Source organism: Phyllobates terribilis, unplaced genomic scaffold, assembly GCF_046119375.1.
Source record: "Phyllobates terribilis strain yellow unplaced genomic scaffold, ASM4611937v1 Scaffold_2323__1_contigs__length_141014, whole genome shotgun sequence".
Lineage (NCBI taxonomy): Eukaryota > Metazoa > Chordata > Amphibia > Anura > Dendrobatidae > Phyllobates > Phyllobates terribilis.
Window position 1 is genome coordinate 15,133 of NW_027365081.1, and position 125,883 is coordinate 141,015.

General features: G+C 46.8%; 3 protein-coding genes across 4 annotated transcripts; all 3 read left to right on the forward strand.

The window, feature by feature from the left end:
* The first annotated feature begins 20,668 nt into the window (after positions 1-20,668).
* On the forward strand, positions 20,669-28,330 carry LOC141246048 (microtubule-associated serine/threonine-protein kinase 1-like). Its single transcript, XM_073669109.1, has 13 exons — positions 20,669-20,749; positions 21,859-22,067; positions 24,755-24,893; positions 24,984-25,116; positions 25,307-25,472; positions 25,587-25,685; positions 25,904-26,062; positions 26,213-26,301; positions 26,402-26,493; positions 26,880-26,953; positions 27,242-27,334; positions 27,605-27,697; positions 27,924-28,330. Exons 1-13 carry the CDS (start codon positions 20,670-20,672, stop codon positions 28,019-28,021), a joined length of 1,524 nt encoding a protein of 507 aa, XP_073525210.1. The 5' UTR covers position 20,669; the 3' UTR covers positions 28,022-28,330.
* Positions 28,331-56,891: 28,561 nt separating this feature from the next.
* On the forward strand, positions 56,892-109,375 carry LOC141246047 (microtubule-associated serine/threonine-protein kinase 1-like). Of its 2 annotated transcripts, XM_073669107.1 has the most exons (14): positions 56,892-57,016; positions 57,449-57,657; positions 60,349-60,487; positions 60,578-60,710; positions 60,901-61,066; positions 61,181-61,279; positions 61,498-61,656; positions 61,807-61,895; positions 61,997-62,088; positions 62,475-62,548; positions 62,837-62,929; positions 63,203-63,295; positions 108,650-108,742; positions 108,969-109,375. In XM_073669107.1, exons 1-14 carry the CDS (start codon positions 57,009-57,011, stop codon positions 109,064-109,066), a joined length of 1,545 nt encoding a protein of 514 aa, XP_073525208.1. In that variant the 5' UTR covers positions 56,892-57,008; the 3' UTR covers positions 109,067-109,375. The 2 variants fall into 2 exon arrangements, with proteins under 2 accessions (XP_073525208.1, XP_073525209.1); XM_073669108.1 differs by lacking the exons at positions 108,650-108,742; positions 108,969-109,375 and adding an exon at positions 63,522-63,810.
* On the forward strand, positions 100,625-107,611 carry LOC141246046 (microtubule-associated serine/threonine-protein kinase 1-like). Its single transcript, XM_073669106.1, has 11 exons — positions 100,625-100,711; positions 101,021-101,122; positions 101,709-101,794; positions 102,904-103,112; positions 105,800-105,938; positions 106,029-106,161; positions 106,352-106,517; positions 106,632-106,730; positions 106,949-107,107; positions 107,258-107,346; positions 107,447-107,611. Exons 1-11 carry the CDS (start codon positions 100,625-100,627, stop codon positions 107,609-107,611), a joined length of 1,434 nt encoding a protein of 477 aa, XP_073525207.1.
* Positions 109,376-125,883: the final 16,508 nt, after the last annotated feature.

A 125,883-nucleotide genomic window follows, 5' to 3' on the forward strand; every position in this document is an offset into this window, starting at 1 on the left:
ATCACAGCACGTCCTCGGGCTGTAAGATATAAAACATCCAAAACATACATTTTTTTTTTTCATAAACATAAACATATAAAACATATAAAACACCATATATATCAGCATAAACTTTTCATATAAACTTTTCATAAAAACATTCTTGTCTCTGGTACCTCCGGTCACGGTGCAACTTGTGACCGGGTAAAGTGCTACAGTCTCTTGAAGAAACACGGTTTCCTATAAAACCGGTAGGGGGCGCTTTAGGAAGCGCAACTATATACAAAGGGATATGGCCGCTCTCAGTCCTCGGCCAGGTATTAGGGAGGATTGACCGTTCTCAGTCCTCGGTCAGTGGGAATAGGGACACACGGGTTAACAGTTCAGTTCTCTGGTCCCAACGGGGACTATATTAGCAGCAATGGTTCACTGTGCCCCGACGGGCAACTTTATACAGTCTCTTCACTACCGTACTCAACGACGGCGTCCTCCTGCTCTTTCTTTGTGGACAGTTTCAGTTTCAGACCCGTCCGGGTCCTCTTGCTCTTCCTCACACCGCAGCTCCTCCTCCGTCAGGCGATGCACATGGAGGGCGTAGGGTCCTTTGGCACACTTGTGCCGGGTGAAGGTGACCTCGTCCCCTAAATACAGGTCACGACCTCTGTGTCCCTACGGTAGGTGGGACTCAACGTCTCTCCTGGTCACAAAGACGTCGCCTGGGGTGCGGTGATCCCTGATGAAACCCCACCCATGCTGCAGATTGAACTTTATCACAGTCCCGATGGTACGGGGACCATGCGCTGCACGGGGGTTTCTCCTGGTCCGGCTCTTCTGCTCCGCGCTCCTTATTTGGGCTTGTTGTTCCCGGACCCGCCTCTCTCTCCGCTCCCTCTCAAAGACCTCGAGCTGCTGGCGGCAGCACTCTGCACGCTCCGCTGCGGCTGCCCGAGTCTCCTGAGTGAACCCCATGAGGTCTTCTCCGGTGGGGTCCCACTCAAACTGGATCTCTTCTAGCGGGGGCGAGATCCTCTTTATGGGCTTTGGAGCCGGGATCAGGGGTTCGTCTAGGGGTCTCTCTTTCCGGAGTCGGGGATGGTGAAACTCCGGTGGCCATATGAAGGGCTGCCCATCCGGGCACGTATGTTGGGCGAACAGGTCTTCACCCAGGTGCGGCACTCTTGATGTTACGGGCGCTGTGGTGGTAGCGGCGCCCGGGTTGACCAGGCCTTGCGACCAGGCCTGGGGCACCTTGAAAGTAAAGGGCACCGTAAGAACGGCGGCGCCCTGTGTTACTTGGCCCTGCGACCAGGCCGGGGGCTCCGCGGAGGTAGGGGGCGCTGTTGGTATTGCGTCGCCCGGGGGTACTAGGCCTTGCGACCAGGCCGATGGTACTTCCTGCTTGGTCACGCTCGGGGTCGAGGCGTGTGACGTCACAGGGGTCGCGGCTTCCGTTTGAGGCCTAGTCTGCGGCGGTGACGTTGCAGCGACGGGCACGGCAGGGGGTACTTCGGGCTCTGCGACGGGGAGCTGGGGCAGGCACGCGGTTTCCCGGTTCGGGGTAGTGACGTCCCCTTTACCTGCCTCCATTCGTTCGGCTCCCTTCTCGGCGCCGTCTCCGGCCTTCAGTCCTCCTGCGCCATCCTCAGAGGCGGTCTGTCTCCTCGTCTCGGGTGGCGTGCTCCGCTGATGAGTTCTTGTCTGCTGGGCCATCTCACGGCTCCATTCTGCTAACGTCTCTCGCTGCACCCGGGCCATCCTCCGTGCGAGGCCCTCCAGCGCAGTCTGTGCACACTCCCGATCTCGGGGGAGCTGTGCCAAGACCTCCACTAAGCCTAGTGGGGTCGTTGCTTCTAGCAGGCTCCTGACCAACGGGTCGGTGCTGCTCTGCTCTCCTCCCGCTGTCTCCAGCCGGCCTTCTGGAATGGCGACCGGCAACAGGCTCCTGACCACTGGGTCGGTGCTGCCTGGAGTGGCGGCCCACATCAGGCTCCTGACCACTGGGTCGGTGCTGCCTGGCTCTCCCTCCATCTCCGGGTGGGCTCTCTCTGGACTCTCTTCCAGACGTCTCGTCTCCGGGTGCGCTCTCTCCCGACTGCTCCAGGCTGCACCCATCTTTGTTCTCTTCTTCTGTCTCCGCCCACATTGAGGGTGGTCCCGGGGCAACTTAGTGATTGTCAGTTCCAGGGGCAGTTCTCTTACGCTGATGGACACTTCCAGCATCACAGTCTCTGTTGGTGGGCGCGGTTTCCGCTTTTGGCGCCATTCTTCGACCTGGCCCACGATGGGAGGTGACCTCTTGCCACCCTCTGGCACGCCCATAATGGCGTCCGCTCTTCCAAGGCGGGAAATCTTTGGAAATGGCGGGAATCGTCTCCCAGTGGCGGGAAACTCCATGGATGGCGGGAAAAAAGCTGCAAATGGCGGACAACCGGCGGGAAACGACCTGTGATGGGGCCCGATGGCGAGGACCCTCCGGAACCGGCAGGAGACTTCTTTTTAAGGTAACGATGTACTTTTCTTCAGGCACGCAGTACCCGGTTGTTGCGGGCACGTAATCCTGCCGACTACGCCAAAGTTGACGCGCCCCCTGGGCCAGTGTTGTTGGGGATACCCGGAGCCGGATCAGATGGGGGTTGTAGTCTCCGAGTGGCTGTGACCCGGTCCGTGCCCAGGGTGTCAAACTCAGTGTGTGGCAGTCCTTACTGATGTTACTAAAGTTCTTTATGTCGACTACGCCACCCGTTGAATTGCGGTCACTACGGCCGCCGCTGCAGCAGGGTCCGCTGAGGCTGATGGTGTTTGTGCAGCTTAGGTAGTATAACCCCCAACGGGAGGGGTATAGCCTCAGGGGGTCAGGTGCAGAGGATGGTGGTTGTGGAAGTGCAGGGAAGATGGTAATGAGAGTCAGAGTCGGGTTGTGCAGTTCAGGGTTCTTTACTTACTGCTGTTCTTGTACCGGTCACTCCGGCCTTGAGTGACCACCCGAGCCGTGCTGCGTCCACCAGGTCCTGGACTCGGCCAACCCCCAAGTAGTTCTGGAGCGTGGTTCTGAGCTCCCTCTCTGTCCTGTCCTCGTCTCTGGCCTTCCCCACCAGGGATCCACCTATGTCCGGCTCCCTCGGGCCTCTTGTTGGTGAACCCTTGCCTCTGGGTTCCCTGACCCTATGCGTGGTCTGCCTTCCGGGTGGATATAGTGGGTGGCCGTGGCAGATGCTGCCCACGGCCTCCGGTCTCTGGCTGAGGTATGCTGTAGCCCCCACCAGTTTGGGATCCGGTACCCTGTTGCCAACTCTTCACCCTGTGGTTGTATTTGGGCTCTCAGAGTTCCTTCTTTCTTCCCCTCTGGGTCTTTCGTTCTCTCCTCTCTCACTCTGGGCCTGGGGCTGCTCTGCTCCTCTGCTTTCTTCCACTGCTCTGCAAAGACTTACTTCTCACAGACTGACTGACTGACTGTGGCTGACTGACCCTGATCTTAGATGGTTCCCACCTTTTATACTCCCTCTATGTGTGAGCTCAGGTGACCAGCACCCAATGAGCTCCTAGCACTACCCAGACTGCTCCCCCTATCTGCCCCTACACTACTGGGATGGTCCACCCCCCTCCCACTCCAGCCAAGGACAGACTCGGTCGTACCTGCACATTTCTAAGTGGGAGTACCGTTGGTCTGCCCTCCGGAAATGGGATGTGTGTAGTGCATGCAGCCTTCTGAGCTCAGCTCCACACTCCATCCTTACCCGGGAGTGGAATATCACACCTCTGGGTTGAGGTGCAATACCCCTGTAGCAGCCGAATCCTCAGGGTGCTACAAATGCATTAGTCATGGTTGAAAGCAATGCAACAGTGAAAAAACGCATCAAAAATGCTACATGTGAACATAGCCCAAGGTGTGGAGGAGCATTTTTGTTTCTGGTATTTTGCTTTATTTACAAGTCATTACCCTGGAAAGGATGTTCCTTAACATTTTTCCCAGGAAAATCCATTTTGGTTTCGTTTTGGTATGTTTTATTGTGAGTCCGTAAAAGTGGCGTAATACTCTGACAACGTTGTTGACAGAAGTGACCTGCTTCCAGGGGTCTTCCCCATGCTGTCCCCATGTCATTTGAGCACTGTTTCCATCGATTTGGGCAATTTTTAGGCCTTCTGCAGACCGCCGGGGGGAGCCGCCTGAAAAATGCTGGAGTTTCCCATAAACTTACATTGGGTTCGTTGCTCGGGTCGAGCACCCGAGTATTCCAATGTGCTCGACCCGAGCATCGAGCACCCGAGCATTTTAGTGCTCGCTCATCACTAATAGATTGTCATATACTCCTAACAATTAAATATCTGATAGCAATTAAATGGAAAGATCCTAAACCTCCCAATATAACAGAAATAATACATAGAATTTTGATACACAACACGTTTGAATATAATTTTGCAATAAGGGATAAACAAACTAAGAGATATTTGTTAAGAAGGAACTTATGGATTAATAAGTTTACTCCAAAACTAAGAATAAACAAGTCCATTGATTAAACTGATTTAATGTTAATTGTATAATCAGATTGTTTCAAAAATGTTTCTTATGCTGATTGATCCAACTTATGTATACTGCTTCCTGTATTGTTTCCCCATATACTCCTTCCCCCCTATCTTCGCATTTTTTTCCTCCTATATTCCTTATTATAATATAAATCAATAAAAATATTTGAAAACATTAACAGAAATAAACACTTGAAATAGATCACTCTGTTTGTAATGACTCTATATAATATATGAGTTTCACTTTTTGTATGGAAAAACTGAAATAAATTAACTTTTTGATGATATTCTAATTTTGTGAGATGCACCTGTACAAGGAAAAAATGGCACCACACCATGACCAGACCACATATCACCACCACATAGTAACCGAATACTATAATACTAATATTACCATGAGTGCCATTATACACAGGCGCTCTACATATAGTATATAGGTAATACAGTGATCACCAGTGACATTATACACAGGAGCTCTGTGTTAGGAGGGCGGTTGCAGACAACTTTAATATAATGGAACGCAACCGACCCCGGGGTCCGCGATGCAGCCTGGTGGACTGCTGCCGAACACTTTCCGGGTGGAAAGGGAAGCAACCAACTTAAATGTAAAACCCTTCCGTGTTTCTGCACACTGGAACAGGTATAGCAATTTGCACTATCTCCGTTAGCTGCACGAGAGATAGTCAGAGAAAAACTATCTGTAGTCCTGTTACAGCACAGGGACTACAGTGGCGGCGCTAGGATGCGTGTGTGACTACGCCAACGGGTACACGTGCCCCCAGCCGGCGTGCTACCGGACTGAAGGGTTCAACTCCACGTGGCTGACAGGCGTTAGCCGTGCACAGGACGTCTGCAGGCTGCTCGGGGTGATAGGTGACCCCTTTGGCTGAGCCAGGCTGCTAGACGAAGCTACCTGCCTCTATGGAGCTAACCTGCCTCTGTGGAGCTAACCTGCCTAAGCGACCTGTGCTAATTAGCCGAGCGAACTCTGGCATCGGCAGGTCACGGAGAGAACAGCTATGGAGCACGTGGAGCAGAGTTGTCCACACAACAGCATCACTTGCTCAAATGATCAGAGCGCGCCGCCATGTTTGTGGGCGGACCTTTTAAAGACTAAGCCCTGCCCACCGACGCCATTGGTGACGTTACCCGTGGACCAATCAGGCGGTGCAGGTCACCGGGTCAGGTGGGTGCCAAACCACCAATCATGATCCGCCAGGTTACGGACATGCTCAGTACGGCAAATCCTGGACTTAAACTCCAAGCACCCTGTCTCCCTCTGCAACCTATGCTTAACCTTGCTAGATGCCAATACATGGGAGACAATCTGTATGTCTCGTGGACCAACTAGGTGTTGAGGCTGATGATGATGCTGAGCAGCATCAGCCCTGGCTGGACTGAAATGGGAGACCACAGAAGGTCTTGGACCCATTTTGAATCCAGAACTAGATCAATGCCTAACATTATCCCCCTCCACTTGACGCTCATTTTCCTCCATGAGCCGGGGGGCAAGTGTGTGTTCCATCGGGTCACAGAGAGGATTCACAAAACTGTGACCCCTCCGGTGTACAGGATATCCTTTTTTAGGGCAAGAAGCAGGATGGCAAGAAGTGACAACTGGTTCTCTATGTGTGGAATCCTTCACGGGTGACAGAGGGAAAGGACCTGCCGGTCTCTGGCAGAAAGATTTATCTCTTGCACAGACGGGACACGCGAGAACAAAGTCCTTGACATCCTGGCGCCACCGGGGCCACCAATAGGACCGTTGAAGGGACTTAGTGGTACGTTTGACCCCCAGGTGAGCTCCGGTTTTAGGGGCATGAGCCCAGGAGAGCACCATACGCCGTAGATTAGGGGAAACAAACGTCCTCCCCTACGGAACCGGGTTGGAGGACACTGCAGCCACCCTCTCTTCCTGAGAGTTCTTTGCGACATAGTCTGACAAGACTCGGGTCCTGGAAACAGACAAGGAATCTGTACTGGATGTCGCAATGATAGGAGGATCAGAGACTACCCTCCGGGTGACTTTGACCAAACACTGAGATGCAAAATTCTCACTCCAGGAAGAAATTCTCCCCGTATTCCAGTCAATGTGTGGAGTATGACAACGTAACCAGGGGAGACCCAATAACACCTCGTCTAATCCACCGGGAATAATAAGAAAAGAGATAACCTCCCGGTGGCCCTGAGGAAATGACATGGTGAGAGGGATCGACTGATGGGTGATTTGCATATCTAGGAGTGAACCATTGGCAACACTAATGTTCATTGGACTAGAGAGTAGCTCAATAGGGATGGCATGCCTCTGGGCAAACGTAGATGATAAAAAATTGCCCTCAGCACCAGAGTCCACCCACGCCTTGGCAGTAACTGCAGATTTACCAAAGGACAATGTCACATTATATGATAACTTGGAGGAAGAAGTCCCGGAATTTAGTATACCTCCACCAACGGTGGTGAAATCTTCTCGTTTTACCGACTGCTTGGAACCCTTATTTACGGGGGGCTCCAAGAGATGTGCAGGTCGGGAACGAGAGGGACTAGACTCAGTCCGGGATATATCCATAGCCTCAGGCTCCGGGTCGGGAGTCTTGGGTTTGGATTTAAAGACGCCTGGTGCCAACAGATACTGAGGTCTGCCAACCTCTAGCTCTAACTTGTGTTCTGCATGATGCAAGTCTATACGGTCAGCGAGAGATATTAACTCCTCCAGAGAGGTTGGAATCTCTCTGGTAGATAAAGCATCTTTAATATGCCCAGCCAGACCCTTCCAGAACACCGGGATAAGCGACCGCTCAGACCAATCCAGTTCAGCCACTAAGGTTCTGAACTGGACGGCATAGTGACTGGTGGTGGCCGAACCCTGGACCAACGCAAGGAGCTTAAGAGCCGTATCATGCGTGACCTGAGGACCCAGGAAAACACTTTTTAGGGTCTTAAGGAAAAGACCCGCATTTACTACAACCGTGTCGTTCCGCTCCCTTAGAGGAGTAGCCCACTCCAGAGCCCTGTGAGAAAGCAATGAGATGATATGTCCCACTTTGGCTCTTTCGGAGGGGAACCATGCCTCCATCATCTCCAAATGAATGGAGCATACATTAATAAAACCCCTGCAGAGTTTACTATAGATAGAAAATTTCTCCGGGAGAGCAAACCGGGGTAATGGGGCACTTGCAGTGGTTGCAGTATTCACCGCAGCCGAGTTAATAATATTGGCTGCTAGAGTAGCCTCCTGGGAAGCTACTGCAGTGATATCAGCGACCGGAGCAGTTTGTTCCAGAGTTCTAAGTCTGGTCTCCAGATGCTGTATATAACGCTGCAGTTGTTGATTGTCGGCCATGTTCGGCAAGACCCTGGCACTCTGATACTGTTAGGAGGGCGGTTGCAGACAACTTTAATATAATGGAACGCAACCGACCCCGGGGTCCGCGATGCAGCCTGGTGGACTGCTGCCGAACACTTTCCGGGTGGAAAGGGAAGCAACCAACTTAAATGTAAAACCCTTCCGTGTTTCTGCACACTGGTACAGGTATAGCAATTTGCACAATCACCGTTAGCTGCATGAGAGATAGGCAGAGAAAAACTATCTGTAGTCCTGTTACAGCACAGGGACTACAGTGGCAGCGCTAGGATGCGTATGTGACTACACCAATGGGTAAACGTGCCCCTAGCCGGCGTGCTACCGGACTGAAGGGTTCAACTCCACGTGGCTGACAGGCGTTAGCCGTGCACAGGACGTCTGCAGGCTGCTCGGGGTGATAGGTGACCCCTTTGGCTGAGCCAGGCTGCTAGACGAAGCTACCTGCCTCTATGGAGCTAACCTGCCTCTATGGAGCTAACCTGCCTAAGCGACCTGTGCTAATTAGCCGAGCGAACTCTGGCATCGGCAGGTCACGGAGAGAACAGCTATGGAGCACGTGGAGCAGAGTTGTCCACACAACAGCATCACTTGCTCAAATGATCAGAGCGCGCCGCCATGTTTGTGGGCGGGCCTTTTAAAGACTAAGCCCTGCCCACCGACGCGCCATTGGTGACGTTACCCGTGGACCAATCAGGCGGTGCAGGTCACCGGGCCAGGTGGGTGCCAAACCACCAATCACGATCTGCCAGGTTACGGACATGCTCAGACGGCGAATCCTGGACTTAAACTCCAAGCACCCTGTCTCCCTCTGCAACCTATGCTTAACCTTGCTAGGTGCCAATACATAGAAGACAATCTGTATGTCTCGTGGACCAGCTAGGTGTTGAGGCTGACAATGATGCTGAGCAGCATCAGCCCTGGCTGGACTGAAATGGGAGACCACAGAAGGTCTTGGACCCATTTCAAATCCAGAACCAGATCAAAATATATCTCCAAACTGCCTCCTTACAAATCTCCCCAATTCCCCATACTGTGTCTGCACCCATCCCCCTCCATTCACCATACTGTGTATGCATCCATGCCCCCATCAAATTTCTCACACTTCTCCCTCCCCATATTGTGTTCCATTCCTTCCTCTTTCCCAAAACTGTGCCCTTAAATTCTATTACATCTGCCCCCACCCCAAACTGTGTCCTTAAAGGGGATATCCAGGTCTTTAGGGAAAAACACAAAATGTACCTAAGCACTAACAGGCAGGTAATTGCAACTTACCTGCCTGCTGTACACAGCGCCATTCTTCACCAGGCAGGCAATTACCTGCTTGTTAGTGCTTAGGTACATATTTTGTTTTTCCCTGTTCTGGATATCCTCTTTAAATTCTACTTTATCTACTCCACACCCAAACTGTGTCCTTAAATCTTACATCTTCCCCCCCAACTGTGCCCTTAAATGGGTGTGGGGGAAGATGTAATAGGATTTAAGGATACAGTATAGGGCCAAAACTGTGTCCTTAAATCCTATTTCAGTGCCCCCACCCCGTGTCCTAAAATCCTATGTATTCTTTCGTCCCCCTCCCTCAAACAAATCTTCTGTTTCTTCAGCTCCCGTCTGGAGCACTTACCACAGTTTGCGCCTCTGCAGCGCTGATGAGTGACGTCAGCAGCGTGATCACATAACTTCATCACGCTGCTGATGTCGCTCTGACCCAGCGGTAAGAGCTTCAATTGTACTCACTTGTAAAAGGCCCAAGTACAGTTGATCACTGGGAGCCGGCACGATTTCTCTGAGTCGGCTTTCAGCTTGATAGCCGGCTCAGAGAACTACCCACTCCCAGTACGGAGGGGTGGCAGAATGCAACCGCTGGGAAGACACCTCTGACTCCTGCATAAGGTGGCTTGAGTGAGCCCCCCTGCTGGCTGCACCCGGGGCACATGCCCCACGTGCCCCCCCCATTAGATACGCCTCTGATGGTGAGAGTGAATGGAACTGTGCAATTTAGGATTGTGAAAAGAGCATGAGTGCTGTACATAGCAGAGGACAGAGGGTCTGATATGGATGGGGTACAAAGAGTGTGATTGTGTAATGACTTTGAGGGGCCTATATGACAGAAAATACCCAAAAGTGACACTCTTCTAAAAACTGCACCCCTCAAAGACTCAAAACCACATTCAAGAAGTTTATTAACCATTCAAGTGCTTGTCAAGAATTAATCCAACGTGGAAGGAAAAAATTAATATTTTATTTTTTTCACAAAAATGTAGCTTTAACCCCTTAACAACATCTGACGTACTAATACGCGTCTGTGCCCTGGGACTTAAGAGCCAGACCCGTATTAGTACGTCATCGCGATTGCGCACGCACACAGGCTCTGCGGGCGCGATCGCCGCCGGGTGTCAGCTGATTGTCACAGCTGACACCCGGTACTATGTGCAGGGAGCGGTCCTGCACCGCTCCCAGCACATTAACCCCTGCGATGCTGCGATCGAAGTCGATCGCAGCCGATCACAGCATTGCGGGGGCAAGGGGAGGTGATCGCAGATACTCACCTCCTCTTCCGGCTTCCAGCGCTGTCTGCAAAGGCTTCCCGGGTGTTGCCATGACGACCCGATGTCGTCATGACAACATCCGTGTCACCAGAGAGCAGGAAGATTGTTTGGACATGCGCAGTGCATCTCCAAACAATCTTCTCACTTTGCAGCGCTGATAGCCTGTATGACACAGGGATGGTGCTGCATTCCTGTGCCATGCAGGCGATCAGAGAAAAAAAAGTGAAAGTCCCAGAGTGGGACAAAGTAATAAAGTATAAAAACTGTCAGTAAGTGAAAAAAAAAATAAAATAAAAAAATGCAAAAATATAAAAAATAAATAAATAAAATAATCCACCAAAAATAAAAATATAATGTACCCATCAATAAATATTATTATAAAAAAAACAAAAAAAAAAAACAATAAAAGTACACATATTTGGTATCGCCGCGTCCGGAACAACCTGACCTATAAAACTGTCCCACTAGTTAACCCCTTCAGTGAACACGGTAAAAAAATAAAATAAAAAACAAAGCAAAAAACAATGCTTTATCACCATACCTGTAAACAAAAAATGGAATAACACGCGATCAAAAAGACAAAAATAAATAAAGATGGTACCACTGAAAACGTCATCTCGTCCTGCAAAAACAAGCCACCATACAGCTCCATCAGCCGAAAAATAAAAAAGTTATAGCTCTCAGAATAAAGCTATGCTAAAAAATATTTTTTTCTATAAAATTGCTTTTATTATATAAAAGTGCAAAACATAGAAGAACTATATAAATGTGGTACCGCTGTAAACGTACTGACCCGAAGAATAAAGCTGCCTTATCACTTTTACCACACGAGGAACAGAATAAAAAAAAAAAAAAACAATTCCTGAATTGTTGGTTTTTGTTTATTCTGCCTCCCAAAAATCGGAATAGAAAGCGATCAAAAAATGTCACGTGCCTGAAAATGGCACCAATAACAACGTCAACTCATCCCGCAAAAAACGAGCCATCACATGACTGTCTGCCAAAATCTGGAAAAATTATAGCTCTCAAAATATGGCGATGCAAAAACTAGATTTTACAAAAAATGCGTCTTTTTGTGTGTGACAGCTGTCAGTCATAAAAACCCCATATGATTCTGGTATTGCTGTAATCACACCGACCCGAAGAATAAAGTCGTCTAATCACTTATACCGCACGAGGAACGGCGTCAAAAATAAACTCTTGGGTTAGGATTGGGTTTGGGGTTAGGGTTGTGCTAGGGTTAGGGTTGTGCTAGGGTTAGGGTTGTGCTACGGTTAGGGTTGTGCTACGGTTAGGGTTGTGCTACGCTTAGGGCTGGGGTTGGGGTTAGGGTTGGGGTTAGGGTTGTGATGGGGTTGTGATTTTTTTCAACAGTAAGAAAAAAGATGACAATATGGCGACTAGTGTTGAGTGCAAGTGCTCGCTACTTGAGTTTGCATCGGGTGCTCTGGTATGCATTAGGTATCGTGGGTATTTGAGTGACATGCTCGAGTCTCTGCCCCATATGCTTCGCGGCCAAAAAAACTTTACGGGGATTGCCTGCCATGCACGAGCGATCCCCGCATGGTTTTTTTTGGGTGTCTAATAACCGTGAAACATGCAGAGCAGGGACTCGAGCATGTCACTCGAGCACACGCTGTACATGGTGCATACCTGAGTACCCGATGCAAACTCAAGTAGCGAGCACTTGCGCTCAAGACTAATGACAACTTATTCAATATGATGACCTAATGTAAACAAATTCTGTGCCGTACCTCTGGGTTCAAAATGTTCACTATACACCTTAATAAAATCCTTGAGGGGTATAGTTTCCAAAATGGGGTCAATTGTGGGGGAGCTCCACTGTTTAGGCACATCACGGGCTCTCCAAACGCGACATGGTGTCCGCTAACAAATTGAATGGAAAATCGGCTCAAATTGTTAGCTGACGCCATGTTGCGTTTTGGAGAGCTACTGCGTGCACAAACATTGGAGCTCCCCCACAAGTGACCCCATTTTGGAAACTAGACCCCCCAAGGCACCTATCTAGATGCATAGTGAGCACTTGGAACCCCCAGGTGCTTCACAAATTGATTCGTAAAAATGAAAAAGTGAAAAAAAAACACTTTTTCATATTTATGAATCAATTTGTGAAACACCTGGGGGTTCCAAGTGCTCACTATGCATCTAGATAGGTGCCTTGGGGTGTCTAGTTTCCAAAATGGGGTCACTTGTGGGGGAGCTCCAATGTTTGGGCACACAGGGGCTCTCCAAACGCAACATGATGTCCGCTAACAATTTGAGCCGACAATTTGTTAGCAGATACCATGTTGCATTTGGAGAGTCCCTGTGTGCCCAAACATTGGAGCTCCCCCACAAGTGACCCCATTTTAGAAACTAGACCCCCCAAGGCACCTATCTAGATGCATAGTGAGCACTTGGAACCCCCAGGTGTTTCACAAATTGATTCATAAATATGAAAAAGTGTTTTTTTTTCACTTTTTCATTTTTACGAATCAATTTGTGAAACACCTGGGGGTTTCAAGTGCTCACTATGCATCTAGATAGGTGCCTTGGGGTGTCTAGTTTCCAAAATGGGGTCACTTGTGGGGGAGCTCCAATGTTTGGGCACACAGGGGCTCTCCAAACGCAACATGATGTCCGCTAACAATTTGAGCCGACAATTTGTTAGCGGATACCATGTTGCATTTGGAGAGTCCCTGTGTGCCCAAACATTGGAGCTCCCCCACAAGTGACCCCATTTTGGAAACTAGACCCCCCAAGGCACCTATCTAGATGCATAGTGAGCACTTGGAACCCCCAGGTGTTTCACAAATTGATTCATAAATATGAAAAAGTGTTTTTTTTTCACTTTTTCATTTTTACGAATCAATTTGTGAAGCACCTGGGGGTTCCAAGTGCTCACTATGCATCTAGATAGGTGCCTTGGGGTGTCTAGTTTCCAAAATGGGGTCACTTGTGGGGGAGCTCCAATGTTTGGGCACACAGGGGTTCTCCAAACGCAACTTGGTGTTCGCTAACAATTTGAGCCGATTTTCCATTCAATTTGTTAGCGGATACCATGTTGCATTTGGAGAGTCCCTGTGTGCCCAAACATTGGAGCTCTCCCACAAGTGACCCCATTTTGGAAACTAGACCCCCCAAGGCACCTATCTAGATGCATAGTGAGCACTTGGAACCCCCAGGTGCTTCACAAATTTATTCATAAAAATGAAAAAGTGGTTTTTTTTTCACTTTTTCATTTTTACGAATCAATTTGTGAAGCATCTGGGGGTTCCAAGTGCTTACTATGCATCTAGATAGGTGCCTTGGGGGGTCTAGTTTCCAAAATGGGGTCACTTGTGGGGGAGCTCCAATGTTTGGGCACACAGGGGCTCTACAAACACAACATGGCGTCCGCTAATTATTCAAGCAAATTTTACAATCAAAAAGTCAAATGGCGCTCCTTCCCTTCCGAGCCCTGCCGTGCGCCCAAACAGTGTTTTTTCCCCACATATTGGGTATCTGCGTGCCCAGGGAAAATTGCACAACAAATTTTGGGGTCCATTTTTTCTTGTTACCTCTGTGAAAATAAAAAAAATTGGGTCTAAAGTAACATTTTTGTGAAAAAAGTTAAATGTTCATTTTTTTCTTCCACATTCAAAAAATTCCTGTGAAGCACCTGAAGGGCTAATAAAGTTCTTGAATGTGGTTTTGAGCACCTTGAGGGGTGCAGTTTTTAGAATGCTGTCACTTTTGGGTATTTTCTGTCATAAAGACCTCTCAAAGTGACTTCAAATGTGATGTGGTCCCTAAAAAAATGGTTTTGTAAATTTTGTTGGAAAAATGAGAAATCGCTGGTCAACTTTTAACCCTTATAGCTTCCTAACAAAAAAATATTTTGGGTCCAAAATTGTGCTGATGTAAAGTAGACATGTGGGAAATGTTATTTATTAACTCTTTTGTGTGACATATCTCTCTGATTTAAGGGCATAAAAATTCAAATTTTGAAAATTGCAAAATTTTCAAAATTTTCGCCAAATTTCCGTTTTTTTCACAAATAAACGCAAGTGATATCGAAGAAATTTTACCACAATCATGAAGTACAATATGTCACGAAAAAACAATCTCAGAATCAGTGGGATCCGTTGAAGCGTTCCAGAGTAATTACCTCATAAAGTGACAGTGGTCAGAATTGTAAAAATTGGCCTGGTCATTAACGTGCAAACCACCCTCGGGGCTTAAGGGGTTAAACCTCAATTTTGCATTTTTACAAAGGTAAAATGAGAAATTGAACAATACAATTTGTTGTGCAATTTATCCTGAGTATGCTGATACCATATGTGTGGAGGAAAACTACTGTTTTGGCGCACAGCAGGGCTTGGAAGGGAAGGAGCGCCATTATATTTTTGGAGCACAAAATTGGCTGGAATAGATAGCGGACGCCATGTCGCATTTGCAGAGCCCATGATGTGCCTAAACAGTGGAAACCACCCACAAGTGGCCACATTTTGGAAACTACACCCCTCATATAAGTGATTAGATGACTTTATTCTATGGGTCGGTGCGAATACAGTGATGGTAGATTTATATACATTTTTTTAGATATTTGGCGGTTATCACACACCAAAAAAGTTTTTGCATCGCTATATTTTGAGAGCTATAATTTTTCTATATTTCTGCTGACAGAATCACGTTAGGCTACGTTCAGTATTTGGTCAATATTTTCCATCAGGGCTTCAAACTGTAAAAATTTTCAGGCCCCCTGGAGACTGCTCAGGCTCCACCCCAGCTCCGCCTCCACCCCTCAAACTCCAAAATTCCTGCAGATCATTGTAAAAGACTCAATACCAGTTATCGCTAAACGGGATCCTGTCACATCCTAGCTACCCTCTACACTGCCCCCATAGCATTGTTAGTGATGCATGTGATACGGATCTACCATTTGCACCAACTTGACGGTCAGGAAGTGAGAAAAGGTGGTTCACTCAGTCACTGACGTAGCCCCACACTCACTCACACCCCTGACAGGCTGAGAGGCTCTTTCATTACACTGCGAGATTCTGCGGGGTCCCTCTGTGGCCATTTCTTTACATTGGTGGCAAGTGGTGTGGGATCAAGATAATAGTGTGTGTGAGTGTGGAACGCATACTCACAGACACAAAGGACTGCCAGTAGTAGCTTTTTCTGCTGGGGTCTTAAGATCAGCTCAGCACTAGACAGTCAGAATTAAAATACTGTAAGGCGTGTGGGTGCATCAGGTTGCAGTTCGGTGTCAGTGACTGTAGCGTGCAAGGGTGGCCAATGGCACCAGGAGCAAAACCAATGAGATGTCCAATGCTCCAGATGGTAGGAAGGAGGTGGAAGACGATGTGGCTCCAGAAGGAGGGGAGTCCCGCCCAGGCACCCCAAGGAGAGAGTCGTTAGTGGTTGGTCCCTCAGAGGGCCACCCACCACCCGGATGGGCGCACAGAGTAACACCGAGTGGTGCTGCCCCCTAGTGCCCTCTAAAGGGGGAGGTGTGAAGATATTCAAGGTAATCCCATGTCAATTACTGTGCACTGCTGGCAAGTGGGTTTTACAGAGCTCTACATATGCAATTCTGACACCACTGCAGCCAAAGCAGAGGGGAGGGGCTGAGAAGCAGGGAGTGAGATCCCTCACAGCAGCTGTGAGTGGCACAGGACGGCCCAGCCCCCGACCATGTGCTTCCTTAGTGTGAGAAACATAATTCAACAGCGAATTATGGTAAAACGATATATCCCAGTGACAAACCAACCAGATTTTCAGAAACCTAAAAGAATGGAGAATCTCACAATTCCTTTCTTCACAGCCCAACAAGCAAGGATAAGGAGATATGCAGAACAGCCTTTCAGAAGCCTCTAGGGCCACTGTGTTTGGTCTCCACGCATAGCAGGGGCTGGGTCCGTTGACACCAGAACCGGTTCCCTGGGACCATCCAGTAAGGAGGTATAGCTCATTTTAGTTTTTGGAGTCTCTTAGCTAAAAGGGAACAGGGGTGGAGACTTGGTCTCAACCAGGGGGCAGTAGGGGGAATGACCCAGAGAGTTTGAAGGTCTATGTAGCTAGAGTCTATTGTCTTTGGGTCCATCAACAAAGTGAGGGCGCACAGCTTCCCCATGTGGCAGCCCATCCCCCCTGAAAGCCAGGCCTTTCCATATAAATTGGTAATTGACTCTTTAAGTTCTGCTTATACTTACTGTACAATGCTTTTTATCTGTAACTCTGACCACTGTGTATGTATAACCCTTATGTATATAGTATATTGTTTAGTGTGCCCTTACGGTGATTAAACATATAATTCAACCTTGGGCTGTTCTTTTATCTCGATCCATGAACCTTACACCTGTTGTTCAGTCCAAAGGACACGCTACCGGGCTGGTAAGTCTGTTATTTCAAATAGGAACTGGTGGCAGCTCTACCAGGCCGACAAGGCTCTGCTTCACTGGAAATCACGTTGGTGCAATGGGTAGATCACGTGCTCCGTCTGGTGTAGTGTGACGTCAGGCGGGTGACGGGGTGTGGATCCATCACAAGAAGCGGCAACAGCGAGATTCTGCAGGGTCCCTATGCTGCCGTTTCTTCACAAGGGGCAATCACTTTTTCACATAGGGCCCTGTAGTTTTGGATTTATTTTACCCTTAATAATAAAGACCTTCATTTAAAAACTCCATTTTGTGGTTACTTGTGTTATCTTTGTCATATATTTAAATTGTGTTTTGCAAAAGATTAAGAAATCAGGAAGGGGGCATACACTTTTTCACACCACTGTATATATTATACTCGGTCTAGAAATTGAAAGTTGTTACTCTAATTATAATTAATATGTTAATAATGTTAATATTAATAATGAGCAGAGTTAATTTCAGCCCATTGTTTCGCCCTCTACAACAGTCACAGTTTCTCATGTGGCCACAAAGTTAATTGCCCACCCCCGACACATGAGGAAAATACATATATGCTTATACAATGTTTCCAATAGTATGACAGAGTATATCTTTAAGGTATGTTCACAGTTGGTGGGGTTTTTTTTCAGCCTCTTTTTTTCTTGCAATTTACAGTACCAGCTTAGAGAATGAGATTTCTAAACTTTCAGTCACACATTGCATTTTTCCTGCGCTTTTTAAATCTACAGCTTGTAAATTCTTTCAGGGGTTTTGCAGCATTTTTCACCCATTCAAATGAATGAAAACAAAACAATTAAAAACACTGCAAAAACGCGAGTATTGTACGCAGTGTTTTTCCTGCTACCACTTTTAGAGTAGAAAAAAATGCTGCAAAAATGCAAAAGTGTGAAGATACCCTTATCCTGGTTGTGTTCTAGCTGGAAATAAAAATAGAATGGCCATAATAACATGGAGATGTAATTCATACTATGGTGTTTCCACTTTCACTATTGCTAGGCAGCATCTATTTGTGCAGAGCCGACCGTTAACATTCTATCACAAGATTCCATGATGACATCACTGATGATGGTCGGCCATTATGACATCACTGCTCACAGCCACTACTTATAGAATGTACACAGGGTCACAGGTGCCTTTGTTGGCTTCATAGTGATTGAGCACACTTGCAGTTTCTCGCTATTCTATAGTGACTGATCGCACTTGCAGTTTTTCGCTATGGCTGAATTACTTCTGGATAATCTTCAGGTAGAAGCACTAATGGGGATTCTTATCAACAATCGCCCTGACACTGCGCTTCTACCTCCTGATGGCGTCCTCAGCTTCACTCACCGGCTGGTGATGGAGCTAGTAAATGACTGCCTGACCAAATACTACCAAGGTCATCTAACGTCAGAGTATCTGACGGATTTACCTCAAAACATCAGAACATTACTACAGCAGGTAAGTGGCGGATGCTCCGCACAAATCTTCTCCATAATAATAGATAATAACAGCGGGATAGAAGTTTTTCTTTCCTCCAATATAAAACACTAGCTATTGAACCTGTTCTATGCCCGGGTAGCAAGCATTTTTATTGGTACATTTCCGGCGCCATTTATTTTAAGACACTGTGTTTGCGAATTCACATATACAGTGTCTTCAATACAGTGTCTTCAATAAAATGGCGTTGGATAGCACGGTATGCGGTGTACACTGACTCCAGCGCCATTTTATTGAAGTAATGTGCTACAACGTCAACATAATAGTGTACATGCGCCCGCCATAGGGGACATGGCGATGTGTGGTACATGCGCACTGCTATGTTGACGTTGTAGTACATTACTTTAATAAAATGGAGCCGGAGTCAGCGCATGTGCATAACACGCTATCTGGTGCCTTTTTATTGAAGACACTATATATGCAAATTCACAGAAACAGGGTCTTCAAAAAATGGCTCCAGTAGCGTGGTATATGCATACCCCCTCCATTGCCTCCCTGTGTCAAGCAGGAGACCCCCATAGCCTCCACACATCCAGCAGGAGATCGCCATAGCCTCCACACATCGAGCAGGAGATTGCCATAGCCTCCGCACGCCCAGTATAAGACCCCCATAGCCTCCACACATCGAGCAGGAGATTGCCATAGCCTCCGCACGTCCAGTATAAGACCCCAATAGCCTCCCCGTGTCCCGCAGGAAATCCACATAGCCTCTCTGGGAACTCCTTCACGATGTTGGAAGACCATTTCCGGTGACTACCTCTTGAAGCTCATCAAGAGAATGCCAAGAGTGTGCAAAGCAGTCATCAAAGCAAAAGGTGGCTACTTTGAAGAACCTAGAATATAAGACATATTTTCAGTTGTTTCACACTTTTTTGTTAAGTATATAATTCCACATGTGGTAATTCATAGTTTTGATGCCTTCAGTGTGAATGTACAATTTTCATAGCCAGGAAAATACAGAAAAATCTTTAAATGAGAAGGTGTGTCCAAACTTTTGGTCTGTACTGTATATATTTAGCCAAAAGTGTGGATATAGAAACACTTTGACGTCCGGAGAGGCCGGAGGAAGAGTTTGGTGCAGGAATCAGTATTTTACTTCCTGCACTTAAAATGGTGGTGAAGTGTGGGGGGCGTATATTAACTATTTAAGTAAAAGTCACTGATCTCAGGAGAGGACGGAGGAAGATTGCAGCATAATGTGATATCTGGCGCCATTTTATTGAAGACAAATGTGCAATGTATTCAATACAGTCTGCAGATTTGTCTTTAATAAAGTGGCGCTGAATATGGCGCTCTGCGCAGGCATTGATTCTGGCGCCACGCTGCTCCCCGGCCTCTCCAGAGATGACAGCATGTGGTGCTGGCGCCAGACGGTATGTGCTTATGGCGCAGGACATGGCGGTCTGTGCTCAGCGCCTACGCATACCGCCATCTCCAGCAGCACAGTCCTCCTCCCTGTCTGGGATGTGGAGGGGTCTTTCTGTCTCCGGCCGCACTGCGCAGGGGTCTATAGAGGCTTCGGACAGAAGGACACATCCCGGGTTATATTATAGAAGATGAGTCCTCAGATATGGAGTCATTGTATCTGCAGACAGAGGAGCAGATGGCACATACAATGGCCGCCTCTATTCTGACCGCTCTCATCTCAGGATTTTCATTTTTGTTTCTTTTCTTCTTTATAGGCTGAAAAAAGATTTCAACATGGCGATTTGTCTTTTATTAAAGGACTCGCTGAAAAAGTCCTGTGTGTCCTGGAAGGTCGTGCCCGCTCCCCGGAACGCCTGGTAAGGAGCCGCCATCTTCTCTATCACACGTCCTTGTTTCCTGACCTTCTCCAGATCAGCAGTCAGAGATCAGATCTGGTGGGAGATGTTCCCGGCCTCCTGGCAGATGGATGGCCGCCAGTCCCTGCTGCTCCCTCGCCTGTGAGGACAGTCTGTATTCTGCTGATGGAGTCACAGCTCAGTGCTGGGAAGTCTGGATTACCGCTTCTGTCTATCACTATTATCACAGTCTTCCTGCTTGTAAATGCTGCCGCTGAGATAATAGGCCATATTACAGAAATGTCATGCACACAAGTCTCTTCTACAGCAATCTGCTCTTGTGGAGAGGAACTGCAGTGTAAAGCAAGTCCACCCAATACTGTAGTGCATGGAGTGCAAGCTGTACTCATGATATAAAGAATGCAGGTAGCACAGCTCTGGGGTATCACAGTGCAGAAAAGTCAGAGTTTACACTGAACGTTTGATTTTTCAATCTTAATTTATCTTAATCCAACTAAGTGAGAGAAGTTTCTGAGAAAAGTTATCACAAGTTACACTTTATTCCTGCAGCTTTTATATCTGAATATCATTTCTTATCTTTTTATAGAGTGTGATGGAATCATTGATCCCGGCGAGAAAGCCGCGTATGAGCGACTTCGAAACATCCAAACTGATCGGCAGCGGAGCTTCTGGGTGAGATTTCTGTTGGCATAATCCACATTTCTCAGGGTTCCCTATGACAAAGCTTCAGCCTCTGTGCTCTGCCCTGCAGTGTTATCATAGGGACATGACCTGAGCGCACATCACTGTTCACATCTATTTCTCACTATTCAGGTCCGTTATACACAGTTGAGCAAACTGATCTGTAACAGATCAGATTGTAAGGGCCTGTGCACACATTGCAGATTTGTCGCATTTTTATTGTGTTTTTTTCTGCTCAGATTTTTTCACAAAACCTGCGGCATTTCCTGATGCCAGCAAAGTGAGTGACATTCCTGAAGTCTCATGTGCACGAGGCCTATTTATCCTTGTAGATTAGCAGCAGATTTATAGCAATTCTGTCAGCATTTTCTCTGCAGATTTCACACATAATAATGAGGGGGAGAAAATCTGCTCAAAAACGCAGGTAAAAAAGTGTCAAAACGCAGCGATTTAAAGCAGCATTTTTCCTGTCAAGAGATGCAAATATGGTGCAGAAATTCCTGCTGTAAATACTTAATATGGGCGCAAACCCTTAAGGAAAGGGATAAAATAATCTAATCTCTTCCATTCCCCTGTCCTAGCCCCTCATCTGTTCTTGTGCTGCCTCCTCCTCCACAGCTTCCCTGTCCTCCTCCTCGCTGCACTTAGTTTTTTTCGGGGCTCCATTATGGAGCTGATAAGAGTAATTGGCTGCACACGGTCACGTGAGGATTGACACGATACTGACGTCAATGACTTCTGCACCCACATCCTCTACCATGACCATGTGAGTCCAATCACTGGCCTCAGCACCAGAAGGGGGCGCCAGAACAACAAAGACTGGCACAGAGGACGGAGGACTGCAGTGATGGACAGGTGAGAGCCTAGGACAAGGGGGTAGAATGTGTTCCATTATTATTTAACTACTTTCTTCCCCTCCATTTATGATGCCTTGGGGTACGGGAGAAGCATAATCAACTTATTCCTACGACAATTGGAGGAATTTCAATTTAGACTAATTTTACTTGGATAGAATTGTATCTGTTGGTGAAATATAGCGAATCTGCCCAAGAAGAATCTGAATAGATTCATTATAACCCATGGATTCTCCTTCCCTCCAGGTCCATCTACTTAGCGAACCATAAAGACTCACACCAGGTCTTTGCGATGAAGAAAATGGACAAGTGGAAACTGAATACTCCTAAAAAGGTGGAATGGGCCTTTCAGGAGAGGGACATCTTAACATTCGCTGATTGTCCCTTTGTGGTCTCCATGCTCTGCTCCTTCCCTACTAGATCTCACCTGTGTATGGTCATGGAGTATGTAGGAGGTAGGACACGTACATTGTATTATACTCAACCCATGTCTGCTGACATCTTATCACCGCTCATAGTATTAAGATTTATCCAAGTGGTTGGTTACATTCCCACAGAGCATTTACTATAGCTTATATTTTACCAAGATGCCTGATAATTTATTAATCTGTCTGCAGGGCTGCTATGGGACCCATGAGTCTAAGGGGGCCCAGCGCCACTTGGTACTGGGCCCCATCCCTCCGCCTGTCATCACAATTTCAGCGGTATCCGTATCCTCAGAGTGTGGATACGGTTGAATAGAATGGTGGATGAGGCAGCCGAAAGCTCCTGATCCACCCTTCAGCCTGTGCTGGTGATTCTGTGCACTGCAGCCACAAAGTCATCACAGCCTCAAACCAGTAGTGTGGAGTCTCAGTACTCCCACTGCACAGACCAGAGCAGCATGCTGGGGGAACAGGGCCAGTTGAGTAGTGTTTTTTTTAATGTCAGTATTTTTAGGGGCCATAATACTGTATGGGAGGCTGGAGGGAGCCAATCATACTGATTTGGGGAGCTGGTGTGGGCCATGATACTGATTTAGGGGCTGGTGTGGGCCATGATACTGATGGAAGGCTGGTGAGGGCATAATACTGAGTGGTGGGGCTGGTGGGGGCCATAATAGTGGTGGGTGGAGCTGGTGGGGTCCATGACACTGATTGGAGAGCTGGTGAGGGCCATAATACTGAGTGGTGGGGTTCATGGGCGTACCCAGGATCAAAACTAGGGGGGGGCAAGCCATGGTCACAGATACCGAAGAGAAATATATATATATAGTACAATGCTGAAGATTTCACTTCTTACATTACATGAGCGATATCTATTGTAAATTCCACAATAGCTCAGAAACCGGTAAATCGCTCCACATAGTATACTGGCCCCCATAAAATGCTCCATACAGGATACTGGCCCCCATAAAATGCTCCATACGGAATACTGACCCCCATATAACGCTCCATACAGGATACTGGCCCCCATATAACGCTCCATACAGAATACTGGCGCCCATATAACGCTCTATACAGAATACTGGCTCCCATATAATGCTCCATACAGGATGCTGGCCCCCATATAACGCTCCATACAGAATACTGGCCCCCATATAACGCTCCAGGCAGGATACTGGCCCCATATAACCCTCCATGCAGGATACTGGCCCCCATATAAGGCTCCATACGGAATACTGGCCCCCATATAACACTCCATACAGGATACTGTCCCCCATATAATGCTCCATGCAGGACACTTGCCCCCATATAACGCTCCATGCAGGATACAGGCCCCCATATAACGCTCCATGCAGGATACTGGCCCCCATATAACGCTCCATACAGAATACTGGCCCCCATATAACGCTCCATACAGAATACTGGACCCCATATAACGCTCCATACAGAATACTGGCCCCCATATAACGCTCCATGCAGGCTGTTCCCCACACATAATGCCTCATGCAGGCTGTTCCCCCCCAAATAATGCCCCACGCAGGCTGTTCCCCCACATAATGCCCCATGCAGGCTGTTCCCCCCACATAATGCCCCATGCAGGCTGTTCCCCCCCATATAATGCCCCATGTAGGATGTCACCCCACCTTATAATGCCCCATGCAGGATGACACCCCCCTTCCTTATAATGCCCCATGCAGTATGTCACACCCCCCTCCCTTATAATGACCCACGCAGGATGTCACACCCCCCCTCCCTTATAATACCCCATGCAGGATGTCACACACCCCCATATAATGCCCCATGCAGGATGTCACACCCGCCTTACAATGCCCCATGCAGGATGTCACCCCCCCTTATAATGCCCCATGCAGGATGTCACACACACTCCCTCCCCTTATAATGCCCCATGCAGGATGTCACAGGCCCCCACCTCACCCCCCTCCCTTATATTGCCACAGGCCTCCATATAATAAAAAAAAAAATCAAATACTCACCTCACATCTCACCTGCTGCCGCTGCTCTGGACTCCAGCGTCGCCGGCCTCATCCCACTCTGCGCTGTGACTGCTCAGGAGAAAGCGCGGTGTAAAGACGTCACCGCGCCCTCTGACCTGAGACGTCACAGTGCAGCAGCCGGGGAGGATTCAAGAGCTGCTGCGGAGGCACGGGGAGGGGTAAGCATTGTGCTGGGTGCCGGGGCCCTGAGCAAGCGGGGGAGAGCGGGCGCTGACGATGAGGGGCCCCCCGCCTGCTCAGGGCCACGGCATTTGCCTGCGTGCGCCGGGTGCTGACGCCGGCCCTGGTGTGCGGCTTGTGTGCCTGCTTTAAAGGGGGGGCAGCTGCCCCCCCCTGGCCCACGGTGGGTACGCCCATGGTGGGGTTGGTAAGGGCCATAATAATTCTGTGTAGTGTGCTGTGGAGGTCCTTATTTTGTGTAGCGGTCCCCATTCTGTGTTAGGGTCCAAATTCTGTGTGAGGGGCTATGAGGGCCATCATACTGAGTGGGGACATTATATTGAGTGGAGGGACTGTGGGCGCCATCATATCGAGTAGGGGGCTGTGGCCTGGCTCCCCTCACTTTAGACTAATATTACGTGCACTAGACATTATATGTGTATACATTCTCTCCTGAACAATATCTCTGCTCACTTCTTATTATACATCATGGTGAATTGCTTTATAAACCCCTCACCTGTCATATTTCCTTTTTTTCTATAGGTGGAGACTGTCGGACCCTTCTAAACACCAGGGGTCCTTTACCTGTCCCCTTGGCCCGCTTGTACTTTGCAGAAGCGGTTCTTGCTGTGGAATACCTGCACAGCTATGGTGTGGTGCACAGAGACCTGAAGCCAAGCAAGTAAGTGCCCTTTTTAGTATAATAAGGGAAGGAAAATTATCCTTTATTATCACATGGCCTGTGAGACTAAAACCATCTTTTCGTTCACAGCCTCCTGATAACATCTTCTGGACACATTAAAGTTACCGATTTTGGGATTTCAAAAGTTGGTGTCATGATACCAAAAACCAACATCTACAAGCAATTAGCAGGGGACATCGCCAGAGAGTTCCTGGACGATGAGGTCAGCATCACTTACAGGAACTTAGCTTGTTCTTTACAAATCTCATCACACTATTGCTTCTTCTCTACATTCTTCATTTCTATAGAACTTTTCCACTGATATTTCATCTTCTGTCATTACGTTTTCATGGCGAGAACATGTTAAAATAATGCTATCATCAATCTCATCTCTTTCTTTTGTTGATTTACAGTCCTGTGGCACCCCAAGTTACCTAGCCCCAGAGGTCATCCTGAAAAATGGCTATGGAAGACCTATTGACTGGTGGTCAATGGGGATCATACTATATGAATTTCTTGTGGGATTTGTACCATTTTATGGGGATTCCCGAACTGAGCTTTATAAAAATGTTGTCTCTGGTAAGTAGAATAATCCAATCATTGCTTTGATTGGTTACATTGGTTTAGTTATTTCCTTTGCTTTATCTTACAGTCCAATAAAGAGTTTTTTTTCTGTAATTTTCTATATAACAGGAGACGTAGTTTGGGATCGTTATCCCGTTCCTCCCTTTCTTGCTCAGAATCTCATCACCAAACTGCTCAGAAAAAATCCTGCACATAGACTTGGGACAGGTAACAATTTACTTAATACAACTAGGACATATCGCTCATGTCCATGAGTATCAGCACTCCTCTATCAGCTCATCCATTTCTAGTTCTCCATTTCTCTATTTCAGTCTATTTCTCTCATGGGTGGCTCAGTTATGTCATTAGTTCAGATTAAGTTAAACTGTTCAGATATGGAGCAGTCTGTGACAATATCTGCAACACTTTTATTTTGTATTTTCCAGCAGGAGCATTTGAGATCAAGGGTCATCCATTCCTAAGTGACTTAGACTTTGACAACCTTGGAAGTCAGAAGACAGAGTACGTTTCTCAGCTTGTGTCAGACATGGACACAAGCTCCTCTAACAGTACAAGCTCCTCTATCAGTTCAAGCTCCTCTTTCAGTAAGTAGAAAAAGACGTCATCTAGACTAAACGTCTGTTTGTCTTGTCTTCCATAATATGAGACAATTGTTTCCCAATAATATTAGTGATAAATGGTGACTGTGTTATATTGACAACCTCTAATAATACTTCATTATCTATGTCTTGTAGATTTCTCTGATATAATCAAACATCTGGTCTCAGAGCATGAGTGTCTTGCTTTCCAAAATTTTATATCATCTTCTGAATGGTTTTCTAAAGTAAGTATGAGATCAATAAATGCAAAATATGTAAAAAAAAAAAAAAGACCTCTAAAAGTATAAAAAAAGTATTTCATATCTTTTTTTTGTCCACATTTAGCTCTCTACCACCGCTACCAGTACGATCAACGATGAGGATCCCAAGTCCCCTCCAGAGTGTACCCCAGCATCCAGTGAAAACATCTCAGAAATGTTAGTAGTTTATAGGGTCATTAGTGGGAGCTCCAGGCTGATACATGTGGACGACCTCAAATATGTTACATAAGTACCATAATATCAAATGCAGCATCCATCAACCCATGGTTAGTGGTCATTGTGCTTTTGGCTACTGAAACCGCAGGTGATAATAGCCCATATGTACAGCCAGTGTTGCTTTTTTACTGCTGCCCACACTGTAGGAGAGATGTAGTACTACTACATGCCATTCTTAGCAATTCATTTTTGCTTCGCTCTATAGTAGGTAGATTTGAGCAGGAAACCTTGCCTACTATGACTCTCATATCCTAATAGGTCTTTTATAATCGGTGTTATTCTAGTGAGGCAACCCCTTCTTTACACGTTTATCTTCTTCAAAACAGGCAGAAGGGATCTTTTCCCGTATGTAATAAAGACGATGCTATTAGCAGCTTGCCATCCTCGTCCCCATTATCAGGTATGTACATGTCTACAGCACGAACAATTAGAATGTTTACTTCAAGGCTCAAATATTTCCACATGGTTTTTCTTCTATTGGTCTCCTATGTTCTGCATGTGTCATGGATCCCAATGATGTTGCCCATAGGCCCATACTGCATCTCTATTTCCCTAATTTTGTACAGTGTTTCCAGATTACCAGATCTATAGGCGACAGGACTAGAATAATTATCCTATACACAGGAAAGATACAAAGTAGATCCTATAAGAATATATTGTTACTGACTTTTTTACATTTTCTGATCAGGATTTCCATCTCACGAGAAAAGAAAATCTTCGCTATATTTACTTATAGAGCAACAAACCTCAAAAAATAAAGAAAAGGTGGAAAAGAGACGAGGTAAGTGTGAGAATCAGCTCCATATTGTGTGATGTCAGTGAGAATAATTCATGTGGAGCAGAGGTCATCTGTCAGTGGTTGGATTGTCACATGTATGATGGCTGACGATGATCCCGCACCTCAGTGTGATGAGATTCCTCTGCCGTCCGGCCACTGTGACCGCACAGTAGTATCATGTAATATGGAGCCACATCACTTACATTATAGATACAAAGCAGTTCCAAAAGGATATATTGTTACTGTGGGTTTTTTTTTTTACTCTCTGATCAGAAATTCCAGCTAATGAGGAAATAAAATCTGCAATAAATCTGAGTATAGAGCAACAAACCTCAGAAATTGAAGAAAAGAGGGGAAGGAGACGAGGTAAGTGTGAGAATCAGCTCCATGTTGTGTGATGTCAGTGAGAATAATTCATGAGGAGCAGATGTCATCTGTCAGTGGTGGGATTGTCACATGTATGATGGCTGACAATGATCCCGCACCTCACTGTGGATAAGATTCCTCTACCGTCCTGTCACAGTGACAACACAGTAGTGTCCTCTAATATGAAGTCCCCTTACTTACAATGATGTTACATCTCTTCTCATAGGTTCCATCTTCCGCCGCTTGATATCATCCTGCCGGCGTGGATTATCCAGGGCTGCTCGCTTACTTCCATGTTGTCACCGTTCCCCCAGAATCATCTAAAAGACGGGAAACCTCGGCATCCAGCGCCCTGAAGTCCAGCAGATCTACCATCACTGCTGGACCTGTATAGAAGGACCTTCACCAGCTTCCTGTGGCCTTCTGACTTGAACATCTTTACCCGGACATGTTTTGCCTCTGTCACCAGGCTCCGCGGTATTCATGCTGCTCGCCTGACTTGGCTTTTACTGATCACCCGGTATCTGACTTCGGCTGTCTTCATGACTATGATTTTGTCCATTGATAATGTTCCTGGTTTTGTTCATCCCTTAACCTTGTATCCTATTATCAATTAAAACATAATAACTAAAAGCTGTTGCTATTGCTCTGATTCCTTTTCATCTTAAACTCACAACTAATTGTAACTGACTAATTGTAACTGATTAATTGTAACTAGTGTTGAGCCACCCCCGTAGTGTTCGAGTTCGGTTCGGTTCGTCGAACACCCGTATGTTCGCCGAACTGTTCGTCGAACACCGTTAAAACTAATGGCAGGCAAACTAAAACACATAGAAACACATAGAAAACACCTTCAAAGGTGTCCAAAAGCTGACAAACTGCTCAGAAGACACAACTAACACATGGAAAAGTGACAAGCACATATAGTCATGCGAAAAGAAAAGAGGTTGAGGAGTAAAAGGAGGGGGAGACACAGATATAGGCATGTCATGCCCTTGTAAAACCAAAAAAGTGCGAAGCCGACACGGCCAGTCCGTTCCTGCCCGTGCGACCTCCGTGTCGCCGGGTTTGTGCAAGAGCCGCGGTGGACCCTGAAGGCCAGCCCCCCTCTCCCAATACTGGTGCCTGTCCGCTGGTGGGTCGAGCGAGCCCCCCTGCGGTGGAAGCAGGTCTAAGCTTTTTAATTTAAATTGTCTCTCTAATTTGAATGAATACACTTTAAATCCTTTTACAAGGATCTATTGGAGGGCAAGTCTCATGCCAGCAGCCGCGGTAATTCCAGCTCCAGTACCGTCCACTAAAGCTGCTGCAGTTAAAAAGCTTTTATAAGGATCGAGCTTGGAGGTCCACCGCAAGGCGTCCTACCGCCTGTCCCAGCCCCTGTGCCTTGGGGTGCCTCCCCGATGCTCTTCACTGAGTGTCCCGGGGGCATGAACCATTTCCTTTGAAAAAATTAAGTGTCCAAACTACAGGTGGTGTAGCTTGCTTTACAGCTGGGATAATCCGCTGACTAGCAGACACTGCTACTAGGCACAAAGTATTTCCTGGGCTAGATGCAGTTAAAAATTTGTAATTAGATACACTTGTTGGATGCTGAGAAAGCATTCCATAGAGTCTCCTGGCACGCCATATATTATTCTCTTAAAAAGCTTGGGGTAGGGGTCTAGGGGACCCTTTTATAGCCCAAATCACGGCCCTGTATCGCAATACGTCACCTAGGCTGAAGATAAATGGAACATTTTCATCACCTTTCATAATCACCAATGGGACAAGGCAGGGATGTCCTCTGTCCCCTCTCTTATACATCCTAGTGACGGAGCACCTGCTCTCATCAATTTGCCATAACCCCAATATTAGGTGGATTGAGGTGGGAGGCACCGAGTACAAGTGCTCTGCATTTGTTGATGATGTCCTAGTATATATCACTCAATCACATATATCCATCCCTGCTGTTATGGCTTAAATAGATCACTTTGTTACATGGTCAAATTTTAAAATCAATGCAGCGAAGTCTGAGGCCCTCGATGTCTCCCTCCCCAAATCCATACAGGATTCCATCCAGTCCAACTTTCCCTTTGCCTGGCCCTCACAGGGTATCAAATACTTAGGAATTCCTATTCATAGAGACCTCTCACGTCTATGTTATCATAATTTTGGGCCCTTTATTGAACAACTCCATACAGACTACGGTTGGCAACTTAGAACTGTAAGATTCACTACGTGAACCACTGGTGTTTTGTGGAAAAGCACATGTACACTGTGTTCCAAATTATTATGCAAAAAGTGTTTAGGAGTGATAAGGTAAGAATTTTTTTATTTGTCAGTTAAACTCATTGATGGTGATGTGAGTCAGGGCTCTTTATATCACTGTAAGCAATTGCAGACACCTGTGCTAATTTGTTTGGTAGGTGTGTCCAATTAAAGGCAAGACTACTTAAGAAGGCTCTCCCACATTATTAAGCAGCCTACATTTTCTGCCAAAATGGGAAAGAAAAAGGATATGTCGGCTGCTGAGAAGCAACAAATTGTGGAGCGTTTAGGTCAAGGCATGACTACAATCAACATTGCCAAGACACTTCATCCTGATCATCGCACAATCAAGAAGGTGGACCCAGGGAACTATAGGCCGGTGAGTCTGACTTCTATACCAGGAAAGATCTTTGAACAAATTATTAAACAACATGTATGTAAGTACCTGGATAAGAATGAAGTGATTAACCCGAGTCAGCATGGGTTTGTAACTAACAAGTCATGTCAGACTAACTTAATTTTCTTCTATGACAGAATCACTGACTGGGTGGATCAGGGAAATGCTGTTGATATAGTATATCTTGACTTCAGCAAAGCATTTGACAAAGTATCTCACACCATCCTTATTGAAAAAATGACCAAGTATGCAATGGACCAGGCAACTGTTAGGTGGATTCATAACTGGCTTAGTGATCGGACTCAAAGGGTGGTTGTAAATGGCTTCACATCCAGCTGGATGAATGTCTCAAGTGGGGTACCACAGGGCTCCGTCCTGGGACCTGTATTGTTCAACATCTTTATCAATGATTTAGATGAAGGAATTGAGGGTAAACTGATTAAATTTGCTGATGACACAAAGCTAGGAGGGATAGCTAATACTAGAGAAGAGAGAGAGAGGATTCAAAAAGACCTAAATAAACTGGAGCAGTGGGCAGCAACCAACAGAATGGTTTTTAACAGGGAAAAATGCAAAGTACTACATCTGGGCAATAAAAATGAAAAAAGCATATACAGAATGGGAGGAATAGAGCTAAGCAACAGTACATGTGAAAAAGACTTAGGTATGCTAATAGATCATAGACTGAACATGAGTCAACAGTGTGATGCAGCAGCAAAAAAGGCAAATACAATTCTGGGATGTATTAACAGAAGCATACAGTCTAGATCACGTGAAGTCATTATCGGTCTTTACTCCTCTTTGGTCAGACCTCATTTGGAATACTGTGTACAGTTTTGGGCACCACATTTTAAAAAAGACATAGACAAACTGGAGCAAGTTCAGAGAAGAGCGACCAGAATGGTGACTGGTCTGCAAACCATGTCCTATGAGGAACGGTTGCAGGATTTGGGAATGTTTAGCTTGCAAAAAAGAAGACTGAGAGGAGACTTAATAGCTGTATACAAATATGTCAAGGGCTGTCACATTGTAGAAGGATCATCTTTATTCTCATTTGCACAAGGAAAGTCTAGAAGCAATGGGATGAAACTAAATGGGAGGAGACACAGATTAGATATTAGAAAAAACTTTTTGACAGTTAGGGTGATTAATGAGTGGAACAGGCTGCCACGAGAGGTGGTGAGTTCCCCTTCAATGGACGTCTTCAAACAGAGGCTGGACAGACATCTGTCTGAGATGATTTAGTGAATCCTGCTTTGAGCAGAGGGTTGGACCAGATGACCCAGGAGGTCCCTTCCATCTCTACCATTCTATGATTCTATGAAGAAGTATGTAGCTGATTCACAGTACACACGTGTGCGTGCTGATAAGGGAACTTACAGGCAATTACGTCAGGTTAAAAGAGCAGCGGCAAAAAAGCCTTGTCATAGCAGCAGACAAGTTTTTGAAGCTTCTGGTGCCTCCAACGTTCCCTGAACAACAAGATGCAGGGTCCTTCAGACCCATTTTAGAAAGTCACCTACAGCTTCCACCGCCCTTGCCGTGTTTCAGCAGTGTTTGCTGCTTCCGGCTCACAGACTGGTGTGTGATGTCCCCACACGTTGGAACTCTACACTGCACATGTTGGGAAGGATTTGTGAGCAGAAGAGGGGAGTTGTTGGGTACCAGCATCAACAAGGCCGTCGGTATTCAATTCAGACTCCACACATAAGACCTCAGGAGTGGACATGTATGTCAGACATATGTACCATCCTCCAAAACTTTGAGGACTCCACCAAGATGGTGAGCGGCAATGACGCCATAATTAGCATCACCATCCCGCTTCTCTGTCTTCTGAAACGCTCTCTGCTTACAATCAAAGAGGATGCATTGCAGGCGGAACACGATGAGATGGAGCAAGGAACCATACAGGGTGATTACACACAGCCCAGCCTCATCTCATTCCAACGTGGATTGGGTAATAATGAGGAAGAGGAGGAGGAGGAGAAAGGACAGGAGCTAGTTTCATGCACTATAGATGGTACTACCTGCACAGTTGTCATACCGTCTGTTCAGCATGGATGGACAGAGGACACAGAGGAGGAGGAGAGCATGGTCAGTCATCCTCTTGGTGAGGACACGGAAGTCTTGTCTGTTAGTAGTCTGGCACACATGGCTGAGTTTATGTTACGCTGCCTTTCCAATGACCCTCGCGTTCTCAAAATTTTGGGTGACAGTCATTACTGGTTGGTGACACTTCTAGACCCACGCTACAAGGAGAACTTTATATCTCTTATTCCTGAGGCAGACAGGTCTACAAAAATGGGGCACTACCAGAAGGCCCTTGTTGCGGGACTATTAAGAAAATTCCCATCTGAAAATGGTGGCGGCAGAGGGCACACTTCGTTGGACAACCAAGGAGTACAGGCGAGAGAGACACAACTTCAATTCAGCAGAGGCAGGGGAACACTGTCAAAGTTCTGGGAGAGTTTTCTCAGCCCCTCCCATCGTACAGGCCCTGAGGCACGGGGTACTCTCATAAGGAGTGCAAAGTTTGGGAAGATAATGAGGAAGTACCTTGCCGAACGTACCAACGTCCTCCGTCATTCCTCTGTGCCTTATAATTATTTGGTATCCAAGCTGGATACTTGGAATGAAATGACTCTCTATGCCTTGGAGGTCCTGGCCTGCCTTGCCGCCAGCGTTTTATCAGAGCGAGTTTTTAGTGCCGCTGGTGGAATTATAACTGATAAGCGCATCCGCCTGTCAACTAAAAATGCTGACAGGCTGACTCTAGGCCTGGAACAAGGGCTTGATTGGGCAAGATTTCTCAACACCACCGAATGATAGCAGCGTAACAAACTCAAATCCAGTGTCTTTTCTTGGGAGGAGTATTCCCTTGCACCGTTTCACACCCAGACATGGGTATACGCTTCCTGATTGTTATGAACTGCTACAAACACTAAGGAAAGAAAGGAAAACTGTCCCTACAATAGGACTAAGCTGATTCCCTACGATGCAGCGGGGGACCTGTTCCTTGTGAACAGACCCGCCTAAGTCCTCGGCTAGTCTGAACGCAGACCTATAGATATAAGGGAGGGGTCCCTACAAGAACTAAGGACTGGGATATAGTTGGACACCTCCTAGCAGAAATTGTAGCAGAGCAAAGACAAACAAACAAACAGAAGTACTAGTGGTCAAAAGACCAAGCAAACTACAGAGTAAGGTACAAGGCACCTGGCTAGCTTAAGAGTAAAAGTAACACTGAAGTCCAGCAAGGCCAGGAGGGCGGAGCTGGATTATATAGGCAAAAAGTCATGTGACCAGCAAAATAGAAAAAACTAACAGGAGGGTTCTAACAGTACCCCCTCCTCTATGAGGATCCTCCGGATCCTCCAGGCCCAGGTCTATCAGGAAACCTCCTGTGAAATGCTCCGACAAGTCTAGGAGCAGAGACACCATCCGCCCTTACCCAGGAGTTATCCTCGGGACCGAAACCTTTCCAAGCGACGAGATACTGCAATCTCCCTCTATGCCATCTAGAATTAAGAATGCGAGAAATTTCATATTCACCGTCTTCCTCCATCGGAGGAACTGTGACAGTGGCGTCCCTATCAGCTTTTTTCAATAAGGAAACATGGAACACCGGATTAATCTTCCAGGAGGTAGGAACCTCCAACCTAACAGCAGATTGGTTAACTACCTGAAGCACCTTAAATGGACCTACAAACTTCGGGCCCAATTTCTTAGAAGGAATCCTCAACCACAGATTCCTAGAGGACAACCAAACCATGTCACCAACAGTAAACAAAACCTCTTGACTTTTCCTGTCAAAGTACCTCTTGGATTTTTTGTTAGCCTCTTGAAGGTTACGACGTACATCAGTCCAAACTCTCTCCAAATCACTGGAAAAATTCTCCTCCTCCGGCACAGCCGATACCAATTTGGAGAATGACCCAAATGACGGATGTCTCCCAGTACAACAAAAAAAAGGAGAACACCCAGCAGAAGAGGATGTATGGTTGTTAAGAGCAAATTCAGCCAGTGGCAGAAACTCAGACCACCCCTCTTGATTGTCAGCCACAAAACAACGCAAAAACTGTTCAACATCCTGTTTCTTTCTTTCTGTCTGTCCATTAGACTCAGGATGATAACCAGATGAAAATGACAAATGGACTCCCAACCTGTCACAAAAGGCACGCCAAAAACGAGCCACGAACTGAGGTCCCCTATCGGAAACAATGTCGGTAGGAACGCCATGGAGCCTGACAATTTTTTTAACAAAAGCCTTAGCGAGTGTCCTGGCGCAGGGCAGTTTGATGAAGGGCACCAAGTGACACATCTTGCTAAAATGGTCCACGACCACCCAGATAACAGTGAAACCCTCAGAGGCAGGATGGTCAGTAATAAAATCCATAGCAAGATGCGTCTAAGGAGCACTAGGAACCTCCAGAGGGCAAAGCAACCCCGCAGCAGGAGCATGTGAAGACTTAGATCTAGCACACACAGTACATTGACGCACCCACTTAATGACTTCCTTCTGCCACCCAGGCCACCAAAAACTGCGACCTACAAGTCTCTTGGTCTCCGAAATTCCTGGATGACCTGCCAACCGAGACTCATGACACTCCACAAACAAATCTCTCCTAAAGTTCCTAGGCACAAACAACCTCCCATGGGGAGTGTTACATGGGGCATCCTCCTGGGCTTTCAGAATCCCATCTTCCAAAACGGAGTCCAATGCAGCAATCACAACACCTTCCTGTAAAATGCTCTCCTCCTCCTCGGTACCAACCATGGGAGAAAAACTGCGAGATAAAGCATCAGCTTTTACATTCTTGGTACCCGGGATGTAAGTAACAGAAAAATTAAACCGCGAAAAAAAAAGTGCCCACCTAGCTTGACGGGCATTCAAGCGCTTGGCAGCATCAAGATAGATCAGATTCTAATGATCAGTAAAAACCTGAATGGGAAATTTAGCAGCTTCCAAGAGATTACGCCAATGTTCAAATGTGAGTTTAATTGCCAGCAATTCCCGATTACCGACATCATAATTAAGTTCAGTCTCAGAAATTTTTTTTGAAAAAAAAAGCACAGGTATGTACTCCATCCTTGTTTTCCTGAGACAAAACAGCGCCGACCCCCACCGAAGAAGCATCAACCTCGACCAAAAAAGGCTTGGTCTCATCAGGCTGCTTAAGCATGGGGGCAGAACTGAACCTCTCCTTGAGATACACAAAAGCTTCAATGGCCTCAGTAGTCCACTGAACCGTATTCGCACCTTTCCTGGTGAGATCGGTCAGCGGCTTGACAATTCTAGAAAAATTCTTAATGAATTTTCTGTAATAATTGGCGAAACCCAAAAATCTCTGTATAGGTTTCAAACCAATAGGCCTAGGCCATTCCTGCACAGCCTGAACCTTCACCGGGTCCATCTCAAAGCCCTCGCTGGAGATAATGTAGCCCGAAAAACTTATTCTCTGCACAGCGAACTCACATTTCTCCAGCTTAGCAAAAAGTGAATTGTAGCTTAACAACTGCAATACCTCACGTACGCTCTGCCAATGAGACTCCAGATCCGGCGCAAAAATCAAAATGTCATCCAAATACACCACCACATTCTTACCGATCAACGGTCTTAGGATGTCACTAATAAGGTTCTGAAAAAACGCTGGTGCGTTGGTAAGACCAAAGGGCATAACCAGATTCTCAAAATGACCCACTGGAGTGTTAAAAGCAGTTTTCCACTCATCACCTTCCTTCATACGTAACAAATTGTATGCCCCCCGGAGATCAATCTTAGAGAACCACTTGGCCCCCACTAACTGGTTGAACAAGTCAGGAATTAATGGCAGTGGGTAGGAATTGCGTACTGTAAGTTTATTAATTTCGCTTAAGTCCAGACATGGATGTAAACCGCCGTCCTTTTTTTTTGCAAAAAAAAATCCAACAGCCACAGGTGACATAGAAGGTCTAATGTGACCGGCGGCCAAGCTTGTCTGTATGTATTCCTCCAAGGCCTTTCTCTCAGGGATAGTAAGATTAAATAAGCGACTCTTGGGAAGAGTAGCTCCAGGAACAAACTCAATGGTGCAATCATAGTCCCTATGAGGAGGCAAAACTTGCGACTCCTCCTCAGACAGAAAAAACCTTCCAAAAATCCTGACTAGGTACAGGTAATTCCCCTCTTTCCACAGCCGCAATGCGACCGTTGCAACATCTATCATAACACTTAGGACTCCAAGACTTAATTTCATTGGTAGACCAGTCCAGTACAGGATTGTGCAATTTTAACCAAGGTAACCCCAAAACCACTGGAGAAGGCAAATTATTTAATACCGCCAAATCCAAATTCTCTTGGTGAATACCATTAATGGTGAGGGGAAATTCAAAAACCTTGTGAGTAATACCTTTCAAGGGAGAGCCATCAACAGCAACCACAGAAATAGGAGATGACAAAAGTTTGGATTCTTATTTAAATTTTTCCAAAAAACCCTCATCAATCACATTGAGTGTAGAACCACAATCCACAAATACCCGAAATTCAATCAACTCCTCCTGGAATGAGGTGCTTCCAGAAAGAAATACTCCTTTTGAGTTTAAACACGCTATGCGGGCGTAACTGACCTCTTTTTTTTTTCTTTGTTCAAACGAAGCACACAGTTCTTAATAAAGTGGTCAGATTTACCGCAATAAAAACACAATCCTTTAGCAAACCTGCGGTCTTTTTCCTGAGAGTGGGGTGACATCGCCCCAATCTCCATCGGTTCTCCACCCTCCGAACAGACCCTCTGAAAACTAGGAGCTGCCATAGCAGTAAATTTCTCTTCATTACTCCTAGCACGCAGTCTCCTGTCCACACGTATGGCTAATTGCATTGCCTCCTGCAAGGTTCCAGGTTTTGGGAAGGCAATCAGCAGATCCTTAACCCTTTCACCTAGACCATCAAGAAACAAACATTTTAATGCTGAGTCATTCCATTCCACTTCAGCCGACCATCTTCTGAAGTATGTACAATAATTTTCCACATCACCTGATCCCTGCTTCAAATGTCTTAATTCAGTTTCAGCAGATGAGACTCGATCAGGATCATCATACAACAACCCCATAGCAGAAGAAAAATCTTCCACAGATCTAAAACACGGATCATTAGGTTGTAGAGAAAAGGCCCATCCCTGTGGTTCTTTGCGCAAAAGTGACATTATAAACCCAATGCGCTGTGATTCATTCACCGAGGATCTGGGTCTTAAACGAAAATATAATAAACAAGCGTTTTTAAAGGAAAAAAAATCTTGCCGTTTACCATAAAAAAAATCTAGAAGCCCTACCTTCGGTTCGACAAAATGCGCTCCAGGACAGCTACTCACGTGTTGCTGGAGCTCGGCCACCTCCAAAGACAGTCCCTGCAGGCGTTGAGCCAACTCCTGAACCGACACCATGCTGAAATCAGGATTTTTTTTCCTTAGAGTGTTTTATTTTTGGGCTGGACTTACTGTTATGAACTTCTACAAACACTAAGGAAAGATAGGAAAACTGTCCCTACAATAGGACTAAGCTGATTCCCTACGATGCAGCGGGGGACCTGTTCCTTGTGAACAGACCCGCCTAAGTCCTCGGCTAGTCTGAACGCAGACCTATAGATATAAGGGAGGGGTCCCTACAAGAACTAAGGACTGGGATATAGTTGGACACCTCCTAGCAGAAATTGTAGCAGAGCAAAGACAAACAAACAAACAGAAGTACTAGTGGTCAAAAGACCAAGCAAAATACAGAGTAAGGTACAAGGCACCTGGCTAGCTTAAGAGTAAAAGTAACACTGAAGTCCAGCAAGGCCAGGAGGGCGGAGCTGGATTATAAAGGCAAAAAGTCATGTGACCAGCAAAATAGAAAAAACTAACAGGAGGGTTCTAACACTGATTTTGGCTATTTGCTCTTGTCCTCCTCCTTCTCCTCATCCTCCACCACCATATGACCAGGGTGACCGTGGTCCATGATGCAACACCCACATAATTTTTTTAAAGGGTGTTTATGATGCCCGTAAAAATTTTTTTTTATACAGTTTGTTCATGTATACCCCCTAGGGGTAAATGTTTGTCAGCCCATACACTTAGTGCATGGGCATTACAAGTATAGGAGGCCCGCTCCTTTCTAATGGGAGCATTTTTTTATGAGGCCCTCCTCAACGTCTCTTCCAAGGGGCATTGGAGTGCGTCCAAATTTTTGGAAACCCTTGCATTCACTGCATAGGCCAACACTATGGGAGACCCACTTCCTAATACTGGGAACATTGTTTTCAGGAGGCCCTCTGACCTCCAAGTCTCTTCAATGGGGCATTGAAGTGCCTCCAAATTTTTGGCAACCCTTGCATTCACTACATAGCCCAACACTATGTGAGACCCACTTCTTAATAATGGGAACAATGTCTTGAGGAGGCCCTCTGACGTCTATGTCTCTTCCAAGGGGCATTGAAGTGCCTCCAAATTTTTGGCAACCCTTGCATTCACTTAATAGGCAAACACAATGGGAGACCTACTTCCTAATAATGGGAACATTGTTTTCAGGCTCCAAGTCTCTTCAAAGGGATATTGAGGTGCATCCAAATTTTCAAATTTTGGGCAGCCCTGGCACTCACTGCAGACGCAATAACAGTATAGGAGACCCACTCTTTAGTAATGGGAACAATAAAACATAGCCAGCTGATGGCTCGCTAAGAATAGTGAGGGCCGACTGCTGGTCCTTTAAGAATAGTAAAGGCCGCCTGATGGCCCTATAAAAATAGGCTTTGTGACTTTCAGAGTCCCTCCTTCATAAATGAAACACGATGTGTCTGATGATATCTCACACAACACATGGCCAGATTAGGTTGTAAAATGTTAAAATGACATTTCCTAGTGAATGCATTAGTCATGGTTGAAAGCAATGCAACAGTGAAAAAACGCATCAAAAATGCTACATGTGAACATAGCCCAAGGTGTGGAGGAGCATTTTTGTTTCTGGTATTTTGCTTTATTTACAAGTCATTACCCTGGAAAGGATGTTCCTTAACATTTTTCCCAGGAAAATCCATTTTGGTTTCGTTTTGGTATGTTTTATTGTGAGTCCGTAAAAGTGGCGTAATACTCTGACAACGTTGTTGACAGAAGTGACCTGCTTCCAGGGGTCTTCCCCATGCTGTCCCCATGTCATTTGAGCACTGTTTCCATCGATTTGGGCAATTTTTAGGCCTTCTGCAGACCGCCGGGGGGAGCCGCCTGAAAAATGCTGGAGTTTCCCATAGACTTACATTGGGTTCGTTGCTCGGGTCGAGCACCCGAGTATTCCAATGTGCTCGACCCGAGCATCAAGCACCAGAGCATTTTAGTGCTCGCTCATCACTAATAGTTTGTCATATACTCCTAACAATTAAATATCTGATAGCAATTAAATGGAAAGATCCTAAACCTCCCAATATAACAGAAATGATACATAGAATTTTGATACACAACACGTTTGAATATAATTTGCAATAAGGGATAAACAAACTAAGAGATATTTGTTAAGAAGGAACTTATGGATTAATAAGTTTACTCCAAAACTAAGAATAAACAAGTCCATTGATTAAACTGATTTAATGTTAATTGTATAATCAGATTGTTTCAAAAATGTTTCTTATGCTGATTGATCCAACTTATGTATACTGCTTCCTGTATTGTTTCCCCATATACTCCTTCCCCCCTATCTTCGCATTTTTTTCCTCCTATATTCCTTATTATAATATAAATCAATAAAAATATTTGAAAACATTAACAGAAATAAACACTTGAAATAGATCACTCTGTTTGTAATGACTCTATATAATATATGAGTTTCACTTTTTGTATGGAAAAACTGAAATAAATTAACTTTTTGATGATATTCTAATTTTGTGAGATGCACCTGTACAAGGAAAAAATGGCAGCACACCATGACCAGACCACATATCACCACCACATAGTAACCGAATACTATAATACTAATATTACCATGAGTGCCATTATACACAGGCGCTCTACATATAGTGTATAGGTAATACAGTGATCACCAGTGACATTATACACAGGAGCTCTGTGTTAGGAGGGCTGTTGCAGACAACTTTAATATAATGGAACGCAACCGACCCCGGGGTCCGCGATGCAGCCTGGTGGACTGCTGCCGAACACTTTCCGGGTGGAAAGGGAAGCAACCAACTTAAATGTAAAACCCTTCCGTGTTTCTGCACACTGGAACAGGTATAGCAATTTGCACTATCTCCGTTAGCTGCACGAGAGATAGTCAGAGAAAAACTATCTGTAGTCCTGTTACAGCACAGGGACTACAGTGGCGGCGCTAGGATGCGTGTGTGACTACGCCAACGGGTACACGTGCCCCCAGCCGGCGTGCTACCGGACTGAAGGGTTCAACTCCACGTGGCTGACAGGCGTTAGCCGTGCACAGGACGTCTGCAGGCTGCTCGGGGTGATAGGTGACCCCTTTGGCTGAGCCAGGCTGCTAGACGAAGCTACCTGCCTCTATGGAGCTAACCTGCCTCTGTGGAGCTAACCTGCCTAAGTGACCTGTGCTAATTAGCCGAGCGAACTCTGGCATCGGCAGGTCACGGAGAGAACAGCTATGGAGCACGTGGAGCAGAGTTGTCCACACAACAGCATCACTTGCTCAAATGATCAGAGCGAGCCGCCATGTTTGTGGGCGGACCTTTTAAAGACTAAGCCCTGCCCACCGACGCCATTGGTGACGTTACCCGTGGACCAATCAGGCGGTGCAGGTCACCGGGTCAGGTGGGTGCCAAACCACCAATCATGATCCGCCAGGTTACGGACATGCTCAGTACGGCAAATCCTGGACTTAAACTCCAAGCACCCTGTCTCCCTCTGCAACCTATGCTTAACCTTGCTAGATGCCAATACATGGGAGACAATCTGTATGTCTCGTGGACCAGCTAGGTGTTGAGGCTGATGATGATGCTGAGCAGCATCAGCCCTGGCTGGACTGAAATGGGAGACCACAGAAGGTCTTGGACCCATTTTGAATCCAGAACTAGATCAATGCCTAACATTATCCCCCTCCACTTGACGCTCATTTTCCTCCATGAGCCGGGGGGCAAGGGTGTGTTCCATCGGGTCACAGAGAGGATTCACAAAACTGTGACCCCTCCGGTGTACAGGATATCCTTTTTTAGGGCAAGAAGCAGGATGGCAAGAAGTGACAACTGGTTCTCTATGTGTGGAATCCTTCACGGGTGACAGAGGGAAAGGACCTGCCGGTCTCTGGCAGAAAGATTTATCTCTTGCACAGACGGGACACGCGAGAACAAAGTCCTTGACATCCTGGCGCCACCGGGGCCACCAATAGGACCGTTGAAGGGACTTAGTGGTACATTTGACCCCCAGGTGAGCTCCGGTTTTAGGGGCATGAGCCCAGGAGAGCACCATACGCCGTAGATTAGGGGAAACAAACGTCCTCCCCTACGGAACCGGGTTGGAGGACACTGCAGCCACCCTCTCTTCCTGAGAGTTCTTTGCGACATAGTCTGACAAGACTCGGGTCCTGGAAACAGACAAGGAATCTGTACTGGATGTCGCAATGATAGGAGGATCAGAGACTACCCTCCGGGTGACTTTGACCAAACACTGAGATGCAAAATTCTCACTCCAGGAAGAAATTCTCCCCGTATTCCAGTCAATGTGTGGAGTATGACAACGTAACCAGGGGAGACCCAATAACACCTCGTCTAATCCACCGGGAATAATAAGAAAAGAGATAACCTCCCGGTGGCCCTGAGGAAATGACATGGTGAGAGGGATCGACTGATGGGTGATTTGCATATCTAGGAGTGAACCATTGGCAACACTAATGTTCATTGGACTAGAGAGTAGCTCAATAGGGATGGCATGCCTCTGGGCAAACGTAGATGATAAAAAATTGCCCTCAGCACCAGAGTCCACCCACGCCTTGGCAGTAACTGCAGATTTACCAAAGGACAATGTCACATTATATGATAACTTGGAGGAAGAAGTCCCGGAATTTAGTATACCTCCACCAACGGTGGTGAAATCTTCTCGTTTTACCGACTGCTTGGAACCCTTATTTACGGGGGGCTCCAAGAGATGTGCAGGTCGGGAACGAGAGGGACTAGACTCAGTCCGGGATATATCCATAGCCTCAGGCTCCGGGTCGAGAGTCTTGGGTTTGGATTTAAAGACGCCTGGTGCCAACAGATACTGAGGTCTGCCAACCTCTAGCTCTAACTTGTGTTCTGCATGATGCAAGTCTATACGGTCAGCGAGAGATATTAACTCCTCCAGAGAGGTTGGAATCTCTCTGGTAGATAAAGCATCTTTAATATGCCCAGCCAGACCCTTCCAGAACACCGGGATAAGCGACCGCTCAGACCAATCCAGTTCAGCCACTAAGGTTCTGAACTGGACGGCATAGTGACTGGTGGTGGCCGAACCCTGGACCAACGCAAGGAGCTTAAGAGCCGTATCATGCGTGACCTGAGGACCCAGGAAAACACTTTTTAGGGTCTTAAGGAAAAGACCCGCATTTACTACAACCGTGTCGTTCCGCTCCCTTAGAGGAGTAGCCCACTCCAGAGCCCTGTGAGAAAGCAATGAGATGATATGTCCCACTTTGGCTCTTTCGGAGGGGAACCATGCCTCCATCATCTCCAAATGAATGGAGCATACATTAATAAAACCCCTGCAGAGTTTACTATAGATAGAAAATTTCTCCGGGAGAGCAAACCGGGGTAATGGGGCACTTGCAGTGGTTGCAGTATTCACCGCAGCCGAGTTATTAATATTGGCTGCTAGAGTAGCCTCCTGGGAAGCTACTGCAGTGATATCAGCGACCGGAGCAGTTTGTTCCAGAGTTCTAAGTCTGGTCTCCAGATGCTGTATATAACGCTGCAGTTGTTGATTGTCGGCCATGTTCGGCAAGACCCTGGCACTCTGATACTGTTAGGAGGGCGGTTGCAGACAACTTTAATATAATGGAACGCAACCGACCCCGGGGTCCGCGATGCAGCCTGGTGGACTGCTGCCGAACACTTTCTGGGTGGAAAGGGAAGCAACCAACTTAAATGTAAAACCCTTCCGTGTTTCTGCACACTGGTACAGGTATAGCAATTTGCACAATCTCCGTTAGCTGCATGAGAGATAGGCAGAGAAAAACTATCTGTAGTCCTGTTACAGCACAGGGACTACAGTGGCGGCGCTAGGATGCGTATGTGACTACACCAATGGGTAAACGTGCCCCTAGCCGGCGTGCTACCGGACTGAAGGGTTCAACTCCAAGTGGCTGACAGGCGTTAGCCGTGCACAGGACGTCTGCAGGCTGCTCGGGGTGATAGGTGACCCCTTTGGCTGAGCCAGGCTGCTAGACGAAGCTACCTGCCTCTATGGAGCTAACCTGCCTCTATGGAGCTAACATGCCTAAGCGACCTGTGCTAATTAGCCGAGCGAACTCTGGCATCGGCAGGTCACGGAGAGAACAGCTATGGAGCACGTGGAGCAGAGTTGTCCACACAACAGCATCACTTGCTCAAATGATCAGAGCGCGCCGCCATGTTTGTGGGCGGGCCTTTTAAAGACTAAGCCCTGCCCACCGACGCGCCATTGGTGACATTACCCGTGGACCAATCAGGCGGTGCAGGTCACCGGGCCAGGTGGGTGCCAAACCACCAATCACGATCTGCCAGGTTACGGACATGCTCAGACGGCGAATCCTGGACTTAAACTCCAAGCACCCTGTCTCCCTCTGCAACCTATGCTTAACCTTGCTAGGTGCCAATACATAGGAGACAATCTGTATGTCTTGTGGACCAGCTAGGTGTTGAGGCTGACAATGATGCTGAGCAGCATCAGCCCTGGCTGGACTAAAATGGGAGACCACAGAAGGTCTTGGACCCATTTCAAATCCAGAACCAGATCAAAATATATCTCCAAACTGCCTCCTTACAAATCTCCCCAATTCCCCATACTGTGTATGCATCCATGCCCCCATCAAATTTCTCACACTTCTCCTTCCCCATATTGTGTTCCATTCCTTCCTCTTTCCCAAAACGGTGCCCTTAAATTCTATTACATCTGCCCCCACCCCAGACTGTGTCCTTAAAGGGGGGGATATCCAGGTCTTTAGGGAAAAACACAAAATGTACCTAAGCACTAACAGGCAGGTAATTGCAACTTACCTGCCTGTTGTACACAGCGCCATTCTTCACCAGGCAGGCAATTACCTGCTTGTTAGTGCTTAGGTACATTTTTTGTTTTTCCCTGTTCTGGATATCCTCTTTAAATTCTACTTTATCTACTCCACACCCAAACTGTGTCCTTAAATCTTACATCTTCCCCCCCAACTGTGCCCTTAAATGGGTGTGGGGGAAGATGTAATAGGATTTAAGGATACAGTATAGGGCCAAAACTGTGTCCTTAAATCCTATTTCAGTGCCCCCACCCCGTGTCCTAAAATCCTATGTATTCTTTCGTCCCCCTCCCTCAAACAAATCTTCTGTTTCTTCAGCTCCCGTCTGGAGCACTTACCACAGTTTGCGCCTCTGCAGCGCTGATGAGTGACGTCAGCAGCGTGATCACATAACTTCATCACGCTGCTGATGTCGCTCTGACCCAGCGGTAAGAGCTTCAATTGTACTCACTTGTAAAAGGCCCAAGTACAGTTGATCACTGGGAGCCGGCACGATTTCTCTGAGTCGGCTTTCAGCTTGATAGCCGGCTCAGAGAACTACCCACTCCCAGTACGGAGGGGTGGCAGAATGCAACCGCTGGGAAGACACCTCTGACTCCTGCATAAGGTGGCTTGAGTGAGCCCCCCTGCTGGCTGCACCCGGGGCACATGCCCCACGTGCCCCCCCCATTAGATACGCCTCTGATGGTGAGAGTGAATGGAACTGTGCAATTTAGGATTGTGAAAAGAGCATGAGTGCTGTACATAGCAGAGGACAGAGGGTCTGATATGGATGGGGTACAAAGAGTGTGATTGTGTAATGACTTTGAGGGGCCTATATGACAGAAAATACCCAAAAGTGACACTCTTCTAAAAACTGCACCCCTCAAAGACTCAAAACCACATTCAAGAAGTTTATTAACCATTCAAGTGCTTGTCAAGAATTAATCCAACGTGGAAGGAAAAAATTAATATTTTATTTTTTTCACAAAAATGTAGCTTTAACCCCTTAACAACATCTGACGTACTAATACGCGTCTGTGCCCTGGGACTTAAGAGCCAGACCCGTATTAGTACGTCATCGCGATTGCGCACGCACACAGGCTCTGCGGGCGCGATCGCCGCCGGGTGTCAGCTGATTGTCACAGCTGACACCCGGTACTATGTGCAGGGAGCGGTCCTGCACCGCTCCCAGCACATTAACCCCTGCGATGCTGCGATCGAAGTCGATCGCAGCCGATCACAGCATTGCGGGGGCAAGGGGAGGTGATCGCAGATACTCACCTCCTCTTCCGGCTTCCAGCGCTGTCTGCAAAGGCTTCCCGGGTGTTGCCATGACGACCCGATGTCGTCATGACAACATCCGTGTCACCAGAGAGCAGGAAGATTGTTTGGACATGCGCAGTGCATCTCCAAACAATCTTCTCACTTTGCAGCGCTGATAGCCTGTATGACACAGGGATGGTGCTGCATTCCTGTGCCATGCAGGCGATCAGAGAAAAAAAAGTGAAAGTCCCAGAGTGGGACAAAGTAATAAAGTATAAAAACTGTCAGTAAGTGAAAAAAAAAATAAAATAAAAAAATGCAAAAATATAAAAAATAAATAAATAAAATAATCCACCAAAAATAAAAATATAATGTACCCATCAATAAATATTATTATAAAAAAAACAAAAAAAAAAAACAATAAAAGTACACATATTTGGTATCGCCGCGTCCGGAACAACCTGACCTATAAAACTGTCCCACTAGTTAACCCCTTCAGTGAACACGGTAAAAAAATAAAATAAAAAACAAAGCAAAAAACAATGCTTTATCACCATACCTGTAAACAAAAAATGGAATAACACGCGATCAAAAAGACAAAAATAAATAAAGATGGTACCACTGAAAACGTCATCTCGTCCTGCAAAAACAAGCCACCATACAGCTCCATCAGCCGAAAAATAAAAAAGTTATAGCTCTCAGAATAAAGCTATGCTAAAAAATATTTTTTTCTATAAAATTGCTTTTATTATATAAAAGTGCAAAACATAGAAGAACTATATAAATGTGGTACCGCTGTAAACGTACTGACCCGAAGAATAAAGCTGCCTTATCACTTTTACCACACGAGGAACAGAATAAAAAAAAAAAAAAACAATTCCTGAATTGTTGGTTTTTGTTTATTCTGCCTCCCAAAAATCGGAATAGAAAGCGATCAAAAAATGTCACGTGCCTGAAAATGGCACCAATAACAACGTCAACTCATCCCGCAAAAAACGAGCCATCACATGACTGTCTGCCAAAATCTGGAAAAATTATAGCTCTCAAAATATGGCGATGCAAAAACTAGATTTTACAAAAAATGCGTCTTTTTGTGTGTGACAGCTGTCAGTCATAAAAACCCCATATGATTCTGGTATTGCTGTAATCACACCGACCCGAAGAATAAAGTCGTCTAATCACTTATACCGCACGAGGAACGGCGTCAAAAATAAACTCTTGGGTTAGGATTGGGTTTGGGGTTAGGGTTGTGCTAGGGTTAGGGTTGTGCTAGGGTTAGGGTTGTGCTACGGTTAGGGTTGTGCTACGGTTAGGGTTGTGCTACGCTTAGGGCTGGGGTTGGGGTTAGGGTTGGGGTTAGGGTTGTGATGGGGTTGTGATTTTTTTCAACAGTAAGAAAAAAGATGACAATATGGCGACTAGTGTTGAGTGCAAGTGCTCGCTACTTGAGTTTGCATCGGGTGCTCTGGTATGCATTAGGTATCGTGGGTATTTGAGTGACATGCTCGAGTCTCTGCCCCATATGCTTCGCGGCCAAAAAAACTTTACGGGGATTGCCTGCCATGCACGAGCGATCCCCGCATGGTTTTTTTTGGGTGTCTAATAACCGTGAAACATGCAGAGCAGGGACTCGAGCATGTCACTCGAGCACACGCTGTACATGGTGCATACCTGAGTACCCGATGCAAACTCAAGTAGCGAGCACTTGCGCTCAAGACTAATGACAACTTATTCAATATGATGACCTAATGTAAACAAATTCTGTGCCGTACCTCTGGGTTCAAAATGTTCACTATACACCTTAATAAAATCCTTGAGGGGTATAGTTTCCAAAATGGGGTCAATTGTGGGGGAGCTCCACTGTTTAGGCACATCACGGGCTCTCCAAACGCGACATGGTGTCCGCTAACAAATTGAATGGAAAATCGGCTCAAATTGTTAGCTGACGCCATGTTGCGTTTTGGAGAGCTACTGCGTGCACAAACATTGGAGCTCCCCCACAAGTGACCCCATTTTGGAAACTAGACCCCCCAAGGCACCTATCTAGATGCATAGTGAGCACTTGGAACCCCCAGGTGCTTCACAAATTGATTCGTAAAAATGAAAAAGTGAAAAAAAAACACTTTTTCATATTTATGAATCAATTTGTGAAACACCTGGGGGTTCCAAGTGCTCACTATGCATCTAGATAGGTGCCTTGGGGTGTCTAGTTTCCAAAATGGGGTCACTTGTGGGGGAGCTCCAATGTTTGGGCACACAGGGGCTCTCCAAACGCAACATGATGTCCGCTAACAATTTGAGCCGACAATTTGTTAGCAGATACCATGTTGCATTTGGAGAGTCCCTGTGTGCCCAAACATTGGAGCTCCCCCACAAGTGACCCCATTTTAGAAACTAGACCCCCCAAGGCACCTATCTAGATGCATAGTGAGCACTTGGAACCCCCAGGTGTTTCACAAATTGATTCATAAATATGAAAAAGTGTTTTTTTTTCACTTTTTCATTTTTACGAATCAATTTGTGAAACACCTGGGGGTTTCAAGTGCTCACTATGCATCTAGATAGGTGCCTTGGGGTGTCTAGTTTCCAAAATGGGGTCACTTGTGGGGGAGCTCCAATGTTTGGGCACACAGGGGCTCTCCAAACGCAACATGATGTCCGCTAACAATTTGAGCCGACAATTTGTTAGCGGATACCATGTTGCATTTGGAGAGTCCCTGTGTGCCCAAACATTGGAGCTCCCCCACAAGTGACCCCATTTTGGAAACTAGACCCCCCAAGGCACCTATCTAGATGCATAGTGAGCACTTGGAACCCCCAGGTGTTTCACAAATTGATTCATAAATATGAAAAAGTGTTTTTTTTTCACTTTTTCATTTTTACGAATCAATTTGTGAAGCACCTGGGGGTTCCAAGTGCTCACTATGCATCTAGATAGGTGCCTTGGGGTGTCTAGTTTCCAAAATGGGGTCACTTGTGGGGGAGCTCCAATGTTTGGGCACACAGGGGTTCTCCAAACGCAACTTGGTGTTCGCTAACAATTTGAGCCGATTTTCCATTCAATTTGTTAGCGGATACCATGTTGCATTTGGAGAGTCCCTGTGTGCCCAAACATTGGAGCTCTCCCACAAGTGACCCCATTTTGGAAACTAGACCCCCCAAGGCACCTATCTAGATGCATAGTGAGCACTTGGAACCCCCAGGTGCTTCACAAATTTATTCATAAAAATGAAAAAGTGGTTTTTTTTTCACTTTTTCATTTTTACGAATCAATTTGTGAAGCATCTGGGGGTTCCAAGTGCTTACTATGCATCTAGATAGGTGCCTTGGGGGGTCTAGTTTCCAAAATGGGGTCACTTGTGGGGGAGCTCCAATGTTTGGGCACACAGGGGCTCTACAAACACAACATGGCGTCCGCTAATTATTCAAGCAAATTTTACAATCAAAAAGTCAAATGGCGCTCCTTCCCTTCCGAGCCCTGCCGTGCGCCCAAACAGTGTTTTTTCCCCACATATTGGGTATCTGCGTGCCCAGGGAAAATTGCACAACAAATTTTGGGGTCCATTTTTTCTTGTTACCTCTGTGAAAATAAAAAAAATTGGGTCTAAAGTAACATTTTTGTGAAAAAAGTTAAATGTTCATTTTTTTCTTCCACATTCAAAAAATTCCTGTGAAGCACCTGAAGGGCTAATAAAGTTCTTGAATGTGGTTTTGAGCACCTTGAGGGGTGCAGTTTTTAGAATGCTGTCACTTTTGGGTATTTTCTGTCATAAAGACCTCTCAAAGTGACTTCAAATGTGATGTGGTCCCTAAAAAAATGGTTTTGTAAATTTTGTTGGAAAAATGAGAAATCGCTGGTCAACTTTTAACCCTTATAGCTTCCTAACAAAAAAATATTTTGGGTCCAAAATTGTGCTGATGTAAAGTAGACATGTGGGAAATGTTATTTATTAACTCTTTTGTGTGACATATCTCTCTGATTTAAGGGCATAAAAATTCAAATTTTGAAAATTGCAAAATTTTCAAAATTTTCGCCAAATTTCCGTTTTTTTCACAAATAAACGCAAGTGATATCGAAGAAATTTTACCACAATCATGAAGTACAATATGTCACGAAAAAACAATCTCAGAATCAGTGGGATCCGTTGAAGCGTTCCAGAGTAATTACCTCATAAAGTGACAGTGGTCAGAATTGTAAAAATTGGCCTGGTCATTAACGTGCAAACCACCCTCGGGGCTTAAGGGGTTAAACCTCAATTTTGCATTTTTACAAAGGTAAAATGAGAAATTGAACAATACAATTTGTTGTGCAATTTATCCTGAGTATGCTGATACCATATGTGTGGAGGAAAACTACTGTTTTGGCGCACAGCAGGGCTTGGAAGGGAAGGAGCGCCATTATATTTTTGGAGCACAAAATTGGCTGGAATAGATAGCGGACGCCATGTCGCATTTGCAGAGCCCATGATGTGCCTAAACAGTGGAAACCACCCACAAGTGGCCACATTTTGGAAACTACACCCCTCATATAAGTGATTAGATGACTTTATTCTATGGGTCGGTGCGAATACAGTGATGGTAGATTTATATACATTTTTTTAGATATTTGGCGGTTATCACACACCAAAAAAGTTTTTGCATCGCTATATTTTGAGAGCTATAATTTTTCTATATTTCTGCTGACAGAATCACGTTAGGCTACGTTCAGTATTTGGTCAATATTTTCCATCAGGGCTTCAAACTGTAAAAATTTTCAGGCCCCCTGGAGACTGCTCAGGCTCCACCCCAGCTCCGCCTCCACCCCTCAAACTCCAAAATTCCTGCAGATCATTGTAAAAGACTCAATACCAGTTATCGCTAAACGGGATCCTGTCACATCCTAGCTACCCTCTACACTGCCCCCATAGCATTGTTAGTGATGCATGTGATACGGATCTACCATTTGCACCAACTTGACGGTCAGGAAGTGAGAAAAGGTGGTTCACTCAGTCACTGACGTAGCCCCACACTCACTCACACCCCTGACAGGCTGAGAGGCTCTTTCATTACACTGCGAGATTCTGCGGGGTCCCTCTGTGGCCATTTCTTTACATTGGTGGCAAGTGGTGTGGGATCAAGATAATAGTGTGTGTGAGTGTGGAACGCATACTCACAGACACAAAGGACTGCCAGTAGTAGCTTTTTCTGCTGGGGTCTTAAGATCAGCTCAGCACTAGACAGTCAGAATTAAAATACTGTAAGGCGTGTGGGTGCATCAGGTTGCAGTTCGGTGTCAGTGACTGTAGCGTGCAAGGGTGGCCAATGGCACCAGGAGCAAAACCAATGAGATGTCCAATGCTCCAGATGGTAGGAAGGAGGTGGAAGACGATGTGGCTCCAGAAGGAGGGGAGTCCCGCCCAGGCACCCCAAGGAGAGAGTCGTTAGTGGTTGGTCCCTCAGAGGGCCACCCACCACCCGGATGGGCGCACAGAGTAACACCGAGTGGTGCTGCCCCCTAGTGCCCTCTAAAGGGGGAGGTGTGAAGATATTCAAGGTAATCCCATGTCAATTACTGTGCACTGCTGGCAAGTGGGTTTTACAGAGCTCTACATATGCAATTCTGACACCACTGCAGCCAAAGCAGAGGGGAGGGGCTGAGAAGCAGGGAGTGAGATCCCTCACAGCAGCTGTGAGTGGCACAGGACGGCCCAGCCCCCGACCATGTGCTTCCTTAGTGTGAGAAACATAATTCAACAGCGAATTATGGTAAAACGATATATCCCAGTGACAAACCAACCAGATTTTCAGAAACCTAAAAGAATGGAGAATCTCACAATTCCTTTCTTCACAGCCCAACAAGCAAGGATAAGGAGATATGCAGAACAGCCTTTCAGAAGCCTCTAGGGCCACTGTGTTTGGTCTCCACGCATAGCAGGGGCTGGGTCCGTTGACACCAGAACCGGTTCCCTGGGACCATCCAGTAAGGAGGTATAGCTCATTTTAGTTTTTGGAGTCTCTTAGCTAAAAGGGAACAGGGGTGGAGACTTGGTCTCAACCAGGGGGCAGTAGGGGGAATGACCCAGAGAGTTTGAAGGTCTATGTAGCTAGAGTCTATTGTCTTTGGGTCCATCAACAAAGTGAGGGCGCACAGCTTCCCCATGTGGCAGCCCATCCCCCCTGAAAGCCAGGCCTTTCCATATAAATTGGTAATTGACTCTTTAAGTTCTGCTTATACTTACTGTACAATGCTTTTTATCTGTAACTCTGACCACTGTGTATGTATAACCCTTATGTATATAGTATATTGTTTAGTGTGCCCTTACGGTGATTAAACATATAATTCAACCTTGGGCTGTTCTTTTATCTCGATCCATGAACCTTACACCTGTTGTTCAGTCCAAAGGACACGCTACCGGGCTGGTAAGTCTGTTATTTCAAATAGGAACTGGTGGCAGCTCTACCAGGCCGACAAGGCTCTGCTTCACTGGAAATCACGTTGGTGCAATGGGTAGATCACGTGCTCCGTCTGGTGTAGTGTGACGTCAGGCGGGTGACGGGGTGTGGATCCATCACAAGAAGCGGCAACAGCGAGATTCTGCAGGGTCCCTATGCTGCCGTTTCTTCACAAGGGGCAATCACTTTTTCACATAGGGCCCTGTAGTTTTGGATTTATTTTACCCTTAATAATAAAGACCTTCATTTAAAAACTCCATTTTGTGGTTACTTGTGTTATCTTTGTCATATATTTAAATTGTGTTTTGCAAAAGATTAAGAAATCAGGAAGGGGGCATACACTTTTTCACACCACTGTATATATTATACTCGGTCTAGAAATTGAAAGTTGTTACTCTAATTATAATTAATATGTTAATAATGTTAATATTAATAATGAGCAGAGTTAATTTCAGCCCATTGTTTCGCCCTCTACAACAGTCACAGTTTCTCATGTGGCCACAAAGTTAATTGCCCACCCCCGACACATGAGGAAAATACATATATGCTTATACAATGTTTCCAATAGTATGACAGAGTATATCTTTAAGGTATGTTCACAGTTGGTGGGGTTTTTTTTCAGCCTCTTTTTTTCTTGCAATTTACAGTACCAGCTTAGAGAATGAGATTTCTAAACTTTCAGTCACACATTGCATTTTTCCTGCGCTTTTTAAATCTACAGCTTGTAAATTCTTTCAGGGGTTTTGCAGCATTTTTCACCCATTCAAATGAATGAAAACAAAACAATTAAAAACACTGCAAAAACGCGAGTATTGTACGCAGTGTTTTTCCTGCTACCACTTTTAGAGTAGAAAAAAATGCTGCAAAAATGCAAAAGTGTGAAGATACCCTTATCCTGGTTGTGTTCTAGCTGGAAATAAAAATAGAATGGCCATAATAACATGGAGATGTAATTCATACTATGGTGTTTCCACTTTCACTATTGCTAGGCAGCATCTATTTGTGCAGAGCCGACCGTTAACATTCTATCACAAGATTCCATGATGACATCACTGATGATGGTCGGCCATTATGACATCACTGCTCACAGCCACTACTTATAGAATGTACACAGGGTCACAGGTGCCTTTGTTGGCTTCATAGTGATTGAGCACACTTGCAGTTTCTCGCTATTCTATAGTGACTGATCGCACTTGCAGTTTTTCGCTATGGCTGAATTACTTCTGGATAATCTTCAGGTAGAAGCACTAATGGGGATTCTTATCAACAATCGCCCTGACACTGCGCTTCTACCTCCTGATGGCGTCCTCAGCTTCACTCACCGGCTGGTGATGGAGCTAGTAAATGACTGCCTGACCAAATACTACCAAGGTCATCTAACGTCAGAGTATCTGACGGATTTACCTCAAAACATCAGAACATTACTACAGCAGGTAAGTGGCGGATGCTCCGCACAAATCTTCTCCATAATAATAGATAATAACAGCGGGATAGAAGTTTTTCTTTCCTCCAATATAAAACACTAGCTATTGAACCTGTTCTATGCCCGGGTAGCAAGCATTTTTATTGGTACATTTCCGGCGCCATTTATTTTAAGACACTGTGTTTGCGAATTCACATATACAGTGTCTTCAATACAGTGTCTTCAATAAAATGGCGTTGGATAGCACGGTATGCGGTGTACACTGACTCCAGCGCCATTTTATTGAAGTAATGTGCTACAACGTCAACATAATAGTGTACATGCGCCCGCCATAGGGGACATGGCGATGTGTGGTACATGCGCACTGCTATGTTGACGTTGTAGTACATTACTTTAATAAAATGGAGCCGGAGTCAGCGCATGTGCATAACACGCTATCTGGTGCCTTTTTATTGAAGACACTATATATGCAAATTCACAGAAACAGGGTCTTCAAAAAATGGCTCCAGTAGCGTGGTATATGCATACCCCCTCCATTGCCTCCCTGTGTCAAGCAGGAGACCCCCATAGCCTCCACACATCCAGCAGGAGATCGCCATAGCCTCCACACATCGAGCAGGAGATTGCCATAGCCTCCGCACGCCCAGTATAAGACCCCCATAGCCTCCACACATCGAGCAGGAGATTGCCATAGCCTCCGCACGTCCAGTATAAGACCCCAATAGCCTCCCCGTGTCCCGCAGGAAATCCACATAGCCTCTCTGGGAACTCCTTCACGATGTTGGAAGACCATTTCCGGTGACTACCTCTTGAAGCTCATCAAGAGAATGCCAAGAGTGTGCAAAGCAGTCATCAAAGCAAAAGGTGGCTACTTTGAAGAACCTAGAATATAAGACATATTTTCAGTTGTTTCACACTTTTTTGTTAAGTATATAATTCCACATGTGGTAATTCATAGTTTTGATGCCTTCAGTGTGAATGTACAATTTTCATAGCCAGGAAAATACAGAAAAATCTTTAAATGAGAAGGTGTGTCCAAACTTTTGGTCTGTACTGTATATATTTAGCCAAAAGTGTGGATATAGAAACACTTTGACGTCCGGAGAGGCCGGAGGAAGAGTTTGGTGCAGGAATCAGTATTTTACTTCCTGCACTTAAAATGGTGGTGAAGTGTGGGGGGCGTATATTAACTATTTAAGTAAAAGTCACTGATCTCAGGAGAGGACGGAGGAAGATTGCAGCATAATGTGATATCTGGCGCCATTTTATTGAAGACAAATGTGCAATGTATTCAATACAGTCTGCAGATTTGTCTTTAATAAAGTGGCGCTGAATATGGCGCTCTGCGCAGGCATTGATTCTGGCGCCACGCTGCTCCCCGGCCTCTCCAGAGATGACAGCATGTGGTGCTGGCGCCAGACGGTATGTGCTTATGGCGCAGGACATGGCGGTCTGTGCTCAGCGCCTACGCATACCGCCATCTCCAGCAGCACAGTCCTCCTCCCTGTCTGGGATGTGGAGGGGTCTTTCTGTCTCCGGCCGCACTGCGCAGGGGTCTATAGAGGCTTCGGACAGAAGGACACATCCCGGGTTATATTATAGAAGATGAGTCCTCAGATATGGAGTCATTGTATCTGCAGACAGAGGAGCAGATGGCACATACAATGGCCGCCTCTATTCTGACCGCTCTCATCTCAGGATTTTCATTTTTGTTTCTTTTCTTCTTTATAGGCTGAAAAAAGATTTCAACATGGCGATTTGTCTTTTATTAAAGGACTCGCTGAAAAAGTCCTGTGTGTCCTGGAAGGTCGTGCCCGCTCCCCGGAACGCCTGGTAAGGAGCCGCCATCTTCTCTATCACACGTCCTTGTTTCCTGACCTTCTCCAGATCAGCAGTCAGAGATCAGATCTGGTGGGAGATGTTCCCGGCCTCCTGGCAGATGGATGGCCGCCAGTCCCTGCTGCTCCCTCGCCTGTGAGGACAGTCTGTATTCTGCTGATGGAGTCACAGCTCAGTGCTGGGAAGTCTGGATTACCGCTTCTGTCTATCACTATTATCACAGTCTTCCTGCTTGTAAATGCTGCCGCTGAGATAATAGGCCATATTACAGAAATGTCATGCACACAAGTCTCTTCTACAGCAATCTGCTCTTGTGGAGAGGAACTGCAGTGTAAAGCAAGTCCACCCAATACTGTAGTGCATGGAGTGCAAGCTGTACTCATGATATAAAGAATGCAGGTAGCACAGCTCTGGGGTATCACAGTGCAGAAAAGTCAGAGTTTACACTGAACGTTTGATTTTTCAATCTTAATTTATCTTAATCCAACTAAGTGAGAGAAGTTTCTGAGAAAAGTTATCACAAGTTACACTTTATTCCTGCAGCTTTTATATCTGAATATCATTTCTTATCTTTTTATAGAGTGTGATGGAATCATTGATCCCGGCGAGAAAGCCGCGTATGAGCGACTTCGAAACATCCAAACTGATCGGCAGCGGAGCTTCTGGGTGAGATTTCTGTTGGCATAATCCACATTTCTCAGGGTTCCCTATGACAAAGCTTCAGCCTCTGTGCTCTGCCCTGCAGTGTTATCATAGGGACATGACCTGAGCGCACATCACTGTTCACATCTATTTCTCACTATTCAGGTCCGTTATACACAGTTGAGCAAACTGATCTGTAACAGATCAGATTGTAAGGGCCTGTGCACACATTGCAGATTTGTCGCATTTTTATTGTGTTTTTTTCTGCTCAGATTTTTTCACAAAACCTGCGGCATTTCCTGATGCCAGCAAAGTGAGTGACATTCCTGAAGTCTCATGTGCACGAGGCCTATTTATCCTTGTAGATTAGCAGCAGATTTATAGCAATTCTGTCAGCATTTTCTCTGCAGATTTCACACATAATAATGAGGGGGAGAAAATCTGCTCAAAAACTCAGGTAAAAAAGTGTCAAAACGCAGCGATTTAAAGCAGCATTTTTCCTGTCAAGAGATGCAAATATGGTGCAGAAATTCCTGCTGTAAATACTTAATATGGGCACAAACCCTTAAGGAAAGGGATAAAATAATCTAATCTCTTCCATTCCCCTGTCCTAGCCCCTCATCTGTTCTTGTGCTGCCTCCTCCTCCACAGCTTCCCTGTCCTCCTCCTCGCTGCACTTAGTTTTTTTCGGGGCGGCTCCATTATGGAGCTGATAAGAGTAATTGGCTGCACACGGTCATGTGAGGATTGACACGATACTGACGTCAATGACTTCTGCACCCACATCCTCTACCATGACCATGTGAGTCCAATCACTGTCCTCAGCACCAGAAGGGGGCGCCAGAACAACCAAAGACTGGCACAGAGGACAGAGGACTGCAGTGATGGACAGGTGAGAGCCTAGGACAGGGGGGTAGAATGTGTTCCATTATTATTTAACTACTTTCTTCCCCTCCATTTATGATGCCTTGGGGTACGGGAGGAGCATAATCAACTTATTCTTACGACAATTGGAGGAATTTCAATTTAGACTAATTTTACTTGGACAGAATTGTATCTGTTGGTCAAATATAGCGAATCTGCCCAAGAAGAATCTGAATAGATTCTCTCATCTCTAATGTGACCTGGGTGAGGACCCCGACAGATCTAGCGATGTGCAGACCTCCCATAGGTGATCTATGTAGAGCTATTTTATGCATTTCTAGAAATGTATTTCCAGTGACGGCCGGACTTCGAGAATTAGTACAAAAGATCATAGAAAGACTTCTATAGATGGACTGTTCATAAGGATTCATTATAACCCATGGATTCTCCTTCCCTCCAGGTCCATCTACTTAGCGAACCATAAAGACTCACACCAGGTCTTTGCAATGAAGAAAATGGACAAGTGGAAACTGAATACTCCTAAAAAGGTGGAATGGGCCTTTCAGGAGAGGGACATCTTAACATTCGCTGATTGTCCCTTTGTGGTCTCCATGCTCTGCTCCTTCCCTACTAGATCTCACCTGTGTATGGTCATGGAGTATGTAGGAGGTAGGACACGTACATTGTATTATACTCAACCCATGTCTGCTGACATCTTATCACCGCTCATAGTATTAAGATTTATCCAAGTGGTTGGTTACATTCCCACAGAGCATTTACTAGAGCTTATATTTTACCAAGATGCCTGATAATTTATTAATCTGTCTGCAGGGCTGCTATGGGACCCATGAGTCTAAGGGGGCCCAGCGCCACTTGGTACTGGGCCCCATCCCTCCGCCTGTCATCACAATTTCAGCGGTATCCGTATCCTCAGAGTGTGGATACGGTTGAATAGAATGGTGGATGAGGCAGCCGAAAGCTCCTGATCCACCCTTCAGCCTGTGCTGGTGATTCTGTGCACTGCAGCCACAAAGTCATCACAGCCTCAAACCAGTAGTGTGGAGTCTCAGTACTCCCACTGCACAGACAAGAGCAGCATGCTGGGGGAACAGGGCCAGTTGAGTAGTGTTTTTTTTAATGTCAGTATTTTTAGGGGCCATAATACTGTATGGGAGGCTGGAGGGAGCCAATCATACTGATTTGGGGAGCTGGTGTGGGCCATGATACTGATTTAGGGGCTGGTGTGGGCCATGATACTGATGGAAGGCTGGTGAGGGCATAATACTGAGTGGTGGGGCTGGTGGGGGCCATAATAGTGGTGGGTGGAGCTGGTGGGGTCCATGACACTGATTGGAGAGCTGGTGAGGGCCATAATACTGAGTGGTGGGGTTCATGGGCGTACCCAGGATCAAAACTAGGGGGGGGCAAGCCATGGTCACAGATACCGAAGAGAAATATATATATATAGTACAATGCTGAAGATTTCACTTCTTACATTACATGAGCGATATCTATTGTAAATTCCACAATAGCTCAGAAACCGGTAAATCGCTCCACATAGTATACTGGCCCCCATAAAATGCTCCATACAGGATACTGGCCCCCATAAAATGCTCCATACGGAATACTGACCCCCATATAACGCTCCATACAGGATACTGGCCCCCATATAACGCTCCATACAGAATACTGGCGCCCATATAACGCTCTATACAGAATACTGGCTCCCATATAATGCTCCATACAGGATGCTGGCCCCCATATAACGCTCCATACAGAATACTGGCCCCCATATAACGCTCCAGGCAGGATACTGGCCCCATATAACCCTCCATGCAGGATACTGGCCCCCATATAAGGCTCCATACGGAATACTGGCCCCCATATAACACTCCATACAGGATACTGTCCCCCATATAATGCTCCATGCAGGACACTTGCCCCCATATAACGCTGCATGCAGGATACGGGCCCCCATAAAACGCTCCATGCAGGATACTGGCCCCCATATAACGCTCCATACAGAATACTGGCCCCCATATAACGCTCCATACAGAATACTGGCTCCCATATAACGCTCCATACAGAATACTGGCCCCCATATAACGCTCCATGCAGGCTGTTCCCCACACATAATGCCTCATGCAGGCTGTTCCCCCCCGAATAATGCCCCACGCAGGCTGTTCCCCCACATAATGCCCCATGAATGGCTGTTCCCCCCACATAATGCCCCATGCAGGCTGTTCCCCCCCATATAATGCCCCATGTAGGATGTCACCCCACCTTATAATGCCCCATGCAGGATGACACCCCCCTTCCTTATAATGCCCCATGCAGTATGTCACACCCCCCTCCCTTATAATGACCCACGCAGGATGTCACACCCCCCCTCCCTTATAATACCCCATGCAGGATGTCACACACCCCCATATAATGCCCCATGCAGGATGTCACACCCGCCTTACAATGCCCCATGCAGGATGTCACCCCCCCTTATAATGCCCCATGCAGGATGTCACACACACTCCCTCCCCTTATAATGCCCCATGCAGGATGTCACAGGCCCCCACCTCACCCCCCCTCCCTTATATTGCCACAGGCCTCCATATAATAAAAAAAAAATCAAATACTCACCTCACATCTCACCTGCTGCCGCTGCTCTGGACTCCAGCGTCGCCGGCCTCATCCCACTCTGCGCTGTGACTGCTCAGGAGAAAGCGCGGTGTAAAGACGTCACCGCGCCCTCTGACCTGAGACGTCACAGTGCAGCAGCCGGGGAGGATTCAGGAGCTGCTGCGGAGGCACGGGGAGGGGTAAGCATTGTGCTGGGTGCCGGGGCCCTGAGCAAGCGGGGGGGAGCGGGCGCTGACGATGAGGGGCCCCCCCGCCTTGTCAGGGCCACGGCGTTTGCCTGCGTGCGCCGGGTGCTGACGCCGGCCCTGGTGTGCGGCTTGTGTGCCTGCTTTAAGGGGGGGGCAGCTGCCCCCCCCCCTGGCCCACGGTGGGTACGCCCATGGTGGGGTTGGTAAGGGCCATAATAATTCTGAGTAGTGTGCTGTGGAGGTCCTTATTATGTGTAGCGGTCCCCATTCTGTGTTAGGGTCCAAATTCTGTGTGAGGGGCTATGAGGGCCATCATACTGAGTGGGGACATTATATTGAGTGGAGGGACTGTGGGCGCCATCATATCGAGTAGGGGGCTGTGGCCTGGCTCCCCTCACTTTAGACCAATATTACGTGCACTAGACATTATATGTGTATACATTCTCTCCTGAACAATATCTCTGCTCACTTCTTATTATACATCATGGTGAATTGCTTTATAAACCCCTCACCTGTCATATTTCCTTTTTTTCTATAGGTGGAGACTGTCGGACCCTTCTAAACACCAGGGGTCCTTTACCTGTCCCCTTGGCCCGCTTGTACTTTGCAGAAGCGGTTCTTGCTGTGGAATACCTGCACAGCTATGGTGTGGTGCACAGAGACCTGAAGCCAAGCAAGTAAGTGCCCTTTTTAGTATAATAAGGGAAGGAAAATTATCCTTTATTATCACATGGCCTGTGAGGCTAAAACCATCTTTTCGTTCACAGCCTCCTGATAACATCTTCTGGACACATTAAAGTTACCGATTTTGGGATTTCAAAAGTTGGTGTCATGATACCAAAAACCAACATCTACAAGCAATTAGCAGGGGACATCACCAGAGAGTTCCTGGACGATGAGGTCAGCATCACTTACAGAAACCCAGCTTGTTCTTTACAAATCTCATCACACTATTGCTTCTTCTCTACATTCTTCATTTCTATAGAACTTTTCCACTGATATTTCATCTTCTGTCATTACGTTTTCATGGCGAGAACATGTTAAAATAATGCTATCATCAATCTCATCTCTTTCTTTTGTTGATTTACAGTCCTGTGGCACCCCAAGTTACCTAGCCCCAGAGGTCATCCTGAAAAATGGCTATGGAAGACCTATTGACTGGTGGTCAATGGGGATCATACTATATGAATTTCTTGTGGGATTTGTACCATTTTATGGGGATTCCCGAACTGAGCTTTATAAAAATGTTGTCTCTGGTAAGTAGAATAATCCAATCATTGCTTTGATTGGTTACATTGGTTTAGTTATTTCCTTTGCTTTATCTTACAGTCCAATAAAGAGTTTTTTTTCTGTAATTTTCTATATAACAGGAGACGTAGTTTGGGATCGTTATCCCGTTCCTCCCTTTCTTGCTCAGAATCTCATCACCAAACTGCTCAGAAAAAATCCTGCACATAGACTTGGGACAGGTAACAATTTACTTAATACAACTAGGACATATCGCTCATGTCCATGAGTATCAGCACTCCTCTATCAGCTCATCCATTTCTAGTTCTCCATTTCTCTATTTCAGTCTATTTCTCTCATGGGTGGCTCAGTTATGTCATTAGTTCAGATTAAGTTAAACTGTTCAGATATGGAGCAGTCTGTGACAATATCTGCAACACTTTTATTTTGTATTTTCCAGCAGGAGCATTTGAGATCAAGGGTCATCCATTCCTAAGTGACTTAGACTTTGACAACCTTGGAAGTCAGAAGACAGAGTACGTTTCTCAGCTTGTGTCAGACATGGACACAAGCTCCTCTAACAGTACAAGCTCCTCTATCAGTTCAAGCTCCTCTTTCAGTAAGTAGAAAAAGACGTCATCTAGACTAAACGTCTGTTTGTCTCGTCTTCCATAATATGAGACAATTGTTTCCCAATAATATTAGTGATAAATGGTGACTGTGTTATATTGACAACCTCTAATAATACTTCATTATCTATGTCTTGTAGATTTCTCTGATATAATCAAACATCTGGTCTCAGAGCATGAGTGTCTTGCTTTCCAAAATTTTATATCATCTTCTGAATGGTTTTCTAAAGTAAGTATGAGATCAATAAATGCAAAATATGTAAAAAAAAAAAAAAAGACCTCTAAAAGTATAAAAAAAGTATTTCATATCTTCTTTTTGTCCACATTTAGCTCTCTACCACCGCTACCAGTACGATCAACGATGAGGATCCCAAGTCCCCTCCAGAGTGTACCCCAGCATCCAGTGAAAACATCTCAGAAAAGTTAGTAGTTTATAGGGTCATTAGTGGGAGCTCCAGGCTGATACATGTGCACGACCCCAAATATGTTACATAAGTACCATAATATCAAATGCAGCATCCATCAACCCATGGTTAGTGGTCATTGTGCTTTTGGCTACTGAAACCGCTGGTGATAATAGCCCATATGTACAGCCAGTGTTGCTTTTTTACTGCTGCCCACACTGTAGGAGAGATGTAGTACTACTACATGCCATTCTTAGCAATTCATTTTTGCTTCGTTCTATAGTAGGTAGTTTTGAGCAGGAAACCTTGCCTACTATGACTCTCATATCCTAATAGGTCTTTTATAATCGGTGTTATTCTAGTGAGGCAACCCCTTCTTTACACGCTTATCTTCTTCAAAACAGGCAGAAAGGATCTTTTCCCGTATGTAATAGAGACGATGCTATTAGCAGCTTGCCATCCTCGCCCCCATTATCGGGTATGTACATGTCTACAGCACGAAAAATTAGAATGTTTACTTCAAGGCTCAAATATTTCCACATGGTTTTTCTTCTATTGGTCTCCTATGTTATGCATGTGTCATGGATCCCAATGATGTTGCCCATAGGCCCATACTGCATCTCTATTTCCCTAATTTTGTACAGTGTTTCCAGATTACCAGATCTATAGGCGACAGGACTAGAATAATTATCCTATACACAGGAAAGATACAAAGTAGATCCTATAAGAATATATTGTTACTGACTTTTTTACATTTTCTGATCAGGATTTCCATCTCACGAGAAAAGAAAATCTTCGCTATATTTACTTATAGAGCAACAAACCTCAAAAAATAAAGAAAAGGTGGAAAAGAGACGAGGTAAGTGTGAGAATCAGCCCCATATTGTGTGATGTCAGTGAGAATAATTCATGTGGAGCAGATGTCATCTGTCAGTGATTGGATTGTCACATGTATGATGGCTGACGATGATCCCGCACCTCAGTGTGATGAGATTCCTCTGCCGTCCGGACACTGTGACCGCACAGTAGTATCATGTAATATGGAGCCACATCACTTACATTATAGATACAAAGCAGTTCCGAAAGGATATATTGTTACTGTGTTTTTTGTTTTTTTTTACTTTCTGATCAGAAATTCCAGCTAATGAGGAAATAAAATCTGCAATAAATCTGAGTATAGAGCAACAAACCTCAGAAATTGAAGAAAAGAGGGGAAGGAGACGAGGTAAGTGTGAGAATCAGCTCCATGTTGTGTGATGTCAGTGAGAATAATTCATGAGGAGCAGATGTCATCTGTCAGTGGTGGGATTGTCACATGTATGATGGCTGACAATGATCCCGCACCTCAGTGTGGATAAGATTCCTCTACCGTCCTGTCACAGTGACAACACAGTAGTGTCCTCTAATATGAAGTCCCCTTACTTACAATGATGTTACATCTCTTCTCATAGGTTCCATCTTCCGCCGCTTGATATCATACTGCCGGCGTGGACTATCCATGGCTGCTCGCTTACTTCCATGTTGTCACCGTTCCCCCAGAATCATCTAAAAGACGGGAAACCTCGGCATCCAGCGCCCTGAAGTCCAGCAGATCTACCATCACTGCTGGACCTGTATAGAAGGACCTTCACCAGCTTCCTGTGGCCTTCTGACTTGAACATCTTTACCCGGACATGTTTTGCTTCTGTCACCAGGCTCCGCGGTATTCATGCTGCTCGCCTGACTTGGCTTTTACTGATCACCCGGTATCTGACTTCGGCTGTCTTCATGACTATGATTTTGTCCATTGATAATGTTCCTGGTTTTGTTCATCCCTTAACCTTGTATCCTATTATCAATTAAAACATAATAACTAAAAGCTGTTGCTGTTGCTCTGATTCCTTTTCATCTTAAACTCACAACTAATTGTAACTGACTAATTGTAACTAACTAATTGTAACTGATTAATTGTAACTAGTGTTGAGCCACCCCCGTAGTGTTCGAGTTCGGTTCGGTTCGTCGAACACCGTTAAAACCAATGGCAGGCAAACTAAAACACATAGAAACACATAGAAAACACCTTCAAAGGTGTCCAAAAGCTGACAAACTGCTCAGAAGACACAACTAACACATGGAAAAGTGACAAGCACATATAGTCATGCGAAAAGAAAAGAGGTTGAGGAGTAAAAGTAGATATAGGCATGTCATGCCCTTGTAAAACCAAAAAAGTGCGAAGCCGACACGGCCAGTCCGTTCCTGCCCGTGCGACCTCCGTGTCGCTGGGTTTGTGCCAGAGCCGCGGTGGACTCTGAAGGCCAGCCCCCCTCTCCCAATACTGGTGCCTGTCCGCTGGTGGGTCGAGCGAGCCCCCCTGCGGTGGAGGCAGGTCTAAGCTTTTTAATTTAAATTGTCTCTCTAATTTGAATGAATACACTTTAAATCCTTTTACAAGGATCTATTGGAGGGCAAGTCTCATGCCAGCAGCCGCGGTAATTCCAGCTCCAGTACCGTCCACTAAAGCTGCTGCAGTTAAAAAGCTTTTATAAGGATCGAGCTTGGAGGTCCACCGCAAGGCGTCCTACCGCCTGTCCCAGCCCCTGTGCCTTGGGGTGCCTCCCCGATGCTCTTCACTGAGTGTCCCGGGGGCATGAACCATTTCCTTTGAAAAAATTAAGTGTCCAAACTACAGGTGGTGTAGCTTGCTTTACAGCTGGGATAATCCGCTGACTGGCAGACACTGCTACTAGGCACAAAGTATTTCCTGGGCTAGATGCAGTTAAAAATTTGTAATTAGATACACTTGTTGGATGCTGAGAAAGCATTCCATAGAGTCTCCTGGCACGCCATATATTATTCTCTTAAAAAGCTTGGGGTAGGGGTCTAGGGGACCCTTTTATAGCTCAAATCACGGTCCTGTATCGCAATACGTCACCTAGGCTGAAGATAAATGGAACATTTTCATCACCTTTCATAATCACCAATGGGACAAGGCAGGGATGTCCTCTGTCCCCTCTCTTATACATCCTAGTGACGGAGCACCTGCTCTCATCAATTTGCCATAACCCCAATATTAGGTGGATTGAGGTGGGAGGCACCGAGTACAAGTGCTCTGCATTTGTTGATGATGTCCTAGTATATATCACTCAATCACATATATCCATCCCTGCTGTTATGGCTTAAATAGATCACTTTGTTACATGGTCAAATTTTAAAATCAATGCAGCGAAGTCTGAGGCCCTTGATGTCTCCCTCCCCAAATCCATACAGGATTCAATCCAGTCCAACTTTCCCTTTGCCTGGCCCTCACAGGGTATCAAATACTTAGGAATTCCTATTCATAGAGACCTCTCACGTCTATGTTATCATAATTTTGGGCCCTTTATTGAACAACTCCATACAGACCACGGTTGGCAAGTTAGAACTGTAAGATTCACTACGTGAACCACTGGTGTTTTGTGGAAAAGCACATGTACACTGTGTTCCAAATTATTATGCAAAAAGTGTTTAGGAGTGATAAGGTAAGAATTTTTTTATTTGTCAGTTAAACTCATTGATGGTGATGTGAGTCAGGGCTCTTTATATCACTGTAAACAATTGCAGACACCTGTGCTAATTAGTTTGGTAGGTGTGTCCAATGAAAGGCAAGACTACTTAAGAAGGCTGTCCCACATTATTAAGCAGCCTACATTTTCTGCCAAAATGGGAAAGAAAAAGGATATGTCGGCTGCTGAGAAGCAACAAATTGTGGAGTGTTTAGGTCAAGGCATGACTACAATCAACATTGCCAAGACACTTCATCCTGATCATCGCACAATCAAGAAGTATGTAGCTGATTCACAGTACACACGTGTGCGTGCTGATAAGGGAACTTACAGGCAATTACGTCAGGTTAAAAGAGCAGCGGCAAAAAAGCCTTGTCATAGCAGCAGACAGGTTTTTGAAGCTTCTGGTGCCTCCAAGGTTCCCTGAACAACAAGATGCAGGGTCTTTCAGACCCATTTTAGAAAGTCACCTACAGCTTCCACCGCCCTTGCCGTGTTTCAGCAGTGTTTGCTGCTTCCGGCTCACAGACTGGTGTGTGATGTCCCCACGCGTTGGAACTCTACACTGCACATGTTGGGAAGGATTTGTGAGCAGAAGAGGGGAGTTGTTGGGTACCAGCATCAACAAGGCCGTCGGTATTCAATTCAGACTCCACACATAAGACCTCAGGAGTGGACATGTATGTCAGACATATGTACCATCCTCCAAAACTTTGAGGACTCCACCAAGATGGTGAGCGGCAATGACGCCATAATTAGCATCACCATGCCGCTTCTCTGTCTTCTGAAACGCTCTCTGCTTACAATCAAAGAGGATGCATTGCAGGCGGAACACGATGAGATGGAGCAAGGAACCATACAGGGTGATTACACACAGCCCAGCCTCATCTCATTCCAACGTGGATTGGGTAATAATGAGGAAGAGGAGGAGGAGGAGAAAGGACAGGAGCTAGTTTCATGCACTATAGATGGTACTACCTGCACAGTTGTCATACCGTCTGTTCAGCATGGATGGCCAGAGGACACAGAGGAGGAGGAGGAGAGCATGGTCAGTCATCCTCTTGGTGAGGACACGGAAGTCTTGCCTGTTAGTAGTCTGGCACACATGGCTGAGTTTATGTTACGCTGCCTTTCCCATGACCCTCGCGTTCTCAAAATTTTGGGTGACAGTCATTACTGGTTGGTGACACTTCTAGACCCACGCTACAAGGAGAACTTTATATCTCTTATTCCTGAGGCAGACAGGTCTACAAAAATGGGGCACTACCAGAAGGCCCTTGTTGCGGGACTATTAAGAAAATTCCCATCTGAAAATGGTGGCGGCAGAGGGCACACTTCGTTGGACAACCAAGGAGTACAGCCGAGAGAGACACAACTTCAATTCAGCAGAGGCAGGGGAACACTGTCAAAGTTCTGGGAGAGTTTTCTCAGCCCCTCCCATCGTACAGGCCCTGAGGCATGGGGTACTCTCACAAGGAGTGCAAAGTTTGGGAAGATAATGAGGGAGTACCTTGCCGACCGTACCAACGTCCTCCGTGATTCCTCTGTGCCTTATAATTATTTGGTATCCAAGCTGGATACTTGGAATGAAATGACTCTCTATGCCTTGGAGGTCCTGGCCTGCCTTGCCGCCAGCGTTTTATCAGAGCGAGTTTTTAGTGCCGCTGGTGGAATTATAACTGATAAGCGCATCCGCCTGTCAACTGAAAATGCTGACAGGCTGACTCTAGGCCTGGAACAAGGCCTTGATTGGGCAAGATTTCTCAACACCACCGAATGATAGCAGCGTAACAAACTCAAATCCAGTGTCTTTTCTTGGGAGGAGTATTCCCTTGCACCGTTTCACACCCAGACATGGGTATACGCTTCCTGATTGTTATGAACTGCTACAAACACTAAGGAAAGAAAGGAAAACTGTCCCTACAATAGGACTAAGCTGATTCCCTACGATGCAGCGGGGGACCTGTTCCTTGTGAACAGACCCGCCTAAGTCCTCGGCTAGTCTGAACGCAGACCTATAGATATAAGGGAGGGGTCCCTACAAGAACTAAGGACTGGGATATAGTTGGACACCTCCTAGCAGAAATTGTAGCAGAGCAAAGACAAACAAACAAACAGAAGTACTAGTGGTCAAAAGACCAAGCAAACTACAGAGTAAGGTACAAGGCACCTGGCTAGCTTAAGAGTAAAAGTAACACTGAAGTCCAGCAAGGCCAGGAGGGCGGAGCTGGATTATATAGGCAAAAAGTCATGTGACCAGCAAAATAGAAAAAACTAACAGGAGGGTTCTAACAGTACCCTCTCCTCTATGAGGATCCTCCGGATCCTCCAGGCCCAGGTCTATCAAGAAACCTCCTGTGAAACGCTCCGACAAGTCTAGGAGCAGAGACACCATCCGCCCTTACCCAGGAGTTATCCTCGGGACCGAAACCTTTCCAAGCGACGAGATACTGCAATCTCCCTCTATGCCATCTAGAATTAAGAATGCGAGAAATTTCATATTCACCGTCTTCCTCCATCGGAGGAACTGTGACAGTGGCGTCCCTATCAGCTTTTTTCAATAAGGAAACATGGAACACCGGATTAATCTTCCAGGAGGTAGGAACCTCCAACCTAACAGCAGATTGGTTAACTACCTGAAGCACCTTAAATGGACCTACAAACTTCGGGCCCAATTTCTTAGAAGGAATCCTCAACCGCAGATTCCTAGAGGACAACCAAACCATGTCACCAACAGTAAACAAAACCTCTTGACTTTTCCTGTCAAAGTACCTCTTGGATTTTTTGTTAGCCTCTTGAAGGTTACGACGTACATCAGTCCAAACTCTCTCCAAATCACTGGAAAAATTCTCCTCCTCCGGCACAACCGATACCAATTTGGAGAATGACCCAAATGACGGATGTCTCCCAGTACAACAAAAAAAAGGAGAACACCCAGCAGAAGAGGATGTATGGTTGTTAAGAGCAAATTCAGCCAGTGGCAGAAACTCAGACCACCCCTCTTGATTGTCAGCCACAAAACAACGCAAAAACTGTTCAACATCCTGTTTCTTTCTTTCTGTCTGTCCATTAGACTCAGGATGATAACCAGATGAAAATGACAAATGGACTCCCAACCTGTCACAAAAGGCACGCCAAAAACGAGCCACGAACTGAGGTCCCCTATCGGAAACAATGTCGGTAGGAACGCCATGGAGCCTGACAATTTCTTTAACAAAAGCCTTAGCGAGTGTCCTGGCGCAGGGCAGTTTGATGAAGGGAACCAAGTGACACATCTTGCTAAAATGGTCCACGACCACCCAGATAACAGTGAAACCCTCAGAGGCAGGAAGGTCAGTAATAAAATCCATAGCAAGATGCGTCTAAGGAGCACTAGGAACCTCCAGAGGGCAAAGCAACCCCGCAGCAGGAGCATGTGAAGACTTAGATCTAGCACACACAGTACATTGACGCACCCACTTAATGACTTCCTTCTGCCACCCAGGCCACCAAAAACTGCGACCTACAAGTCTCTTGGTCTCCGAAATTCCTGGATGACCTGCCAACCAAGACTCATGACACTCCACAAACAAATCTCTCCTAAAGTTCCTAGGCACAAACAACCTCCCATGGGGAGTGTTACATGGGGCATCCTCCTGGACTTTCAGAATCCCATCTTCCAAAACGGAGTCCAATGCAGCAATCACAACACCTTCCTGTAAAATGCTCTCCTCCTCCTCGGTACCAACCATGGGAGAAAAACTGCGAGATAAAGCATCAGCTTTTACATTCTTGGTACCCGGGATGTAAGTAACAGAAAAATTAAACCGCGAAAAAAAAAGTGCCCACCTAGCTTGACGGGCATTCAAGCGCTTGGCAGCATCAAGATAGATCAGATTCTAATGATCAGTAAAAACCTGAATGGGAAATTTAGCAGCTTCCAAGAGATGACGCCAATGTTCAAATGTGAGTTTAATAGCCAGCAATTCCCGATTACCGACATCATAATTAAGTTCTGTCTCAGAATTTTTTTGAAAAAAAAGCACAGGTATGTACTCCATCCTTGTTTTCCTGAGACAAAACAGCGCCGACCCCCACCGAAGAAGCATCAACCTCGACCAAAAAAGGCTTGGTCTCATCAGGTTGCTTAAGCATGGGGGCAGAACTGAACCTCTCCTTGAGATACACAAAAGCTTCAATGGCCTCAGTAGTCCACTGAACCGTATTCGCACCTTTCCTGGTGAGATCGGTCAGCGGCTTGACAATTCTAGAAAAATTCTTAATGAATTTTCTGTAATAATTGGCGAAACCCAAAAATCTCTGTATAGGTTTCAAACCAATAGGCCTAGGCCATTCCTGCACAGCCTGAACCTTCACCGGGTCCATCTCAAAGCCCTCGCTGGAGATAATGTAGCCCGAAAAACTAATTCTCTGCACAGCGAACTCACATTTCTCCAGCTTAGCAAAAAGTGAATTGTAGCTTAACAACTGCAATACCTCACGTACGCTCTGCCAATGAGACTCCAGATCCGGCGCAAAAATCAAAATGTCATCCAAATACACCACCACATTCTTACCGATCAACGGTCTTAGGATGTCACTAATAAGTGTAGCGTCGGCGTCCCTGCCCTCTGCTAGGCAGGGACGCTGTTCCCCTCACCTCTCTGCTCCGAGCCCGGCGTCCTCCTCCCGCTCTGCTGGCAGCGCGCGCTCCTTCCCGGCCACTGTGCTTAGGGCGCGCGCGCTCCCTCCCTCTTAAAGGGGCCGCGCGCGCCGTCCTAAGGAGTCCCCGGCCGATGGCCGGAGGACTTCACCATATATAAGGCACCTCCTCCAAAATGGAGGTGCCCGAGCAATGTTGTTGCACTGTTCACTACTCTGCTTCAGCCCTCAGGTCCCGTTGCCAGTTACCTGTCAGTTACCTGCCTGATTCCTGCCAGAGTCCTGCCAGTTTGCTGTCTGTTTCCTGCCTGATATTCCTGCTACCTGCTTGCTAGCCTGAGGTCCGACGGTCTGCCTTCCTACTCCTGTCAGTCTGTCTATGGACCAGCTTGGCCGCTCACCTGGGAGCGCACATCTGCTACCTGCCTGCTAGCCTACCTGGAGGCTCCGCCGTCACGTGCTGTGACCACCTGCTATTCCAGAGACTCCTGCCCGCTCACCTGGGAGCGCTCCTCCGCTACCTGCCTGCTTGCCTACCTGGAGGCTCCGCCGTCACGTGCTGTGACCACCTGCTATTCCAGAGACTCTTGCCCGCTCACCTGGGAGCGCTCCTCCGCTACCTGCCTGTTTGCCTACCTGGAAGATCCGCCGTCACATGCTGTGACCACCCGTTCATCCAGAGACTCTCGCTTGCTCACCTGGGAGCATACACCTTCCATCTGCCTGCAAGCCTACCTGGAGGTTCAGCCATCACAGGTCGTACCTACCCTTTACCCAGAGACTGCCCCGGTCACTTGCCGTGACCTCCAGCCCGTTCATCCAGAGACTGCCCCGGTCACTTGCCGTGACCTCCAGCCCGTTCATCCAGAGACTGCCCCGGTCATTTGCCGTGACCTCCTGCCCGTTCACCCAGAGACTGTCCCGGTCACCTGCTGTGACTGCCTGCCCGTCTTCCCTGGTCGCCACCCGCTCCCTTACAAGGACCGCCCCCTTGTATAGTAGCTCTGAGGTTCCGCCTCCCAGACCCGTTACAGTTTGCTCGGGCCATGGAACCCGGTGGCACCCAAGCTCCCTCGCTCTCGGACCTCTGTCATGAACTGTCCCGTCAGAGGTCCCAACAGGAGTCCATCCTGGGTCACCTGCGGAATGTCAATTCTCGCCTGGACACTCTGACTGCTCCACCAGCAACCACCGCCAGTGCCATGACTCGCAACCCGGCAGCTCCGCTGCCCACCAATACCATGGTATCCTACCCCGGACCCAGGCTTTCTGCACCTCCTCGCTTCGGAGGCGACTCCGCCCAGGCTCGGGGCTTCATAAATCAGTGCACCCTGCACTTTGAACTCCTGTCCCACCAGTTTAACTCCGACCGGGCCAAAATTGCCTTCATCATGTCCCATCTCACCGGGGAGGCCCTGGCCTGGCTAAATCCTCTATGGGAGAGAGGAGACCCCCTTGTGTCCGACTTGCCTGCCTTTCTCACGGCTTTCCGGAAAGTCTTCGACGAACCCGGACGGAAGACCTCATCCGCATCATCTCTGCTACGCCTCCGTCAGGGAAGTCTCACCGTGGGCCAATATGCCATACGGTTCCGTACCCTTGCCTCGGAGCTGGCCTGGGATAACGACGCTCTGGTATCCGTCTTCTGGGAGGGTCTGTCCGGCCGTATTAAAGATGAACTTGCCGGTCGGGACATTCCTACCACTCTCGATGACCTAATAACTCTTGCCACCCGGATTGACCTACGGTTCCAGGAGCGTGCCAAAGAGGTCACCCGTGAGAGGAGGTTTCCACGTCTAGCTCCTACTTTTCAGAAATCCGTCTCTCCCCAGGTACACTCTCCTGAGCCTATGCAGGTCGACCAGACCAAGATGGTCAAAACCCGTCAGGACTTACGCCGTGCCGAAGGGAGCTGCTTCTACTGTGGCAGTAAGGAGCACCGTATCCGTACCTGCCCGGAGAGGTCGGGAAACGCCTGTGTCTAGGTTCGCTCAGAGAGGTCAACCTAGACAAGAATAAATCCTCTCCATCTCTGCTACTGTCAGTCTCTATTATCTGCGGGGAGAATCGTTATTTCGAACTAGCCCAACTTGACTCTGGAGCGGCCGGGAATCTTATCTCACAGTCCCTGGTAGAAAAATACCGCATTCCCACCAAACCTCTGGCTGTACCATTATCTGTCGCTGCTGTGGATGGGGGCCTCTTACCACGTCCCATCCAACTCATCACCGAATCCGTAACTCTGCAGGTGGGAATGCTGCATTCTGAGAGCATCTCTTTTCATGTTCTGCCTGGACTCTCTCACGCCCTCTTACTAGGTCTACCTTGGCTCCAGAGACATGCACCCGTGCTTGACTGGCAGACCGGAGAAGTCCTTCGCTGGGGACAGGACTGTCATAAGACTTGTTTGGTTCCTGTTCATCCCGTCCGTCCTTCTCCTACCCCAACTAATCTACCTGGACTTCCGATTCCCTATTGGTCATTTGCTGATGTCTTTAATAAAAAGGAGGCAGAGACATTACCCCCTCATAGACCATACGACTGTCCTATCGACCTGTTACCCGGTACTACTCCTCCCCGTGGGCGTATTTACCCATTGTCCGCTGCTGAGACCCAGTCGATGTCCGAATATATTGAGGAGAATTTGGCCAGGGGATTCATCCGGAAATCTACCTCCCCGGCGGGAGCAGGCTTCTTCTTCGTAAAAAAGAAGGACGGCTCTCTCCGTCCCTGTATAGACTATAGAGGCCTTAACCAGATCACGGTGAAGAATAAGTACCCCCTTCCGCTCATTCCAGAATTATTTGATCGCCTGAGGGGGGCTAGAGTCTTCACCAAACTGGACCTCCGTGGGGCGTACAACCTGGTCCGTATCCGTCAAGGGGATGAATGGAAGACTGCATTCAACACCCGGGACGGCCACTATGAATATCTGGTAATGCCCTTTGGTCTCTGTAACGCTCCTGCCGTCTTTCAAGAGTTGGTCAATGACATCTTCCGGGACCTTCTCTACTCCTGCGTTGTGGTGTACCTGGACGACATCTTGGTCTTCTCTCCGGATCTCCAGACTCACCGGAGGGACGTTCGTCAGGTCCTGCTCAGGCTCAGGCAGAACCACCTCTTCGCTAAATATGAGAAGTGCCTCTTTGAGCAGACCTCGCTTCCGTTTTTGGGCTACATTATTTCTCAGACCGGCCTACGAATGGATCCAGAGAAACTGTCTGCCATCGAGAAATGGCCCCGACCGGAGGGGTTGAAGGCCATTCAGCGGTTCCTGGGCTTCGCCAACTACTACCGCCTCTTCATACCGCACTTCTCTTCCCGGACTGCCCCAATTTCCGCGCTCACCCGTAAGGGTACTAATCCCAAAGAGTGGCCGTCCGAAGCAGAGGAGGCCTTTCTTTCCTTAAAACAGGCCTTCTCTTCCGCCCCGGTGCTGCATCGTCCGGACGGCAACAAGCAGTTCTTTCTGGAGGTTGACGCCTCCTCCTCTGGAGCCGGAGCTGTACTTACTCAAAAATCTTCTTCCGGGAGGATGGTAACTTGCGGCTTCTTCTCCAAACTCTTCTCCTCTTCTGAGCGCAATTATTCCATAGGAGACCGAGAGTTATTGGCCATCAAGCTGGCATTGGAGGAGTGGCGTTACCTACTCGAGGGGGCTCTTCATCCGGTAATAATTTACACTGACCACAAGAACTTGGCTTATCTCCAGCATGCCCAGAGACTTAATCCGCGCCAAGCCCGATGGTCCTTGTTTTTTGCTCGCTTTGATTTTGTTCTACATTTTCGCCCGGCTGACAAGAACATCAAAGCAGACGCCTTGTCCCGATCCTTTCTGGTATCTGATCTCGAGGAAGAACCTAAACATATCATCGATCCCGCCAGAGTAATGCAGGTGGCTCCCGTGAGTCTAAATCGTCTCCCTCCCGGTAAGACGTTCGTATCAGTACCTGATCGGGAGAAGATCCTACACTGGGGTCATTCGTCTAAACTAGCTGGCCACGCCGGTCAGAAAAAGACCCTCCAGCTTATTTCCCGGCACTACTGGTGGCCTAACCTGCGCAAGGATGTAATAGACTTTGTTTCTGCCTGTGTGTCCTGTGCCCGCAACAAAGTTCCGAGACACCTGCCAGCCGGTCGCCTTCTTCCTCTGCCAGTACCTGCTGCCCCCTGGCAGCATATAGCGATGGACTTCATAACTGATCATCCCGTCTCTGCCGGTTGTACGGTCATTTGGGTGGTCGCTGACCGCTTTTCCAAGATGGCTCACTTCATTCCCCTGCCAGGCCTCCCGTCTGCACCCGAGCTGGCTAAAGACTTTATCCGCCACATCTTCCATCTTCATGGCCTGCCCCGTCACATCGTGTCGGATCGTGGGGTACAGTTCACTTCTCGTTTCTGGAGAGCCACTTGTAAATTGCTAGACGTCACCCTGGACTTCTCCTCCGCTTACCACCCACAGTCTAATGGTCAAGTGGAGCGGATCAATCAGATCCTGACCAGTTACCTCCGGCACTTCGTTAATGCCCACCATTCTGACTGGGTGGATCTCCTGCCATGGGCCGAATTCTCGTACAACAATCACGAGAGCGAATCTTCCTCCAAATCCCCGTTTTTTGTAGTCTTCGGTCAGCATCCTCGGATCCCGTTTCCCGTCTCCACCTCGGTGGACAATCCGGCTGCGGAATCTCTTGTTAACAAATTTTCCTCCACATGGGAGAGTACCCGGTCCGCACTCCTTCTGTCATCCGAGCGTATGAAAAGACATGCTGACAAAAAACGTCTGGATCCTCCTCAATTCCGTCCAGGGGATAAGGTCTGGCTCTCGTCCAAGTATGTCCGGCTCAAGATTCCTTCCTATAAGTTAGGGCCTCGGTTCATCGGTCCTCTGGAAATCATCAGTCAGATCAACCCGGTGGCCTATAAATTGAAACTCCCGGCCAACTTGCGGATCCCTAACTCCTTCCATGTATCTCTCCTCAAACCTGTGGTACTTAACTCTTTTTCCAAGTCTACAGGTACGCCTCCTGCTCCGGTTTCCGCTGAAAACGAATCTGAGGTAGAGAACATTCTGGCCACCAAAAGGGTAAGAGGGAAGACCTTTTTTCTAGTAGATTGGAAGGGGTTTGGTCCTGAAGAGAGAACGTGGGAGCCCCGGGAGAACATCCATGCCCCTCTCATCCTAGCTAAATTTCTGTCTGGCCTAAAAAAGGGGGGGCCTAAAGGGGGGGGTACTGTAGCGTCGGCGTCCCTGCCCTCTGCTAGGCAGGGACGCTGTTCCCCTCACCTCTCTGCTCCGAGCCCGGCGTCCTCCTCCCGCTCTGCTGGCAGCGCGCGCTCCTTCCCGGCCACTGTGCTTAGGGCGCGCGCGCTCCCTCCCTCTTAAAGGGGCCGCGCGCGCCGTCCTAAGGAGTCCCCGGCCAATGGCCGGAGGACTTCACCATATATAAGGCACCTCCTCCAAAATGGAGGTGCCCGAGCAATGTTGTTGCACTGTTCACTACTCTACTTCAGCCCTCAGGTCCCGTTGCCAGTTACCTGTCAGTTACCTGCCTGATTCCTGCCAGAGTCCTGCCAGTTTGCTGTCTGTTTCCTGCCTGATATTCCTGCTACCTGCTTGCTAGCCTGAGGTCCGACGGTCTGCCTTCCTACTCCTGTCAGTCTGTCTATGGACCAGCTTGGCCGCTCACCTGGGAGCGCACATCTGCTACCTGCCTGCTAGCCTACCTGGAGGCTCCGCCGTCACGTGCTGTGACCACCTGCTATTCCAGAGACTCCTGCCCGCTCACCTGGGAGCGCTCCTCCGCTACCTGCCTGCTTGCCTACCTGGAGGCTCCGCCGTCACGTGCTGTGACCACCTGCTATTCCAGAGACTCTTGCCCGCTCACCTGGGAGCGCTCCTCCGCTACCTGCCTGTTTGCCTACCTGGAAGATCCGCCGTCACATGCTGTGACCACCCGTTCATCCAGAGACTCTCGCTTGCTCACCTGGGAGCATACATCTTCCATCTGCCTGCTAGCCTACCTGGAGGTTCAGCCATCACAGGTCGTACCTACCCTTTACCCAGAGACTGCCCCGGTCACTTGCCGTGACCTCCAGCCCGTTCATCCAGAGACTGCCCCGGTCACTTGCCGTGACCTCCAGCCCGTTCATCCAGAGACTGCCCCGGTCATTTGCCGTGACCTCCTGCCCGTTCACCCAGAGACTGTCCCGGTCACCTGCTGTGACTGCCTGCCCGTCTTCCCTGGTCGCCACCCGCTCCCTTACAAGGACCGCCCCCTTGTATAGTAGCTCTGAGGTTCCGCCTCCCAGACCCGTTACAATAAGGTTCTGAAAAAACGCTGGTGCGTTGGTAAGACCAAAGGGCATAACCAGATTCTCAAAATGACCCACTGGAGTGTTAAAAGCAGTTTTCCACTCATCACCTTCCTTCATACGTAACAAATTGTATGCCCCCCGGAGATCAATCTTAGAGAACCACTTGGCCCCCACTAACTGGTTGAACAAGTCAGGAATTAATGGCAGTGGGTAGGAATTGCGTACTGTAATTTTATTAATTTCGCTTAAGTCCAGACATGGATGTAAACCGCCGTCCTTTTTTTTTACAAAAAAAAATCCAACAGCCACAGGTGACATAGAAGGTCTAATGTGACCGGCGGCCAAGCTTGTCTGTATGTATTCCTCCAAGGCCTTTCTCTCAGGGATAGTAAGATTAAATAAGCGACTCTTGGGAAGAGTAGCTCCAGGAACAAACTCAATGGTGCAATCATAGTCCCTATGAGGAGGCAAAACTTGCGACTCCTCCTCAGACAGAAAAAACCTTCCAAAAATCCTGAATAGGTACAGGTAATTCCCCTCTTTCCACAGCCGCAATGCGACCGTTGCAACATCTATCATAACACTTAGGACTACAAGACTTAATTTCATTGGTAGACCAGTCCAGTACAGGATTGTGCAATTTTAACCAAGGTAACCCCAAAACCACTGGAGAAGGCAAATTATTTAATACCGCCAAATCCAAATTCTCTTGGTGAATACCATTAATGGTGAGGGGAAATTCAAAAACCTTGTGAGTAATACCTTTCAAGGGAGAGCCATCAACAGCAACCACAGAAATAGGAGATGACAAAAGTTTGGATTCTTATTTAAATTTTTCCAAAAAACCCTCATCAATCACATTGAGTGTAGAACCACAATCCACAAATACCCGAAATTCAATCAACTCCTCCTGGAATGAGGTGCTTCCAGAAAGAAATACTCCTTTTGAGTTTAAACACGCTATGCGGGCGTAACTGACCTCTTTTTTTTTTCTTTGTTCAAACGAAGCACACAGTTCTTAATAAAGTGGTCAGATTTACCGCAATAAAAACACAATCCTTTAGCAAACCTGCGGTCTTTTTCCTGAGAGTGGGGTGACATCGCCCCAATCTCCATCGGTTCTCCACCCTCCGAACAGACCCTCTGAAAACTAGGAGCTGCCATAGCAGTAAATTTCTCTTCATTACTCCTAGCACGCAGTCTCCTGTCCACACGTATGGCTAATTGCATTGCCTCCTGCAAGGTTCCAGGTTTTGGGAAGGCAATCAGCAGATCCTTAACCCTTTCACCTAGACCATCAAGAAACAAACATTTTAATGCTGAGTCATTCCATTCCACTTCAGCCGACCATCTTCTGAAGTATGTACAATAATTTTCCACATCACCTGATCCCTGCTTCAAATGTCTTAATTCAGTTTCAGCAGATGAGACTCGATCAGGATCATCATACAACAACCCCATAGCAGAAGAAAAATCTTCCACAGATCTAAAACACGGATCATTAGGTTGTAGAGAAAAGGCCCATCCCTGTGGTTCTTTGCGCAAAAGTGACATTATAAACCCAATGCGCTGTGATTCATTCACTGAGGATCTGGGTCTTAAACGAAAATATAATAAACAAGCGTTTTTAAAGGAAAAAAAATCTTGCCGTTTACCATAAAAAAAATCTAGAAGCCCTACCTTCGGTTCGACAAAATGCGCTCCAGGACAGCTACTCACGTGTTGCTGGAGCTCGGCCACCTCCAAAGACAGTCCCTGCAGGCGTTGAGCCAACTCCTGAACCGACACCATGCTGAAATCAGGATTTTTTTTCCTTAGAGTGTTTTATTTTTGGGCTGGACTTACTGTTATGAACTTCTACAAACACTAAGGAAAGATAGGAAAACTGTCCCTACAATAGGACTAAGCTGATTCCCTACGATGCAGCGGGGGACCTGTTCCTTGTGAACAGACCCGCCTAAGTCCTCGGCTAGTCTGAACGCAGACCTATAGATATAAGGGAGGGGTCCCTACAAGAACTAAGGACTGGGATATAGTTGGACACCTCCTAGCAGAAATTGTAGCAGAGCAAAGACAAACAAACAAACAGAAGTACTAGTGGTCAAAAGACCAAGCAAAATACAGAGTAAGGTACAAAGCACCTGGCTAGCTTAAGAGTAAAAGTAACACTGAAGTCCAGCAAGGCCAGGAGGGCGGAGCTGGATTATAAAGGCAAAAAGTCATGTGACCAGCAAAATATAAAAAACTAACAGGAGGGTTCTAACACTGATTTTGGCTATTTGCTCTTGTCCTCCTCCTTCTCCTCATCCTCCACCACCATATGACCAGGGTGACCGTGGTCCATGATGCAACACCCACATAATTTTTTTAAAGGGTGTTTATGATGCCCGTAAAAAATTTTTTTTATACAGTTTGTTCATGTATACCCCCTAGGGGTAAATGTTTGTCAGCCCATACACTTAGTGCATGGGCATTACAAGTATAGGAGGCCCGCTCCTTTCTAATGGAAGCATTTTTTTATGAGGCCCTCCTCAACGTCTCTTCCAAGGGGCATTGGAGTACGTCCAAATTTTTGGAAACCCTTGCATTCACTGCATAGGCCAACACTATGGGAGACCCACTTCCTAATACTGGGAACATTGTTTTCAGGAGGCCCTCTGACCTCCAAGTCTCTTCAATGGGGCATTGAAGTGCCTCCAAATTTTTGGCAACCCTTGCATTCACTGCATAGCCCAACACTATGTGAGACCCACTTCTTAATAATGGGAACAATGTTTTGAGGAGGCCCTCTGACGTCTATGTCTCTTCCAAGGGGCATTGAAGTGCCTCCAAATTTTTGGCAACCCTTGCATTCACTTAATAGGCAAACACAATGGGAGACCTACTTCCTAATAATGGGAACATTGTTTTCAGGCTCCAAGTCTCTTCAAAGGGATATTGAGGTGCATCCAAATTTTCAAATTTTGGGCAGCCCTGGCACTCACTGCAGACGCAATAACAGTATAGGAGACCCACTCTTTAGTAATGGGAACAATAAAACATAGCCAGCTGATGGCTCGCTAAGAATAGTGAGGGCCGACTGCTGGTCCTTTAAGAATAGTAAAGGCCACCTGATGGCCCTATAAAAATAGGCTTTGTGACTTTCAGAGTCCCTCCTTCATAAATGAAACACGATGTGTCTGATGATATCTCACACAACACATGGCCAGATAAGGTTGTAAAATGTTAAAATGACATTTCCTAGTGAATGTGACGCGCCCCCTGGGCCAGTGTTGTTGGGGATACCCGGAGCCGGATCAGATGGGGGTTGTAGTCTCCGAGTGGCTGTGACCCGGTCCGTGCCCAGGGTGTCAAACTCAGTGTGTGGCAGTCCTTACTGATGTTACTAAAGTTCTTTATGTCGACTACGCCACCCGTTGAATTGCGGTCACTACGGCCGCCGCTGCAGCAGGGTCCGCTGAGGCTGATGGTGTTTGTGCAGCTTAGGTAGTATAACCCCCAACGGGAGGGGTATAGCCTCAGGGGGTCAGGTGCAGAGGATGGTGGTTGTGGAAGTGCAGGGAAGATGGTAATGAGAGTCAGAGTCGGGTTGTGCAGTTCAGGGTTCTTTACTTACTGCTGTTCTTGTACCGGTCACTCCGGCCTTGAGTGACCACCCGAGCCGTGCTGCGTCCACCAGGTCCTGGACTCGGCCAACCCCCAAGTAGTTCTGGAGCGTGGTTCTGAGCTCCCTCTCTGTCCTGTCCTCGTCTCTGGCCTTCCCCACCAGGGATCCACCTATGTCCGGCTCCCTCGGGCCTCTTGTTGGTGAACCCTTGCCTCTGGGTTCCCTGACCCTATGCGTGGTCTGCCTTCCGGGTGGATATAGTGGGTGGCCGTGGCAGATGCTGCCCACGGCCTCCGGTCTCTGGCTGAGGTATGCTGTAGCCCCCACCAGTTTGGGATCCGGTACCCTGTTGCCAACTCTTCACCCTGTGGTTGTATTTGGGCTCTCAGAGTTCCTTCTTTCTTCCCCTCTGGGTCTTTCGTTCTCTCCTCTCTCACTCTGGGCCTGGGGCTGCTCTGCTCCTCTGCTTTCTTCCACTGCTCTGCAAAGACTTACTTCTCACAGACTGACTGACTGACTGTGGCTGACTGACCCTGATCTTAGATGGTTCCCACCTTTTATACTCCCTCTATGTGTGAGCTCAGGTGACCAGCACCCAATGAGCTCCTAGCACTACCCAGACTGCTCCCCCTATCTGCCCCTACACTACTGGGATGGTCCACCCCCCTCCCACTCCAGCCAAGGACAGACTCGGTCGTACCTGCACATTTCTAAGTGGGAGTACCGTTGGTCTGCCCTCCGGAAATGGGATGTGTGTAGTGCATGCAGCCTTCTGAGCTCAGCTCCACACTCCATCCTTACCCGGGAGTGGAATATCACACCTCTGGGTTGAGGTGCAATACCCCTGTAGCAGCCGAATCCTCAGGGTGCTACATTCCCCCCTGGTAAATCACAGCACGTCCTCGGGCTGTAAGATATAAAACATCCAAAACATACATTTTTTTTTTTCATAAACATAAACATATAAAACATATAAAACACCATATATATCAGCATAAACTTTTCATATAAACTTTTCATAAAAACATTCTTGTCTCTGGTACCTCCGGTCACGGTGCAACTTGTGACCGGGTAAAGTGCTACAGTCTCTTGAAGAAACACGGTTTCCTATAAAACCGGTAGGGGGCGCTTTAGGAAGCGCAACTATATACAAAGGGATATGGCCGCTCTCAGTCCTCGGCCAGGTATTAGGGAGGATTGACCGTTCTCAGTCCTCGGTCAGTGGGAATAGGGACACACGGGTTAACAGTTCAGTTCTCTGGTCCCAACGGGGACTATATTAGCAGCAATGGTTCACTGTGCCCCGACGGGCAACTTTATACAGTCTCTTCACTACCGTACTCAACGACGGCGTCCTCCTGCTCTTTCTTTGTGGACAGTTTCAGTTTCAGACCCGTCCGGGTCCTCTTGCTCTTCCTCACACCGCAGCTCCTCCTCCGTCAGGCGATGCACATGGAGGGCGTAGGGTCCTTTGGCACACTTGTGCCGGGTGAAGGTGACCTCGTCCCCTAAATACAGGTCACGACCTCTGTGTCCCTACGGTAGGTGGGACTCAACGTCTCTCCTGGTCACAAAGACGTCGCCTGGGGTGCGGTGATCCCTGATGAAACCCCACCCATGCTGCAGATTGAACTTTATCACAGTCCCGATGGTACGGGGACCATGCGCTGCACGGGGGTTTCTCCTGGTCCGGCTCTTCTGCTCCGCGCTCCTTATTTGGGCTTGTTGTTCCCGGACCCGCCTCTCTCTCCGCTCCCTCTCAAAGACCTCGAGCTGCTGGCGGCAGCACTCTGCACGCTCCGCTGCGGCTGCCCGAGTCTCCTGAGTGAACCCCATGAGGTCTTCTCCGGTGGGGTCCCACTCAAACTGGATCTCTTCTAGCGGGGGCGAGATCCTCTTTATGGGCTTTGGAGCCGGGATCAGGGGTTCGTCTAGGGGTCTCTCTTTCCGGAGTCGGGGATGGTGAAACTCCGGTGGCCATATGAAGGGCTGCCCATCCGGGCACGTATGTTGGGCGAACAGGTCTTCACCCAGGTGCGGCACTCTTGATGTTACGGGCGCTGTGGTGGTAGCGGCGCCCGGGTTGACCAGGCCTTGCGACCAGGCCTGGGGCACCTTGAAAGTAAAGGGCACCGTAAGAACGGCGGCGCCCTGTGTTACTTGGCCCTGCGACCAGGCCGGGGGCTCCGCGGAGGTAGGGGGCGCTGTTGGTATTGCGTCGCCCGGGGGTACTAGGCCTTGCGACCAGGCCGATGGTACTTCCTGCTTGGTCACGCTCGGGGTCGAGGCGTGTGACGTCACAGGGGTCGCGGCTTCCGTTTGAGGCCTAGTCTGCGGCGGTGACGTTGCAGCGACGGGCACGGCAGGGGGTACTTCGGGCTCTGCGACGGGGAGCTGGGGCAGGCACGCGGTTTCCCGGTTCGGGGTAGTGACGTCCCCTTTACCTGCCTCCATTCGTTCGGCTCCCTTCTCGGCGCCGTCTCCGGCCTTCAGTCCTCCTGCGCCATCCTCAGAGGCGGTCTGTCTCCTCGTCTCGGGTGGCGTGCTCCGCTGATGAGTTCTTGTCTGCTGGGCCATCTCACGGCTCCATTCTGCTAACGTCTCTCGCTGCACCCGGGCCATCCTCCGTGCGAGGCCCTCCAGCGCAGTCTGTGCACACTCCCGATCTCGGGGGAGCTGTGCCAAGACCTCCACTAAGCCTAGTGGGGTCGTTGCTTCTAGCAGGCTCCTGACCAACGGGTCGGTGCTGCTCTGCTCTCCTCCCGCTGTCTCCAGCCGGCCTTCTGGAATGGCGACCGGCAACAGGCTCCTGACCACTGGGTCGGTGCTGCCTGGAGTGGCGGCCCACATCAGGCTCCTGACCACTGGGTCGGTGCTGCCTGGCTCTCCCTCCATCTCCGGGTGGGCTCTCTCTGGACTCTCTTCCAGACGTCTCGTCTCCGGGTGCGCTCTCTCCCGACTGCTCCAGGCTGCACCCATCTTTGTTCTCTTCTTCTGTCTCCGCCCACATTGAGGGTGGTCCCGGGGCAACTTAGTGATTGTCAGTTCCAGGGGCAGTTCTCTTACGCTGATGGACACTTCCAGCATCACAGTCTCTGTTGGTGGGCGCGGTTTCCGCTTTTGGCGCCATTCTTCGACCTGGCCCACGATGGGAGGTGACCTCTTGCCACCCTCTGGCACGCCCATAATGGCGTCCGCTCTTCCAAGGCGGGAAATCTTTGGAAATGGCGGGAATCGTCTCCCAGTGGCGGGAAACTCCATGGATGGCGGGAAAAAAGCTGCAAATGGCGGACAACCGGCGGGAAACGACCTGTGATGGGGCCCGATGGCGAGGACCCTCCGGAACCGGCAGGAGACTTCTTTTTAAGGTAACGATGTACTTTTCTTCAGGCACGCAGTACCCGGTTGTTGCGGGCACGTAATCCTGCCGACTACGCCAAAGTTGACGCGCCCCCTGGGCCAGTGTTGTTGGGGATACCCGGAGCCGGATCAGATGGGGGTTGTAGTCTACGAGTGGCTGTGACCCGGTCCGTGCCCAGGGTGTCAAACTCAGTGTGTGGCAGTCCTTACTGATGTTACTAAAGTTCTTTATGTCGACTACGCCACCCGTTGAATTGCGGTCACTACGGCCGCCGCTGCAGCAGGGTCCGCTGAGGCTGATGGTGTTTGTGCAGCTTAGGTAGTATAACCCCCAACGGGAGGGGTATAGCCTCAGGGGGTCAGGTGCAGAGGATGGTGGTTGTGGAAGTGCAGGGAAGATGGTAATGAGAGTCAGAGTCGGGTTGTGCAGTTCAGGGTTCTTTACTTACTGCTGTTCTTGTACCGGTCACTCCGGCCTTGAGTGACCACCCGAGCCGTGCTGCGTCCACCAGGTCCTGGACTCGGCCAACCCCCAAGTAGTTCTGGAGCGTGGTTCTGAGCTCCCTCTCTGTCCTGTCCTCGTCTCTGGCCTTCCCCACCAGGGATCCACCTATGTCCGGCTCCCTCGGGCCTCTTGTTGGTGAACCCTTGCCTCTGGGTTCCCTGACCCTATGCGTGGTCTGCCTTCCGGGTGGATATAGTGGGTGGCCGTGGCAGATGCTGCCCACGGCCTCCGGTCTCTGGCTGAGGTATGCTGTAGCCCCCACCAGTTTGGGATCCGGTACCCTGTTGCCAACTCTTCACCCTGTGGTTGTATTTGGGCTCTCAGAGTTCCTTCTTTCTTCCCCTCTGGGTCTTTCGTTCTCTCCTCTCTCACTCTGGGCCTGGGGCTGCTCTGCTCCTCTGCTTTCTTCCACTGCTCTGCAAAGACTTACTTCTCACAGACTGACTGACTGACTGTGGCTGACTGACCCTGATCTTAGATGGTTCCCACCTTTTATACTCCCTCTATGTGTGAGCTCAGGTGACCAGCACCCAATGAGCTCCTAGCACTACCCAGACTGCTCCCCCTATCTGCCCCTACACTACTGGGATGGTCCACCCCCCTCCCACTCCAGCCAAGGACAGACTCGGTCGTACCTGCACATTTCTAAGTGGGAGTACCGTTGGTCTGCCCTCCGGAAATGGGATGTGTGTAGTGCATGCAGCCTTCTGAGCTCAGCTCCACACTCCATCCTTACCCGGGAGTGGAATATCACACCTCTGGGTTGAGGTGCAATACCCCTGTAGCAGCCGAATCCTCAGGGTGCTACAAATGCATTAGTCATGGTTGAAAGCAATGCAACAGTGAAAAAACGCATCAAAAATGCTACATGTGAACATAGCCCAAGGTGTGGAGGAGCATTTTTGTTTCTGGTATTTTGCTTTATTTACAAGTCATTACCCTGGAAAGGATGTTCCTTAACATTTTTCCCAGGAAAATCCATTTTGGTTTCGTTTTGGTATGTTTTATTGTGAGTCCGTAAAAGTGGCGTAATACTCTGACAACGTTGTTGACAGAAGTGACCTGCTTCCAGGGGTCTTCCCCATGCTGTCCCCATGTCATTTGAGCACTGTTTCCATCGATTTGGGCAATTTTTAGGCCTTCTGCAGACCGCCGGGGGGAGCCGCCTGAAAAATGCTGGAGTTTCCCATAAACTTACATTGGGTTCGTTGCTCGGGTCGAGCACCCGAGTATTCCAATGTGCTCGACCCGAGCATCGAGCACCCGAGCATTTTAGTGCTCGCTCATCACTAATAGATTGTCATATACTCCTAACAATTAAATATCTGATAGCAATTAAATGGAAAGATCCTAAACCTCCCAATATAACAGAAATAATACATAGAATTTTGATACACAACACGTTTGAATATAATTTTGCAATAAGGGATAAACAAACTAAGAGATATTTGTTAAGAAGGAACTTATGGATTAATAAGTTTACTCCAAAACTAAGAATAAACAAGTCCATTGATTAAACTGATTTAATGTTAATTGTATAATCAGATTGTTTCAAAAATGTTTCTTATGCTGATTGATCCAACTTATGTATACTGCTTCCTGTATTGTTTCCCCATATACTCCTTCCCCCCTATCTTCGCATTTTTTTCCTCCTATATTCCTTATTATAATATAAATCAATAAAAATATTTGAAAACATTAACAGAAATAAACACTTGAAATAGATCACTCTGTTTGTAATGACTCTATATAATATATGAGTTTCACTTTTTGTATGGAAAAACTGAAATAAATTAACTTTTTGATGATATTCTAATTTTGTGAGATGCACCTGTACAAGGAAAAAATGGCACCACACCATGACCAGACCACATATCACCACCACATAGTAACCGAATACTATAATACTAATATTACCATGAGTGCCATTATACACAGGCGCTCTACATATAGTATATAGGTAATACAGTGATCACCAGTGACATTATACACAGGAGCTCTGTGTTAGGAGGGCGGTTGCAGACAACTTTAATATAATGGAACGCAACCGACCCCGGGGTCCGCGATGCAGCCTGGTGGACTGCTGCCGAACACTTTCCGGGTGGAAAGGGAAGCAACCAACTTAAATGTAAAACCCTTCCGTGTTTCTGCACACTGGAACAGGTATAGCAATTTGCACTATCTCCGTTAGCTGCACGAGAGATAGTCAGAGAAAAACTATCTGTAGTCCTGTTACAGCACAGGGACTACAGTGGCGGCGCTAGGATGCGTGTGTGACTACGCCAACGGGTACACGTGCCCCCAGCCGGCGTGCTACCGGACTGAAGGGTTCAACTCCACGTGGCTGACAGGCGTTAGCCGTGCACAGGACGTCTGCAGGCTGCTCGGGGTGATAGGTGACCCCTTTGGCTGAGCCAGGCTGCTAGACGAAGCTACCTGCCTCTATGGAGCTAACCTGCCTCTGTGGAGCTAACCTGCCTAAGCGACCTGTGCTAATTAGCCGAGCGAACTCTGGCATCGGCAGGTCACGGAGAGAACAGCTATGGAGCACGTGGAGCAGAGTTGTCCACACAACAGCATCACTTGCTCAAATGATCAGAGCGCGCCGCCATGTTTGTGGGCGGACCTTTTAAAGACTAAGCCCTGCCCACCGACGCCATTGGTGACGTTACCCGTGGACCAATCAGGCGGTGCAGGTCACCGGGTCAGGTGGGTGCCAAACCACCAATCATGATCCGCCAGGTTACGGACATGCTCAGTACGGCAAATCCTGGACTTAAACTCCAAGCACCCTGTCTCCCTCTGCAACCTATGCTTAACCTTGCTAGATGCCAATACATGGGAGACAATCTGTATGTCTCGTGGACCAACTAGGTGTTGAGGCTGATGATGATGCTGAGCAGCATCAGCCCTGGCTGGACTGAAATGGGAGACCACAGAAGGTCTTGGACCCATTTTGAATCCAGAACTAGATCAATGCCTAACATTATCCCCCTCCACTTGACGCTCATTTTCCTCCATGAGCCGGGGGGCAAGTGTGTGTTCCATCGGGTCACAGAGAGGATTCACAAAACTGTGACCCCTCCGGTGTACAGGATATCCTTTTTTAGGGCAAGAAGCAGGATGGCAAGAAGTGACAACTGGTTCTCTATGTGTGGAATCCTTCACGGGTGACAGAGGGAAAGGACCTGCCGGTCTCTGGCAGAAAGATTTATCTCTTGCACAGACGGGACACGCGAGAACAAAGTCCTTGACATCCTGGCGCCACCGGGGCCACCAATAGGACCGTTGAAGGGACTTAGTGGTACGTTTGACCCCCAGGTGAGCTCCGGTTTTAGGGGCATGAGCCCAGGAGAGCACCATACGCCGTAGATTAGGGGAAACAAACGTCCTCCCCTACGGAACCGGGTTGGAGGACACTGCAGCCACCCTCTCTTCCTGAGAGTTCTTTGCGACATAGTCTGACAAGACTCGGGTCCTGGAAACAGACAAGGAATCTGTACTGGATGTCGCAATGATAGGAGGATCAGAGACTACCCTCCGGGTGACTTTGACCAAACACTGAGATGCAAAATTCTCACTCCAGGAAGAAATTCTCCCCGTATTCCAGTCAATGTGTGGAGTATGACAACGTAACCAGGGGAGACCCAATAACACCTCGTCTAATCCACCGGGAATAATAAGAAAAGAGATAACCTCCCGGTGGCCCTGAGGAAATGACATGGTGAGAGGGATCGACTGATGGGTGATTTGCATATCTAGGAGTGAACCATTGGCAACACTAATGTTCATTGGACTAGAGAGTAGCTCAATAGGGATGGCATGCCTCTGGGCAAACGTAGATGATAAAAAATTGCCCTCAGCACCAGAGTCCACCCACGCCTTGGCAGTAACTGCAGATTTACCAAAGGACAATGTCACATTATATGATAACTTGGAGGAAGAAGTCCCGGAATTTAGTATACCTCCACCAACGGTGGTGAAATCTTCTCGTTTTACCGACTGCTTGGAACCCTTATTTACGGGGGGCTCCAAGAGATGTGCAGGTCGGGAACGAGAGGGACTAGACTCAGTCCGGGATATATCCATAGCCTCAGGCTCCGGGTCGGGAGTCTTGGGTTTGGATTTAAAGACGCCTGGTGCCAACAGATACTGAGGTCTGCCAACCTCTAGCTCTAACTTGTGTTCTGCATGATGCAAGTCTATACGGTCAGCGAGAGATATTAACTCCTCCAGAGAGGTTGGAATCTCTCTGGTAGATAAAGCATCTTTAATATGCCCAGCCAGACCCTTCCAGAACACCGGGATAAGCGACCGCTCAGACCAATCCAGTTCAGCCACTAAGGTTCTGAACTGGACGGCATAGTGACTGGTGGTGGCCGAACCCTGGACCAACGCAAGGAGCTTAAGAGCCGTATCATGCGTGACCTGAGGACCCAGGAAAACACTTTTTAGGGTCTTAAGGAAAAGACCCGCATTTACTACAACCGTGTCGTTCCGCTCCCTTAGAGGAGTAGCCCACTCCAGAGCCCTGTGAGAAAGCAATGAGATGATATGTCCCACTTTGGCTCTTTCGGAGGGGAACCATGCCTCCATCATCTCCAAATGAATGGAGCATACATTAATAAAACCCCTGCAGAGTTTACTATAGATAGAAAATTTCTCCGGGAGAGCAAACCGGGGTAATGGGGCACTTGCAGTGGTTGCAGTATTCACCGCAGCCGAGTTAATAATATTGGCTGCTAGAGTAGCCTCCTGGGAAGCTACTGCAGTGATATCAGCGACCGGAGCAGTTTGTTCCAGAGTTCTAAGTCTGGTCTCCAGATGCTGTATATAACGCTGCAGTTGTTGATTGTCGGCCATGTTCGGCAAGACCCTGGCACTCTGATACTGTTAGGAGGGCGGTTGCAGACAACTTTAATATAATGGAACGCAACCGACCCCGGGGTCCGCGATGCAGCCTGGTGGACTGCTGCCGAACACTTTCCGGGTGGAAAGGGAAGCAACCAACTTAAATGTAAAACCCTTCCGTGTTTCTGCACACTGGTACAGGTATAGCAATTTGCACAATCACCGTTAGCTGCATGAGAGATAGGCAGAGAAAAACTATCTGTAGTCCTGTTACAGCACAGGGACTACAGTGGCAGCGCTAGGATGCGTATGTGACTACACCAATGGGTAAACGTGCCCCTAGCCGGCGTGCTACCGGACTGAAGGGTTCAACTCCACGTGGCTGACAGGCGTTAGCCGTGCACAGGACGTCTGCAGGCTGCTCGGGGTGATAGGTGACCCCTTTGGCTGAGCCAGGCTGCTAGACGAAGCTACCTGCCTCTATGGAGCTAACCTGCCTCTATGGAGCTAACCTGCCTAAGCGACCTGTGCTAATTAGCCGAGCGAACTCTGGCATCGGCAGGTCACGGAGAGAACAGCTATGGAGCACGTGGAGCAGAGTTGTCCACACAACAGCATCACTTGCTCAAATGATCAGAGCGCGCCGCCATGTTTGTGGGCGGGCCTTTTAAAGACTAAGCCCTGCCCACCGACGCGCCATTGGTGACGTTACCCGTGGACCAATCAGGCGGTGCAGGTCACCGGGCCAGGTGGGTGCCAAACCACCAATCACGATCTGCCAGGTTACGGACATGCTCAGACGGCGAATCCTGGACTTAAACTCCAAGCACCCTGTCTCCCTCTGCAACCTATGCTTAACCTTGCTAGGTGCCAATACATAGAAGACAATCTGTATGTCTCGTGGACCAGCTAGGTGTTGAGGCTGACAATGATGCTGAGCAGCATCAGCCCTGGCTGGACTGAAATGGGAGACCACAGAAGGTCTTGGACCCATTTCAAATCCAGAACCAGATCAAAATATATCTCCAAACTGCCTCCTTACAAATCTCCCCAATTCCCCATACTGTGTCTGCACCCATCCCCCTCCATTCACCATACTGTGTATGCATCCATGCCCCCATCAAATTTCTCACACTTCTCCCTCCCCATATTGTGTTCCATTCCTTCCTCTTTCCCAAAACTGTGCCCTTAAATTCTATTACATCTGCCCCCACCCCAAACTGTGTCCTTAAAGGGGATATCCAGGTCTTTAGGGAAAAACACAAAATGTACCTAAGCACTAACAGGCAGGTAATTGCAACTTACCTGCCTGCTGTACACAGCGCCATTCTTCACCAGGCAGGCAATTACCTGCTTGTTAGTGCTTAGGTACATATTTTGTTTTTCCCTGTTCTGGATATCCTCTTTAAATTCTACTTTATCTACTCCACACCCAAACTGTGTCCTTAAATCTTACATCTTCCCCCCCAACTGTGCCCTTAAATGGGTGTGGGGGAAGATGTAATAGGATTTAAGGATACAGTATAGGGCCAAAACTGTGTCCTTAAATCCTATTTCAGTGCCCCCACCCCGTGTCCTAAAATCCTATGTATTCTTTCGTCCCCCTCCCTCAAACAAATCTTCTGTTTCTTCAGCTCCCGTCTGGAGCACTTACCACAGTTTGCGCCTCTGCAGCGCTGATGAGTGACGTCAGCAGCGTGATCACATAACTTCATCACGCTGCTGATGTCGCTCTGACCCAGCGGTAAGAGCTTCAATTGTACTCACTTGTAAAAGGCCCAAGTACAGTTGATCACTGGGAGCCGGCACGATTTCTCTGAGTCGGCTTTCAGCTTGATAGCCGGCTCAGAGAACTACCCACTCCCAGTACGGAGGGGTGGCAGAATGCAACCGCTGGGAAGACACCTCTGACTCCTGCATAAGGTGGCTTGAGTGAGCCCCCCTGCTGGCTGCACCCGGGGCACATGCCCCACGTGCCCCCCCCATTAGATACGCCTCTGATGGTGAGAGTGAATGGAACTGTGCAATTTAGGATTGTGAAAAGAGCATGAGTGCTGTACATAGCAGAGGACAGAGGGTCTGATATGGATGGGGTACAAAGAGTGTGATTGTGTAATGACTTTGAGGGGCCTATATGACAGAAAATACCCAAAAGTGACACTCTTCTAAAAACTGCACCCCTCAAAGACTCAAAACCACATTCAAGAAGTTTATTAACCATTCAAGTGCTTGTCAAGAATTAATCCAACGTGGAAGGAAAAAATTAATATTTTATTTTTTTCACAAAAATGTAGCTTTAACCCCTTAACAACATCTGACGTACTAATACGCGTCTGTGCCCTGGGACTTAAGAGCCAGACCCGTATTAGTACGTCATCGCGATTGCGCACGCACACAGGCTCTGCGGGCGCGATCGCCGCCGGGTGTCAGCTGATTGTCACAGCTGACACCCGGTACTATGTGCAGGGAGCGGTCCTGCACCGCTCCCAGCACATTAACCCCTGCGATGCTGCGATCGAAGTCGATCGCAGCCGATCACAGCATTGCGGGGGCAAGGGGAGGTGATCGCAGATACTCACCTCCTCTTCCGGCTTCCAGCGCTGTCTGCAAAGGCTTCCCGGGTGTTGCCATGACGACCCGATGTCGTCATGACAACATCCGTGTCACCAGAGAGCAGGAAGATTGTTTGGACATGCGCAGTGCATCTCCAAACAATCTTCTCACTTTGCAGCGCTGATAGCCTGTATGACACAGGGATGGTGCTGCATTCCTGTGCCATGCAGGCGATCAGAGAAAAAAAAGTGAAAGTCCCAGAGTGGGACAAAGTAATAAAGTATAAAAACTGTCAGTAAGTGAAAAAAAAAATAAAATAAAAAAATGCAAAAATATAAAAAATAAATAAATAAAATAATCCACCAAAAATAAAAATATAATGTACCCATCAATAAATATTATTATAAAAAAAACAAAAAAAAAAAACAATAAAAGTACACATATTTGGTATCGCCGCGTCCGGAACAACCTGACCTATAAAACTGTCCCACTAGTTAACCCCTTCAGTGAACACGGTAAAAAAATAAAATAAAAAACAAAGCAAAAAACAATGCTTTATCACCATACCTGTAAACAAAAAATGGAATAACACGCGATCAAAAAGACAAAAATAAATAAAGATGGTACCACTGAAAACGTCATCTCGTCCTGCAAAAACAAGCCACCATACAGCTCCATCAGCCGAAAAATAAAAAAGTTATAGCTCTCAGAATAAAGCTATGCTAAAAAATATTTTTTTCTATAAAATTGCTTTTATTATATAAAAGTGCAAAACATAGAAGAACTATATAAATGTGGTACCGCTGTAAACGTACTGACCCGAAGAATAAAGCTGCCTTATCACTTTTACCACACGAGGAACAGAATAAAAAAAAAAAAAAACAATTCCTGAATTGTTGGTTTTTGTTTATTCTGCCTCCCAAAAATCGGAATAGAAAGCGATCAAAAAATGTCACGTGCCTGAAAATGGCACCAATAACAACGTCAACTCATCCCGCAAAAAACGAGCCATCACATGACTGTCTGCCAAAATCTGGAAAAATTATAGCTCTCAAAATATGGCGATGCAAAAACTAGATTTTACAAAAAATGCGTCTTTTTGTGTGTGACAGCTGTCAGTCATAAAAACCCCATATGATTCTGGTATTGCTGTAATCACACCGACCCGAAGAATAAAGTCGTCTAATCACTTATACCGCACGAGGAACGGCGTCAAAAATAAACTCTTGGGTTAGGATTGGGTTTGGGGTTAGGGTTGTGCTAGGGTTAGGGTTGTGCTAGGGTTAGGGTTGTGCTACGGTTAGGGTTGTGCTACGGTTAGGGTTGTGCTACGCTTAGGGCTGGGGTTGGGGTTAGGGTTGGGGTTAGGGTTGTGATGGGGTTGTGATTTTTTTCAACAGTAAGAAAAAAGATGACAATATGGCGACTAGTGTTGAGTGCAAGTGCTCGCTACTTGAGTTTGCATCGGGTGCTCTGGTATGCATTAGGTATCGTGGGTATTTGAGTGACATGCTCGAGTCTCTGCCCCATATGCTTCGCGGCCAAAAAAACTTTACGGGGATTGCCTGCCATGCACGAGCGATCCCCGCATGGTTTTTTTTGGGTGTCTAATAACCGTGAAACATGCAGAGCAGGGACTCGAGCATGTCACTCGAGCACACGCTGTACATGGTGCATACCTGAGTACCCGATGCAAACTCAAGTAGCGAGCACTTGCGCTCAAGACTAATGACAACTTATTCAATATGATGACCTAATGTAAACAAATTCTGTGCCGTACCTCTGGGTTCAAAATGTTCACTATACACCTTAATAAAATCCTTGAGGGGTATAGTTTCCAAAATGGGGTCAATTGTGGGGGAGCTCCACTGTTTAGGCACATCACGGGCTCTCCAAACGCGACATGGTGTCCGCTAACAAATTGAATGGAAAATCGGCTCAAATTGTTAGCTGACGCCATGTTGCGTTTTGGAGAGCTACTGCGTGCACAAACATTGGAGCTCCCCCACAAGTGACCCCATTTTGGAAACTAGACCCCCCAAGGCACCTATCTAGATGCATAGTGAGCACTTGGAACCCCCAGGTGCTTCACAAATTGATTCGTAAAAATGAAAAAGTGAAAAAAAAACACTTTTTCATATTTATGAATCAATTTGTGAAACACCTGGGGGTTCCAAGTGCTCACTATGCATCTAGATAGGTGCCTTGGGGTGTCTAGTTTCCAAAATGGGGTCACTTGTGGGGGAGCTCCAATGTTTGGGCACACAGGGGCTCTCCAAACGCAACATGATGTCCGCTAACAATTTGAGCCGACAATTTGTTAGCAGATACCATGTTGCATTTGGAGAGTCCCTGTGTGCCCAAACATTGGAGCTCCCCCACAAGTGACCCCATTTTAGAAACTAGACCCCCCAAGGCACCTATCTAGATGCATAGTGAGCACTTGGAACCCCCAGGTGTTTCACAAATTGATTCATAAATATGAAAAAGTGTTTTTTTTTCACTTTTTCATTTTTACGAATCAATTTGTGAAACACCTGGGGGTTTCAAGTGCTCACTATGCATCTAGATAGGTGCCTTGGGGTGTCTAGTTTCCAAAATGGGGTCACTTGTGGGGGAGCTCCAATGTTTGGGCACACAGGGGCTCTCCAAACGCAACATGATGTCCGCTAACAATTTGAGCCGACAATTTGTTAGCGGATACCATGTTGCATTTGGAGAGTCCCTGTGTGCCCAAACATTGGAGCTCCCCCACAAGTGACCCCATTTTGGAAACTAGACCCCCCAAGGCACCTATCTAGATGCATAGTGAGCACTTGGAACCCCCAGGTGTTTCACAAATTGATTCATAAATATGAAAAAGTGTTTTTTTTTCACTTTTTCATTTTTACGAATCAATTTGTGAAGCACCTGGGGGTTCCAAGTGCTCACTATGCATCTAGATAGGTGCCTTGGGGTGTCTAGTTTCCAAAATGGGGTCACTTGTGGGGGAGCTCCAATGTTTGGGCACACAGGGGTTCTCCAAACGCAACTTGGTGTTCGCTAACAATTTGAGCCGATTTTCCATTCAATTTGTTAGCGGATACCATGTTGCATTTGGAGAGTCCCTGTGTGCCCAAACATTGGAGCTCTCCCACAAGTGACCCCATTTTGGAAACTAGACCCCCCAAGGCACCTATCTAGATGCATAGTGAGCACTTGGAACCCCCAGGTGCTTCACAAATTTATTCATAAAAATGAAAAAGTGGTTTTTTTTTCACTTTTTCATTTTTACGAATCAATTTGTGAAGCATCTGGGGGTTCCAAGTGCTTACTATGCATCTAGATAGGTGCCTTGGGGGGTCTAGTTTCCAAAATGGGGTCACTTGTGGGGGAGCTCCAATGTTTGGGCACACAGGGGCTCTACAAACACAACATGGCGTCCGCTAATTATTCAAGCAAATTTTACAATCAAAAAGTCAAATGGCGCTCCTTCCCTTCCGAGCCCTGCCGTGCGCCCAAACAGTGTTTTTTCCCCACATATTGGGTATCTGCGTGCCCAGGGAAAATTGCACAACAAATTTTGGGGTCCATTTTTTCTTGTTACCTCTGTGAAAATAAAAAAAATTGGGTCTAAAGTAACATTTTTGTGAAAAAAGTTAAATGTTCATTTTTTTCTTCCACATTCAAAAAATTCCTGTGAAGCACCTGAAGGGCTAATAAAGTTCTTGAATGTGGTTTTGAGCACCTTGAGGGGTGCAGTTTTTAGAATGCTGTCACTTTTGGGTATTTTCTGTCATAAAGACCTCTCAAAGTGACTTCAAATGTGATGTGGTCCCTAAAAAAATGGTTTTGTAAATTTTGTTGGAAAAATGAGAAATCGCTGGTCAACTTTTAACCCTTATAGCTTCCTAACAAAAAAATATTTTGGGTCCAAAATTGTGCTGATGTAAAGTAGACATGTGGGAAATGTTATTTATTAACTCTTTTGTGTGACATATCTCTCTGATTTAAGGGCATAAAAATTCAAATTTTGAAAATTGCAAAATTTTCAAAATTTTCGCCAAATTTCCGTTTTTTTCACAAATAAACGCAAGTGATATCGAAGAAATTTTACCACAATCATGAAGTACAATATGTCACGAAAAAACAATCTCAGAATCAGTGGGATCCGTTGAAGCGTTCCAGAGTAATTACCTCATAAAGTGACAGTGGTCAGAATTGTAAAAATTGGCCTGGTCATTAACGTGCAAACCACCCTCGGGGCTTAAGGGGTTAAACCTCAATTTTGCATTTTTACAAAGGTAAAATGAGAAATTGAACAATACAATTTGTTGTGCAATTTATCCTGAGTATGCTGATACCATATGTGTGGAGGAAAACTACTGTTTTGGCGCACAGCAGGGCTTGGAAGGGAAGGAGCGCCATTATATTTTTGGAGCACAAAATTGGCTGGAATAGATAGCGGACGCCATGTCGCATTTGCAGAGCCCATGATGTGCCTAAACAGTGGAAACCACCCACAAGTGGCCACATTTTGGAAACTACACCCCTCATATAAGTGATTAGATGACTTTATTCTATGGGTCGGTGCGAATACAGTGATGGTAGATTTATATACATTTTTTTAGATATTTGGCGGTTATCACACACCAAAAAAGTTTTTGCATCGCTATATTTTGAGAGCTATAATTTTTCTATATTTCTGCTGACAGAATCACGTTAGGCTACGTTCAGTATTTGGTCAATATTTTCCATCAGGGCTTCAAACTGTAAAAATTTTCAGGCCCCCTGGAGACTGCTCAGGCTCCACCCCAGCTCCGCCTCCACCCCTCAAACTCCAAAATTCCTGCAGATCATTGTAAAAGACTCAATACCAGTTATCGCTAAACGGGATCCTGTCACATCCTAGCTACCCTCTACACTGCCCCCATAGCATTGTTAGTGATGCATGTGATACGGATCTACCATTTGCACCAACTTGACGGTCAGGAAGTGAGAAAAGGTGGTTCACTCAGTCACTGACGTAGCCCCACACTCACTCACACCCCTGACAGGCTGAGAGGCTCTTTCATTACACTGCGAGATTCTGCGGGGTCCCTCTGTGGCCATTTCTTTACATTGGTGGCAAGTGGTGTGGGATCAAGATAATAGTGTGTGTGAGTGTGGAACGCATACTCACAGACACAAAGGACTGCCAGTAGTAGCTTTTTCTGCTGGGGTCTTAAGATCAGCTCAGCACTAGACAGTCAGAATTAAAATACTGTAAGGCGTGTGGGTGCATCAGGTTGCAGTTCGGTGTCAGTGACTGTAGCGTGCAAGGGTGGCCAATGGCACCAGGAGCAAAACCAATGAGATGTCCAATGCTCCAGATGGTAGGAAGGAGGTGGAAGACGATGTGGCTCCAGAAGGAGGGGAGTCCCGCCCAGGCACCCCAAGGAGAGAGTCGTTAGTGGTTGGTCCCTCAGAGGGCCACCCACCACCCGGATGGGCGCACAGAGTAACACCGAGTGGTGCTGCCCCCTAGTGCCCTCTAAAGGGGGAGGTGTGAAGATATTCAAGGTAATCCCATGTCAATTACTGTGCACTGCTGGCAAGTGGGTTTTACAGAGCTCTACATATGCAATTCTGACACCACTGCAGCCAAAGCAGAGGGGAGGGGCTGAGAAGCAGGGAGTGAGATCCCTCACAGCAGCTGTGAGTGGCACAGGACGGCCCAGCCCCCGACCATGTGCTTCCTTAGTGTGAGAAACATAATTCAACAGCGAATTATGGTAAAACGATATATCCCAGTGACAAACCAACCAGATTTTCAGAAACCTAAAAGAATGGAGAATCTCACAATTCCTTTCTTCACAGCCCAACAAGCAAGGATAAGGAGATATGCAGAACAGCCTTTCAGAAGCCTCTAGGGCCACTGTGTTTGGTCTCCACGCATAGCAGGGGCTGGGTCCGTTGACACCAGAACCGGTTCCCTGGGACCATCCAGTAAGGAGGTATAGCTCATTTTAGTTTTTGGAGTCTCTTAGCTAAAAGGGAACAGGGGTGGAGACTTGGTCTCAACCAGGGGGCAGTAGGGGGAATGACCCAGAGAGTTTGAAGGTCTATGTAGCTAGAGTCTATTGTCTTTGGGTCCATCAACAAAGTGAGGGCGCACAGCTTCCCCATGTGGCAGCCCATCCCCCCTGAAAGCCAGGCCTTTCCATATAAATTGGTAATTGACTCTTTAAGTTCTGCTTATACTTACTGTACAATGCTTTTTATCTGTAACTCTGACCACTGTGTATGTATAACCCTTATGTATATAGTATATTGTTTAGTGTGCCCTTACGGTGATTAAACATATAATTCAACCTTGGGCTGTTCTTTTATCTCGATCCATGAACCTTACACCTGTTGTTCAGTCCAAAGGACACGCTACCGGGCTGGTAAGTCTGTTATTTCAAATAGGAACTGGTGGCAGCTCTACCAGGCCGACAAGGCTCTGCTTCACTGGAAATCACGTTGGTGCAATGGGTAGATCACGTGCTCCGTCTGGTGTAGTGTGACGTCAGGCGGGTGACGGGGTGTGGATCCATCACAAGAAGCGGCAACAGCGAGATTCTGCAGGGTCCCTATGCTGCCGTTTCTTCACAAGGGGCAATCACTTTTTCACATAGGGCCCTGTAGTTTTGGATTTATTTTACCCTTAATAATAAAGACCTTCATTTAAAAACTCCATTTTGTGGTTACTTGTGTTATCTTTGTCATATATTTAAATTGTGTTTTGCAAAAGATTAAGAAATCAGGAAGGGGGCATACACTTTTTCACACCACTGTATATATTATACTCGGTCTAGAAATTGAAAGTTGTTACTCTAATTATAATTAATATGTTAATAATGTTAATATTAATAATGAGCAGAGTTAATTTCAGCCCATTGTTTCGCCCTCTACAACAGTCACAGTTTCTCATGTGGCCACAAAGTTAATTGCCCACCCCCGACACATGAGGAAAATACATATATGCTTATACAATGTTTCCAATAGTATGACAGAGTATATCTTTAAGGTATGTTCACAGTTGGTGGGGTTTTTTTTCAGCCTCTTTTTTTCTTGCAATTTACAGTACCAGCTTAGAGAATGAGATTTCTAAACTTTCAGTCACACATTGCATTTTTCCTGCGCTTTTTAAATCTACAGCTTGTAAATTCTTTCAGGGGTTTTGCAGCATTTTTCACCCATTCAAATGAATGAAAACAAAACAATTAAAAACACTGCAAAAACGCGAGTATTGTACGCAGTGTTTTTCCTGCTACCACTTTTAGAGTAGAAAAAAATGCTGCAAAAATGCAAAAGTGTGAAGATACCCTTATCCTGGTTGTGTTCTAGCTGGAAATAAAAATAGAATGGCCATAATAACATGGAGATGTAATTCATACTATGGTGTTTCCACTTTCACTATTGCTAGGCAGCATCTATTTGTGCAGAGCCGACCGTTAACATTCTATCACAAGATTCCATGATGACATCACTGATGATGGTCGGCCATTATGACATCACTGCTCACAGCCACTACTTATAGAATGTACACAGGGTCACAGGTGCCTTTGTTGGCTTCATAGTGATTGAGCACACTTGCAGTTTCTCGCTATTCTATAGTGACTGATCGCACTTGCAGTTTTTCGCTATGGCTGAATTACTTCTGGATAATCTTCAGGTAGAAGCACTAATGGGGATTCTTATCAACAATCGCCCTGACACTGCGCTTCTACCTCCTGATGGCGTCCTCAGCTTCACTCACCGGCTGGTGATGGAGCTAGTAAATGACTGCCTGACCAAATACTACCAAGGTCATCTAACGTCAGAGTATCTGACGGATTTACCTCAAAACATCAGAACATTACTACAGCAGGTAAGTGGCGGATGCTCCGCACAAATCTTCTCCATAATAATAGATAATAACAGCGGGATAGAAGTTTTTCTTTCCTCCAATATAAAACACTAGCTATTGAACCTGTTCTATGCCCGGGTAGCAAGCATTTTTATTGGTACATTTCCGGCGCCATTTATTTTAAGACACTGTGTTTGCGAATTCACATATACAGTGTCTTCAATACAGTGTCTTCAATAAAATGGCGTTGGATAGCACGGTATGCGGTGTACACTGACTCCAGCGCCATTTTATTGAAGTAATGTGCTACAACGTCAACATAATAGTGTACATGCGCCCGCCATAGGGGACATGGCGATGTGTGGTACATGCGCACTGCTATGTTGACGTTGTAGTACATTACTTTAATAAAATGGAGCCGGAGTCAGCGCATGTGCATAACACGCTATCTGGTGCCTTTTTATTGAAGACACTATATATGCAAATTCACAGAAACAGGGTCTTCAAAAAATGGCTCCAGTAGCGTGGTATATGCATACCCCCTCCATTGCCTCCCTGTGTCAAGCAGGAGACCCCCATAGCCTCCACACATCCAGCAGGAGATCGCCATAGCCTCCACACATCGAGCAGGAGATTGCCATAGCCTCCGCACGCCCAGTATAAGACCCCCATAGCCTCCACACATCGAGCAGGAGATTGCCATAGCCTCCGCACGTCCAGTATAAGACCCCAATAGCCTCCCCGTGTCCCGCAGGAAATCCACATAGCCTCTCTGGGAACTCCTTCACGATGTTGGAAGACCATTTCCGGTGACTACCTCTTGAAGCTCATCAAGAGAATGCCAAGAGTGTGCAAAGCAGTCATCAAAGCAAAAGGTGGCTACTTTGAAGAACCTAGAATATAAGACATATTTTCAGTTGTTTCACACTTTTTTGTTAAGTATATAATTCCACATGTGGTAATTCATAGTTTTGATGCCTTCAGTGTGAATGTACAATTTTCATAGCCAGGAAAATACAGAAAAATCTTTAAATGAGAAGGTGTGTCCAAACTTTTGGTCTGTACTGTATATATTTAGCCAAAAGTGTGGATATAGAAACACTTTGACGTCCGGAGAGGCCGGAGGAAGAGTTTGGTGCAGGAATCAGTATTTTACTTCCTGCACTTAAAATGGTGGTGAAGTGTGGGGGGCGTATATTAACTATTTAAGTAAAAGTCACTGATCTCAGGAGAGGACGGAGGAAGATTGCAGCATAATGTGATATCTGGCGCCATTTTATTGAAGACAAATGTGCAATGTATTCAATACAGTCTGCAGATTTGTCTTTAATAAAGTGGCGCTGAATATGGCGCTCTGCGCAGGCATTGATTCTGGCGCCACGCTGCTCCCCGGCCTCTCCAGAGATGACAGCATGTGGTGCTGGCGCCAGACGGTATGTGCTTATGGCGCAGGACATGGCGGTCTGTGCTCAGCGCCTACGCATACCGCCATCTCCAGCAGCACAGTCCTCCTCCCTGTCTGGGATGTGGAGGGGTCTTTCTGTCTCCGGCCGCACTGCGCAGGGGTCTATAGAGGCTTCGGACAGAAGGACACATCCCGGGTTATATTATAGAAGATGAGTCCTCAGATATGGAGTCATTGTATCTGCAGACAGAGGAGCAGATGGCACATACAATGGCCGCCTCTATTCTGACCGCTCTCATCTCAGGATTTTCATTTTTGTTTCTTTTCTTCTTTATAGGCTGAAAAAAGATTTCAACATGGCGATTTGTCTTTTATTAAAGGACTCGCTGAAAAAGTCCTGTGTGTCCTGGAAGGTCGTGCCCGCTCCCCGGAACGCCTGGTAAGGAGCCGCCATCTTCTCTATCACACGTCCTTGTTTCCTGACCTTCTCCAGATCAGCAGTCAGAGATCAGATCTGGTGGGAGATGTTCCCGGCCTCCTGGCAGATGGATGGCCGCCAGTCCCTGCTGCTCCCTCGCCTGTGAGGACAGTCTGTATTCTGCTGATGGAGTCACAGCTCAGTGCTGGGAAGTCTGGATTACCGCTTCTGTCTATCACTATTATCACAGTCTTCCTGCTTGTAAATGCTGCCGCTGAGATAATAGGCCATATTACAGAAATGTCATGCACACAAGTCTCTTCTACAGCAATCTGCTCTTGTGGAGAGGAACTGCAGTGTAAAGCAAGTCCACCCAATACTGTAGTGCATGGAGTGCAAGCTGTACTCATGATATAAAGAATGCAGGTAGCACAGCTCTGGGGTATCACAGTGCAGAAAAGTCAGAGTTTACACTGAACGTTTGATTTTTCAATCTTAATTTATCTTAATCCAACTAAGTGAGAGAAGTTTCTGAGAAAAGTTATCACAAGTTACACTTTATTCCTGCAGCTTTTATATCTGAATATCATTTCTTATCTTTTTATAGAGTGTGATGGAATCATTGATCCCGGCGAGAAAGCCGCGTATGAGCGACTTCGAAACATCCAAACTGATCGGCAGCGGAGCTTCTGGGTGAGATTTCTGTTGGCATAATCCACATTTCTCAGGGTTCCCTATGACAAAGCTTCAGCCTCTGTGCTCTGCCCTGCAGTGTTATCATAGGGACATGACCTGAGCGCACATCACTGTTCACATCTATTTCTCACTATTCAGGTCCGTTATACACAGTTGAGCAAACTGATCTGTAACAGATCAGATTGTAAGGGCCTGTGCACACATTGCAGATTTGTCGCATTTTTATTGTGTTTTTTTCTGCTCAGATTTTTTCACAAAACCTGCGGCATTTCCTGATGCCAGCAAAGTGAGTGACATTCCTGAAGTCTCATGTGCACGAGGCCTATTTATCCTTGTAGATTAGCAGCAGATTTATAGCAATTCTGTCAGCATTTTCTCTGCAGATTTCACACATAATAATGAGGGGGAGAAAATCTGCTCAAAAACGCAGGTAAAAAAGTGTCAAAACGCAGCGATTTAAAGCAGCATTTTTCCTGTCAAGAGATGCAAATATGGTGCAGAAATTCCTGCTGTAAATACTTAATATGGGCGCAAACCCTTAAGGAAAGGGATAAAATAATCTAATCTCTTCCATTCCCCTGTCCTAGCCCCTCATCTGTTCTTGTGCTGCCTCCTCCTCCACAGCTTCCCTGTCCTCCTCCTCGCTGCACTTAGTTTTTTTCGGGGCTCCATTATGGAGCTGATAAGAGTAATTGGCTGCACACGGTCACGTGAGGATTGACACGATACTGACGTCAATGACTTCTGCACCCACATCCTCTACCATGACCATGTGAGTCCAATCACTGGCCTCAGCACCAGAAGGGGGCGCCAGAACAACAAAGACTGGCACAGAGGACGGAGGACTGCAGTGATGGACAGGTGAGAGCCTAGGACAAGGGGGTAGAATGTGTTCCATTATTATTTAACTACTTTCTTCCCCTCCATTTATGATGCCTTGGGGTACGGGAGAAGCATAATCAACTTATTCCTACGACAATTGGAGGAATTTCAATTTAGACTAATTTTACTTGGATAGAATTGTATCTGTTGGTGAAATATAGCGAATCTGCCCAAGAAGAATCTGAATAGATTCATTATAACCCATGGATTCTCCTTCCCTCCAGGTCCATCTACTTAGCGAACCATAAAGACTCACACCAGGTCTTTGCGATGAAGAAAATGGACAAGTGGAAACTGAATACTCCTAAAAAGGTGGAATGGGCCTTTCAGGAGAGGGACATCTTAACATTCGCTGATTGTCCCTTTGTGGTCTCCATGCTCTGCTCCTTCCCTACTAGATCTCACCTGTGTATGGTCATGGAGTATGTAGGAGGTAGGACACGTACATTGTATTATACTCAACCCATGTCTGCTGACATCTTATCACCGCTCATAGTATTAAGATTTATCCAAGTGGTTGGTTACATTCCCACAGAGCATTTACTATAGCTTATATTTTACCAAGATGCCTGATAATTTATTAATCTGTCTGCAGGGCTGCTATGGGACCCATGAGTCTAAGGGGGCCCAGCGCCACTTGGTACTGGGCCCCATCCCTCCGCCTGTCATCACAATTTCAGCGGTATCCGTATCCTCAGAGTGTGGATACGGTTGAATAGAATGGTGGATGAGGCAGCCGAAAGCTCCTGATCCACCCTTCAGCCTGTGCTGGTGATTCTGTGCACTGCAGCCACAAAGTCATCACAGCCTCAAACCAGTAGTGTGGAGTCTCAGTACTCCCACTGCACAGACCAGAGCAGCATGCTGGGGGAACAGGGCCAGTTGAGTAGTGTTTTTTTTAATGTCAGTATTTTTAGGGGCCATAATACTGTATGGGAGGCTGGAGGGAGCCAATCATACTGATTTGGGGAGCTGGTGTGGGCCATGATACTGATTTAGGGGCTGGTGTGGGCCATGATACTGATGGAAGGCTGGTGAGGGCATAATACTGAGTGGTGGGGCTGGTGGGGGCCATAATAGTGGTGGGTGGAGCTGGTGGGGTCCATGACACTGATTGGAGAGCTGGTGAGGGCCATAATACTGAGTGGTGGGGTTCATGGGCGTACCCAGGATCAAAACTAGGGGGGGGCAAGCCATGGTCACAGATACCGAAGAGAAATATATATATATAGTACAATGCTGAAGATTTCACTTCTTACATTACATGAGCGATATCTATTGTAAATTCCACAATAGCTCAGAAACCGGTAAATCGCTCCACATAGTATACTGGCCCCCATAAAATGCTCCATACAGGATACTGGCCCCCATAAAATGCTCCATACGGAATACTGACCCCCATATAACGCTCCATACAGGATACTGGCCCCCATATAACGCTCCATACAGAATACTGGCGCCCATATAACGCTCTATACAGAATACTGGCTCCCATATAATGCTCCATACAGGATGCTGGCCCCCATATAACGCTCCATACAGAATACTGGCCCCCATATAACGCTCCAGGCAGGATACTGGCCCCATATAACCCTCCATGCAGGATACTGGCCCCCATATAAGGCTCCATACGGAATACTGGCCCCCATATAACACTCCATACAGGATACTGTCCCCCATATAATGCTCCATGCAGGACACTTGCCCCCATATAACGCTCCATGCAGGATACAGGCCCCCATATAACGCTCCATGCAGGATACTGGCCCCCATATAACGCTCCATACAGAATACTGGCCCCCATATAACGCTCCATACAGAATACTGGACCCCATATAACGCTCCATACAGAATACTGGCCCCCATATAACGCTCCATGCAGGCTGTTCCCCACACATAATGCCTCATGCAGGCTGTTCCCCCCCAAATAATGCCCCACGCAGGCTGTTCCCCCACATAATGCCCCATGCAGGCTGTTCCCCCCACATAATGCCCCATGCAGGCTGTTCCCCCCCATATAATGCCCCATGTAGGATGTCACCCCACCTTATAATGCCCCATGCAGGATGACACCCCCCTTCCTTATAATGCCCCATGCAGTATGTCACACCCCCCTCCCTTATAATGACCCACGCAGGATGTCACACCCCCCCTCCCTTATAATACCCCATGCAGGATGTCACACACCCCCATATAATGCCCCATGCAGGATGTCACACCCGCCTTACAATGCCCCATGCAGGATGTCACCCCCCCTTATAATGCCCCATGCAGGATGTCACACACACTCCCTCCCCTTATAATGCCCCATGCAGGATGTCACAGGCCCCCACCTCACCCCCCTCCCTTATATTGCCACAGGCCTCCATATAATAAAAAAAAAAATCAAATACTCACCTCACATCTCACCTGCTGCCGCTGCTCTGGACTCCAGCGTCGCCGGCCTCATCCCACTCTGCGCTGTGACTGCTCAGGAGAAAGCGCGGTGTAAAGACGTCACCGCGCCCTCTGACCTGAGACGTCACAGTGCAGCAGCCGGGGAGGATTCAAGAGCTGCTGCGGAGGCACGGGGAGGGGTAAGCATTGTGCTGGGTGCCGGGGCCCTGAGCAAGCGGGGGAGAGCGGGCGCTGACGATGAGGGGCCCCCCGCCTGCTCAGGGCCACGGCATTTGCCTGCGTGCGCCGGGTGCTGACGCCGGCCCTGGTGTGCGGCTTGTGTGCCTGCTTTAAAGGGGGGGCAGCTGCCCCCCCCTGGCCCACGGTGGGTACGCCCATGGTGGGGTTGGTAAGGGCCATAATAATTCTGTGTAGTGTGCTGTGGAGGTCCTTATTTTGTGTAGCGGTCCCCATTCTGTGTTAGGGTCCAAATTCTGTGTGAGGGGCTATGAGGGCCATCATACTGAGTGGGGACATTATATTGAGTGGAGGGACTGTGGGCGCCATCATATCGAGTAGGGGGCTGTGGCCTGGCTCCCCTCACTTTAGACTAATATTACGTGCACTAGACATTATATGTGTATACATTCTCTCCTGAACAATATCTCTGCTCACTTCTTATTATACATCATGGTGAATTGCTTTATAAACCCCTCACCTGTCATATTTCCTTTTTTTCTATAGGTGGAGACTGTCGGACCCTTCTAAACACCAGGGGTCCTTTACCTGTCCCCTTGGCCCGCTTGTACTTTGCAGAAGCGGTTCTTGCTGTGGAATACCTGCACAGCTATGGTGTGGTGCACAGAGACCTGAAGCCAAGCAAGTAAGTGCCCTTTTTAGTATAATAAGGGAAGGAAAATTATCCTTTATTATCACATGGCCTGTGAGACTAAAACCATCTTTTCGTTCACAGCCTCCTGATAACATCTTCTGGACACATTAAAGTTACCGATTTTGGGATTTCAAAAGTTGGTGTCATGATACCAAAAACCAACATCTACAAGCAATTAGCAGGGGACATCGCCAGAGAGTTCCTGGACGATGAGGTCAGCATCACTTACAGGAACTTAGCTTGTTCTTTACAAATCTCATCACACTATTGCTTCTTCTCTACATTCTTCATTTCTATAGAACTTTTCCACTGATATTTCATCTTCTGTCATTACGTTTTCATGGCGAGAACATGTTAAAATAATGCTATCATCAATCTCATCTCTTTCTTTTGTTGATTTACAGTCCTGTGGCACCCCAAGTTACCTAGCCCCAGAGGTCATCCTGAAAAATGGCTATGGAAGACCTATTGACTGGTGGTCAATGGGGATCATACTATATGAATTTCTTGTGGGATTTGTACCATTTTATGGGGATTCCCGAACTGAGCTTTATAAAAATGTTGTCTCTGGTAAGTAGAATAATCCAATCATTGCTTTGATTGGTTACATTGGTTTAGTTATTTCCTTTGCTTTATCTTACAGTCCAATAAAGAGGTTTTTTTCTGTAATTTTCTATATAACAGGAGACGTAGTTTGGGATCGTTATCCCGTTCCTCCCTTTCTTGCTCAGAATCTCATCACCAAACTGCTCAGAAAAAATCCTGCACATAGACTTGGGACAGGTAACAATTTACTTAATACAACTAGGACATATCGCTCATGTCCATGAGTATCAGCACTCCTCTATCAGCTCATCCATTTCTAGTTCTCCATTTCTCTATTTCAGTCTATTTCTCTCATGGGTGGCTCAGTTATGTCATTAGTTCAGATTAAGTTAAACTGTTCAGATATGGAGCAGTCTGTGACAATATCTGCAACACTTTTATTTTGTATTTTCCAGCAGGAGCATTTGAGATCAAGGGTCATCCATTCCTAAGTGACTTAGACTTTGACAACCTTGGAAGTCAGAAGACAGAGTACGTTTCTCAGCTTGTGTCAGACATGGACACAAGCTCCTCTAACAGTACAAGCTCCTCTATCAGTTCAAGCTCCTCTTTCAGTAAGTAGAAAAAGACGTCATCTAGACTAAACGTCTGTTTGTCTTGTCTTCCATAATATGAGACAATTGTTTCCCAATAATATTAGTGATAAATGGTGACTGTGTTATATTGACAACCTCTAATAATACTTCATTATCTATGTCTTGTAGATTTCTCTGATATAATCAAACATCTGGTCTCAGAGCATGAGTGTCTTGCTTTCCAAAATTTTATATCATCTTCTGAATGGTTTTCTAAAGTAAGTATGAGATCAATAAATGCAAAATATGTAAAAAAAAAAAAAAGACCTCTAAAAGTATAAAAAAAGTATTTCATATCTTTTTTTTGTCCACATTTAGCTCTCTACCACCGCTACCAGTACGATAAACGATGAGGATCCCAAGTCCCCTCCAGAGTGTACCCCAGCATCCAGTGAAAACATCTCAGAAATGTTAGTAGTTTATAGGGTCATTAGTGGGAGCTCCAGGCTGATACATGTGGACGACCTCAAATATGTTACATAAGTACCATAATATCAAATGCAGCATCCATCAACCCATGGTTAGTGGTCATTGTGCTTTTGGCTACTGAAACCGCAGGTGATAATAGCCCATATGTACAGCCAGTGTTGCTTTTTTACTGCTGCCCACACTGTAGGAGAGATGTAGTACTACTACATGCCATTCTTAGCAATTCATTTTTGCTTCGCTCTATAGTAGGTAGATTTGAGCAGGAAACCTTGCCTACTATGACTCTCATATCCTAATAGGTCTTTTATAATCGGTGTTATTCTAGTGAGGCAACCCCTTCTTTACACGTTTATCTTCTTCAAAACAGGCAGAAGGGATCTTTTCCCGTATGTAATAAAGACGATGCTATTAGCAGCTTGCCATCCTCGTCCCCATTATCAGGTATGTACATGTCTACAGCACGAACAATTAGAATGTTTACTTCAAGGCTCAAATATTTCCACATGGTTTTTCTTCTATTGGTCTCCTATGTTCTGCATGTGTCATGGATCCCAATGATGTTGCCCATAGGCCCATACTGCATCTCTATTTCCCTAATTTTGTACAGTGTTTCCAGATTACCAGATCTATAGGCGACAGGACTAGAATAATTATCCTATACACAGGAAAGATACAAAGTAGATCCTATAAGAATATATTGTTACTGACTTTTTTACATTTTCTGATCAGGATTTCCATCTCACGAGAAAAGAAAATCTTCGCTATATTTACTTATAGAGCAACAAACCTCAAAAAATAAAGAAAAGGTGGAAAAGAGACGAGGTAAGTGTGAGAATCAGCTCCATATTGTGTGATGTCAGTGAGAATAATTCATGTGGAGCAGAGGTCATCTGTCAGTGGTTGGATTGTCACATGTATGATGGCTGACGATGATCCCGCACCTCAGTGTGATGAGATTCCTCTGCCGTCCGGCCACTGTGACCGCACAGTAGTATCATGTAATATGGAGCCACATCACTTACATTATAGATACAAAGCAGTTCCAAAAGGATATATTGTTACTGTGGGTTTTTTTTTTTACTCTCTGATCAGAAATTCCAGCTAATGAGGAAATAAAATCTGCAATAAATCTGAGTATAGAGCAACAAACCTCAGAAATTGAAGAAAAGAGGGGAAGGAGACGAGGTAAGTGTGAGAATCAGCTCCATGTTGTGTGATGTCAGTGAGAATAATTCATGAGGAGCAGATGTCATCTGTCAGTGGTGGGATTGTCACATGTATGATGGCTGACGATGATCCCGCACCTCAGTGTGGATAAGATTCCTCTACCGTCCTGTCACAGTGACAACACAGTAGTGTCCTCTAATATGAAGTCCCCTTACTTACAATGATGTTACATCTCTTCTCATAGGTTCCATCTTCCGCCGCTTGATATCATCCTGCCGGCGTGGATTATCCAGGGCTGCTCGCTTACTTCCATGTTGTCACCGTTCCCCCAGAATCATCTAAAAGACGGGAAACCTCGGCATCCAGCGCCCTGAAGTCCAGCAGATCTACCATCACTGCTGGACCTGTATAGAAGGACCTTCACCAGCTTCCTGTGGCCTTCTGACTTGAACATCTTTACCCGGACATGTTTTGCCTCTGTCACCAGGCTCCGCGGTATTCATGCTGCTCGCCTGACTTGGCTTTTACTGATCACCCGGTATCTGACTTCGGCTGTCTTCATGACTATGATTTTGTCCATTGATAATGTTCCTGGTTTTGTTCATCCCTTAACCTTGTATCCTATTATCAATTAAAACATAATAACTAAAAGCTGTTGCTGTTGCTCTGATTCCTTTTCATCTTAAACTCACAACTAATTGTAACTGACTAATTGTAACTGATTAATTGTAACTAGTGTTGAGCCACCCCCGTAGTGTTCGAGTTCGGTTCGGTTCGTCGAACACCCGTATGTTCGCCGAACTGTTCGTCGAACACCGTTAAAACTAATGGCAGGCAAACTAAAACACATAGAAACACATAGAAAACACCTTCAAAGGTGTCCAAAAGCTGACAAACTGCTCAGAAGACACAACTAACACATGGAAAAGTGACAAGCACATATAGTCATGCGAAAAGAAAAGAGGTTGAGGAGTAAAAGGAGGGGGAGACACAGATATAGGCATGTCATGCCCTTGTAAAACCAAAAAAGTGCGAAGCCGACACGGCCAGTCCGTTCCTGCCCGTGCGACCTCCGTGTCGCCGGGTTTGTGCAAGAGCCGCGGTGGACCCTGAAGGCCAGCCCCCCTCTCCCAATACTGGTGCCTGTCCGCTGGTGGGTCGAGCGAGCCCCCCTGCGGTGGAAGCAGGTCTAAGCTTTTTAATTTAAATTGTCTCTCTAATTTGAATGAATACACTTTAAATCCTTTTACAAGGATCTATTGGAGGGCAAGTCTCATGCCAGCAGCCGCGGTAATTCCAGCTCCAGTACCGTCCACTAAAGCTGCTGCAGTTAAAAAGCTTTTATAAGGATCGAGCTTGGAGGTCCACCGCAAGGCGTCCTACCGCCTGTCCCAGCCCCTGTGCCTTGGGGTGCCTCCCCGATGCTCTTCACTGAGTGTCCCGGGGGCATGAACCATTTCCTTTGAAAAAATTAAGTGTCCAAACTACAGGTGGTGTAGCTTGCTTTACAGCTGGGATAATCCGCTGACTAGCAGACACTGCTACTAGGCACAAAGTATTTCCTGGGCTAGATGCAGTTAAAAATTTGTAATTAGATACACTTGTTGGATGCTGAGAAAGCATTCCATAGAGTCTCCTGGCACGCCATATATTATTCTCTTAAAAAGCTTGGGGTAGGGGTCTAGGGGACCCTTTTATAGCCCAAATCACGGCCCTGTATCGCAATACGTCACCTAGGCTGAAGATAAATGGAACATTTTCATCACCTTTCATAATCACCAATGGGACAAGGCAGGGATGTCCTCTGTCCCCTCTCTTATACATCCTAGTGACGGAGCACCTGCTCTCATCAATTTGCCATAACCCCAATATTAGGTGGATTGAGGTGGGAGGCACCGAGTACAAGTGCTCTGCATTTGTTGATGATGTCCTAGTATATATCACTCAATCACATATATCCATCCCTGCTGTTATGGCTTAAATAGATCACTTTGTTACATGGTCAAATTTTAAAATCAATGCAGCGAAGTCTGAGGCCCTCGATGTCTCCCTCCCCAAATCCATACAGGATTCCATCCAGTCCAACTTTCCCTTTGCCTGGCCCTCACAGGGTATCAAATACTTAGGAATTCCTATTCATAGAGACCTCTCACGTCTATGTTATCATAATTTTGGGCCCTTTATTGAACAACTCCATACAGACTACGGTTGGCAACTTAGAACTGTAAGATTCACTACGTGAACCACTGGTGTTTTGTGGAAAAGCACATGTACACTGTGTTCCAAATTATTATGCAAAAAGTGTTTAGGAGTGATAAGGTAAGAATTTTTTTATTTGTCAGTTAAACTCATTGATGGTGATGTGAGTCAGGGCTCTTTATATCACTGTAAGCAATTGCAGACACCTGTGCTAATTTGTTTGGTAGGTGTGTCCAATTAAAGGCAAGACTACTTAAGAAGGCTCTCCCACATTATTAAGCAGCCTACATTTTCTGCCAAAATGGGAAAGAAAAAGGATATGTCGGCTGCTGAGAAGCAACAAATTGTGGAGCGTTTAGGTCAAGGCATGACTACAATCAACATTGCCAAGACACTTCATCCTGATCATCGCACAATCAAGAAGGTGGACCCAGGGAACTATAGGCCGGTGAGTCTGACTTCTATACCAGGAAAGATCTTTGAACAAATTATTAAACAACATGTATGTAAGTACCTGGATAAGAATGAAGTGATTAACCCGAGTCAGCATGGGTTTGTAACTAACAAGTCATGTCAGACTAACTTAATTTTCTTCTATGACAGAATCACTGACTGGGTGGATCAGGGAAATGCTGTTGATATAGTATATCTTGACTTCAGCAAAGCATTTGACAAAGTATCTCACACCATCCTTATTGAAAAAATGACCAAGTATGCAATGGACCAGGCAACTGTTAGGTGGATTCATAACTGGCTTAGTGATCGGACTCAAAGGGTGGTTGTAAATGGCTTCACATCCAGCTGGATGAATGTCTCAAGTGGGGTACCACAGGGCTCCGTCCTGGGACCTGTATTGTTCAACATCTTTATCAATGATTTAGATGAAGGAATTGAGGGTAAACTGATTAAATTTGCTGATGACACAAAGCTAGGAGGGATAGCTAATACTAGAGAAGAGAGAGAGAGGATTCAAAAAGACCTAAATAAACTGGAGCAGTGGGCAGCAACCAACAGAATGGTTTTTAACAGGGAAAAATGCAAAGTACTACATCTGGGCAATAAAAATGAAAAAAGCATATACAGAATGGGAGGAATAGAGCTAAGCAACAGTACATGTGAAAAAGACTTAGGTATGCTAATAGATCATAGACTGAACATGAGTCAACAGTGTGATGCAGCAGCAAAAAAGGCAAATACAATTCTGGGATGTATTAACAGAAGCATACAGTCTAGATCACGTGAAGTCATTATCGGTCTTTACTCCTCTTTGGTCAGACCTCATTTGGAATACTGTGTACAGTTTTGGGCACCACATTTTAAAAAAGACATAGACAAACTGGAGCAAGTTCAGAGAAGAGCGACCAGAATGGTGACTGGTCTGCAAACCATGTCCTATGAGGAACGGTTGCAGGATTTGGGAATGTTTAGCTTGCAAAAAAGAAGACTGAGAGGAGACTTAATAGCTGTATACAAATATGTCAAGGGCTGTCACATTGTAGAAGGATCATCTTTATTCTCATTTGCACAAGGAAAGTCTAGAAGCAATGGGATGAAACTAAATGGGAGGAGACACAGATTAGATATTAGAAAAAACTTTTTGACAGTTAGGGTGATTAATGAGTGGAACAGGCTGCCACGAGAGGTGGTGAGTTCCCCTTCAATGGACGTCTTCAAACAGAGGCTGGACAGACATCTGTCTGAGATGATTTAGTGAATCCTGCTTTGAGCAGAGGGTTGGACCAGATGACCCAGGAGGTCCCTTCCATCTCTACCATTCTATGATTCTATGAAGAAGTATGTAGCTGATTCACAGTACACACGTGTGCGTGCTGATAAGGGAACTTACAGGCAATTACGTCAGGTTAAAAGAGCAGCGGCAAAAAAGCCTTGTCATAGCAGCAGACAAGTTTTTGAAGCTTCTGGTGCCTCCAACGTTCCCTGAACAACAAGATGCAGGGTCCTTCAGACCCATTTTAGAAAGTCACCTACAGCTTCCACCGCCCTTGCCGTGTTTCAGCAGTGTTTGCTGCTTCCGGCTCACAGACTGGTGTGTGATGTCCCCACACGTTGGAACTCTACACTGCACATGTTGGGAAGGATTTGTGAGCAGAAGAGGGGAGTTGTTGGGTACCAGCATCAACAAGGCCGTCGGTATTCAATTCAGACTCCACACATAAGACCTCAGGAGTGGACATGTATGTCAGACATATGTACCATCCTCCAAAACTTTGAGGACTCCACCAAGATGGTGAGCGGCAATGACGCCATAATTAGCATCACCATCCCGCTTCTCTGTCTTCTGAAACGCTCTCTGCTTACAATCAAAGAGGATGCATTGCAGGCGGAACACGATGAGATGGAGCAAGGAACCATACAGGGTGATTACACACAGCCCAGCCTCATCTCATTCCAACGTGGATTGGGTAATAATGAGGAAGAGGAGGAGGAGGAGAAAGGACAGGAGCTAGTTTCATGCACTATAGATGGTACTACCTGCACAGTTGTCATACCGTCTGTTCAGCATGGATGGACAGAGGACACAGAGGAGGAGGAGAGCATGGTCAGTCATCCTCTTGGTGAGGACACGGAAGTCTTGTCTGTTAGTAGTCTGGCACACATGGCTGAGTTTATGTTACGCTGCCTTTCCAATGACCCTCGCGTTCTCAAAATTTTGGGTGACAGTCATTACTGGTTGGTGACACTTCTAGACCCACGCTACAAGGAGAACTTTATATCTCTTATTCCTGAGGCAGACAGGTCTACAAAAATGGGGCACTACCAGAAGGCCCTTGTTGCGGGACTATTAAGAAAATTCCCATCTGAAAATGGTGGCGGCAGAGGGCACACTTCGTTGGACAACCAAGGAGTACAGGCGAGAGAGACACAACTTCAATTCAGCAGAGGCAGGGGAACACTGTCAAAGTTCTGGGAGAGTTTTCTCAGCCCCTCCCATCGTACAGGCCCTGAGGCACGGGGTACTCTCATAAGGAGTGCAAAGTTTGGGAAGATAATGAGGAAGTACCTTGCCGAACGTACCAACGTCCTCCGTCATTCCTCTGTGCCTTATAATTATTTGGTATCCAAGCTGGATACTTGGAATGAAATGACTCTCTATGCCTTGGAGGTCCTGGCCTGCCTTGCCGCCAGCGTTTTATCAGAGCGAGTTTTTAGTGCCGCTGGTGGAATTATAACTGATAAGCGCATCCGCCTGTCAACTAAAAATGCTGACAGGCTGACTCTAGGCCTGGAACAAGGGCTTGATTGGGCAAGATTTCTCAACACCACCGAATGATAGCAGCGTAACAAACTCAAATCCAGTGTCTTTTCTTGGGAGGAGTATTCCCTTGCACCGTTTCACACCCAGACATGGGTATACGCTTCCTGATTGTTATGAACTGCTACAAACACTAAGGAAAGAAAGGAAAACTGTCCCTACAATAGGACTAAGCTGATTCCCTACGATGCAGCGGGGGACCTGTTCCTTGTGAACAGACCCGCCTAAGTCCTCGGCTAGTCTGAACGCAGACCTATAGATATAAGGGAGGGGTCCCTACAAGAACTAAGGACTGGGATATAGTTGGACACCTCCTAGCAGAAATTGTAGCAGAGCAAAGACAAACAAACAAACAGAAGTACTAGTGGTCAAAAGACCAAGCAAACTACAGAGTAAGGTACAAGGCACCTGGCTAGCTTAAGAGTAAAAGTAACACTGAAGTCCAGCAAGGCCAGGAGGGCGGAGCTGGATTATATAGGCAAAAAGTCATGTGACCAGCAAAATAGAAAAAACTAACAGGAGGGTTCTAACAGTACCCCCTCCTCTATGAGGATCCTCCGGATCCTCCAGGCCCAGGTCTATCAGGAAACCTCCTGTGAAATGCTCCGACAAGTCTAGGAGCAGAGACACCATCCGCCCTTACCCAGGAGTTATCCTCGGGACCGAAACCTTTCCAAGCGACGAGATACTGCAATCTCCCTCTATGCCATCTAGAATTAAGAATGCGAGAAATTTCATATTCACCGTCTTCCTCCATCGGAGGAACTGTGACAGTGGCGTCCCTATCAGCTTTTTTCAATAAGGAAACATGGAACACCGGATTAATCTTCCAGGAGGTAGGAACCTCCAACCTAACAGCAGATTGGTTAACTACCTGAAGCACCTTAAATGGACCTACAAACTTCGGGCCCAATTTCTTAGAAGGAATCCTCAACCACAGATTCCTAGAGGACAACCAAACCATGTCACCAACAGTAAACAAAACCTCTTGACTTTTCCTGTCAAAGTACCTCTTGGATTTTTTGTTAGCCTCTTGAAGGTTACGACGTACATCAGTCCAAACTCTCTCCAAATCACTGGAAAAATTCTCCTCCTCCGGCACAGCCGATACCAATTTGGAGAATGACCCAAATGACGGATGTCTCCCAGTACAACAAAAAAAAGGAGAACACCCAGCAGAAGAGGATGTATGGTTGTTAAGAGCAAATTCAGCCAGTGGCAGAAACTCAGACCACCCCTCTTGATTGTCAGCCACAAAACAACGCAAAAACTGTTCAACATCCTGTTTCTTTCTTTCTGTCTGTCCATTAGACTCAGGATGATAACCAGATGAAAATGACAAATGGACTCCCAACCTGTCACAAAAGGCACGCCAAAAACGAGCCACGAACTGAGGTCCCCTATCGGAAACAATGTCGGTAGGAACGCCATGGAGCCTGACAATTTTTTTAACAAAAGCCTTAGCGAGTGTCCTGGCGCAGGGCAGTTTGATGAAGGGCACCAAGTGACACATCTTGCTAAAATGGTCCACGACCACCCAGATAACAGTGAAACCCTCAGAGGCAGGATGGTCAGTAATAAAATCCATAGCAAGATGCGTCTAAGGAGCACTAGGAACCTCCAGAGGGCAAAGCAACCCCGCAGCAGGAGCATGTGAAGACTTAGATCTAGCACACACAGTACATTGACGCACCCACTTAATGACTTCCTTCTGCCACCCAGGCCACCAAAAACTGCGACCTACAAGTCTCTTGGTCTCCGAAATTCCTGGATGACCTGCCAACCGAGACTCATGACACTCCACAAACAAATCTCTCCTAAAGTTCCTAGGCACAAACAACCTCCCATGGGGAGTGTTACATGGGGCATCCTCCTGGGCTTTCAGAATCCCATCTTCCAAAACGGAGTCCAATGCAGCAATCACAACACCTTCCTGTAAAATGCTCTCCTCCTCCTCGGTACCAACCATGGGAGAAAAACTGCGAGATAAAGCATCAGCTTTTACATTCTTGGTACCCGGGATGTAAGTAACAGAAAAATTAAACCGCGAAAAAAAAAGTGCCCACCTAGCTTGACGGGCATTCAAGCGCTTGGCAGCATCAAGATAGATCAGATTCTAATGATCAGTAAAAACCTGAATGGGAAATTTAGCAGCTTCCAAGAGATTACGCCAATGTTCAAATGTGAGTTTAATTGCCAGCAATTCCCGATTACCGACATCATAATTAAGTTCAGTCTCAGAAATTTTTTTTGAAAAAAAAAGCACAGGTATGTACTCCATCCTTGTTTTCCTGAGACAAAACAGCGCCGACCCCCACCGAAGAAGCATCAACCTCGACCAAAAAAGGCTTGGTCTCATCAGGCTGCTTAAGCATGGGGGCAGAACTGAACCTCTCCTTGAGATACACAAAAGCTTCAATGGCCTCAGTAGTCCACTGAACCGTATTCGCACCTTTCCTGGTGAGATCGGTCAGCGGCTTGACAATTCTAGAAAAATTCTTAATGAATTTTCTGTAATAATTGGCGAAACCCAAAAATCTCTGTATAGGTTTCAAACCAATAGGCCTAGGCCATTCCTGCACAGCCTGAACCTTCACCGGGTCCATCTCAAAGCCCTCGCTGGAGATAATGTAGCCCGAAAAACTTATTCTCTGCACAGCGAACTCACATTTCTCCAGCTTAGCAAAAAGTGAATTGTAGCTTAACAACTGCAATACCTCACGTACGCTCTGCCAATGAGACTCCAGATCCGGCGCAAAAATCAAAATGTCATCCAAATACACCACCACATTCTTACCGATCAACGGTCTTAGGATGTCACTAATAAGGTTCTGAAAAAACGCTGGTGCGTTGGTAAGACCAAAGGGCATAACCAGATTCTCAAAATGACCCACTGGAGTGTTAAAAGCAGTTTTCCACTCATCACCTTCCTTCATACGTAACAAATTGTATGCCCCCCGGAGATCAATCTTAGAGAACCACTTGGCCCCCACTAACTGGTTGAACAAGTCAGGAATTAATGGCAGTGGGTAGGAATTGCGTACTGTAAGTTTATTAATTTCGCTTAAGTCCAGACATGGATGTAAACCGCCGTCCTTTTTTTTTGCAAAAAAAAATCCAACAGCCACAGGTGACATAGAAGGTCTAATGTGACCGGCGGCCAAGCTTGTCTGTATGTATTCCTCCAAGGCCTTTCTCTCAGGGATAGTAAGATTAAATAAGCGACTCTTGGGAAGAGTAGCTCCAGGAACAAACTCAATGGTGCAATCATAGTCCCTATGAGGAGGCAAAACTTGCGACTCCTCCTCAGACAGAAAAAACCTTCCAAAAATCCTGACTAGGTACAGGTAATTCCCCTCTTTCCACAGCCGCAATGCGACCGTTGCAACATCTATCATAACACTTAGGACTCCAAGACTTAATTTCATTGGTAGACCAGTCCAGTACAGGATTGTGCAATTTTAACCAAGGTAACCCCAAAACCACTGGAGAAGGCAAATTATTTAATACCGCCAAATCCAAATTCTCTTGGTGAATACCATTAATGGTGAGGGGAAATTCAAAAACCTTGTGAGTAATACCTTTCAAGGGAGAGCCATCAACAGCAACCACAGAAATAGGAGATGACAAAAGTTTGGATTCTTATTTAAATTTTTCCAAAAAACCCTCATCAATCACATTGAGTGTAGAACCACAATCCACAAATACCCGAAATTCAATCAACTCCTCCTGGAATGAGGTGCTTCCAGAAAGAAATACTCCTTTTGAGTTTAAACACGCTATGCGGGCGTAACTGACCTCTTTTTTTTTTCTTTGTTCAAACGAAGCACACAGTTCTTAATAAAGTGGTCAGATTTACCGCAATAAAAACACAATCCTTTAGCAAACCTGCGGTCTTTTTCCTGAGAGTGGGGTGACATCGCCCCAATCTCCATCGGTTCTCCACCCTCCGAACAGACCCTCTGAAAACTAGGAGCTGCCATAGCAGTAAATTTCTCTTCATTACTCCTAGCACGCAGTCTCCTGTCCACACGTATGGCTAATTGCATTGCCTCCTGCAAGGTTCCAGGTTTTGGGAAGGCAATCAGCAGATCCTTAACCCTTTCACCTAGACCATCAAGAAACAAACATTTTAATGCTGAGTCATTCCATTCCACTTCAGCCGACCATCTTCTGAAGTATGTACAATAATTTTCCACATCACCTGATCCCTGCTTCAAATGTCTTAATTCAGTTTCAGCAGATGAGACTCGATCAGGATCATCATACAACAACCCCATAGCAGAAGAAAAATCTTCCACAGATCTAAAACACGGATCATTAGGTTGTAGAGAAAAGGCCCATCCCTGTGGTTCTTTGCGCAAAAGTGACATTATAAACCCAATGCGCTGTGATTCATTCACCGAGGATCTGGGTCTTAAACGAAAATATAATAAACAAGCGTTTTTAAAGGAAAAAAAATCTTGCCGTTTACCATAAAAAAAATCTAGAAGCCCTACCTTCGGTTCGACAAAATGCGCTCCAGGACAGCTACTCACGTGTTGCTGGAGCTCGGCCACCTCCAAAGACAGTCCCTGCAGGCGTTGAGCCAACTCCTGAACCGACACCATGCTGAAATCAGGATTTTTTTTCCTTAGAGTGTTTTATTTTTGGGCTGGACTTACTGTTATGAACTTCTACAAACACTAAGGAAAGATAGGAAAACTGTCCCTACAATAGGACTAAGCTGATTCCCTACGATGCAGCGGGGGACCTGTTCCTTGTGAACAGACCCGCCTAAGTCCTCGGCTAGTCTGAACGCAGACCTATAGATATAAGGGAGGGGTCCCTACAAGAACTAAGGACTGGGATATAGTTGGACACCTCCTAGCAGAAATTGTAGCAGAGCAAAGACAAACAAACAAACAGAAGTACTAGTGGTCAAAAGACCAAGCAAAATACAGAGTAAGGTACAAGGCACCTGGCTAGCTTAAGAGTAAAAGTAACACTGAAGTCCAGCAAGGCCAGGAGGGCGGAGCTGGATTATAAAGGCAAAAAGTCATGTGACCAGCAAAATAGAAAAAACTAACAGGAGGGTTCTAACACTGATTTTGGCTATTTGCTCTTGTCCTCCTCCTTCTCCTCATCCTCCACCACCATATGACCAGGGTGACCGTGGTCCATGATGCAACACCCACATAATTTTTTTAAAGGGTGTTTATGATGCCCGTAAAAATTTTTTTTTATACAGTTTGTTCATGTATACCCCCTAGGGGTAAATGTTTGTCAGCCCATACACTTAGTGCATGGGCATTACAAGTATAGGAGGCCCGCTCCTTTCTAATGGGAGCATTTTTTTATGAGGCCCTCCTCAACGTCTCTTCCAAGGGGCATTGGAGTGCGTCCAAATTTTTGGAAACCCTTGCATTCACTGCATAGGCCAACACTATGGGAGACCCACTTCCTAATACTGGGAACATTGTTTTCAGGAGGCCCTCTGACCTCCAAGTCTCTTCAATGGGGCATTGAAGTGCCTCCAAATTTTTGGCAACCCTTGCATTCACTACATAGCCCAACACTATGTGAGACCCACTTCTTAATAATGGGAACAATGTCTTGAGGAGGCCCTCTGACGTCTATGTCTCTTCCAAGGGGCATTGAAGTGCCTCCAAATTTTTGGCAACCCTTGCATTCACTTAATAGGCAAACACAATGGGAGACCTACTTCCTAATAATGGGAACATTGTTTTCAGGCTCCAAGTCTCTTCAAAGGGATATTGAGGTGCATCCAAATTTTCAAATTTTGGGCAGCCCTGGCACTCACTGCAGACGCAATAACAGTATAGGAGACCCACTCTTTAGTAATGGGAACAATAAAACATAGCCAGCTGATGGCTCGCTAAGAATAGTGAGGGCCGACTGCTGGTCCTTTAAGAATAGTAAAGGCCGCCTGATGGCCCTATAAAAATAGGCTTTGTGACTTTCAGAGTCCCTCCTTCATAAATGAAACACGATGTGTCTGATGATATCTCACACAACACATGGCCAGATTAGGTTGTAAAATGTTAAAATGACATTTCCTAGTGAATGCATTAGTCATGGTTGAAAGCAATGCAACAGTGAAAAAACGCATCAAAAATGCTACATGTGAACATAGCCCAAGGTGTGGAGGAGCATTTTTGTTTCTGGTATTTTGCTTTATTTACAAGTCATTACCCTGGAAAGGATGTTCCTTAACATTTTTCCCAGGAAAATCCATTTTGGTTTCGTTTTGGTATGTTTTATTGTGAGTCCGTAAAAGTGGCGTAATACTCTGACAACGTTGTTGACAGAAGTGACCTGCTTCCAGGGGTCTTCCCCATGCTGTCCCCATGTCATTTGAGCACTGTTTCCATCGATTTGGGCAATTTTTAGGCCTTCTGCAGACCGCCGGGGGGAGCCGCCTGAAAAATGCTGGAGTTTCCCATAGACTTACATTGGGTTCGTTGCTCGGGTCGAGCACCCGAGTATTCCAATGTGCTCGACCCGAGCATCAAGCACCAGAGCATTTTAGTGCTCGCTCATCACTAATAGTTTGTCATATACTCCTAACAATTAAATATCTGATAGCAATTAAATGGAAAGATCCTAAACCTCCCAATATAACAGAAATGATACATAGAATTTTGATACACAACACGTTTGAATATAATTTGCAATAAGGGATAAACAAACTAAGAGATATTTGTTAAGAAGGAACTTATGGATTAATAAGTTTACTCCAAAACTAAGAATAAACAAGTCCATTGATTAAACTGATTTAATGTTAATTGTATAATCAGATTGTTTCAAAAATGTTTCTTATGCTGATTGATCCAACTTATGTATACTGCTTCCTGTATTGTTTCCCCATATACTCCTTCCCCCCTATCTTCGCATTTTTTTCCTCCTATATTCCTTATTATAATATAAATCAATAAAAATATTTGAAAACATTAACAGAAATAAACACTTGAAATAGATCACTCTGTTTGTAATGACTCTATATAATATATGAGTTTCACTTTTTGTATGGAAAAACTGAAATAAATTAACTTTTTGATGATATTCTAATTTTGTGAGATGCACCTGTACAAGGAAAAAATGGCAGCACACCATGACCAGACCACATATCACCACCACATAGTAACCGAATACTATAATACTAATATTACCATGAGTGCCATTATACACAGGCGCTCTACATATAGTGTATAGGTAATACAGTGATCACCAGTGACATTATACACAGGAGCTCTGTGTTAGGAGGGCTGTTGCAGACAACTTTAATATAATGGAACGCAACCGACCCCGGGGTCCGCGATGCAGCCTGGTGGACTGCTGCCGAACACTTTCCGGGTGGAAAGGGAAGCAACCAACTTAAATGTAAAACCCTTCCGTGTTTCTGCACACTGGAACAGGTATAGCAATTTGCACTATCTCCGTTAGCTGCACGAGAGATAGTCAGAGAAAAACTATCTGTAGTCCTGTTACAGCACAGGGACTACAGTGGCGGCGCTAGGATGCGTGTGTGACTACGCCAACGGGTACACGTGCCCCCAGCCGGCGTGCTACCGGACTGAAGGGTTCAACTCCACGTGGCTGACAGGCGTTAGCCGTGCACAGGACGTCTGCAGGCTGCTCGGGGTGATAGGTGACCCCTTTGGCTGAGCCAGGCTGCTAGACGAAGCTACCTGCCTCTATGGAGCTAACCTGCCTCTGTGGAGCTAACCTGCCTAAGTGACCTGTGCTAATTAGCCGAGCGAACTCTGGCATCGGCAGGTCACGGAGAGAACAGCTATGGAGCACGTGGAGCAGAGTTGTCCACACAACAGCATCACTTGCTCAAATGATCAGAGCGAGCCGCCATGTTTGTGGGCGGACCTTTTAAAGACTAAGCCCTGCCCACCGACGCCATTGGTGACGTTACCCGTGGACCAATCAGGCGGTGCAGGTCACCGGGTCAGGTGGGTGCCAAACCACCAATCATGATCCGCCAGGTTACGGACATGCTCAGTACGGCAAATCCTGGACTTAAACTCCAAGCACCCTGTCTCCCTCTGCAACCTATGCTTAACCTTGCTAGATGCCAATACATGGGAGACAATCTGTATGTCTCGTGGACCAGCTAGGTGTTGAGGCTGATGATGATGCTGAGCAGCATCAGCCCTGGCTGGACTGAAATGGGAGACCACAGAAGGTCTTGGACCCATTTTGAATCCAGAACTAGATCAATGCCTAACATTATCCCCCTCCACTTGACGCTCATTTTCCTCCATGAGCCGGGGGGCAAGGGTGTGTTCCATCGGGTCACAGAGAGGATTCACAAAACTGTGACCCCTCCGGTGTACAGGATATCCTTTTTTAGGGCAAGAAGCAGGATGGCAAGAAGTGACAACTGGTTCTCTATGTGTGGAATCCTTCACGGGTGACAGAGGGAAAGGACCTGCCGGTCTCTGGCAGAAAGATTTATCTCTTGCACAGACGGGACACGCGAGAACAAAGTCCTTGACATCCTGGCGCCACCGGGGCCACCAATAGGACCGTTGAAGGGACTTAGTGGTACATTTGACCCCCAGGTGAGCTCCGGTTTTAGGGGCATGAGCCCAGGAGAGCACCATACGCCGTAGATTAGGGGAAACAAACGTCCTCCCCTACGGAACCGGGTTGGAGGACACTGCAGCCACCCTCTCTTCCTGAGAGTTCTTTGCGACATAGTCTGACAAGACTCGGGTCCTGGAAACAGACAAGGAATCTGTACTGGATGTCGCAATGATAGGAGGATCAGAGACTACCCTCCGGGTGACTTTGACCAAACACTGAGATGCAAAATTCTCACTCCAGGAAGAAATTCTCCCCGTATTCCAGTCAATGTGTGGAGTATGACAACGTAACCAGGGGAGACCCAATAACACCTCGTCTAATCCACCGGGAATAATAAGAAAAGAGATAACCTCCCGGTGGCCCTGAGGAAATGACATGGTGAGAGGGATCGACTGATGGGTGATTTGCATATCTAGGAGTGAACCATTGGCAACACTAATGTTCATTGGACTAGAGAGTAGCTCAATAGGGATGGCATGCCTCTGGGCAAACGTAGATGATAAAAAATTGCCCTCAGCACCAGAGTCCACCCACGCCTTGGCAGTAACTGCAGATTTACCAAAGGACAATGTCACATTATATGATAACTTGGAGGAAGAAGTCCCGGAATTTAGTATACCTCCACCAACGGTGGTGAAATCTTCTCGTTTTACCGACTGCTTGGAACCCTTATTTACGGGGGGCTCCAAGAGATGTGCAGGTCGGGAACGAGAGGGACTAGACTCAGTCCGGGATATATCCATAGCCTCAGGCTCCGGGTCGAGAGTCTTGGGTTTGGATTTAAAGACGCCTGGTGCCAACAGATACTGAGGTCTGCCAACCTCTAGCTCTAACTTGTGTTCTGCATGATGCAAGTCTATACGGTCAGCGAGAGATATTAACTCCTCCAGAGAGGTTGGAATCTCTCTGGTAGATAAAGCATCTTTAATATGCCCAGCCAGACCCTTCCAGAACACCGGGATAAGCGACCGCTCAGACCAATCCAGTTCAGCCACTAAGGTTCTGAACTGGACGGCATAGTGACTGGTGGTGGCCGAACCCTGGACCAACGCAAGGAGCTTAAGAGCCGTATCATGCGTGACCTGAGGACCCAGGAAAACACTTTTTAGGGTCTTAAGGAAAAGACCCGCATTTACTACAACCGTGTCGTTCCGCTCCCTTAGAGGAGTAGCCCACTCCAGAGCCCTGTGAGAAAGCAATGAGATGATATGTCCCACTTTGGCTCTTTCGGAGGGGAACCATGCCTCCATCATCTCCAAATGAATGGAGCATACATTAATAAAACCCCTGCAGAGTTTACTATAGATAGAAAATTTCTCCGGGAGAGCAAACCGGGGTAATGGGGCACTTGCAGTGGTTGCAGTATTCACCGCAGCCGAGTTATTAATATTGGCTGCTAGAGTAGCCTCCTGGGAAGCTACTGCAGTGATATCAGCGACCGGAGCAGTTTGTTCCAGAGTTCTAAGTCTGGTCTCCAGATGCTGTATATAACGCTGCAGTTGTTGATTGTCGGCCATGTTCGGCAAGACCCTGGCACTCTGATACTGTTAGGAGGGCGGTTGCAGACAACTTTAATATAATGGAACGCAACCGACCCCGGGGTCCGCGATGCAGCCTGGTGGACTGCTGCCGAACACTTTCTGGGTGGAAAGGGAAGCAACCAACTTAAATGTAAAACCCTTCCGTGTTTCTGCACACTGGTACAGGTATAGCAATTTGCACAATCTCCGTTAGCTGCATGAGAGATAGGCAGAGAAAAACTATCTGTAGTCCTGTTACAGCACAGGGACTACAGTGGCGGCGCTAGGATGCGTATGTGACTACACCAATGGGTAAACGTGCCCCTAGCCGGCGTGCTACCGGACTGAAGGGTTCAACTCCAAGTGGCTGACAGGCGTTAGCCGTGCACAGGACGTCTGCAGGCTGCTCGGGGTGATAGGTGACCCCTTTGGCTGAGCCAGGCTGCTAGACGAAGCTACCTGCCTCTATGGAGCTAACCTGCCTCTATGGAGCTAACATGCCTAAGCGACCTGTGCTAATTAGCCGAGCGAACTCTGGCATCGGCAGGTCACGGAGAGAACAGCTATGGAGCACGTGGAGCAGAGTTGTCCACACAACAGCATCACTTGCTCAAATGATCAGAGCGCGCCGCCATGTTTGTGGGCGGGCCTTTTAAAGACTAAGCCCTGCCCACCGACGCGCCATTGGTGACATTACCCGTGGACCAATCAGGCGGTGCAGGTCACCGGGCCAGGTGGGTGCCAAACCACCAATCACGATCTGCCAGGTTACGGACATGCTCAGACGGCGAATCCTGGACTTAAACTCCAAGCACCCTGTCTCCCTCTGCAACCTATGCTTAACCTTGCTAGGTGCCAATACATAGGAGACAATCTGTATGTCTTGTGGACCAGCTAGGTGTTGAGGCTGACAATGATGCTGAGCAGCATCAGCCCTGGCTGGACTAAAATGGGAGACCACAGAAGGTCTTGGACCCATTTCAAATCCAGAACCAGATCAAAATATATCTCCAAACTGCCTCCTTACAAATCTCCCCAATTCCCCATACTGTGTATGCATCCATGCCCCCATCAAATTTCTCACACTTCTCCTTCCCCATATTGTGTTCCATTCCTTCCTCTTTCCCAAAACGGTGCCCTTAAATTCTATTACATCTGCCCCCACCCCAGACTGTGTCCTTAAAGGGGGGGATATCCAGGTCTTTAGGGAAAAACACAAAATGTACCTAAGCACTAACAGGCAGGTAATTGCAACTTACCTGCCTGTTGTACACAGCGCCATTCTTCACCAGGCAGGCAATTACCTGCTTGTTAGTGCTTAGGTACATTTTTTGTTTTTCCCTGTTCTGGATATCCTCTTTAAATTCTACTTTATCTACTCCACACCCAAACTGTGTCCTTAAATCTTACATCTTCCCCCCCAACTGTGCCCTTAAATGGGTGTGGGGGAAGATGTAATAGGATTTAAGGATACAGTATAGGGCCAAAACTGTGTCCTTAAATCCTATTTCAGTGCCCCCACCCCGTGTCCTAAAATCCTATGTATTCTTTCGTCCCCCTCCCTC

Bases quoted from the DNA above. Each gene is read 5' to 3' on its own strand.
- LOC141246048 (XM_073669109.1), top strand. From the start codon at position 20,670: ATGGAATCATTGATCCCGGCGAGAAAGCCGCGTATGAGCGACTTCGAA. The intron at 25,473-25,586 runs GTAAGTAGAATA...TCTATATAACAG, and splicing joins TTATAAAAATGTTGTCTCTG to GAGACGTAGTTTGGGATCGT. The intron at 27,335-27,604 runs GTAAGTGTGAGA...CTCTCTGATCAG, and splicing joins AAAGGTGGAAAAGAGACGAG to AAATTCCAGCTAATGAGGAA.
- LOC141246047 (XM_073669107.1), top strand. The intron at 61,067-61,180 runs GTAAGTAGAATA...TCTATATAACAG, and splicing joins TTATAAAAATGTTGTCTCTG to GAGACGTAGTTTGGGATCGT. The intron at 61,896-61,996 runs GTAAGTATGAGA...GTCCACATTTAG, and splicing joins CTTCTGAATGGTTTTCTAAA to CTCTCTACCACCGCTACCAG.
- LOC141246046 (XM_073669106.1), top strand. From the start codon at position 100,625: ATGGCGCTCTGCGCAGGCATTGATTCTGGCGCCACGCTGCTCCCCGGC. The intron at 106,162-106,351 runs GTCAGCATCACT...GTTGATTTACAG, and splicing joins GAGAGTTCCTGGACGATGAG to TCCTGTGGCACCCCAAGTTA. The intron at 106,518-106,631 runs GTAAGTAGAATA...TCTATATAACAG, and splicing joins TTATAAAAATGTTGTCTCTG to GAGACGTAGTTTGGGATCGT.